At 47.4% G+C, this 144,179-nt stretch overlaps 1 protein-coding gene across 1 annotated transcript; it reads right to left on the bottom strand.

Moving 5' to 3' along the window:
• Positions 1-31,822: 31,822 nt before the first annotated feature.
• ARTN (artemin) lies at positions 31,823-123,710 on the bottom strand. The gene is made up of 5 exons (XM_075321171.1): positions 123,664-123,710; positions 113,359-113,779; positions 37,660-37,724; positions 36,036-36,237; positions 31,823-33,531 (listed from the first exon to the last, which is right to left on the bottom strand). Exons 2-5 carry the CDS (start codon positions 113,630-113,632, stop codon positions 33,104-33,106), a joined length of 969 nt encoding a protein of 322 aa, XP_075177286.1. The 5' UTR covers positions 113,633-113,779; positions 123,664-123,710; the 3' UTR covers positions 31,823-33,103.
• Between the last annotated feature and the right edge of the window lie 20,469 nt (positions 123,711-144,179).

The raw sequence follows: 144,179 nt of genomic DNA, 5'->3' as shown, positions 1-144,179 counted from the left end.
TTTCCTCGTGCCTGCGCATTAGAGTACTTTGATCTGCCCTCAGCAGTGTACAGCAGTGTGCCTGCGAACGACCTCAATGATGGCTTATGTGGATGATGTAGGACATGTCATACATACTCTGCTGAGTAGCAGGAAGGCAATTGCAGCAGAGAGGAGGCGCCAGACCAGAGAGCAGTGACACCCATCGGACCAGACCCCCCCAGGTGACTATTATAAAAGTGTTTTTTACATCCTACACAGCGGCCTGGGCTCTTTCATAAAAAATTCTGGAATGCTGTATATAAGAGCCCATTAGTGGGAGCTGCAGCTTATACAAGGGGCTGCTGATAAGTCTTTGGCTTTACCCAGAAAGAAACGAGATTAGATGATGAGATTTTCCATTTCTTCCACACACTCTCCACTGATGACAACGCACTTCTTACATCGGTGTTCCACGTTCTGTAAGCCTAGCAAAAAGAAGGATTTCGGTTCTGCCTCAAACCAGGCATCCGTAGCAGCCATGGCATCAGTAATGGTGTGAAATTTGGTACCTTGAGGTGTTTCTTTAGGTTTGGAAATAGATGATAGTCGGAGGGAGCTAGATCTGGTGAATAAGGTGGGTGGTCACCAGCTGGTAGCCCGGCTCTGCCAGTTTTGTCTTGGTCGCTTGTGCAGTGTGAGCAGAGGCGTTGTCTTCCAGGAACAAGATTCCTTTGGACAGCTTGCCGCACCTTTTGGCCTTCAGTGCTGCCTTCAGTTGGTCCAAAAGTTCCATGTAATACCTTGCATTGATGGTGGAACCCTTTTGAAGGTAGTCCACTAGCAGCACGCCCTCCTTATCCCAAAACACAGATGCCATCACTTAGTGGCTGATTTTTGCACCCTGAACTTCTTTGGATGAGGAGAACCACTGTGCCCCCACTCTTTTGACTGCTCCTTGTTTTCAGGGTCATACAAATAAATCCAGGTCTCATCCATAGTGACCAGTCGATCCAGGAATTTCTTATCAGTCCGGAAACGCTGACAAATGGTCCGGGAAGTTTTCACTCGCTGCTTCTCTGATCTGTTGTCAGACATTTGGGGACCCACTTTGCAGAAGCTTCCTCATGTCCAAATGTTCATGGATAATGACACAAACACATTCCTGGGAAATCCCCATGATGTCTGCTATTGCTTTAGCTGAAATTCGTGGATTCTCCAGTATGAGGTTGTGCCCAGCATCGACGATCTCCGGAACAACAACCACTCTCGCTCGTCCAGGATGTTCCTCATCATTGGTGCTGAAGTGGCCGGATTTACATTTCACAAACCAGTTCTTACCTGTGGAATATGAAGGGTATTGATCCCCCAATGTCTGCGACATATCACCATGAATATCCTTCCCGGACTTTCCTTGCAGAAACAAGAATTTTATCCTCCTCTGCTCTCAGTTACTGTGAATATTGCATTAGACTCCGGCATGTTGTTTTCCCGCGTGCGTAGAACACTGTTGCCATAAGCAACAAACACAACATTTGGAAACATAAATTAGACACATAAGACTTTCATGTGATGTAACATTCGTTACCATAGAAACAAAAAAAGATCACAAAGCCAAGGACTTATCAGCAGCCCTTCGTAGTTGCCGAATCTGGTGACCGGTTTCCTTTAACCAAAAGGGATATGAGTTAAGTGGAAGCAATGTTCTGTTGAGGATGGGAAGATATCTGTTGTGGAGGCGGTGGATGGACCTGTCCTTCCTTGGAGGTGTCACGTGGCCTCTTTGCAGTGGTGCATTATTGACACTGCTCCAAGTCAATATATTGATCCAATTGGACTAGTGAAAGACATGTATTGTCCCTGGCTGTAGTTGCGGTGCCACATTCGATGGTGAAGTGCACATTCCCACACCATAACAATTACGGTATAAGGAACGGCCCACGTTTTGTACCACGTGAGAGTACGAGGCAGGGACTGCTTTCTTGGAGAAATAATCGTGTATAATTACCTCCATCAGGGCTGCAGGCGTGCCATGAGATCCTTAAAGGCAGGTGAATCCAATAAGTGGTAGGAAATCAACTGATGTTTCTTCATCACACATGGGATAACTGAGAAGGAAGAGTATGAGCCGCGTTCACACTGTGTGGATACGATCTGTGTTCTAGATTGACTACGGGGCGAAGGAGGAAGATGAGGAGACATTTGCTGAGGATCACATGGCTGGACCGTCGGATTTCCCACATTATAATAAACCTATATGGTCTCATATATAAACAACAGCCAAAATAAATCATGAAAAAAGCTGAAATATTAAAATGACTCAGACGTATTATACTGTACATCATAATATATCTATATATATAATATATATATATATATATATATAAATATAAATTTATTTATCAAATCTCAACAGAACAAATTAAAACACATTAAGATAAATCGGGAATAGACTCTAAGCCTAGAGCTCCAGTGGACAACAGTATATTAAATAATAAAGTTGTATAATATATAGAACAATACGTCCTTTAACTATAACAGATTATGTAGTATAGTCCATAATAACTATCTAAGCAATAAAATGACAAATTATTTGGAATTTATACTCCATGAAGAACCCCCCGAAGTGTATAAGTCGGAGTCAACATCTATTTTTAAGGGTAATCTAGCTCCACCTAGTGGTGTTTTGTAAAAACTGCAGGTACACAATAATTAGGGGCAATGTGCGCACGTGAGTGCGTTCTGCACCGCAGCGTAAAGTCACTGCATGTGCGCTGAAAAGCTGCGTTCTGAAACTTTGGTGACTGCAGAATTCATGCGCTCTGGATGCTGCCTCTCCCATAGACAGAGTGGAGAAAGCATGCAGCGCTCACGAAAGAAGTGACATGTCGCTTTTTAGAACGCAGTGGTTTGGCAGCATGCAAATTGCTGCGTTCTAAAACACAACGTGCGCATGGATAATGCACAATCTTCATAGATTGTGCTGGGGACGCAGGACGCATGCAGTTACGCTGCAGTGCAATACGCACACGTGGGCACAGAGCCTTAAAGTGAACCTGTCAGGTGCAATATGCACCCAGGACCACGAGCAGTTCTGGGTATATATTGCCTAATCCCTGCCTAACCGTCCCTGTATACACTAGCATAGATAAAGGGATCTTTAGAAAGAGTATTTCTAAAGATATTTTATCGTATGCTAATGAGCACGGGGACTAGTCCCAAGGGCGTTACTTCCTGCACTGATTCCACCCTCTTAGCAGTACAGTACACCCACAGGGCTGTGCTAACATGCTGTTCAATGCCCACTGCCCAGTGTCAACATTGGCAGTGATGCGTGTACTTGTGTCCATTGTCACCACTTCAGAATGTTGGGCAGAGGGTCAGTGCACATGATTAGATGTGGACTTCTGGTCATGTGCACTAGACCTCTCTGAAGCCGGGACGCGTAGATTCGGCTTCATATTGCACATGACCGGAAGTGCCGGGATTCTGATTAGCCGAGACATAGGACACAGGTATGCACGTCACTGCCGATGATGACGCTGAGCAGTGGGCATTGAATAGCATGTTAGTTCACCCACAGGGGCGTACTAACATGCTAAGAGGGCGTAATGAGCGCAGGAACTAACACTCTTTGGACTAGTCCCTGCACTCACTGTCATATCATATAGGATCTTTATAAATACTTTTTCTAAAGATCTCTTTATCTATGCTACTAGATACAGGGACGGTTAGGCAGGGATTAGCAATATACATCCAGGACTGCTTGTGGTTCTCACTGCATATTACACCTGACAGGTTCCCTTTAAATCTGTAATCTGTATAACACCCTCAGGGTTGGCAAATAATTATACATACACAGATGATATAAGAAATTATAAGAATCATGCAGACCTATTTATGGAACAGTCTACCAAGTAAAGACACATATATTCCTTTTAAAGTGAATAAAGTTGAAAGTTACATTACTATTCAATTGTTGCCACCCGGAGACCCCCTGACGTACGTTTCAGTTATCTTCCTCAGAAGAAATGTTTCCTTTTTCTTCCTTCTGAGAAAGGAAGTGAAACGTGCGTCAGGGGGTCTCCAGGTGACTCGAAATGGGATGAACATTTGGTTCAAAATAATGGTGTCAGTGTCAGAATTAACCTTACATATGAGTGAACCCTTTAGTCCACAATGTCTTCAGCGGGCTTTACATGCAGCAATATTGCTAGCGAGCATACCCGCCCCCGTCGTTTGTGCGTCACGGGCAAATCGCTGCCCGTGGCGCACAATATCACTAACACCAGTCACATGTACTTACCTTCCTAGCGACGTCGCTGTGGGCGGCGAACAACCTCTCTTTTAAGGGGGAGGTTTGTGCGTCGTCACAGCGACGTCACACGGCAGGCGTCCAATTGAAGCGGAGGGGCGGAGAGCAGCCGCAGGAAAGTCAAGCCCACCTCGTGACAGAGGTACGGTGTTGTTCATCATTCCCGGGGTGTCATACGTAGCGATGTGTGCTGCCTCAGGAACGACCAACAACCTGCGTCCACAACGACCAACGAGATTTTGATAATGAACGACCAACGATAAGGTGACTATTTCTGATCGTTACGACTCGCTCGGAGCTGTTACATGCAACGACGTTGCTAATGACGCCGGATGTGCGTCACGAATTCCGTGACCCCGGCGACATCTCGTTAGATATGTCGTTGCGTGAAACAAGGCCTTTCCACTTTCCCTGCGTAATTTGACTACCAGAGCCAGTGTGTCCTGTCTCTGCTACTACTGGCCGGTCTGCTAGGGCATTCATTGCTTTTGCGGCTACTTGTGCTCCTGCTCCCCGCACCCTTACTGGCAGATGATGTAGCACGGATGGTTTCTTTTACATTATATAGTCCATTGCCACTTTATATTTTACCTTCCATTTTTAAATGATACACCATTGAACCTGTGCTGCTGGTTATTGTGGGTCATGTGTAGCACCCACGGGGCAGGGGTTGAAATACTCGGGTCTGGGATGTCACGGGTGGCCCTGCCCGGCTTTGTAGACCCGAGGTGTACACCAAAAAAGGAATTGAAGGATGGGATGAGGATGTTGGGGATTGGAGATGTTGGGAGTAGTAGTTGTCTTGTGACGCCACCTGCGGTATGCGGCCAGGGATTAGCCACCGCTGCAGTCGCAGTCCTCTGGGACAGATGGTGTTGCAGCTAGGGTAGTTCAGTTTCCCGCAGGTGAAGCTAGGCCCCAGAGAGGATGATGGTGGTAGTAGTGGCCGTGGGTGCCAAAGCGCGGGGCGCTGGCAATGAGGGGCTGACACAGTAGTTTCTGTTCCAGGTCTTTCTCTCACAGTTCAGTTGTCACCCTTGGAGTGCCAGTTTCCGCCGTGATGAGCCCCAGCCGATCCTGAGTACCTCAGAAGCCACCACCGGTGTTGTGGAGTGTGAGACCTTCCTTCCTTGCGCTTTCTGTGTGGATCCCCATGACCTAAAGTGCTTGAGGACACCTGATCCCGTTTGCAGGCAGTGTGAATCAAACGTGATCCCGACCGTGGTCCTGATTTCTGACTCTTTTTTTGCTGCTGTGCCCTAGGATCTTTGGTTGCCAGAGAGACATGAAATCCCTCTGTCCTGAAGAATCTGGTGGCTCAACGTGGAGTGTACACCACCCTATTGCTCTGCACCCTGAACTGCGCCGGTGCTGAGGGAACTATTGAGCTCTAACTCCAGCTACCCTATTGCTCCTGTGTCCCACAGCTCCACTGGTCGTCTCCTGCTCCTTCCAGTCTGCCCTGTCCTAACTGTGGAAGCTCTGAAGCACTCTCCACAGCGACCGTGTTGTTCTGAGTCTCAGACTATTCTGTGGTAAAAACTGTGTTCTCTCACTTCCCCTGTGCTGCCCCCACCTTCCTGATGACTCACTAGTGGCTGGGAAAAACTCGTTGTTATGGTGATGACCTTTAGCTAAGTTCCAGCAGGAAAGCACCTGAGCTGTGTGTGTTGTGTAAGTGAAAACCAGTGGTTAACCTCTTCCTTACCCATGATGAGTATTGCACCTTAAGTCAGATGCAATACCCTGTGGCAACTGAGCCTCAGGGGTGCCACATTCCCCCACAGCGAATCGCAGCACTCCCAGGCTACAACAAAACATAAATGGTACACCACAGATTTTTGTTATGCAGTAAAACATAAACATTCTTCCCTTTATGGGAGGCAGGATCACTTCAAACGTTGCAAACATAATAACTCTTTGCAGTTCTATAAAAACTCTGTACACTTTTCACATTAAGCATATAAAAGCAGTAGAGAAAAAATGTGGCAAGGTGGCTCAATGGTTAGCACTGCAGTATTGTGGTGGCTCAGTGGTTAGCACTGCAGTCTTGCATTGCTGGGGTCCTGGGTTCAAGTCTCACCAAGGACGACATCTGCAAGGAGTTTGTATGTTCTCCCCATGTTTGCGTACGTTTCCTCCAGTTTCCTCCAACACTCCAAAGACATATTGATAGGGAATTTAGATTGTGTAGCCCGAAGAGTGATGATGATGTAATTAATGGCGCTATATAAGAGAATAAATATTATTATTATTACCGTATTTTTCGGACTATAAGACGCACTTTTTTTCCCCAAAATGTTTGGGGGAAAGTGGGGGGTGCGGGGAATGAGGGTGCTGCGGTGGAGCGGGTCATCGGGGGCATGAGCAGGTTGTAGCAGCCTGCTGTGACCACGTGTGCCCGCTCATTTAATATGCACGCCCATCCTCCCACCCATCATCTCTCATCGCTGAAGCCGGCACTGACAGGTGGGCGGGATGATGGGCGGGGGATGCGCGCATAATTAGCAGTGATCACCCCTGGCAACTACAGCCTGGAGTGATCATGTGCGGCTGTATTCACTGCCCCCCGTGCATCATCATCAGCGCGGGGTGCAGTGAATCAGAGTACTCACCGAAAACGATCCCTGCAGCACCGCTCCTCCTTCCTGTCTGTGCCGGCCGCAGCTGTGTGTGGGCACGTGCGCACAGCGATGACGTTGACTCGGTACACTGAGTATTTAGTGCAGATTTTCCCCCTAGACTTGCATTGGATGTGGAAAATCTGCAGTTAAAAGATGCACGTGTGGAAATGCATAAAAAACGCATGTAATCCGCACATAAGTACCATATTTTTTGTTTTATAAGACACACCCCAAATTTAAACGAGGAAAATAAGAAAAAAAATAACATTTACTGTAAAATGAGGGTCCATCTTATAATCCTAGTGCTTCTTATATTAGCTCACCAGGGGGAGCGGTGGTGGTAGAGCGGTTCAGGAAGGTCACAGGAGGCAGGGTAAGCGATGCTGCGGGCTCAGAGGAGGGGGTGTCAAAGCTCAAGAATGTAGGCAATGATGCGGGCTCCTAGGAGAGGGTGTTGCGGCTCAAGAGGGTCAGTGTGCGGAGGGTCAGCGACACTGCGGGCTTGTGGGGTGTCATGGTGGCAGACGCCATTGATCTGCCGGCTGGCTCAGAGGAGGGGGTGTTGCGGTTCAAGAGGGTCAGTGTGAGGCAGTGGAGGGTCAGTGATACTGCAGGCTCGTGGGGTGTCATGGTGGTGGGCACCACTGATCTGCCGGCAAGTTTTGAGGAGGGGGTGTCGTGGCTCAAGAGGGTCAGTATGCGGCAGCGGAGGGTCAGCGATATTGCGGGCTCGTAGTGTGTCGCAGCGGAGAGCGCCATTGATCTGCAGGTGGACTGCGGCTTCCATTGAATCGCTGGCCGTTGACACTATGGTCTACAAGAAAATGGCCGCGGAGGCCGCATTTTCTTGAAGTCCATCGTGTCAACCGCTGGCAATTCAAAGCAGCCCGCAGATCAATGGTGCCCGCCGCTGCGACACCCTACGAGCTACAGTATCGCCAACCCTCCACTGCCTCACACTGACCCTCTTGAGCCCCTACACCCCCTCCTCTGACCCCGTTGGCAGTGTGACGCCCTGGCACAGCCAGGTTGTCACAGAAAGAGTTAATCCTCCTTGGTAATCTGATCTCACACCGGTGCAGCCAGACAAACCACATCCCCCAGGGTAGGAGAAAAGCAGAGCAGAGGGGAGGGGCTGGAGCAGAGTGTGTGGAGAGGAGACAGAAGTGGAGCCTGGAGCTGTAGCTCCCAGGCTGAAAGCAAAGCGTGCTCCGAGGGGGCCGGGACAGGCTGTAGTGAGGAAGGGGCCAGAGGTAGCCGGAGCAGGGCGGTGGCCCCTCGGTACCTGGGTGACCCGGATCACTACAGGGGAGTGGATTCCCCATTCCCGGCTGAGGAGAAAAAGGAAGAGAGTGGAGAGAAAGGCACCTGGCTGCAGGGAAAGAACAACAAGGGCTGCTGCACCGTGTGTAGGACACTAACACCCCCGTACCGAAGGCTGCGGACACCGGCAATTCCTAGTTTACCAGTGACTCCGTGTGACTTACTTGTGAGTACACCCGTACCCTCGGGCACCGCACTGCAGCACTGCGCACTGCTTACCCCATCACCGGGCCCCGGGACAACCAACCCCCTACCCACGGAGGGGAGAACTAACATCTGGCTGCTCCATACCATCACTCCCGGGATCCCCGTCCAGAGCAGCGGTGGTGTCCCAATCACCACAACCGTGGGTGGCGTCACGGACAATATAAATCTCCCTTACCAAATCCCTTTATACTGTGGAGCCTGGGATCACAGACCGGGTCACGCCACCGTGATACCCACAGAAGTGACTCTGTGGCCCGGATCTGAGTACCCCCTGGTCCCCGGGCGACACATTTGGCGTCACGAACAGGATTCGAACCCATCCAGTTACCTGGAGGAAGTGCGCCTTGTTCTGGACTGTCAGCGGTGATCCGCTGCAAAATTTTTAAAGTCGCCATCTTTGCCGCCATTTTGGGCGCGAAAATCTCCCGCCCAGCACCTTCTTCCCCAAGCGTTGGGCTCGAAAAAGAGGCTCCGCCCCCCTGAGAACGCGGGCGGAAGTGAAGCTCCGGAGGACCGGAAGCGAAAGGGAAACTTTAAAAGTTGCTGGAAGGACTGCTCCCAAGTACCAAGGGGGAGCAGGAAGAAGGAACCACAGTTTATGTGACTAGGACTGTAAAGGCAGGGACGCCAGGACTCTGCCAGCATTTGGTTCCTGGAGAGGCCACCGCCGCGATGCACCGACCCGTTACCCCTGTTACCGGTGGCGGAGCCCGCAGCGCCTGTTGGGGAGGACCCAGACCTGGGGTCCCCAGGCCTCACCTTTGTCACCGCCCTGCCACCGGCCCCGGCAGTCCGCCCGGCCGCGACGGAGATGACGACGGCTCCGGCAGTCCGCCCGGCCGCAATTGCAGCGAAGTACCGGTCCCGTTGACCAATCTGGAACCGTTTCTGGACTGGGGTCAAGGGGTACTGCCTGGGTTTTAGGGGCAGCACCAAGGCCAGGTTGTTTGGGTGGGTGACTGAAGGACCCGTTACACTGTTATTATTAAAAGTGTTCGACTGTTATTGCAACGTTGAAGCAATGTACATCCCGCTGTGGGAAGATTGAAAATGCCTGTGTGAAAATGTTTAAAATGTTTTATTCTTTTCCCAGTTTAATAAATGTTGGTGGCCAGACGGCCCGAGGACGGGCCGTGTTTTACCAAGGGGGTGTGTGACGCCCTGGGACAGCCAGGTTGTCACAGAAAGAGTTAATCCTCCTTGGTAATCTGATCTCACACCGGTGCAGCAAGACAAACCACCTCCCCCAGGGTAAGAGAAAAGCAGAGCAGAGGGGAGGGGCTGGGCAGAGAGTGTTTGGAGAGGAGACAGAAGTGGAGCCTGGAGCTGTAGCTCCCAGGCTGAAAGCAAAGCGTGCTCCGAGAGGGCCGGGACAGGCTGTAGTGAGGAAGGGGCCAGAGGTAGCCGGAGCAGGGCGGTGGCCCCTCGGTACCTGGGTACCCGGATCACTACAGGGGAGTGGATTCCCCGTTCCCGGCTGAGGAGACAGAGGAAGAGAGTGGAGAGAAAGGCACCTGGCTGCAGGGAAAGAATAACAAGGGCTGCTGCACCGTGTGTGGGACATTAACACCCCCGTACCAAAGGCTGCGGACACCGGCAATTCCTAGTTTACCAGTGACTCCGTGTGACTTACTTGTGAGTACACCCGTGCCCTCGGGCACCGCACTGCAGCACTGCGCCCTGCTTACCCCATCACCGGGCCCCGGGACAACCAACCCCCTACCCACGGAGGGGAGAACTAACATCTGGCTGCTCCATACCATCACTCCCGGGATCCCCGTCCAGAGCAGCGGTGGTGTCCCAATCACCACAACCGTGGGTGGCGTCACGGACAATATAAATCTCCCTTACCAAATCCCTTTATACTGTGGAGCCTGGGATCACAGACCGGGTCACGCCACCGTGATACCCACAGAAGTGACTCTGTGGCCCGGATCTGAGTACCCCCTGGTCCCCGGGCGACACAGCAGAACAATGATGTCTGCCACCATGACACAGCAGGAGCCCACAGAATCGCTGCTGCACACTGACCCTCCTGAGCTGCTCCACTGCAGTGACACCCCCCCTCCGAGCCCTCCGTATCACCGACCCAGCGCCACCACTGCTGCCCGGTAAGCCATATGTGGTTTGTAAGATGCATCCCCATTTTTCCTCCAGTTTTGGGGGGGAAAGTGCGTTTTTATAAACCGGAAAATACGGTAAATCAATAAAGTTTTGTCAAAGCCAAATACCAGAAAGTATACAAAAAAACAAAGCAATTTTGTTTATTACAAAAAAGGGCCAAAAAAAGCGTAAAATTGTTATAAAACCACATGTAAAAAAACACAGATAACCTAATTTAGGCTATGTTCGCACGTTGCGTTTTTTCCCGCGTTTCCGCAGCGTTTTTATCGGCAGCGTTTTTGCGCTAAAACGCATGCGTTTTTGTTTTCCAGCAAAGTCTATGGGAAAAGCAGAAATCCTGTCTGCACTTTGCTTTTTTTTCTGCAGCGTTTAATTTGCATATTTTGGGTCAAAAACCATGCTGAAAAAGAAGCAGCATGTCAGTTGTTTTTGCCATTTCTGCAGCGTTTCCTTAACATTGGAGTCAATGAGAAATGGCAAAACACAACCAAAAGCATAATTCCTGCGTTTTTCATGCTTTTTACCTGCTTTTCCACTGCGTTTTTGGCTCCAAAAACGCATGCTTTTCTGGCAAAAAAATAAAGGGTTCTAATGTTCCTTTACACACACACAATAACCGAAAATTTAAATGTTATAAAATAATAAATTTCACCAATTTTTCGGTTAACATGTGAATAACCGCTATAATTTCATTATAATTGTTGATTTTACATATAGTTATATTAAAAGTGAATATAATTTTTTTTTTCTCTTTTTTCATTCTTTTTGACTATTCCAACTTTATTTCTCAGTGTCTTGATCAACAAAACGCATCTGCAGAAACGCAGGTGAAAAAGCAGGTAAAAAGCGCTAAAAACGCACTAAAAACGCGGTAAATACGTATGCGTTTTTAGCACTGAAAAATGGTCAAAAGCCAAGGGCAGGAAAACGTGCAGAATAAACTGCAGGTACTCTGACGCAACGTGCGGACATAGCCTTAGGCTAGTTTCACACTTGCGTTGAACGGTATCCGTTGCATTGCGTTGTGTAACGGATGCAACGGATGTGTTGCATATAGTGGCACAACGGATGCAACGGATGCTGCAAAACAACGCAATTCGTTTTGGTTTTTTTGTTTTTTGGGTTTTTTTTGTTTTTTTTTTTACAGTTTTACCAGCGGCAGACTATTGTGAACGATCTTTTGAATGATCGTTGTGAACGATTTTTGCACCCAGTTCAGACATAGAATGGAGTTCCAAACGTTATTCCTTAATGTTAGTAGTTTTTTCGTTTGTGAACCCTCCCCATACACACCTATTGCCAATCCACATCGTATATATAGCCTGGGTCTCAGCGTCCCATACACGGTAAGTTTTTTAACTGCATGAGAGGACACACACAAGCTAGGGACCCCAACGTAGAGAAATACTTTGGCGTAGTGTTGGGGCTCTATTGCATTGATCAATTCAGTAGCTAAATTTCTCTCCATTCATATGTTCATGGCAGTAATGCAGATTCCATTTTTCACATTTCATTCTTACAAATAGCTATTGAATTTTTCATGTCAGTATTCACACAGCAGTTTCTGCTATTCCATGTATTCCCCTTCCATAGTCACTGGTGTGCATACCTTATCTCCCCATAGTGATGTTTTTTTAGGTTTTTTGCACCCAGTTCAGACATAGAATGGAGTTCCAAACGTTATTCCTTAATATTGTGAACGATCAGCTGATCGCTCCCTGCAGCCGGCCGCCGGGTGATCAGCTGATCGCTCCCAGTAGCCGGCCGCCGGGTGATCAGCTGATCGCTCCCAGTAGCCGGCCGCCGGGTGATCAGCTGATCGCTCCCAGTAGCCGGCCGCCGGGTGATCAGCTGATCGCTCCCTGCAGCCAGCCGCCGGGTGATCAGCTGATCGCTCCCAGTAGCCGGCCGCCGGGTGATCAGCTGATCGCTCCCAGTAGCCGGCCGCCGGGTGATCAGCTGATCGCTCCCAGTAGCCGGCCGCCGGGTGATCAGCTGATCGCTCCCTGCAGCCGGCCGCCGGGTGATCAGCTGATCGCTCCCAGTAGCCGGCCGCCGGGTGATCAGCTGATCGCTCCCAGTAGCCGGCCGCCGGGTGATCAGCTGATCGCTCCCAGTAGCCGGCCGCCGGGTGATCAGCTGATCGCTCCCTGCAGCCGACTGCCGGGTGATCAGCTGAGCGCTGTCACTTGCCGGCGCCCGGGCATGCCGGCGGGCGGGCGCTCAGCTGAGCGCTGTGACTTGCCGGCGGCCGGGCATGCTGGCGGCCGGTTGCTCAGCTGAGCGTTCGGCCAGCGCAAGCCAAAATAAAGTTTGATTTAAAAAAAAACTATTGTGAACGATCAGCTGATCGCTCCCTGCAGCCGGCCGCCGGGTGATCAGCTGATCGCTCCCAGTAGCCGGGTGATCAGCTGATCGCTCCCAGTAGCCGGCCGCCGGGTGATCAGCTGATCGCTCCCTGCAGCCGGCCGCCGGGTGATCAGCTGATCGCTCCCAGTAGCCGGCCGCCGGGTGATCAGCTGATCGCTCCCAGTAGCCGGCCGCCGGGTGATCAGCTGATCGCTCCCAGTAGCCGGCCGCCGGGTGATCAGCTGATCGCTCCCTGCAGCCGACCGCCGGGTGATCAGCTGAGCGCTGTCACTTGCCGGCGCCCGGGCATGCCGGCGGGCGGGCGCTCAACTGAGCGCTGTGACTTGCCGGCAGCCGGGCATGCTGGCGGCCGGTTGCTCAGCTGAGCGTTCGGCCAGCGCAAGCCAAAATAAAGTTTGATTTAAAAAAAAAAAAAAGAGCATGCGCAGTGAAATCCAGAGGATTCCGCTGCTCAAAATAACGTTACATGCTGCGCTCCTCCCGCTGGGCGGAAGCAACGGAGCGTCGCCCAGCGGAAGCAACGCAGGTCCTTTTGGTACAATCCGTCACCCATACAAGTCTATGGGAAACAGCGGAATCCGTTAATGGATTCCGCTGTTTTCCAAAAGTGCGGATTGTAACGGAAGGAAATAAACGCAAGTGTGAAAGCACTCTTACAGAATAGGTGCAGAAATTCTGCAACATAAAACACTCACCAAAACCTCATCGTGGGAACGTAGCATTGAATATTTATATGCGGTTTTTGTGGATCAATAAGTAGGTGCAGCTCAATCACATTGTATCTATATTTCTGCTCATTATTCCTCGGCTAAATACAAATTCTTTACCCAAAATGGAAATTTACTGGGAAGTAATCACAATCAGTATTTAGCATATGTAAGCTCGGATTATGCGAAAAAAAATGTTTAACCCTTGTATGTTTCAACCATGAGCGGGAACTAATTAGTATCTTATTTCCTAAAGATGGAGAATTCCTCTATTTCGATTTTCCCATACACGGGGCAGCCAGATACACATGTGCGTTCTGTGACGAAGATTATGGGAAAGTCGCATTTAATATTAATTAATTATGCAGAACTTCTGCCAGTTTTCCGTATAATAAACACTGAACTTAGAAAACAGATCTGCGATCACTTAGTGATGTAAATGTGAGGTTCTGTCTTCACGGACTTCAATGGATGTTTTTACATTTTATTTTTGGAAAAGGATAAACTCCTGATTAGACATGGAGAGGTTTGTTTGTTTTATTATAAGGGAGATATAAATGTGGATGGGAAAAACTTCTTAATAGTTGAGGCATGGATTTAAAAAAAAAAGTTATTAAAACATTCCCTCACCCCCCCCCCCCCCCCATTGCTGCTGTTCCACTGATTTTGGAACCATTTTTCTTTTTCTTCTGTGCCGCTTCATTCTAAAGTTATGCCTCCTAATAATAAGGCCATGTGCGCACGTTGCGTTTTTTCTGCGTCTCTCTGTCCATGTCAGTCTCTCCCTCCCACCCCCTCTCTCATACTCACCGATCTACGATCACCGGCGCGGCGCTGCACGGCGTTCACACTGCGGGGGCTTCTCCTCTTTTGAAAATGCTTGCCGCTCAATAATCTATCTCGTATTCCCTGCTTCCCCCGCCCATCGGTGCCTATGATTGGTTGCAGTCAGACATGCCCCCACGCTGAGTGACAGCTGTCTTACTGCAACCAATCACAGGGCGTGGGCGGGCGTGTCTATATCGAGCAGTAAAAAAAAATAATTAAAAAAAAACGTGAGGTCCCCTCTAATTTGGATACTAGACAAGTAAAGCCACACGGTTGAAGGCTGGTATTCTCAGGATGGGGAGCTCCACGTTATGGGGAGCCCCTCAACCTAACAATATCAGCCAGCAGCCGCCCAGAATTGCCGCATACATTAGATGCGACAGTCCCGGGACTCTACCCGGCTCATCCCGAATTGCCCTGGTGCGGTGGCAAATGGGGTAATAAGGAGTTAATGGCAGCCCATAGCTGCCACTAAGTCCTAGGTTAATCATGGCAGGTGTCTCCCGGAGATACCTTCCATGATTAACCTGTAAGTTAAAGAAAATAAACACACACATCCAAAAAATCCTTTATTTGTAATGAAAGACAAAAAAAACCCTCTTTCACCACTTTATTAACCCCTCAAAAACACCTCCAGGTCCGACGTAATCCACGCAAGGTCCCACAACGCTTCCAGCTCTGCTACATCGGAAACTGACAGGAGCGGCAGTAGAACAACGCCGCTCCTGTGAGCTCTATGCAGCAACTGAAGTGAGTCGCGTGATCAGCTGTGCTGTCACTGAGGTAATCGCGGCCAACACTCTCAGGTGGAGGACTGCAGCTGTGGCCGCAAGTAACCTGAGTGACGGCACAGCTGATCGCGCTGCTCACTGCAGTCACTCAGGGGATTTGCGATCACAGGTGAGTCCTTCACGTGTGACCGCAAATCAAGCCGCGGCACACACACAGAGCCGCGTGATCACAATGAAGTCGATTGAAGTTCATCCGAGTTCATTCTGATCTCGCGGCTCTGTCTCGTAGCCAGCCATGCTCTTTTTGGCAGTGCGGTCAGAGCCGAGTGGGACCGCACTGTCAGAAGGGCTGAATATACTTTCAGGTGGTGTCACAATGTGACTGTAGGATAGCGAGGGACAGCGGGGCTCCTATATTGTCTCTCACACTAGAAGACCCTATGCTATCGATAACCTGCGGATTACCCCTGATGGTGGAGATGCCGGAGCCACATGCCTTACTGTTTTTCTGATCTAAACTAAACTGTTCTTCCCACAAGGAAGGACGGGGCAAGAGTGTGATGGCAACACAGATAAAGACAGACGGATGAAAAAACAAAGCTCAGATATACTGTAAACACAAAGGACCGTATAAATCAGATGAGTGCCATTTATTGTGGCTAGATTGACCGAGTTTGCTTTTTTTGTTAATTTAAAGGGAACCTGTCAGGTGCAATATGCACCCAGTACCACGAACAGTTCTGGGCGCATATTGCTAATCCCTGCCTAACCGTCCCTGTATACACTAGCATAAAGAGATCTTCAGAAAAAGTATTTCTAAAGATCTTTTATCTTATGCTAATGAGCACGGGGACTAGTCCCCTGGGTGTTATATCCCCCGACTAACCGCCCTCTTAGCATGTTAGCACGCCCACAGGGGTTACGTCACCGGCAGTGCAGCGTGTACCTGTGTTTGCTATGACCGCGCTTGTTAATGCCGGACACTCAATAGATCCGTGAAAATTCTGAACCGCGCATGGATTCCGTCTGTGCCATCCTTTACCTTTCTAGTGTGGACACAAGCTTTGCAATTTTTTATTTATTTTTTTTTAAAGCAAATGAAAAAACAACTGATGACGAAAACAGACACCTTCACCAAACACTGAAAATCAATCCGTTTTTTCACGTATATGAAAATAAATGGACACCGGAATGACTCCTCGCTCTATTTCTATTAGTCTTTTTTTCTTTTCTTAATCATTTGCTTTCTCTGCTTTTCCTGGTTGTTTCACATTCACATCTGCTCCACAGTTTGTTAGAAATGTAGCATGCTGTAGCAGTAAGGTACAGTACAGTCCAAAGGTTTGGACACACCTCCTCATTCAAAGAGTTTTCTTTATTTTCATGACACGAAAAATTGTAGATTCACATTGAAGGCATCAAACTATGAATTAACACATGTGGAATGAAATACTTAAAGTGTGAAACAACTGAAAATCTGTCTTATATTCTAGGTTCTTCAAAGTAGCCACCTTCTGCTCTGATTACTGCTTTGCACACTCTTGGCATTCTCTTGATGAGCTTTAAGAGGCAGTCACCGGAAATGGTTTTCCAACAGTCTTGAAGGAGTTCCCAGAGATGCTTAGCACTTGTTGGCCCTTTTGCCTTCACTCTGTGTTCCAGCTCACCCCAAACCATCTCGATTGGGTTCAGGTCTGGTGACTGTGGAGGCCAGGTCATCTGGCGTAGCACCCCATCACTCTCCTTCTTAGTCAGATAGCCCTTACACAGCCTGGAGGTGCATTTGGGGTCATTGTCCTGTTGAAAAATAAATGATGGTCCAACTAAACGCAAACCGGATGGAATAGCACGCCGCTGCAAGATGCTGTGGTAGCCATGCTGGTTCAGTATGTCTTCAATTTTGAATAAATCCCCAACAGTGTCACCAGCAAAGCCCCCCCACACCATCACACCTCCTCCACCATGCTTCACGGTGGGAACCAGCCATGTAGAGTCTATCCGTTCACCTTTTCTACAAAGACACGGTGGTTGGATCCAAAGATCTCAAATTTGGACTCATCCAACCAAAGCACAGATTTCCACTGGTCTAATGTCCATCCCTTGTGTTCTTTAGCCCAAACAAGTCTCTTCTGCTTGTTGTCTGTCCTTAGCAGTGGTTTCCTAGCAGCTATTTTACCATGAAGGCTACTGCACAAAGTCTCCTCTTAACAGTTGTTCTAGAGATGAGGTGTGTCCAAACTTTTGGTCTGTACTATATGTGCGGATTCTTCCAAAAGGAAATATATGCACCTATTGTATAAAACAAGCACCAGCAAGAAATGTATCCACCTCATCTCTTTCACTCTGTGCTGTAACATTTTGATTATCTAATTTCATTTATTGTTGGCACCTGTTACATTTTTTTATTACATTTGTGACACATCTAGCTCTGCTCTTGGGCACACCTGTGTGTTTTGTTTTTCCCTTGTAATGAGTGTTATTTGTGTGTGTTGCGTCCAGGGTCTATTTTTTGTCTTTCAGAGCCCCTCTGATGAATAAAAACACATCAACACAATGGCCATGATTCATCAAGATGGTCATTATTCATGATGGTCGTTGGAGTGAGAGTAATGCTCATGGCCGGTGTAGAGGCAGCGAGTGGGGTTAGTGGATCCACTAGACAACAGGGTGGACCCAGTCTAACCTTTTAGTTGGAGGGACTTAACTAAACATCTACTGCGAGTCAAAGGCAAGGTACCACTCCTGGGGCAGTGAACAGGACTGTGGCAGCTGACCCTCAGGACAAGAGACAGACTCAGGTATAGCTGGGGCAGACAGTCAGGTGAGTACAGACTGATATGGTGAGCACGGCCGCTTCAGATAAGTATGGGAAGGCAGGTATGGGGTGATGGGACACAGATAACGGGACAGGAGCACATGAACCTGACAGCTAGCTAGCAGAAAACTTGTATACTAACTAACTGAGGACGTTGGTCAGGCACCTCCCCTAATGAGAGGGTGCCTTAAATACATAGTGCCTCTCAGCCATAGGCTGAGAAGCATTTCCTGGAAATAACGCACCAGCCCTTTAAGAGGAGAGCCGGTGCGCATGCCCGTGCCCTAAGCACATTCTCAGCAGACCTGAGCTGCGTTCTCAGGCCCCAGTAGAGGAAGGAGGCAGCAGCACACATGGATGGCCAGGAGAGTGTGGGGGAGGACGCGACCCGGCCGGGGCGGTGTCGGCATTCCTGCACGGACGTTGGTGCTACAGTGAGTCTCGCCTGGTTCAATATGATGCACATGCCTGGAGTAATTGCTTTGATTAATCGTTGCCATTTATATCTTGTGATGTATGTTTAGAATTAGAGCGGACACAGGCAGAAAAAGTCCCTGTGTAAGGACAGTATATGGGCCCTTTACAGCCCAATCACTCATCATAATGCACAATTTCTCTGTTTTGGAGGTCTGGGGCCCCCTGTCTTCTTGGGCCCCACTGCGGTTTCACAGGTTGCACAATTGGTATGTCTACCCCTGGTTTAGGGTACTTTCACACTTGCGTTACTTACCTTCCGTCACAATCCGCCCTTTTGGAAAACAGCAGAATCCGTTAACGGATTTTGTTGTTTCCCATAGACTTGTATGGATGATGGATTGTGCCAAAAGTACCTGCGTTGCTTCCGCTGGCCGACGCTGCGTTGCTTCCGCCGGGCGGAAGCAACGCAGCATGTAACGTTTTTTGAGCAGCGGAATCCTTAGGTTTTCGCTGTGCATGCTCTCTTTGGCTCCCTGCACACGTAACCAGGATACACATCGGGTTACTAAGCAAAGCGCTTTGCTTGGTTACCCGATATTTACCCTGGCTACGTGTGCAAGGAGCCAGCGCTAAGTGGTATACGCTGGTAACCAAGGTAAATATCGGGTAACCAAGCAAAGTGCTTGGCTTAGTTACCTGATATTTACCCTGGCTACGTGTGCAGGGAGCCCGACACTTCCCCGCTCGGCTCCGCCCCCTCCCGCACTCCGCATGTACACACACACACTCACCTGTCCCCAGCCATGCAGTCCCCGCAGCCTCAGGGCCATGGCCCCACTCAGCTCCACCCACCCCGCACTCCGCCCCCCGCACACATTATCGGCGGCCGAACGATCAGCTGATCACCCGGCGGCCAGCTGCTGTGAGCGATCAGCTGATCACCCGATGTGCGGCTGCTGTGAGCGATCAGCTGATTACCCGGCGGCCGGCTACTGTGAGCGATCAGCTGATCCCCCGGCGGCCGGCTGCTGTGAGCGATCAGCTGATCACCCGGCGGCCGGCTGCTGTGAGCGATCAGCTGATCACCCGGCGGCCGGCTGCTGTGAGCGATCAGCTGATCACCCGGCGGCCGGCTGCTGTGAGCGATCAGCTGATCACCCGGCGGCCGGCTACTGTGAGCGATCAGCTGATCACCCGGCGGCCGGCTGCTGTGAGCGATCAGCTGATAACCAGGTGTGAGCTGATCGTTCACAATAGTCTGCCGCCGGTAAAACTGTAAAAAAAAACAAAAAGAAAAAAAAAGAGCAAAACGGATTCTGTTGTTTTGTACGATCCGTTGCATCCGTTGTGCCACTATATGCAACACATCCATTGCATCCGTCACACAACACAATGCAACGGATGCCGTTCAACGCAAGTGTGAAACTAGCCTAAGATGATTGGGCTGTTAAGGATTTTGCATTGGTCATGTGGCGCTCCAGATCCACCTCTGTCACTACTGGCTGTTGATGTCAGGTACATACATGTTTCCATTATTTGTTTTGTCATATATTATTCATTCTCACTAAGAACACAGACTGTAGTAAACGCCGACATTCTTGAGGTATAAAGACAGAAAATATTTGTCCTTTTAACCCCTGCAGATGAATATCCTGATGTAACCCTGAGTATATTCTGCACTTTTGGGTTTGAGTCCACCAATGTTCATAGTTTCATAGTGTTTAAGGTTGAAGGTAGACTAAAGTCCATCGAGTTCAACCCATAGACTAAAGGCTACTTTACACACTGCGATATCGGTCCCGATATCGCTAGTGTGGGTACCCGCCCCCATCTGTTGCGCGACACGGGCAAATCGCTGCCCGTGCCGCACAACAGCCGTCACACATACTTACCTGTCCGGCGACGTCGCTGTGACGGGCGAACCGCCTCCTTTCTAAGGGGGCGGTCCGTGCGGCGTCACAGCGACGTCACTGAAGCGTCACTGAACCGCTGCCCAATAGCAGCGGAGGGGCGGAGCTGAGCGGGACGTAACATACCGCCCACCTCCTTCCTTCCTCATAGCTGCCGGGAGGCAGGTAAGGAGAGCTTCCTCGTTCCTGCGGTGTCACACGAGCGATGTGTGCTGCCGCAGGAACGAGGAACAACTTCGTTACTGCTGCAGTAACGATTTTTAAGAATGGACCCCCATGTCACCGATTAGCGATTTTGCACGTTTTTGCAACGATGCAAAATCGCTTATCGGTGTCACACGCAACGGCATCGCTAATGCGGCCGGATGTGCATCACAAATTCCGTGACCCCAACGACTCCGCATTAGCGATGTCGCAGCGTGTAAAGCCCGCTTTAGGCCGGCTTTGCACGTTGCAACATCGCACGTGCGATGTCGGTGGGGTCAAATCGAAAGTGATGCACATCCCGCGTCACTTTCGACATCGTTGTGTGTAAATCCTAGATGATACGATTAATGTCCGCAAAAGCGTCGTTATCGTATCATCGTTGCAGGCTCCGACTTTTTCATAATTATGCTGCCGCGACAGGTACGATGTTGTTCCTCATTCCTGCGGCAGCGCACATCGCTGTGTATGAAACCGCAGGAGCGAGGAACTTCACCTTACCTGCCGCCGGCGGCTCTACGGAAGGAAGGAGGTGGGCGGGATGTTTATATCCTGCTCATCTCCGCCCCTACGCCGCTATTGGCCGCCTGCCGTGTGACGTCGCTATGACGCCGCACGACCCGCCCCCTTAGGAAGGAGGCGGGACGCCGGCCAGAGTGACGGTCGCAGGGCAGGTGAGTACATGTGAAGCTGGCATAGCGATAATTTTCGCTACGACAGCTATCACAAGATATCGTACCTGCGACGGGGGCGGGGACTATCGCGTGCGACATCGCAGCATCGGCTTGCGATGTCGCAACGTGCAAAGCCCGCCTAAGATGTTGATCCAGAGGAAGGGAAAAAAACTCCATGCGGCAGCGCTACACTAGGGGAAAAAATCCTTCCCGATTCCACATACGGCAATCAGACCAGTTCTCTGGTTAACCATCTGATCACAGAATCTACTGTGCATAACCAATAATATTATATTTTCAATAAATGCATCCAGGCCTCTCTTAAAATATATGGCTGGTGTTAATATCATAATTCACTCTTGAAAAAAAATATATATATGTGATGAAATTATGTGGCCCCCTCATTTTGGAAAAACCCTTATTATTATCGGTTCCACCGTGATTGGTTAATATCCTGAGTTATGGAAATAGTGACCATATTTTTCGGTTTATAAGACGCACTGGATTACAAGACGCACCCCGAATTTAGAGAAAAAAAAAAGGTAAAAAAAAAATGAGGTCCGTCTTATAATCTGGTGATGTCTTAGGCCCCCTTCACACGTCCGTGAAACATGTGCGTGTTTGTTCCGTTTCCGTATGTACCGGAGACACGGCCAAACATGCACCAATGTTATGCTATGTTTGAGGGCACACGTGCGTTATTTCATCATGTCCGTGATCCGTATCTGTTTCCGTTTTGCACGGAAGCATGTCCATTTTCTGCACAGAACACGCACACGCGGACACCATGAAAGTCAATGGTTATGTGTGCACAATACGTGACACGGATGCACCTCTGTATGCTCCGTGTACGTTTTGTGCTTTTTTCTAGCGATGTCGGTCATTCTTTCTTTTCCTGTCTATGTCAGTCAATCTCCCTCAGTCCGTCTCTGTCTTGTCTGTCCCTCTCTCACTGTCTGTCGGTCAGTCTCCCCCCTCTCTCATACTTACCGATCCCCGATCACCGGCGCGGCGCTGCACGGCTGTTCACTAAACTCCGGCAGCTTTTTCTCTTTTGAAAAAGCCGGCCGCTCATTAAACAATCTCATATTCCCTGCTTTCCCCGCCCACCAGCGCCTATGATTGGTTGCAGTTAGACACGCCCCCACGCTGATTGACAGCTGTCTCACTGCAATCAATCACAGCCGCCGGGGGCGGGACTATACTGTGCAGTCATAATAAATAAATAAAATAATTAAAAAAAACGATGTGCGGTCCCCCCCCCATTTTGATACCAGCCAGGGTAAAGTCACACGGCTGAAGGCTGGCTGAAGCAACCTCAGTTGCTGCGTGGAGCTGACAGGAGCAGCGGTGTTCTTCTGCTGCTCCTGTCACCTTCATGCAGCAGAGCTGGATGCGACGCTGGAGGTCCATGGATTACGCCGGACATGGAGGGCTTTGTTGGGGTCAATAAATTGGTGACGAGAGAATTTGTTAGTGTTTTTTATTTGTAATAAAGGATTTTTTGGGTGTGTCTGTTTTTTAATTGTAACCTACAGATTAATCATGGATGGTATCTCGGGGAGACGCCTGACATGATTAATCTAGGATTTAGTGGCAGCTATAGGCTGCCATTAACTTCTTATTACCCCGATTGCCAACGCACCAGGGCCAATCAGGAAGAGCCGGGTAGAGTCCCAGAACAGTCGCATCTAATGGATGCGGCCATTCTGGGCGGCTGCTGGCTGATATTGTTAGGCTGGGGGGCTCCCCATAAATGGAGCTCCCAATCCTGAGAATACCAGCCTTCAGCCGTATGACTTTACCCTGGCTGGTATCAAAATGGGGGGGACTGCACGTCGTTTTTTTTTAATTATTTATTTTTTTAACTGCACAGTATAGGCCCGCCCCCCGGCGGCTGTGATTGGTTGCAGTGAGACAGCTGTCAATCAGCGTGGGGGTGTGTCTAACTGCAACCAATCATAGGCGCCGGTGGGCGGGGAAAGTAGGGAATACGAGATTGTTTAATGAGCGACCGGCTTTTTCAAAAGAGGAAAAGCCGCCGGAGTGTAGAGAACAGCCGTGCAGCGCCGCGCCGGTGATCGGGGAACGGTAAGTATGAGAGAGGGGTACTCCATTCAGTCACTCTGGTGATTAGCGGTCACCGGTGAGTCCTTCACGGGTGACCGCTAATCAGGACGCGACACAGACAGAGCCGTGGTATGACAATGAAGTCGGGTGACGTTCACCCCAGTTCATTTTCTACGCGCGACTCTGTCTGCTGTCAGCGGGTATGTATCTACGACATTGTGCATCACAAACACGCATAAATTCACACGGACAACACATACACATGTCAGTTATTTCTCTCACGCATAAACGGACAACCAACACGCACACACGGCTAGCATACGGCATTCACACAGATGGCACACGGACACAAAGAAAGGACACAAAAACGGAAAACGGACCCGAAAAACGGACGTAACACACGTGCGTGTTTTTTCACGGACGTGTGAAGGGGGCCTTACACGGAGTGGCAGCGGTGGTGGAACAGAGTCACAGGAGGCAGGGGTGGTGCTGGAGTATAGCGATGTTGCAGGCGGTGCAACAGGTGTCCTAGATGGTCGCCGCAGGCATTATGAAGTAGGCAACATCCAAAAACTGTTGGAGGTGTGGACTTCAAAGAAAGGACGCTTACAATCGGCGCATGCGCAGATTGAGCTATCAGCTCAATGACAAGCCAAGATCTCATCTGTTCACGCGCCACCCCCGGGCGCCATTTTCCTTACGTTCGCTGCTGGGAGTTCAATGGGCCGGAGGTGGCGCGTGTGCAGATGAGATCTTCAGCCGAGAGCTCAATCTGCGCATGTGCTGACTCCAGGCGTCATTATTTGAACCCCGCACCACTGACATTTTCAGGATTGTCCCTGCCTCATTGTCTGAAGCGAGCACCAGCACAGCGCCCGCAGCACAGTGTCCACGGTCCGCAGCATCTCCCCTGTCTCCTGAGATCCCTCTCCACCACCCCACGGTAAGCTACATTTGGATTATAAGATGCACCCCTCATTTTCCGCCTAAATTTTTGGGAAGAAAAGTGCATCTTATAATCCAAAAAATACGGTAATTTATTGGGCTGCTCTGTTTATGTAACTCTCAGTATTTTCTATGGGTGTTACAGAAATGTTGTCACTGTAGCATGATTTTTCCACGATTTCAAAAATGCACTGAAATTCCATTGTGTGAATTTGCCCCTGAAAGGGCTGTTTTTGATTTTTTTTATTACTTTTTTTTTACTTTGCTCCATTGACTTGGCGCTGCTGATATAACATGCTGAGTGACCGTCAGCTCCCCGCTGCCTAACTGCAGGGAGCCGTCTCTCAATCAGCATGATGTCTATTGTCACGCCCAGAGGAAGAGCTGATCTGTGGACATGAAGCAGCAGAATTGCAGCAGGAGCTGTCCATGACCACTCTGACTTGGCGTCGGGAAGGAAAGGCAGAGTTTTTAAGCACATAGTTAAAAAATAAGAGGGTTTTCTAATGTAAGAGCAGCTGTTATGGCCGATATCTTAGGGTGTGCCCATGATCAGTGTTTGCAGCGTTTTGGATGTAGCGTGTTTTCGCTGAGTCCAAAACTCTGCGTTATATGGTACAAGCACAATGGATGGGATTTCTAGAAATCTCCTACCCGCTGTGGTTGTTTGTTCCGCAGCAAACTCTGACCTGCGATGCGTGTTTCCAGACTGCAGCATGTCAATTGTTTGCTGCGGAATCGCATGTGTCCTCCGTAGGGAGAACACAAGCGAGAGACCACAGCGCAGTGAACCCTGATCGTGGGCACGAGCAGCTGTGGTCTCCTGCGGAGGAGACTCGCGGCCCCGCAGATCAGGACCTGCTGCGTCCAAGACACGGTGAGTCCTGATTGTGGGCACATACCCTTAAGGGTGCTTTACACGCTGCGACATCGCTAGCAATCGCTAGCGATGTCGAGCACGATAGTACCCGCCTCTATCGTTCGTGTGATATGTGATCGCTGCCGTAGCGAACATTATCGCTACGGCAGCGTCACACGCACTTACCTGTTCAGCGACGTCGCTGTGACCACCGAACAATCCCTCCTTCAAGAGGGAGGTGCGTTCGGTGTCACAGCGGCGTCACACAGCAGCCGACCAATAGCAGAGGAGGGGCGGAGATGAGCGGCCGGAACATCCAGCCCACCTCCTTCCTTCCTCATTGCCGGTGGACGCAGGTAAGGAGATGTTCGTCGCTCCTGCGGTGTCACATAGTGATGTGTGATGCCGCAGGAACGACAAACAACCAGCAATGATATTATGAAAAGGGGCGATGGGTCAACAATCAACGATTTTTGCGATCGTTGATCATCGCTCCTTGGTGTCACACGCTGCGATGTCGCTAACGACGCCGGATGTGCGCCACTAACGACGTGACCCCGACGATAAATCGTTAGCGATGTCGCAGCGTGTAAAGCGCAATTTACTCTTCTCCCCTTTAAAAAGGACAATTTAAAATGAAAAATATCCCTTTAAGACAGACATGGCCAGTATTTTGCATTAGTAATGATAAACTGGACTGCACTTTTCTTGGTTTATGTTTCACTTCCGATTTTGGCGCACAAATGCTTCATCGTCCGTCCATCTTGCGCATGTGTGGGTGTAATGTGCATCGATCACCTCTATTAACACTGTACACTTGCACAGAATGCAGCAAATAACTATTAACTTTATTTTTATAGTAAACAGGCATCTATACAAAAATAGATTTTTTTTATTGCAATAAAAACAGTAAATAGGTTAATATTATTATAAAACAGTACAAAACGTCTGACAGTATTTCGATTTTAACAGACGACTGGGACGTGTTAAATGTGACCAATTTATTGCTCCAAAATGGTTTAGTGGTTTATTCATTCCCCCTATAAACGCATAGAACAAGTTAGAACCATCGATGAATATTTGACCCATTGTAACACGCACAGGATTAATGTCGCCCGACAGAATCGTCAAAAATAGACTTTAAATATGAATAATATACAAAATATAAACACGGTTAAGAGATATGTTAATAAATAAATTCTTGAAAGGAAAATGTATCATACAAAAAAAACACAACAAATAAATAAATAAGTTAAAGGCAATAAATAGACGCTGATGATATGAAAAGACAAAGAAACAGAAAGTCCATGGAGTCGTAGATGACGTATAGAACAATATACTGGCTTCGTGAATGATACTGAGGAATTGCTCAAAATAAAAAAAGCATTTAGTAGATTTCCCTGAATGCCTTATTTATGATAATAGATACATTTACTATGTAATCTTGCAGTTTAATAGAGAAGGGATGACATTTTCCATAATCCCTGGGACATATACATCACCGGACTCCAACCTGCAGCTCCCCCAAAAGTTAAAGGGAACCTGTCACCAGATTTGTCCCCTATAAGCCGCGGCCACCACCACTGAGCCCTTATATACAGCATTCTAGAATACTGTATATAAGAGCCCAGGCCACTGTGTAGAACGTAAAAAACACTTTTATAATACTCACCTAGGGTAATGGTCCAGTCACCATGACGACCCCAGGTTACTGAGCTACGGAGAGCCTCACACACCATGCTGTATGCACAGTGTATGAGGCAAAGTGCTGCGGCATAATCCACTGTAATGATAAAGCATTGCAGGAGATTATATAAATGCAAAAAAAAAAATGCAGAAACAATTGACACGCTGCTTCTTTTTTTCAGAAACAAAATGTGCAAGAAAACAGAAGCAAAGTGCACAGCAAGTCACAATTCTCATAGACTTTGCTGGGATGATTTTTTTTCTTGTTTTTATTGATTTCAAAAAAGGAAGGAAAAATGTTAGAAAAAATGCAAAAAAATAAAAGGCAACGCGACCACAAGGCCTTACTTCCAAGAGAGCAGGTTTTGGCTGCAGAAAGAGAAAAGCAGTAAAAAAGCAAAGTGTGAACATAGCCTTAGGGTTGCTTTACACGCTACAACATCGCTAAAGCAATGTCGTTAGGGTCACAGAATTTGTGACGCACATCCGGCCGCGTTAGTGATGTCGTTGTGTGTGACACCTATGAGTGATTTTGAATCGTTGCAAAAACGTTCAAAATCGCTCATTGTTGACATGCCCCCCTCTTACAAAATATCGTTGCTGCTGCAGGTACGATGTTGTTCGTCGTTCCTGCGGCAACACACATCGATACGTGTGACACCGCAGGAAAAGCGGCCCTTAGTCTCCCCGCATGTCCTCGTTAGAAATGCATTTTTCCAATAGGTTTAGAGCCACACATTAGAGCCTACTGTGATCAATACTGGACTAGTGCATCTAGTTCTGGGAGTCCACTTTACATCTTTACAAATGGAAACATGTATCAAGCCTAAACTGAACAGGTAGAGTCTTATGGGTTGTACTTTTTATAAATTATGTACAGCATTAAAGGGGTTAATGTCTCATAAGGACATTGATTTCCCATGTTCCCTAATACGTCCATCCTAGTGCTGGTTTCCCCTTACGGGGAAGGTGGAATTTCTCCTAATACAGTCAATGTAAAAATATGATCACTAAATAAAAGTAGATGAGCACGAATGAGGAAATGGCCCAAGTCGTTAATTTATGACACTCAGAGCCATATGCACCTGTGTGATACATTGTTTGATAACTAATATCGTTTGTGATGTAACAGTAACACAGTGAAAAAAAAATGTTTTCTCAAAATACTCCAAAAACTTTCACATGAAACAATTTCTGTATGAAATCGGTTATATAGAGGTACAAATGTGCCCGTATATTTCCAAGAGTGCTATATTACAGATCCATAGAACAAGAAGATATTATAGGGCCATTAAATGGGGGTATATATGAGCAGTACATGGGAGATAATATTTTGGTTAATGTCAGATCTCTTGTAATAGACACCAAGGCGCCCACAATTTTAATGTAGAACCTTTTATGTGGCTCTCTGGATACTGATTAGTTCTACAGTATATTGTATATTGTATTTGTTGAGAAAATTTTGACTTTTACCCTTGAAAAATGATTATCCCCTATACTAGGAGTAAGGCTATGTTCGCACGTTGCGTTTTTTACCGCGTTTCTGCAGCGTTTTCAGCAGCAGCGTTTTTGCGCTAAAACGCATGCGTTTTTGTTTTCCAGCAAAGTCTATGGGAAAAGCAGAAATCCTGTCTGCACTTTGCTTTTTTTTCTGCAGCGTTTAATTTGCATATTTTGGGTCAAAAACCATGCTGAAAAAGAAGCAGCATGTCAGTTGTTTTTGCCATTTCTGCAGCGTTTTCTTAACATTGGAGTCAATGAGAAATGGCAAAATGCAACCAAAAGCACAATTCCTGCGTTTTTCATGCTTTTTACCTGCTTTTCCACTGCGTTTTTGGCTCCAAAAACGCATGCTTTTCTGGCCAAAAATTAATGGGTTCTAATGTTCCTTTACACACACAATAACCGAAAATTTAAATATTAAAAAATAATAAACTTTACCTATTTTTCTGTTAAAATGTGCATAACCACTATTATTTCATTAAAATTGATAATTTTCCATATAGTTTTATTAAAAGTTAATTTTATACTTTTTTCTCTTTTTTCATTCTTTTTGACTATTTCAACTTTATTTCTCAGTGTCTTGATCTACAAAACGCATCTGCAGAAACGCAGGTGAAAACGCAGGTAAAAAGCGCTGAAAACGCACTAAAAACGCGGTAAATACGCATGCGTTTTTAGCGCTAAAAAATGGTCAAAAGCCATTTGGTCAAAAACCAAGGGAAGGAAAACGTGCAGAATAAACTGCAGGTACTCCGACGCAACGTGCGCACATAGCCTTAGTCTGTTCCATAAAAGTCTTCAAAAGTCTTTAGTTATTGTTTATAATACATAGAACATCATCTCTCCAAAATAGAAAAGTTGCATCATGTAAACAGCATACACCACAGACTGATACAATGTTGCTGTATGAATTCCGTTGTTTTGATACTTTGTCGTGTTTTTGTTCTTTGCTCACAGCTGTTTGTAATTCTATCCTTTTTTTATTCTTTTTGCTTTAAAAGTAAATGTAACCATAAAAACATAAAGAATCAATGAAGAAACATCCATTTCTTAAAAGAAAAAAAACAATTGCAAAATATGCAAACTGCAATAATTTTTCACCTAAAGGACTCAGTCTATACAGAAGTTTGGATCACATATTGCTTTTTGATTTATTCATTTTTTCCCAATACTGAGTGTATTTGATAAATACTATTTTTCTGTTTAATATTTAATGTGTAAATATTGTCTTTTACATGTGTGTTTTCTGTGATCCCTTTGTTTAGATTGTAACTCATTTCTTGATTTTTCATAATTTACCTTTTATTACTAATCATATTAATCCCTGATTCATACAATCATAAATGGAAATTATTAATGGAAAATAGTTTGTATTTTTTTAATCAATTGTTTGTGACTTTATATGTTATTCAATAAATTGTTATTTCTTAGGTTGTGTGCGTGGAGTCCTATTTTCGTTTGGACAGTACTTGGACTCCACACTGACACATTAAAATTCATGGTCCAGTGCATGTGTGTGATGTTTTGCAGGGCAAGGGCTTTCAGAATACAAAAGGTGGAGATTTTTTTTCTTTTTCTCCATGTAACAGAAAAATTAATGACACTTGGACCATACTCTAATCAATATCTGATCCCCAAAAAAATGGTACGCTTTCTTATACATTAAAAAAAAATCAGACGTCTACATGACCCCCTAGTGTAATTGTTTGATTCATCTATGGGTGTGATTCAGATTACACCAGGGAGCATGTACTATAAAAAAACATAATTTAGGATTCAGTTTTGGGCTCCACATTTTAAAAAGGATATTCAGAAGTTAGAGTCAGTTCAAGAGCGGCAACTAGATTATTACAAGGGATGGAGGCCTCCATTATGGTGAGAGGATGGAAACGTTGGGCTTGTTTAGCTTAGAAAAACAGAGATCTCATTCATATGTATAAATACATGTGTGGTCAATTCAAAAGACTGGCACATGACTTATTCCTTCTAAAGACAATACTAAGGACCAGTGAGCACTCATAATGGGTGGAAAAAAGGCAATTCTGGCAACTAAATAGGAAAGGGATTTTTACAGTTAGAGGAAAGGCTTCTTTACAGTTAGAACAGTCAGACTGTGGAATGCCCTACCACAAGAGGTAGTAATGACAGACACAATAACAAAAAAAGGCTGGTTGATTTCCTCAGTACACACAACATTGTGGGTAATAGATAATTTAGTGACAAAACATATAATTGGTGTAGGAAGATTGAACTTGATGGACCTAGGCCTTGTTTTCAACCTATGTAACCATGTATCATTTTACATGCTGCATTGTTTATCCACACATCTTGATTGCTACATCCCATTGAATTTTATTGGGCGTAATAATGAACCCCTATACCTTGCTGTAGCAGTTGTGTATTCTTCTTTTAGCATACAGAAAGTAGGCATGCATGGGAAAGAGGAATATAAGGTACGATACGTAGATGATCTTTTTTTCTTTTTGCACCATTATTGATAATGACATTTATCATTTACAAAATGTATCCAATCATTTTACTAGGTAAACATCTCATAAACTTCCAAATAATGTTAGCTGTTGCAGAAGCCTACAGTGAAACCCTCAGTCTCTTTGCAGCAGGAGACATCGGAAGAAGCAGCTCTGATTACATCTTTGGTCTTGTTAATTTCTTAGGGATCAGAGATCCCAACTATTAGTGTTAGTGGAACATTAAGAGCACCCAAAGTGAATCCATATTGTGTAATACACAGTGCGTGAAGTAAAGTAACATTTCTTGCTAAACGTTTCTTTTTGATTTTTTTTAGGACCCGGCTGTTTCACACTTTGCTAATCTATAAAATATTTTTCTCATCCTCTTATGTTACATTTGGTAAAGCTCTGTACAATAAACTGAGTGCCGATCGACTGCGCCCAATTCTGCATTAATATCGGTTCCGCAGATTGAGACTGGTGGAAGATATTTTGTCTCCTTTGATTTTGAGCCCTAAGGAAATATTCAGAATCCAACACAGATGAAATTATCAGAAATGATAAGGCTATGTTCACATGCAACGTTTTTTTTTTTGCGAATTAAAAGCCGCTTTTGGCAGTACTAGCAAAAGCTATAAAATTCAGAACTCTCATGTACGTTTTTTTTTTCCTGAATCAATTTGAGAACTGCGGAGTTTCTAAATCTTCAGCAGTTTTAAATCTTCTGTTAATTCTTTTTAGTATTTTTACAGCATTTTTCACCCTTAGAAAGAACAGTGAAAGTGGAAAAAAAACAAATGCATTTTTGCTGTTTTAGAAGCGTGTTTGGTCATTAAAACTAACTTTATTAAACATTTTACTATAGACAAACCAAACCCAAAGACGCTGCAAAAAAAAAGTGACAAAAATGCAGTGAAAAAGCAACAAGAAAGGTTACAAAAATGGCATTTTTAAAGGGAACCTGTCACCAGATTTGTCCCCTATAAGCTGCGGCCACCACCACTGAGCTCTTATATACAGCATTCCAGAATTCTGTATATAAGAGCCCAGGCCGCGCTGTATAATGTAAAAAACACTTTTATAATACTCACCTAATAGTCAGTCCGGTCCGATGGATGTCGATGCTTTCCGGTCCAGCGCCTCCTCTCTGGTCTGATCTCTGTCCTCCTTCTACCCAGCCCAGTATGGATGACGCGTCCTACGTCATACACATAGGCAGACATTGCGGTCCTCTGCAGACGGACTTTGATCTGCCTGGCTGAGGGCAGATTAAACTACTGTAATGCGCAGGCGCAAGGAAAAGTTACAGACTGTCCATGCATGCGCACTACAGTACTTTGATCTGCCCTGAGCAGGGCAGATCAAAGTACACTTCCGCAGGACCTCAACGTGGGCAAGTGTGGATGACGTAGGACGCGTCATGCACATGGGCCTCAGAAGGAGGACAAAGATGGCCGAAAGAGGAGGCGCTGGACCAGAGACAGGAGACGCTGGACCAAAGAACAGCGACACCCATCGGACCGGACCGCCTCCCCTAGGTGAGTATTATAAAAGTGTTTTTTACGTTCTACACAGCGGCCTGGGCTCTTATATACAGTATTCTAGAACGCTGTATATAAAGACTCACTGGGGTGGCCGCAGCTTATAGTCACCAAATCTGCTGACAGGTTCCCTCAGTCAAGATATGAAAAACGCTGCGTGTGAACATAGCCTAATAGTAAAAGTGCCTTTCAGGTGACGCTCTTGTATCATCTCTTTGTAATAAAACACAACTGGTATAAACTGTGCGCGGAGCTCCTATGCCACGGTCTACGGCAGAGGAGGTTACATAGACTCACACACTTTCTTGTTTGTATCCCCGTTACCTGTAGCTTTTGAATAGTCCAGTTTGCAAATGTTTTGCGGTTATTTCAAGCAGCCATGTGACAGTTTTATACATTAGCGTCTAGATATATAACATAGGTGGTTGACCATTGTTGAGGACTTTCTGGAGCGTCCTTGGTCTCTTACATAAAATCCCTCCATCAGTCACTCGTAGACGTCACCCTGTATCGGAGGTGACACGTTCTGACAGGTTTGTGCCGAGGTTCATTATTTTCAGTAGCGATAAAGAAATACACCACCTCTGTAGTATGTTTTCATAGCAAAAACCCAATGACGCCAAAGCCGGAGCCGGTTGGTGACCGAAGTCTATAGATTTTAGACAATTGAGGTGAAACTTGTAGGACCACTTTGTTTAAAATGCCTTGTACCACGGTGGCTCCTCACTTCCAACTTCCCGACCTCTTCTGCCGTTACTCTTCTTGGTCTGTTACCAGGAGCCGTACATTTTTCCTGCAGCGTGTTCGTCTGTCGGAGAAGATCAGCTTCCACAGCTGCAATTAGCCGCCGATAACTTTTCTACTACTTGCCACTCATTGTTGATATCCAGGAAGGATGCGGGTTGGTATCCGGCTGGCCGGCAGCAGGGCTGGTTACTGACCCGTTTGTGTGAGCTGTGGGTGATGCGCTTGTTCTTGAGTAGAGTCGTTAGCGTGAGGTCGTAATTATTGGATTTTTGGCAGGACCCCATGCAGTAAAAAAATGTAATGAGTTCATCGGAGTCATATCCTAACCCGAGGTCCCGCACCTTCACCTGTATACTATGTCGGCTGCAGTCTCCATTCTTATTGCCATTTTCACCTTTTCCACTCTTCTTGTTCTTCTTTTTGCCTGTAGGAGAGCGTTCGGCACGAAATAGGACGTTGTCTGGTAATTCGTCATCACTTTGGACGGTTAAGGTTATGTTTTCTGCAACATAATAGTCACATGTTAGTGTCATAAGTTTCATACATCAATTATCAGAGGGACACTGATCAATTCAAGTCCCCAACAATCGAAATTTGGTAATGAGCTTTCTAGTTGGACATACCCTGTTTCCCTGAAAATAAGACCTACCCTGAAAATAAGACCTATCCTAAAAATAAGACCTATCCCGAAAACAAAACCTACCCAAAAAATAAGACCTATCCCGAAAATAAAACCTATCCTGAAAATTAAACCTACCCCGAAAATAAGACCTGCCCCAAAAATAAGACCTGCCCCGAAAATAAGGCCTACCTCGAAAATAAGGCCTACCTCGAAAATAAGGCCTACCCCGAAAATAAGGCCTACCCCGAAAATAAGGCCTACCCCGAAAATAAGGCCTACCCCAAAAATAAGACCTACCCTGAAAATAAGACCTACCTCGAAAATGAGGCCTACCCCAATAATAAGACCTACCCTGAAAATAAGACCTAACCCGAAAATAAGACCTACCTCGAAAATAAGGCCTACCCCGAAAATAAGACCTAACCTGAAAATAAAGTTTACTCCCAAAATAAGACCTACCCACAAAATAAGATCTACCTCAAAAATAAGGCCTACCCCAAAAATAAGGCCTACCCGGAAATAAGACCTAACCTGAAAATAAGTCCTACCCCAAAAATAAGACCTAACCCGAAAATAAGGCCTACCCCAAAAATAAGGCCTACCCGGAAATAAGACCTAACCTGAAAATAAGGCCTACCCCGAAAATAAGGCCTAACTTGAAAATAAGACCTATCCAGAAAATAAGACCTAACCCAAAAATAAGATGTACTCCAAAAATAAGACCTACGTGAAAATATGACCTACCCTAAAAATAAGACCTACCTTAAAAATAAGCTCTAGAGCATCTTTCGGAGCAAAAAATAACATAAAACCTTGTCTTATTTTCGGGAAAACACAGTAGTCCTCCCCTATTCTGAATTCAGGTCTATTACGTCTCCCCCCATAACACACACAGAGCCTTGAAAAAAGTATTCATACCCAGTGAACTTCCTCACATTTCACCCTCAAACATAAATGTATTTTATTGCGATTTTACATGATAGACCAACACTAAGTAGCCAATATTTGTGAAGTGTGAAGGAAATGATACAAGTTTTTCTAATTATTTAAGAAATTTAAATCTAAAAAAAGTGACGTGCATTTGTATTCGACCCTCTGGTGTCTGATACCCCTAAATAAAATCATGAGTGACCAACTGCCTCTAGAAGTCACACAACTGTGTATAATTTATTCTCAGTATAGCTGTGCTGCTAGTCACTAATTACGGATAGTATAGACGGAAGGGTAGTCATACAAGCCGGGGGTCAGGAAACTGGAGGACACATCAGGACATAGGGAGTAAACAGAAATTCAGTCAAGTCACAGGCCGAGGGTCAGAATTCAAGTACTAGATTCAGGGAGCAGACATAGACATGGTCAGGCAACGGTCCGAGGTCAGAAGCCAGGAGGTAATGAGAACAACAGGGAGCTGGCAGAGAAGGGTTAATAAACAGTCCGGGGTCAAGAAGCCTAGATCAAAATACAAGCAAGAACAGGAGCCAAGAGCACAACTGCGGAACCAGAGAGTACGACTGGCAAAGTCCTGGGAGAGCATGATCAGTAATGAAACGGCAATTACCAGGAACGTGGAACACCTGAGTAAGCACCTCCGAGAACCAGCATGGAAACCTGTGCTGTCAAACAACCTGTCAGCAAGTGCTCAAAGAAACACAGCAGAGCATTTCCAAATGCAAGATGTTCTGCACAAAGGAATAATGTCACTGCCAGCTCCATAATTCAGGAAGGTGCGGCAGAGCATCACCAGTGTGCAAAATGCTCAGCACAGAGGAATCGTGACAATAGCTACAGCTGTTCTGTGAAGGCCCCAGAGGTTTGCTTGAGAACATTAGGGATCATGAAAACCAAGGATAAAGTGGTGGAGAAGAGTAAAGCAGGGTTAGGTTATAAAAAATATAGCCCAAGTTCTGAACATCTTATGGAGTGCTGTTCAATCCATCATCCAAAAATAGGAGTAAACCTACCAAGACATGGCCGTCCACCTAAACTGACATCTCAAGAAGGCGAGCACTAAATTGAGAAGCAGCAAAGAGACCCATGGTCACTGGACGAGCCGCAGAGATCACAGCTCAGGGGAGAGAATCTGTCCACAGGACGACTATTAGTCATACACGCCCCAAATCTGGCCTTTATGAAAGAGCGGCAAGAAGGGATACATAAGAAGTCCCGATTGTGGTTTGTAAAAAGTCATGAAAGGACACAGCGAGAATATAGAAGAAGGCGCTCTGGTGAGATGGGACCAAACTTCATGGATTATTACTATATTGTTTTGTCACTTTGTCACAGTTATTATTTTCTGATTTGCACAATTCTCTACACCTGAGTTTACAAAAAAAAAATAAAATAAAAAATAAAATCTATATATAATATCAAATGACTCTACTCACCGAACACCGGACTTCCTGGTGATTTTATGGATTGTTCTACATTCTCCTCAATTAAAAAGTCAACGCTCTTAGGGTCAACGGTTCCAAAACTGTCTGACTCCCTTTCAGTAATGGACTTCCCCTCCATAACTGGAGTGGGTGACGCGGTGGTTATCATCGCTGACAGAAGCAGCAGTGACACTGCAAGACTCCAGAGTGTTACCTGGTAAAGACACAAAGTCATGCAATTACGAAAATTTAAATGGACTATATATATATATATATATATATATCTATATATATATATATATATATATATATATATCTATATATATATATATATATATATATATATATATATAGATATATATATATATATATATATATATATATATTTATTTTTTGTAATTTTATTTTCCTTTCTCTCATTGTGTTTTGAGTTGATTGTTTTTCATATGTGGATGTTATATTTTTTTTGTTAACTCCTTCTCAAAAGGCAAAAACGCCTGTAGGAGGCTATGATACAGACTGAGGCTACTCCATATGTTTTTTCAGTCCAACCTATTGACTTTTGTGGGACAGAGACGGACTTAGAGGAATTTATTATAAACGTATTATGTATTCAAAACTACAAACTTTCATCAAAATTATGCTTTCTTTGGGCGGCACGGTGGCTCAGTGGTTAGCATTGCAGTCTTGTGGTGGCTCAGTGGTTAGCACTGCAGTCTTGTGGTGGCTCAGTGGTTAGCATTGCAGTCTTGCAGCGCTGGGATCCTGGGATCAAATCCCACCAAGTACACCATCTGCAAGGAGTTTGTATGTTCTCCCCGTTTTTGAGTGGGTTTCCTCCTACACTCCAAAAACATCCTGATAGGGAACCTAGATTGTGAGCCCCAATGGGGACAGTGTTACCATTGTATAAAAAGCGCTGTGGAATTAACAGCGCTATATAAATGAATAAATATTATTATTATTTAAATTGGCAATTTTTTGGTATATAAGAGAACAACATTATGATATCATGAACGTATCAATTGTCTAACACATGATTTATTATAGGATATCTATCAGCAGGTTTTTCCTATTTAATCTTAGAGCAGCATAATATAGTGCAAGAGCACTAGATTTAAGGAATGTGCCACTTATTAGACTGTGTGTTGTAAATTCAATACAATCAGTGTATTATCAGCAGGAGATTATCACTGCTGGACTGCATGTCTTGTGCAGAACAGTCAGGCTAATTTGTGTATCTCTGCCCTCACCACTGATTAACAGATTGCTGACAGTATACACAGGAAGCTGCCAATCAGGGGTGTGGGCGGGGTTACACACAGCTCAGCATTCTAAGCACTGATACTTCTACTACAGAGAAAACAAGGATTGTTTCAAAATTACACCATGAAGCCCAGTAAGTTATACATCCCTGTAATCAGGGTCTCAGCCCCTACTTCATGCTTCTCTCAGATTACATAGCAAAAACTTGGTGACAAATGCTCTTTAACTATTAGGAAGACAATGCAGTGGATTAACAGGGGACATATAGATGGGAGTCTGACTACTTTTATTCTTTGTAGTGTGTAAACCTGGAGCCGTAATAATTATGTAACCATCCCGGCTTTGTTTTCAATGGTATACTTGCACTCACCTTACAGCTCCAGGGCGGGGTTGTCACAGACTGGGATCCTCTTCCCATGAACAGCTCGGGCCTGTCTGCAAACAGGAAAGTATTCATCTCATGAGAGGTGCAGTTATATAGTTTCATACTCTTTTATAATATTATACGGGTTGTCCACTACATTTACATTGACCGTCTATCCTTAGAATAGGTCACCAACACCCGGTCCGACTCTGTGCGTCGGCAGCAGGCAGCCAGAAATGCTCAGTTCCGGGGCTGCCCCGTCTTCTGATAGCGGCCGCAGCCGGGTACTGCACATCTGTCTCCTATTGATTTGAATGCGATGTGCAGTACCCATCCACGGCCACTATAAGAAGACGGAGCAGCGCCGACACTGAGCATTTTCTCCTGCAGCCGCCAGGACCAAGAGCAGGTGATCGGCGGGATACAGGGTGTCGGACCCCGGCCAATCAGACATTGGTGACCTATCCTAAGGACAGACCATCAGTGTAAAAGTAGTGGACTATATACATTTATTACAGTCCTCTGTAGCTCCAATAATTCTTTATGGTTCTTGATTCTATGGAGCCAAAAAAGCTAAAATAAGTGTAACAATTTTAATTTAAAACTTGTAATTCAACAGTCACTGCTGGACTAATATAATAATTATTATTGATAATTTAACTGTCTCGCAAATAATAGACTTAAACTTGTGCTAAACACAACGCGAACAATACCTGGTCAAATGTAATTTCCTGGCTATGAAAATGTACCAAGTTTATTAACAGTTATGCACCTTTAATTAAAGGGAATCCACCACCAGGATTTTGCTATATGAAGTAAAGGCAGCGCCATAGTGGGGCAACATTGCTGTATCCAAGCACAACTTTCATTGAAAGATCGGATGCTTGGATGCTGAAGTATCTTTCAAAGTTGCAGAAATGCGCTACACTTTGATTGATATGTGCAGGTTTAGGGTGTACAGAAAGAGATTAGATCCCAGGATCCCAACGTATTGTTACCCCTGTATAAATCACTTGTAAGGCCACATCTGGAATAGGGGATCCAGTTTTGGGTCCACATTTTAAAAAGGACATTCAGAAGTTAGAGTCAGTTCAGAGGCGGCAAATAGATTATTGCAAGGAATGGAGGCCGCCCGTATGATGAGTAATGGAGGCCTGCCGTATGATGAGTAATGGAGGCCGCCCGTATGATGAGTAATGGAGGCCGCCCGTATGATGAGTAATGGAGGCCTCCCGTATGAGGAGTAATGGAGGCCTCCCGTATGATGAGTAATGGAGGCCGCCCGTATGAGGAGTAATGGAGGCCTCCCGTATGAGGAGTAATGGAGGCCTGCCGTATGATGAGTAATGGAGGCCTGCTGTATGATGAGAAATGGAGGCCACCCGTATGATGAGTAATGGAGGCCGCCCGTATGAGGAGTAATGGAGGCCGCCCGTATAAGGAGTATTGGAGGCTGCCCGTATGATGAGGAATGGAGGCCGCCCGTATGATGAGGAATGGAGGCCACCCGTATGATGAGTAATGGAGGCCGCCCGTATGATGAGTAATGGAGGCCGCCCGTATGATGAGTAATGGAGGCCTCCCGTATGAGGAGTAATGGAGGCCTCCCGTATGATGAGTAATGGAGGCCGCCCGTATGAGGAGTAATGGAGGCCTCCCGTATGAGGAGTAATGGAGGCCTGCCGTATGATGAGTAATGGAGGCCTGCTGTATGATGAGAAATGGAGGCCACCCGTATGATGAGTAATGGAGGCCGCCCGTATGAGGAGTAATGGAGGCCGCCCGTATAAGGAGTATTGGAGGCTGCCCGTATGATGAGGAATGGAGGCCGCCCGTATGATGAGGAATGGAGGCCACCCGTATGATGAGTAATGGAGGCCGCCCGTATGATGAGTAATGGAGGCCGCCCGTATGATGACAGGTTGAAAAAGTTAGATATGTTTAACTTAGAAAAAAGACGTCTCAGAGGAGATCTCATTTATATGTATAAATACATGTGCGGTCAATATAAAGGACTGGCACATGACTTATTCCTTCCAAACACAATACCAAGGACCAGGGGGCACTCACTGCGAGTGGAAGAAAAGCGACTCCGGCAGCTAAATAGGAAAGGGTTCTTTACAGTTAGAGCAGTCAGACTGTGGAATGCCGACCACAAGAGGTAGTAATGGCAGATACTGTAACAACTTTTATATCAGGGCTGGAGGATTTCCTCAGTACACACAACATTGTTGGTGCATGGTGGCTCAGTGGTTAGCACTGCAATCTTGTGGTGGCTCAGTGGTTAGCACTGCAGTCTTGTGGTGGCTCAGTGGTTAGCACTGCAGTCTTGTGGTGGCTCAGTGGTTAGCACTGCAGTCTTGTGGTGGCTCAGTGGTTAGCACTGCAGTCTTGTGGTGGCTCAGTGGTTAGCACTGCAGTCTTGCAGCGCTGGGGTCCTGGGTTCAAATCCTACCAAGGACAACATCTGCAAGGAGTTTGTATGTTCTCCCCGTGTTTGTGTGGGTTTACTCCGGGTTCTATGGTTTCCTCCCAGACTACAAAGACATACAGATAGGGAGCTTAGATTGTGAGTGCCAATGGGGACAGTGTTGCCAATGTATGTAAAGTGCTGTAGAATTAATAGCACTATATAAATCAATAAATATTATCTATATATATAATTGCCTTATTCTGTCTGTCTGTCTTGCTCCAAAATTCTGTCGTTACCGCGACAAGCTTCTCATTGGCCGCTCGCTTCGCCTCGCCTCCGCCCCCCCGCACGGATTGGCCGCTCACCCAGGCTCCGACCCCACACGGATTGGCCTCTCGCCCCGGCCCCCTGCACGCATTGGCAACTCGGCCACGCCCCGTCCCCCTCACGCATTGCACGCCCGCCCTGGCCCCGCCCCCCGCACGCATTCCCCGAACCGACACGGAGCCCCGACTCCCAGGTGAGTGCTGTACCCCCGGGAGCCCACACCAGCGTACGCCGGCAACCCAGCCGACACATACCCTCGCATTGCTGGGGTTGCCGGCGTACGCTGGTGTGGGCTCTCGTGCGTGCAGGGGGCGGGGTACGCTGGTAATCATGGTACACATCGGGTAATATTGTGTAGCATGGTTACCAGCGTACACAGGCTCCCGGTACACATGTGCAGAAGAAAGAAGACCCCCGATCATACTCACCAGAAGCCGACCGGGAGCAGGTGAGCGCATCAATGTCCTGGAGTGGCGGAACACACACACACACACATAAGAACAGACACACACACACACATCAGATCACACACACTCTCACACACACACCTCACACACACATCAGATCGCATCCACACACTCAGAGCATCCAGTGGTATCGCTTGCTTTTCGGCGGCGATACTGTGCGTGCAGTGACCTTCCAGGACATGCCGGAGGATCACATGGCCGGAAGCATGTGGTATCTCCGGATGTTGTGAGTGTGAGAGCGCGTATGTGCGATATCGTCAATGTGTGTGTGCGTGTATGCGATCGTGTGTATGAGATCATGTGTGTGCGTGTATGCGATCGTGTGTGTGCGTCTATGAGATCGTGTGTGTGCGTGTATGCGATCGTGTGTGTGTGTGTATGCGATCGTATTTGTGCGTGTATGCGATCAGGTGTGTGCGTGTATGCGATCAGATGTGTGCGTGTATGCGATCGGATGTGTGCGTGTCGGTAGAAGGCAGAGGAGCATGGCGTGCAGCACAGCTGCTGGGACCGCCCACCGGAGGGCACAGGCAGAAGTGGGGTGTGAGTGTATGCGATCAGATGTGTGTGTGTCTGATGTGTGACTGTGCAGCACGATGGGGGGTGCGCAGCATGGGGGATGGAGCACGATGGGGAGTGCGCAGCATGGGGGATGGAGCACGATGGGGGTGCGCAGCATGGGGGATGGAGCACGATGGGGAGTGCGCAGCATGGGGGATAGAGCACAATGGGGAGTGCGCAGCATGGGGGATGGAGCACAATGGGGAGTGCGCAGCATGGGGGATGGAGCACGATGGGGAGTGCGCAGCATGGGGGATGGAGCACGATGGGGGTGCGCAGCATGGGGGATGGAGCACGATTGGGAGTGCGCAGCATGGGGGATGGAGCACGATGGGGAGTGCGCAGCATGGGGGATGGAGCACGATGGGGAGTGCGCAGCATGGGGGATGGAGCACGATGGGGGTGCGCAGCATGGGGGATAGAGCACGATGGGGAGTGCGCAACATGGGGGATGGAGCACGATGGGGGTGCACACCTCCCCCCAAAACACACACACACTGCCACACGCGCACTGCACAACACACCACACACACACTGGGAACCACAGACACCCACACACACAACACCCAACACACAAACACCGCAGCATACACAAATATACGCACATACCGCTCAACACACACACATTGCACAAAACATACCTCCACCCAAAACACACACACGAACCCCACACCCACACAAACCGCGCAACACACACAACACCACACACAGACAACACTGCAGACACACAGCGCTTCACAAACGCAACACACACACAGCGCTCCACACAAGCAACACCGCTCTCACACCCCCCCCACCCAGAACATGTACAGCGCCCTACACAAACACTTGGCAACTACACACAACAACATCTATATATATATATAACAAAAATCATACATTAACTACACAATAAATTCTAGAATACCCGATGCGTAGAATCTGGCCACCTTCTAGTATTATAATAAATGACTTAACGACAAAATGTAGAATTGGTGGAGGAAGGTTGAGCTAGATGGACCAGGGGCTTTTTTCAACCTGTGTAACTATGTAACTCATTTGATAAAAAAATGTATGGGTTTTGGAAATAATATAAAGGTTCTCGCTCTCGGACAAAAGGGAGTTAAAAACTTTTTTGAAAATTAACAATTGAAATCGGTGACTTTATTATGGGGTAAATGTTCAATAAGTTTACATCAGGAAGAAAGGGGCTGCTTAATTTGTTCCTTTTTACTTTTTGGAAATAGCGCCTCTCTTGGTGTTACAGTTCAGATTCACACAAGTGAATGGCAGAAATTGACGATCCAAGAGATGACAGAGAAGCCCGAACTTAGTGGAAATGTGATCACACAATCGGGAAAACACTGTAACAAACACGTCCTGGGGCTAAATGAAAAAGTAAATTATATATATACAGTATATATGGTATATATGTATATATATACTGTATATATATTATATGTACAAAAGGCTACTGATATGTTTTACTTTACCCAGAAAGAAACGAGCTAGGATGATGAAACTTTCCATTTCTTCCACACACTCTCCACTGATGACAACACACTTCTTACATCAGTATTCCATGTTCTGTAAGCCTAGCAAAAAAAAGGATTTCTGTTGTGCCTCACACCAGGCATCCGCAGAAGCAATGGCATCAGAAACGGTGGGAAATTTGGTACCTTGAGGTGTTTCTTCAGATTTGGAAACAGATGATAGTCGGAGGAAGCTAGATCTGGTGAACAAGGTGGGTGGTCACCAGCTGGAAGCCCGGCTCTGCCAGTTTTGCCGTGGTCGCTTGTGCAGTGTGAGCGGAGGCGTTGTCTTCCAGGAACAAGATTCCTTTGGACAGCTTGCAGCGCCTTTTGGCCTTTAGAGCTGCCTTCAATTGGTCCAAAAGTTCCATGTAATACCTTGCATTGATGGTGGAACCCTTTTGAAGGTAGTCCACTAGCAGCACACCCTCCTTATCCCAGAACACAAACGCTATCACCTTAGTGGCTGATTTTTGCACCTTGAACTTCTTTGGATGAGGAGAACCACTGCGCCTCCACTCTTTTGACTGCTCCTTGTTTTCAGGGTCATACAAATAAATCCCAGTCTCATCCATAGTGACCAGTAGATCCACGAAGTTCTTATCAGTCCGGAAACGCTGACAAATGCACCGGGAAGTTGTCACTCGCTGCTTCTCTGATCTGTTGTCAGACATTTGGGGACCCACTTTGCAGATCACTTCCTCATGCCCAAATGTTCATGGATAATGACACAAACACGTTCACGGGAAATCCCCATGATGTCTGCTATTGCTTTAGCTGAAATTCGTGGATTCTCCAGTATGAGGTTGTGCGCAGCATCGACGATCTCCGGAACAACAACCACTCTCGGTCGTCCAGAACGTTCCTCATCATTGGGGCTGAAGTGGCCCGTTTTACATTTGGCAACCCAGTTCTTAACTGTGGAATATGAAGGGCATTGATCCCCCAATGTCTGCGACATATCACCATGAATATCCTTCGTGGACTTTCCTTGCAGAAACAAGAATTTTATCCCTCCTCTGCTCTCAGTTGCTGTGAATATCGCATTAGACTCTGCCATTTTGTTTTCCCGCGTGCGTAGAACACTGTTGCCATAAGCAACAAACACAAAATTTTGAAAACATTAATTAGACACATAAGACTTTTATGTGATGTAACATTCGTTACCATAGAAACAAAAAAGATCACAGAGCCAAAGACTTATCAGCAGCCCCTTTTTTTTTTAATATATATATAATATATGTACATATATATATATATATATATATACACACACGCAGTGATATGGACCCTGCTTACACTTACGATGTAACATAGAAACAAAAAAAGATCACAGAGCCAAAGACTTATCAGCAGCCCCTTTTTTTATATATATATATATATATATATATATATACACACACACACATAAATAAATATATATATATATATATATATATATATATACACACACACACACACGTAAATATATATATATATATATATATATATACACACACACACATAAATATATATATATATATATATATATATACACACACACATAAATATATATATATATATATATATACACACACACACATAACTATATATATATATATATATATATATATATATTGCAGGCGGACATAAGCTCTGCTCCAGAGGCAGATTATGTGCCGCGGTGCCGTGATATGGACCCTGCTTACACTTACGATGTCTCTTGGATTCTAGGGAAACATTTGTTTAGAAAACAGGAAGTGACAAGGAATACAAAGTAATTAGTCTCAGAACACGAGGGACAGTTGGTAAATGTTACATTAATAAAGCTATTGACTTATGACATAATAGAATGTAATCCAAACCTTGTTTAACACTTCTCTGAATTCAGCCCGCGGGGTAAAGAATGGGAGTTTTCATTCTGGTTACGTCTGCTGTAATTGTATGATAAAGGCTACACAGCATGCACATATGTATGAAGACCTCCTTTCTACACTTCAGAGACATTAAAATGTTGTAAAAAAAGTTTATTTTAGAAAGTAATTTATCTAATTTAGTAACTAATCAGTTATTATTCCTAACATGAGCTTTAGTGCTGCTTGTTCAGACGGCCGTATTTCAGGCAATGTGCTGCCAATGTGTTCAACCCAGGACTAGGTTAACATCTCATTCTTGCCACATTTGAGGAGCTGGCTATAGACTTAAGACTATTGAACCAATGGATGTAAAGCGGAGCCCACAGCTCTAAGGGATTCAGACTTTTTACAGAATGGAGCACTGGTTCCATCAATCTTATTGATGTGTTTTATTAGAGATTACTTACTCATCAGTTTATGGTACACAATTTGAAGGGGGAAGGGGTTGTAAATTTGTGTTTCCTAGCTGGCTTCCATGGACTCTAATGGAATCAGGCCTGCAGTAGGATTCATTCTCCTGCATCTGCTGGGGGTTGTGTGTCTATTGTTCCTCTGTGTAGAGGGCTTTCCTGATACACAGTCCTGCAGATTTGCTGGAGACTGCCCTCCTTCATACTTGGAGTTACATAAACAAATGTTTAAAGGAGGGCTGATCACAAAAGAGGTAGAAAAGTGAGAAGACATATGTTTGAAGGGAGTTGGTGCTGTGACAAGATGGGACAAGGATCTGTTGCTGTGGCCAGGTCCTGGTGCCCATGAATGGACTATAGAGATTGGAGCTGGATACACATGCTACGGTTGTGATATCCGTCAGCTGGATTTGAGGAACTATTCTAAGGACTTTGCCAGTTGGAGCTTGAGACGCGCCCTACAGTCGTGATATCTGTTGTTTGGATTTGAGGAACTATCATAAGGACCATTGTTGCCGGCTGGAGGCGTATAAGGACTATGGTTGCTGGCTGGAGGAGCCTAAGGACGATGGTTGCTGGCTGGAGAAGCATAAGGACTATGGTTGTTGGCTGGAGAAGCATAAAGACTATGGTTGTTGGCTGGAGGAACATAAGGACGATGGTTGCTGGCTGGAGGAGCATAAGGACTATGGTTGCTGGCTGGAGGAGCATAAGGACTATGGTTGCTGGCTGGAGGAGCATAAGGACTATGGTTGCTGGCTGGAGGAGCATAAAGACAATGGTTGCTGGCTGGAGGAGCACAAGGACTATGGTTGCTGGCTGGAGGAGCACAAGGACTATGGTTGTTGGCTGGAGGAGCGTAAGGACTATGGTTGTTGGCTGGAGGAGCGTAAGGACTATGGTTGTTGGCTGGAGGAGCGTAAGGACTATGGTTGTTGGCTGGAGGAGCGTAAGCACTATGGTTGTTGGCTGGAGGAGCGTAAGGACTATGGTTGTTGGCTGGAGGAGCGTAAGGACTATGGTTGTTGGCTGGAGGAGCGTAAGGACGATGGTTGTTGGCTGGAGGAGCGTAAGGACGATGATTGTTGGCTGGAGGAGCGTAAGGACTATGGTTGCTGGCTGGAGGAGCATAAGGACTATGGTTGCTGGCTGGAGGAGCACAAGGACTATGGTTGCTGGCTGGAGGAGCACAAGGACAATGGTTGCTGGCTGGAGGAGCACAAGGACAATGGTTGCTGGCTGGAGGAGCACAAGGACAATGGTTGCTGGCTGGAGGAGCACAAGGACAATGGTTGCTGGCTGGAGGAGCACAAGGACAATGGTTGCTGGCTGGAGGAGCACAAGGACTATGCTTTCTGGCTGGAGGAGCGCAAGGACTATGGTTGTTGCCTGGAGGAGCACAAGGACTATGGTTGCTGGCTGGAGGAGCACAAGGACTATGGTTGTTGGCTGGAGGAAAATAAGGACTATGGTTTTTGGCTGAAGGAACATAAGGACTATGGTTGCTGGCTGGAGGAACATAAGGACTATGGTTGCCATAAGTCCAAGTCCAGAAGAAATAAAAATCATTGCATCGTTAACCTGCCCAGTTGATTAATACAAACCACAACCTCAGATCTTCACACCACATGTCGGTGGATGTTTTGGTGCTCTGTCTAATTTTTGTCCGATCCTGCCTTTATTGAAAATGTGGTCAACTCCAATTTTGTGCTCGCCTCAGAAGGGCTGACACTGCCGAAAATGATGCTGGAGTAAGATATGCCAAACTCATTAAGAGGTGCACCCCTCCATCAGAAATGTTACTCCGGCTAGGGGCTGGCGCACACTTTTGCCATCATTTATGCCTTTTTTCCTACAGGTTCTGCAATGTCCTTTCCCAGCACGTCTCACTTTGTATCAGCTGTGACACAGGCGTAAAACAGACAAAAATTGCAACATTTTTGCACAATTTTGAGATGACCACAAATTGTGCCACATTTCTTTGGTACTCCAGAAATCTGGTGAAAACTCTGATAAACCAGTAAACCAGGGCCACACTGTTTTACACATTAGGGTATATTCACACTTCCTTTGCTTTAAATCCGTCAGGTCCATCGTTGCGTCACAACGATGGATCAGTCATTTTTTAGATGTCAACTGACGCAACGGATATGTTATTTCACGGGATTCTGTTCACAGGAATCCTGTGAAAAAACTGATCCGTCGCATCCGTTACATCCGCTGTGCATCCATTTTTTGACGGATCCGTCGTGATCCGTTTGTGTTCGGGACAGTCCAATAGGTGTGGAAAACATGCTGGGCATGCTCAGTAGAGCAGGACGGAATCCAGCACCATAGACAGCTATTATAGCTATTGACGGATTGCGACGGAATCCTGCGGAGTGCGTTTTTTTATGGCTCCAAAAAACGTTACATTGTGCGTTCATACCGCCCGATAGTCAGTCATTCCACGACTGATCCGTCGCGCGGTGGATGCAATGCAAGGCCATCAGTCGCAATCCGTCCTTAATACAAGTCTATGGGGAAAAAACGGAAAACCGTAATTCCTCAAGGCAACGGATTGTGACTGATGCAAAACAACGGAAGTGTGAATGTAGCCTTACACAGATACAGCACACACCGGTCACACGCTCACATAGGAGACACACACCATAGATAGGAGCCGACCTGCCGCGCTCGGCTGTAACTGACCGAGTTGTGATATTTGGTTTTGCAACTGCTTGGAATGCGCAGCACAGCAACCATGGATATCAAGCCATAGAATTATTTAGTATTTTCAGGTGGGAAAACTGGGTGGTGTACTTTAAGAACAAAGTGAGATTCCACTATTTCTGGGTGATGATTATCAATAGCTATAAATGTATCATATATCATTCAGAAATATCCACAGGCGATAGGTGTAGACGGAAACTCTAGAAAGTGGCAAGTTTCCCAAATGTCACCTCACAATAAGAAGGAAAGGTTTGGCATCAAACATGAGACCGAATTACTTCTGGGAAGTATCATCCAGGAGAATAAGATCAGGGCAGAGATGTTGTGAGGTAAATCCGGAGATATGACGATAAATCATGACATTCAAGTCATGTCAGGAAGCCCTCTCCTGGTGTCACTACCCCCTTCCCTTCACACAACTGGTTTAGCAACAAATCCATGGCCATGTCCTGTGATATGGAAATTAGGTGGCTTAGGGACAATGGACACAGGATGACTCCCTGCTGTCACCCTGTAGTAGGAGCTGCTAGCTAGTTAGCAAGGCTATGGAAATAGCCAGACAGAACGACTCCAGTAAAAAATGGTTCATATCTCGCAAGCCATATTTCCGATAAATATGGCAACCATAAAAATGGTGTCTCCGCATGTGGACGATGCCGGCACCCCCTTTTTATGGGAACAGGACATTGGGAAATGCCCCAGGCGTGATATCAGCCAATGGGGAACTGGCAGACAGGTCATGAGTCCCCTCGTTCTGTAGCTAAATTCATAACTGTCACAATGAGAGCATTGGCGTCTGCCTACGACGCTCCCAGGCAAAGTTATAGCCAAAATCCCCTTTGCTGGATAATTCTGATCCATGCAGGGGGAGTGGCAGTGCTTCCCTGTGAGGTCACTAAGGTAGGAGGGGACCTGGATCTGCCCAGGTTGATAACCCTACTTCGGCCATTTTCCAGCGTTCTTCTGCTCGGGGGCCTGGTTGGGACAGACCTGTGAGAGAGTTCCTGGAAACCTGGTCTACAGCGCCCCCCTGTGGCCAGACGCACAAGGTAACTGATTGAATTGCATACCTGTTGTAAACCATGCTTCATCTGTAACTGTACTCTGACATAACTGTATATTCTGTAGATTCCCTATTGTATATATTGTAGTTCTAGTGTGCTTTAGGCTGATTAAAGTATATAATTAATCTTGAGCTGTTCTGTTATCTCGATCTCGAATCCCACGTCTGTGTGTTCGGCTAATAGTTACCGTGAAGCGGTTGGTGGCAGCGAGTTGTGCCAAGGATTATTGTGGGGAGGCCAGTGAGATTCGGGAAGATATTATATATTCCGCCCGCGGAGGTCGGGGGAATATATACCCTCCTCTCACCGGGGACCCTTCAATAATCGGCATAAGTAGTATAGCGGCCTCCTTGCTTATTGTCGGGCAATTCCATAATTGGCCTGACTATAAGAGGGGCGCTAGAGAGCGCGTCACGTGCTCTGTCTGTCGGTCGGGAGGTATAAAGGAGGGGTGACCCCCCCTTGCTACCCCCCGATTGTGACGTACTGGTAGCCAGCGCGGGGGATTTCTGAGTGACCCCCCGGTGGTTTGTGACATATTGGTGGCAAGCGGTGGGATCGAGATAATAGTGTGTGTGAGTGTGAGACCCATACTCCCAGACACTAAAGACTGCCTGCAGCAGCTGTGGCTGCTGGGGTCTTCAGACTAGCTCAACACTAGAGTGTCAGAGTGCAGATACTGTAAGGTGTGTGGAGGCATCAGGTGTCAGTTCTGTGTCAGTGACCAAAAGTCTGCAAGAATGGCTGATGGCACCAGGAGCAGAGCTATGCAACTGGCCAATGCTAAGGCAGGAGCCGAAGAGAGGGAGGACGGTGCTGTGGACAGCAATGAGGAGGTTGCCCACGAGTCCTCCAGGAGCTCGACGCCAGAAAACAGCTCTGCAGAGGACATTGCACAACCGGGCACTGCTGGACAAGATGAGGAGCAGCTCGCCCAAGGGTCCTCAACGAGCCAGATGCCAGCCCTCCGCTCTACAATGGACAGTGAATCACCAGGCTCCGCAGCGGGCCGCAGATCACCACGTGCCATTCCACCGAGCCTGGGAGGCTCGGATAGCCTTCTTCAAATGGCTATGGCCCTACGCCAGGCTGGAGACCGGGAGGGCTACAAGGAACTCATGGCCGAGCGTGAGCGGCAAGCAGCGCGTGAAGAGCGCCAGGCAGAGCGTAACTACCAGCTGCAGCTAGCTCAGCTCCGGCCCTCATCAGCCACCCGTGACCTTCCAGACACCAAACTTCCAAAGGTCCGTGTTGAGGACTTCCCAGTGCTGGAGAAGGATGGAGACTTGGACTCTTTCTTGACTGCTTTTGAACGGACTTGCTTGCAGCACCATCTGGACAAGGACCAGTGGGCCAAATACCTGACCCCCCGTTTAAGGGGTAAGGCCCTGGATATCCTTGGGGACTTGCCTGCTGAGGCGGATCAGGGCTACGACACCATCAAGCGGGCCCTGATCCAACAGTACAACCTCACCCCGGAGTCCTACCGCAAGAAGTTCCGGACGCTGCAGAAGGGACCAAAGGACTCCTGGGCTGACCACCGGCGGGCACTTGCCCGAGCTGCCGACCACTGGACCCAAGGCCTGCAGCTTTCCACCGGACCGGAGATCCTGGACTTGTTCATCACGGAGCAACTCTTGTGGAACTGCCCTGAGGATCTCCGCCAGTTCATCCGAGACCAGAAGCCAAAGGGATCCACGGCTACAGCTGCCCTGGCAGATGACTACACCAACAATCGGGCTCCTGAAGCCAGGAGAGCAGCCACCAGCAGCACCTGGAGAGGGGGTAAGATGAACTCTGCGACTGCCCCACCTGCCCCTAGACTGCAGGGGGTGTCCCCCTCAACTCCCCTCTCCAGGCCCGTGGCAGAACCAAGACGGTGCCACCAGTGCAACCTACCTGGACACTTCAAGGCCATGTGCCCTCAGCGTCCCAAGGCCCCGGCTCCGTCCCCGTCCCAAGGGCCGCCCAAGGTGTATTGTGTGGGTGGGGGTGGTGGTAGGTCCCTGGACAGCTTCCAACCTGTCACCGTCGGCCAGTCTGTGACCATAGGACTGCGAGACAGCGCCTCGGAGGTGACTCTGGTGCGGCCTGAGATGGTGTCCCCCCAAGACTTGATCCCTGGAAAAACCCTCGCTGTCTCCGGGATTGGAGGCATTGACCCGGCGCTGCCTGTTGCTGACATTTATGTGGACTGGGGCGCAGGGCGAGGGGTGAGGGAGGTGGGGGTAACTGATCGGATCCCTGCAAACGTGCTACTTGGGACAGATTTGGGGCAAATAACCTCCCAGTTTGGCCCCGCCCCAAAGGCTGAACCTTCAGCCAGTGCTGACGTGCCTCCGGACAATGTTAATGTGTTATCTATGAATGATGTAAGGGAGGAGGGAGTGAACTCTGATATTTCTGCTTGCACAGACACCATAGACACACACGCAGCTGCAGCTGTGACAGGGGAGGGGGTCAGAGAAAGGTGTGACAATGCCTCTACAAGTAACCAGCCTGTGAGCTGGGATCTGCTGCCCTCTGCAGGGATAAGCAGAGAGCAGGGTGCTGCAGGGGGAGGACCAGTGTGTGGGGTGGGGGCTACCACAGCAAATGTGGGGTCCCCAGAGATTTCACAGCGGGGTTCTGTTGCTGCAGGGGGGGAACAGGCAGGTGAGATTGGGGCCGGTCCAGGAGCGGAAGTGCTCCCAGGTAAGATCTCGGTGCAGGGTTCCCCCACAACCGGGGTGTCAGGAAGCCAGGTAGGTCTGCCTGAACCGGCGACTTGGTCAGGAACGGAGGAGGAGCAGGCACGACCCACGGTCGCAGCGGCTGTGGCCGCTGTCACCCGCAGTGGGAGTGCTGGAAGCCAAGGGGCCTCCCGGAGGTCCGATAGCTCTTCCCCTTCTGACCAAGTGGCAGCCGAGTCAGGTGGAGGCCAGGACACAGGTCCCGGGGTACTGACCGAAGATGTGACAGTCTCGTCGATTCTGGCCACATCTGGTCAGGGGTTTCAGGCAGCGTTAGAAGCTGACGACAGCCTGAAAGCTCTAAAGGAGCAGGCGGCACAGCCTCCCTCGGACTCGGACCCGGAGCGAGTGGTCTGGGACCAAGGACGGCTGTACCGGGCCACGGTCCAGCAGGGTTCACCGGAGGCGTGGCCCAGGGACCGACAGTTGGTGGTACCCTATCCGTTCCGGACGGAGTTGTTGCGGATCGCACATGAGATTCCGATGGCCGGACACCTAGGGATCGCTAAGACCAAGGCCAGGTTAAACCAGCATTTCTACTGGCCCAAAATGGGGGCCGATGTGGCTGCCTACTGCCGTTCGTGTGAAACCTGTCAGAGAGTGGGGAAGGCGGGGCCACGCCCCAAAGCCCCACTAGTATCTCTGCCAATCATCGATGAGCCTTTCAGGAGGGTGGCTGTGGATCTGGTCGGCCCGCTGGCCATCCCCAGCAGCTCCGGGAAACGCTTCATACTGACGGTAGTGGACTATGCCACCCGGTACCCAGAAGCAGTGGCCTTGTCGTCCATTCGGGCTGACAAGGTGGCCACCGCATTGCTGGAGATTTTCTCCCGAGTGGGTTTTCCCCAGGAAATGCTCACCGACCGGGGGACCCAATTCATGTCCCAGCTGATGGAGACCCTCTGTAAGCAAGTCCAGGTGCGACATCTGGTGGCCAGCCCGTACCATCCACAGACTAATGGCCTGTGCGAGCGGTTCAATGGCACCTTAAAGCAGATGCTTAAGATGTTGGTCGACTCCCATGGGCGTGACTGGGAGCGGTATCTCCCACACCTGTTATTTGCTTACCGGGAGGTTCCACAGGCCTCAACAGGATTCTCACCGTTTGAGCTCCTGTACGGGCGACGTGTGCGGGGCCCCCTGGCTCTGGTGAAAGAGGCTTGGGAAGGGGATTTGGCCACCCCTGGAGTGTCGGTTATCGAGTATGTCATGCGCTTCCGGGACAAAATGCAGGCCTTGACGCAACTGGTACACGACAATATGGCTCAAGCCCAGGCCGATCAGAAGCGTTGGTACGACCAGAACGCTTGTGAGAGGACCTACCAAGTGGGTCAAAAGGTGTGGGTACTGGTCCCCGTACCACAGGACAAGCTTCAGGCAGCCTGGGAAGGCCCATACCTCGTGTACCAGCAGCTCAACCCTGTAACGTACCTGGTCGCCCTGGACCCTGCCCGTGGAAGGCGGAGGCCCTTCCATGTGAACATGATGAAGGCACATCATGAGCGGGAGGCATGTGCGCTCCCCGTGTGCAACCTGCCCGAGGAGGGAGAAGCGGAAACCCTCTTGGATATGCTAGCCCAGGTTAGGGCAGGCGGATCCATTGAGGATGTGGAGGTTGGCCACCAGCTCTTGGAGGACCAACGGTCCCAGCTGTGGGCCACCCTACACCCCTTCCGGGGGTTGTTTACCAACCAGCCCGGAAGGACTGACTTGGCTGTCCATCACGTGGACACTGGGGATCATCCCCCGATCCGGCGTTCAGCATATCGGGTCTCCCTGGAGGTGCAGCAACACATGCGCCAGGAGATTGACGAGATGCTGAAGCTGGGGGTGATCCAGGCATCCAACAGCGCTTGGGCCTCGCCTGTAGTTCTCGTCCCTAAGAAGGACCGAACCACTCGGTTCTGCGTGGACTACAGGGGGCTCAATGCTGTCACGGTCGCCGATGCGTACCCAATGCCACGCATCGATGACCTGCTCGATCAGTTGGCCGGGGCTCAGTACCTGACCATCATGGACCTGAGCCGGGGATATTGGCAGATCCCCCTGACTCGCAAGGCCAGGGAACGCTCTGCCTTTATTACCCCATTTGGACTGTACGAGTCCACGGTGATGCCATTCGGGATGAGGAATGCCCCTGCCACTTTCCAGCGGATGGTCAACACCCTGCTCAAGGGACTTGAAGGGTACGCGGCCGCGTACCTGGATGACATTGCCGTCTTCAGTCCCACCTGGGAGGACCACCTAGAGCATCTAGCACAGGTGCTCAGGCGGATCCACCGGGCAGGTTTGACCATCAAGCCGGGAAAGTGTCAGCTGGCCATGAGCGAGGTCCAGTACCTCGGTCACCGGGTAGGTGGGGGAACGCTGAAGCCCGAGCCTGAGAAAGTGGAGGCCATCGCATCCTGGCCCACCCCCAGGACCAAGAAGCAGGTAATGTCCTTCTTGGGGACCGCTGGGTACTATAGGAGGTTTGTTCCATGCTATAGTAGCCTGGCAAAGCCCTTGACGGACCTCACCAAGAAGAAGCTGCCCTCTGCAGTCGATTGGACAATGGACTGCGAGACAGCCTTCCGGGCCCTAAAGGACGCCCTGTCCAGCCCGCCCGTGCTACAGGCAGCCGACTTCACGCGGCCGTTTGTAGTACAGACCGACGCCAGTGACTTCGGCCTCGGTGCGGTGCTCAGCCAGGTGGACTCTGCGAGCCAAGAGCACCCAGTCTTGTACCTGAGCAGGAAGCTGTTACCAAGGGAAGTTGCCTATTCCACGATGGAGAAGGAGTGCCTGGCCATAGTGTGGGCCCTGCAGCGTCTGCAACCCTATCTATACGGGCGCCACTTCATCGTGGAGACGGACCACAATCCCCTCAGCTGGTTGCACACCGTCTCTGGGACGAATGGGCGATTGTTGCGATGGAGCCTTGCGCTCCAGCAATACAACTTCACCATTCGCCACAAAAGGGGCCGTGACCACGGTAACGCAGACGGGCTGTCCCGACAAGGAGAGGTCGCGGACGGGCGCACGGGGGAACACCGGAGTGTGCTGCCCCCTAGCGCCCTCAAAAGGGGGGAGGTGTGAGGTAAATCCGGAGATATGACGATAAATCATGACATTCAAGTCATGTCAGGAAGCCCTCTCCTGGTGTCACTACCCCCTTCCCTTCACACAACTGGTTTAGCAACAAATCCATGGCCATGTCCTGTGATATGGAAATTAGGTGGCTTAGGGACAATGGACACAGGATGACTCCCTGCTGTCACCCTGTAGTAGGAGCTGCTAGCTAGTTAGCAAGGCTATGGAAATAGCCAGACAGAACGACTCCAGTAAAAAATGGTTCATATCTCGCAAGCCATATTTCCGATAAATATGGCAACCATAAAAATGGTGTCTCCGCATGTGGACGATGCCGGCACCCCCTTTTTATGGGAACAGGACATTGGGAAATGCCCCAGGCGTGATATCAGCCAATGGGGAACTGGCAGACAGGTCATGAGTCCCCTCGTTCTGTAGCTAAATTCATAACTGTCACAATGAGAGCATTGGCGTCTGCCTACGACGCTCCCAGGCAAAGTTATAGCCAAAATCCCCTTTGCTGGATAATTCTGATCCATGCAGGGGGAGTGGCAGTGCTTCCCTGTGAGGTCACTAAGGTAGGAGGGGACCTGGATCTGCCCAGGTTGATAACCCTACTTCGGCCATTTTCCAGCGTTCTTCTGCTCGGGGGCCTGGTTGGGACAGACCTGTGAGAGAGTTCCTGGAAACCTGGTCTACAGCGCCCCCCTGTGGCCAGACGCACAAGGTAACTGATTGAATTGCATACCTGTTGTAAACCATGCTTCATCTGTAACTGTACTCTGACATAACTGTATATTCTGTAGATTCCCTATTGTATATATTGTAGTTCTAGTGTGCTTTAGGCTGATTAAAGTATATAATTAATCTTGAGCTGTTCTGTTATCTCGATCTCGAATCCCACGTCTGTGTGTTCGGCTAATAGTTACCGTGAAGCGGTTGGTGGCAGCGAGTTGTGCCAAGGATTATTGTGGGGAGGCCAGTGAGATTCGGGAAGATATTATATATTCCGCCCGCGGAGGTCGGGGGAATATATACCCTCCTCTCACCGGGGACCCTTCAATAATCGGCATAAGTAGTATAGCGGCCTCCTTGCTTATTGTCGGGCAATTCCATAATTGGCCTGACTATAAGAGGGGCGCTAGAGAGCGCGTCACGTGCTCTGTCTGTCGGTCGGGAGGTATAAAGGAGGGGTGACCCCCCCTTGCTACCCCCCGATTGTGACGTACTGGTAGCCAGCGCGGGGGATTTCTGAGTGACCCCCCGGTGGTTTGTGACAGATGTCTTCCTTCTCTGCATAATAGAACCATTAATAATCACTAATTTAGCGCAATATCAGACTATTTATGCAAATGCTGAGCTTCTGTCAACACAAGGTAATAACAGGGGACAGGTACAGCGTTTCTACACAATCAGGAGCACAACTATTCATCTTATACTGCATGAAGAAGACGTTAATGAAGAGCAATCCATTTCATCTGTCTGGATTTTCTGCACACAAATTGTGCATTTACAGCAGTGAAAAGTTTGAAGTCGAAAATCAAATATCTAAGCTCTTTTTGTATGGAAGTCATTCCAATTATCGGATTCTGAAACCCCCTTGCAATATTTTTTGGAAAATGTATTACAGTCAAACGATTATAGACACAGACAGGACAGCATGGGATTGCAAATGCTGCTTTTTGTGAGGTAAAACATTTTTTGTCGTTTTACCTCACAGAAAGCAGCAGCTGTGATCTCGTGCTGTGCTATCTATATACTCTCTTTTTTTGCATCCTCCCCAGTCTAGGAGATGAGGTATGATCAGACCATTTCTGTTATGATCCGGAACCATGGAAGACCATCACAAATCATTGGCAAAAAGGTGACAAGAGCATTGGCAACTAATCTGGCCGCCATCCCCTTACTAACCATCACAACTAGAAGTAGCTGAGGGGTGAACTAACATCCTGTGCACCGCGAACCCAGCCGGAGAACTAACTATCCTAAAGGTAGGAAAGATGAATAACTCTCTGCCTCAGAAAATAGACAAGAATAACAAGCCCCCCACATTCAAAGACTGCGGTGATATAGGAAAAACACAATACACAGGTAGATGACAGGATTAGCAAAAGGTGAGGCCCCCGCTGACTAAAATAGGAAAGGACAGGAAAGGGACTGATGGTTGCCAGAGAAAAACCCTGCAAAATACCAACTTCCTGATAGTACAAAAAGGCCCCCAGATCGCTCAATCTGAACTCCGTCCTATACCAGGTGCCCTTGTCATACTAATGAACAGAAAACAAGAATTATAACAAATTCAACATGCCACAAACACATGGACCCAAAAAGGAGCTATACTCCACACAGAACTGCAGGGAGTTCCTCAACAATCCACTGAGGGGAAAATCCCTGGAAGGAAAAAACTGAAACCAAACACAACATATGACAAACCCAGATAAGCAAAGAACCAGACAATAAATAAAGAGCAAGCACTTATCTGGGGAAGATGTGGTGTAGAGCAGGATTAAGCAGGCTAGAGATACAAAGAACAACTGACATCCGGCAACAGCCTGCAATCAGACCAGGACTTAAATAGGCAGAGAGTTAGGAAAGGAAACACCCACTGCACAACACACCTGGTCTCTGTCCAAACCCTTCCTGGCCACCAGAGGGAGCCTCCCAGCAGCCAAGACATAACTAACATTCACAACACATTTCCCTGTATGGTCAGACACAGCCATTATACAAAACATAGCAAGGCCAATAAATAAGATTATGTCAGCACAGGAACATTTTTTAATCACATGGGACTTATTATTATTATTCCAAAATCTACTTGTCAATCTACTAGTATTACAGTCAAATCATTATAGACACAGACAGGACAGAAAGGGATTTGAGCTGTTGCTTTCTGCGAGGTAAAACATATTTTGTCGTTTCACCTCACAGGAAGCAGCAGTTGTGATCCCATGGTGTAATGTCTGTCTACTCTCTTTTTTGCGTTGTCCCCGGCCCTGGAGATGAGGTATGACCATGTCCCTGTACGGTCCGACACGACCATTACACAGTACATAGCAGGGACACATGTATAAGATTATCTCAGCACAGGAACATTTTTTAATTACATGGGACTTATTAATATTATTCTAAAATCTACTTCATGGGACAAACCCATTACGGTAAATGTGTGAGAGCAATGAATTACCAAGTGATTGTTTATAAGTAAATGGTAATATATGTATATTATAGTCATGTTGCTTGTGTATATGGTCCACACACATTCCGTCTCTATATACTGTATATAAGCAGTTTCCCTAGGGGTCAGACATTGTTAGACTGTGATAAAAGTTTCCACTATTCTTATTTATCCGCTTTCCTTATCATATTTCCACTTCACGCTGTTTCCACTTTTCTCTCCGGCCTCTGATCGGAGCAGCCGGTGACAGACGTCTCCTGCACATACGTTCTGCCAGCCATGTTTTATCGGCATCGGCCTTTTCATCAAGTGTCCTCGACATTTCCTTAAGAGCTTTTATCTGCTGCTTTTTAATGCTCTAAAGTCCTGAGAGATGGAGGCCACATAGAGCGGATACGTGAGGGTTGGTCATATTGCCTGTGCACTGCCTATGAGAGACCTATAACATGCACACCCAGAGCACAGAACAGCAGGGGCAGGCACAGACAGAAGAAGACCCCCATGCAAAAACAACATAGGGGCCCACTGCAGTCCAAGGACGCATCATAATGCACAATTCCTCCTGCTTTGGAGCTGGATGCGGCCCCTTTCCTCTTCAGTCTCTTTGCGGCTGCACAGGTTGCATCAATGGTGTGCCCGCCCCTGCAGAGCAGGCTTACTTACTCTGTCTCTTCACCTGGCTATTAACCATTTAACTGCTGCTGTCAATCTCTGACAGCGGCATGTAAATGGCACAGTTGCCTGTGCTGAAACTCACTAGCTTATGTTGGCTGGGGGAAAAGATGGGTCATTTTGGCAGCTGGGGGCCTTCTGTGAGACCCCGTCATTGCCATCTTGGTTTTCCACCAAAGCTCAGTTTCGGATGACCTCAGGGTTAAATCCCTCTTAGAAAACTAAAAAGTAAGAGTAAAAAAAAAAGTAAAAAATATAAATAAATAAATAAATAAAAATAAATTAAATAAATAAAAAAATATATATACTGTATATACTTTTTTATACTCTTATTTTTTAGTTCTCTAAAAGGGACTTAACCCTGAGATCATCAGAAAATATATATATATATATATATATATATATATATATATACTGTATATACATATATATATATATTTATACACATACGGTATGTATATATATATAATATATATATATTCGCTGTACTACCCGGCTTTGCCCGAGTTAATAACTGTTGTTAACAAAATAGAATGTATTAACATTCCCGGGATAGAATGTATAAGTAGAATGCATTAACGACCGGGATAGTAACGGTCTCTCTCTTTCTCTCCCATTCTCTGTCTGTCTCCCCCTCTGTATATATCTCTCTGTCTCTCTATCTCTTTGTCTGTCTGTCTCTTTCCCTGTCTGTCTCTGACTGTCTCTATGTCTTTCTCCGTCTGTCTCAATCTCTTTCCCTGTCTGTCTCTTTCCCTTTCTTTCCCTGTCTGTCTCTTTCCCTATGTCTCTTTCCCTGTGTCTGTCTCTTTACCTGTCTTTGTCTGTCTCTTACCCTGTCTGTCTCTTTCCCTCTCTTTCCCTGTCTCTGTTTCCCTGTGTCTGTCTCTGTCTCTTTGTCTGTGTCTCTCTCTTTCCCTCTCTTTGTTTGTCTATTTCCCTGTCAGTCTGTCTCTTTGTCTGTGTCTGTCTATTTGTGTCTGTCTCTTACCCTGTCTATGTCTGTTTCTTTCCCTGTCTGTGTCTGCCTCTTTCCCTGTCTGAGTCTGTCTCTTTCCCTGGCTGCATTGTGACACGCCAACATTCCATATAAGGGCATGGCTGCGCATTCTTCTGAAGTTCTGGCTGCACTGTGGCTCCCAGCTCTATTCGCTTTAATAGAGGCAGGTTTTTTGGCGAATAACTGTAAAGAGCGGGGTTAAAATTTCCCCTCAAAACATAGCCTATGACGCTCTCGGGGTCCAGATGTGTGAGTGTGCAAAATTTTGTGGCTGTAGCTGTGACGGTACAGAAGCCAATCCTGGACACACACACACACACACACACACACACACACACACATATACACATTCAGCTTTATATATTAGATATATATATATACAGTGCCTACAAGTAGTATTCAACCCCCTGCAGATTTAGCAGGTTTACACATTCGGAATTAACTTGGCATTGTGACATTTGGACTGTAGATCAGCCTGGAAGTGTGAAATGCAGCAAAAAAGAATGTTATTTCTTTTTTTATTTTTTTTTAAATTGTGAAAAGTTTATTCAGAGGGTCATTTATTATTCAACCCCTCAAACCACCAGAATTCTGTTTGGTTCCCCTAAAGTATTAAGAAGTATTTCAGGCACAAAGAACAATGAGCTTCACATGTTTGGATTAATTATGTCTTTTTCCAGCCTTTTCTGACTAATTAAGACCCTCCCCAAACTTGTGAACAGCACTCATACTTGATCAACATGGGAAAAACAAAGGAGCATTCCAAGGCCATCAGAGGCAAGATTGTGGAGGGTCACAAGGCTGGCAAGGGGTACAAAACCCTTTCCAAGGAGTTGGGCCTACCTGTCTCCACTGTTGGGAGCATCATCCGGAAGTGGAAGGCTTCTGGAACTACTGTTAGCCTTACACGGCCTGGACAGCCTTTGAAAGTTTCCACCCGTGCCGAGGCCAGGCTTGTCCGAAGAGTCAAGGCTAACCCAAGGACAACAAGGAAGGAGCTCCGGGAAGATCTCATGGCAGTGGGGACATTGGTTTCAGTCAATACCATAAGTAACGTACTCCACCGCAATGGTCTCCGTTCCAGACGAGCCCGTAAGGTACCTTTACTTTCAAAGCGTCATGTCAAGGCTCATCTACAGTTTGCTCATGATCACTTGGAGGACTCTGAGACAGACTGGTTCAAGGTTCTCTGGTCTGATGAGACCAAGATCGAGATCTTTGGTGCCAACCACACACGTGACGTTTGGAGACTGGATGGCACTGCATACGACCCCAAGAATACCATCCCTACAGTCAAGCATGGTGGTGGCAGCATCATGCTGTGGGGCTGTTTCTCAGCCAAGGGGCCTGGCCATCTGGTCCGCATCCATGGGAAGATGGATAGCACGGCCTACCTGGAGATTTTGGCCAAGAACCTCCGCTCCTCCATCCATCAAGGATCTTAAGATGGGTCGTCATTTCATCTTCCAACAAGACGACCCAAAGCACACAGCCAAGAAAACCAAGGCCTGGTTCAAGAGGGAAAAAATCAAGGTGTTGCAGTGGCCTAGTCAGTCTCCTGACCTTAACCCAATTGAAAACTTGTGGAAGGAGCTCAAGATTAAAGTCCACATGAGACACCCAAAGAACCTAGATAACTTGGATAAGATCTGCATGGAGGAGTGGGCCAAGATAACTCCAGAGACCTGTGCCGGCCTGATCAGGTCTTATAAAAGACGATTATTAGCTGTAATTGCAAACAAGGGTTATTCCACAAAATATTAAACCTAGGGGTTGAATAATAATTGACCCACACTTTTATGTTGAAAATGTATTAAAATGTAACTGAGCAACATAACTTGTTGGTTTGTAAGATTTATGCATCTGTTAATAAATCCTGCTCTTGTTTGAAGTTTGCAGGCTCTAACTTATTTGCATCTTATCAAACCTGCTAAATCTGCAGGGGGTTGAATAATACTTGTAGGCACTGTATATATTTATATATATATATATATATTATATATATATATATATATATATATATATATAATATAGATATATATATTACACATTATATATATATATATATACATATATATATATATATAGATATAGATATATGTAAAAAACCAGTAGAATCTAAAAACTCTAATCACATTCCTTTTCGGTCATTAGAAATTAAGATATAAAAAAAAATAATAAAAACATATCTGGCATCATCGCGCCCGTAAAAGTCCAGTCTATCAAAATTTATAGTCAGATTAATAAACACCTAAATGAAAAAAAAATTGATAATCAAGAATTGTGTTTTTTTTTCAGGCACCGCATTTCCCCGCAAATATATAATAAGTAATTAAAAAGTAATATCAACTCTAAAATGTTATCAATGATAGGATTCACCAAGCAAGAAAAAACCCTAAGTATAACCAATAGCACTGATTAGCAGCTTTCTGACAATATACAGTGTACACAGAAAGCTGTGGTGTGGACGGGTTTATACACAGCTCAGCATCACTGATGGACACAGACAGAAAAAGGCTCCTGTGCAAGAACAGTATATGGGCCATTTTTAGACCAATAACTCATCAAAATTCCCATTTCCACCTGATTTGAAGGTAGAAATGGGCCCCCAACCTCCTTGTCCTCAGTGCGGCTGCACCAATAATATGTCCACGCCTGCTAAGCATTCTGAACTCTGCAAGAGAAGCAGCTGAGAGGCTCATGATCACTGGAGGAGCCGCAGAGATCACAGCTCAGGGGGAGAATCTGTCCACAGGACGACTATTCGTTATATACTTCACAAATCTGGCCATTATGGAAGAGGAGCAAGAAGAAATCCTGGAGGAAAACTAACACTGCACATCATCCTGAAAACACCATCCCCACCGTCACACGTGGTGGAGGCAGCAACTGCTGTGGGGAGGCTTTTCTTCAGCAGGGGCAGGGAAACTGGTCAGAGATGATGGGAAGATGGATGGAGCTAAATACAGAGCAATCCTGGAGGAAAACTAACACTGCACATCCTCCTGAAAACACCATCCCCACCGTCGTACATGGTGGAGGCTGCATCCTGCTATGGGGAGGCTTTTCTGCAGCAGAGACAGGAAAGCTGGTCAGAGATGATGGGAAGATGGATGGAGATAAATACAGGGCAATCCTGGAGGAAAGCTAACACTGCCCCTCATCCTGAAAACACCATCTCCACAGTCACACATGGTGGAGACAGCATCATGCCGTGAGGAGGGTTTTCTTCAGCAGGGGCAGGGAAGCTGATCAGAGTTGATGGGAAGATGAGTGGATCTAAATACAGAGAAATCCTGGAGGAAAAGATTAGAGGCTCCAAAACACTTGAGTCTGGGGAGTTGGTTTATCTTCCAGCAGGACAATGACCCTGAACATCCTGCCAGAGTTAGCACGTGTGCGCTCTGCACCGCACCTAAAAGGTGCGCTTCAGAGCGCAGCTGAAAAGCTTCGTTCTGAAGCGCATGGTGCCGGCAGAGAACATGCGCTCTGCATGCTGCCTCTCCCTATAGACAGCATGCAAACCGCACGGAAGAAGTGACATGTCACTTCTTAGAACGCAGCGATTCGGGCAGCAGCCGAAGAGCTGCGTTCTAATATGCCACGTGCGCACGGCTCCTGCACAATCTCCATAGACTGTGCAGGGGACGCAGGACGCATGCAGTTACGCTGCGCTGCAGATCGCAGCGTAACTGCATGTGATACGTACACGTGCGCACATAGCCTTACAGTGGAGGGTTTAGATCAGAGCATATCATGTGTGTGGACGGTCCAGTCACAGTCCAGATCAAAATTAAAATTAATGTTCACAGATATGTCCATCCAATCTCACTTAGTTGGAGCTATTTTACTGAGAACGGGCAAAATGTCCCCTCTAGATGTGCAAAGCTGGTAGAGACATCTTCTAAACGACTTGCAGCAGTAACTGCAGCAAAAGGTGATCCTACAAAGTATTGACTCAGGGGGGCTGAATACAAATGCACGGCACAATTTTCTGATTTATGATTTTAAGATATGTAGGAAACCATGTATCATTTCATAAATATTTGCACACGTAATATCAGAATAAAATCTATGTGAAAAAACGTGGAAGAGTCCAGGGGTTGTGAATACTTTTTCAAGGCCCTGTATATTTTGTCCATGCCTATAACCAGCTATTGTAATGAGTTTTGAGGCTGTGACTTCTCATCATCGCTCTGTTTAGCTTCTTGGAAAACAAACATCACATGAGATTATTAATGAATAAAAGCACAAGAGTGAAATCTAATCATCGCTGGATCATGTTATATATAGAGCGTGAATCATGGTAATAACTTGCACCCGATCCACGTTTTCATATAACGCGCTACGCACACTTCGGCCAGTAGGTGGCAGTAATATATCTCTGTAAATCCATTCCCACAGTGTCCACTTGTGTCTGTATCACTTGGTTATTAATAACCCGGCGCAGCATTTTCTGCCAGGGGTCATTATACAATGCAGATTCCCATAAGAATATATAACCAAATTAGGCCTAGAGATAGAAAAAAGAAAGCGCCCGACACGATATACAGAACATATATACGTGCACTGATACATTCATCCTAAACTTTGCAGTTATTATACATAGGCCAAAATGATACATTTCATAGGGTAAGAAGCTAGTGCCAGGCATTATTGTGTGCCCACCAAAAGATCCTCTCCTACACTGGTCCGCCAGCCAAGCTCTAACCATGTCCAATGTGTCTGACCATTTGGATGCAATTTTTTGCGCCTTTGTTTACTTAATTAAATTATATTTCATATGTTGAAATTATCGATTTGGAATTATCTACATTAATAATAGTAACAGAACGCTGCAAAATCAGTTTGTGCAGGGTATATAACAGATCTGGAAAAAAAAAACGCTCGTCTGCATTGTCCACGTTGAATAAAATTGATACGAGGGCTGACTCTTATTTTTGACGGATAGCACGCGGACCGAAATAAGGTCTTGTGAAAGAGCCCATGATCCCGACCCCATCCCCTCCCCCGCATTATCCTATTTTGAGGATAGAATATTCCGTTAATTCGCTAACAGGTGACAGAAATCTGATGTAAATCGTTTCCGGTACATGCAGCGTCCGTTTTTACACGCACCGGAGACACGTTCACATGGATCCTCATTAAAATCTATAAGGATTTTCACATCTCCGTGTTTTCACATGTGAACGACACCTGCCCATGTGATCCACACTGAGATATGTGCTTTTTTATCAACAGCACAGAGAAGTCAATGGATCCGTGAAAAACAAGTACGGCACACAGACGACATCCGAGTGACATCCATGTATCGTCCGTGTGCTGTATGTGTTTAATATTGCAAAATGTAGGAGAAAGTTTGTAATTTTATTCTTCCGTTAACCATACTGGAAAAACATGGATGGCACATGGATGACACAAGAATTGACACATGGATGACACATGGATGGCACATGGATGGCACACAGATGACACAAGAATTGACACATGGATGACACATGGTAGACACATGGATGGCACACAGATGACACACGGATGGCACATGGATGACACAAGGATGGCACACGGATGACACAAGGATTGGCACATGGATGACACATGGATGGTACACGGATGGCACATGGATGACACTAGGATTGGCACACGAATGACACAAGGATGGTACACGAATGATACACACAAATGACACAAGGATGGCACACAAGATGACACACGCATGATACAAGGATTGGCACACGGATGACACATGGATGGCACACGGATGACACAAGGATTGACACACAGATGACACAAGGATTGGCACACGGATGACACAAGGATTGACACACAGATGACACAAGGATTGGCACACGGATGACACATGGATGGAACATGAATGACACATGGATGGTACACGAATGATACACACAAATGACACAAGGATGGCACACAAGATGACACATGCATGATACAAGGATTGGCACACGGATGACACATGGATGGCACACGGATGACACAAGGATTGACACACAGATGACACAAGGATTGGCACACGGATGACACAAGGATTGACACACAGATGACACAAGGATTGGCACACGGATGACACATGGATGGAACATGAATGACACATGGATGGTACACGAATGATACACACAAATGACACAAGGATGGCACACAAGATGACACACGCATGATACAAGGATTGGCACACGGATGACACATGGATGGCACATGGATGACACAAGGATTGACACACAGATGACACAAGGATTGGCACACGGATGACACATGTATGGAACATGAATGACACATGGATGGTACACGAATGATACACACTGACACATGGATGGTACACGAATGATACACACAAATGGCACACGGATGATACACACTGACACATGGATGGACAAAACGGACTGTGCAACACATGCGCGTTTTGTGCAGATGAGCGGAGGGTTCCTAAGGCTGAGTTCACACGTCCAGTCATCGTCCATTAGAACGTCAGTTGGCAAAAAAGTTCTGCAAACTCAACTTTTTGAAAACAATTATTTTTGCAGGATCCACTTTTTTATCATGGGAGTCTATGGAAAACGGATCCGTTAACTGATTACTATTAATTTTCCAATGGAACTCATCCAGTAAGCAAAAAACGGATCCTTTACAAATGAACAATAAACAGACGGCTAAATAGCAATCAGTTAATGGATCTAATGGATCTGTTCTCTATGGACTCCAATCTTAAAAAAAAACAGATCCTGCAAAAATCATTTTTTTTTTCAAAACGGACAGGAAAGTTGTATTTGCAGAACTTTTTTGCCAACGGATCCGTTCTTACGGACGATTACTGGACGTGTGAACTCAGCCTAATGCAAGTGTATATAAAGGACAGGTTTGCAGCATAGATACAGGGATACATTTTCCTGCCCCATGTCCTTTGACTACTTTTCCAGCATCTGCTCAGTATATGCATTGCTGGGTGACATTTTCCTGCAGAGTGACACTGGGTCTCCGCTCTCATCTACTATGGTCCTATCAGTTCTATAGTAGAGGCTCTCTATCCCTCCAGCTGTAGCCGCAGGTAACCTGCCATATCTCGCCACTGCTGTGCATACGTCTTCTGCACTTTCCCCTTCCCTCCACGTCTTGCTCCTGTTCACACGTCCTACCTGAGGCTCCTTCTCATTCCTGACACTAGCAGACGACGCTTCGTACATGACATGACCACCAATGTCACCTATAGAAATCCACAATGCTCGTTTGCTTGCACTGAACACATCTGCAGATCTCCAGCTCTGGCATGAAGTTACACCGACATCGTCACACTATAATTTGCAAGAACGACCCCAAACGCCAGCATGCGCCCCCCTAACACAAAGTCCAGTGACCGCTGCAGATCTCCACCCCCCATTCATAGCATGGAGCCCCCCTTCTGTAATAATACCTACACCTGCCAGCATGACGGCTCCGGCGGGGTCTTCGCGACCCCCTACAGCCAACACAAGAGGGTCAACAACACAAAACGGCGACACAGAGAAGAAGCATTCATACCCAAGTGCTGTCATCAGGGGCTTGTGCTCAGTGTCTACAGCACCTTCTGCATTACATGAAGGGGAGGTGTCTGCATTGTGTGCAAGGGGGGGGGGTGGAAATGGGATCGTCTTTAAAAGAATTTAACCTTTTGACTGCCACAAAGCACTCGTCCGGAGTTTTTTTTTATCAACACAACACTAAAACATTAATATTTCCTGTAGATTGCACAGTGTCCTCAGCACACTTCCACTGCGCTCATTCAGTGGCCGGTCGGTCCTCAGCACACTTCCACTGCGCTCATTCAGTGGCCGGTCAGTCCTCATCACACTTCCACTGCGCTCATTCAGTGGCCGGTCGGTCCTCAGCACACTTCCACTGCGCTCATTCAGTGCCCGGTCGGTGGCCATCCTCAGCACACTTCCACTGCACTCATTCAGTGCCCGGTCAGTGGCCATCCTCGGCACAGTTCCACTGCACTCATTCAGTGCCCGGTCAGTGGCCATCCTCGGCACAGTTCCACTGCACTCATTCAGTGCCCGGTCGGCCGTCTTCGGCACACTTCTACTGCGCTCATTCAGTGCCCGGTCGGTGGCCGTCCTCAGCACACTTCTACTGCGCTCATTCAGTGCCCGGTCGGTTGGCCATCCTCGGCACACTTCCAATGCGCTCATTCAGTGCCCGGTCGGTGGCCGTCCTCAGCACACTTCTACTGCGCTCATTCAGTGCCCGGTCGGTGGCCGTCCTCAGCACACTTCCACTGCGCTCATTCAGTGCCCGGTCGGTCGGCCGTCCTCGGCAAAGTTCCACTGCACTCATTCAGTGCCCGGTCGGTCGGCCGTCTTCGGCACACTTCTACTGCGATCATTCAGTGCCCGGTCGGTCGGCCGTCCTCGGCAAAGTTCCACTGCACTCATTCAGTGCCCGGTCGGCCGTCTTCGGCAAACTTCCACTGCGCTCATTCAGTGCCCGGTCGGTGGCCGTCCTCAGCACACTTCCACTGCGCTCATTCAATGCCCGGTCGGTCGGCCGTCCTCAGCACACTTCCACTGCGCTCATTCAGTGCCCGGTCGGTCGGCCGTCCTCAACACACTTCCACTGCGCTCATTCAATGCCCGGTCGGTCGGCCGTCCTCAGCACACTTCCACTGCGCTCATTCAATGCCCGGTTGGTCGGCCGTCCTCAGCACACTTCCACTGCGCTCATTCAATGCCCGGTCGGTCGGCCGTCCTCAGCACACTTCCACTGCGCTCATTCAATGCCCGGTCGGTCGGCCGTCCTCAGCACACTTCCACTGTGCTCATTCAATGCCCGGTCGGTCGGCCGTCCTCAGCACACTTCCACTGCGCTCATTCAGTGCCCGTTCGGTGGCCATCCTCAGCACACTTCCACTGCGCTCATTCAATGCCCGGTCGGTCGGCCGTCCTCAGCACACTTCCACTGCGCTCATTCAGTGCCCGTTCGGTGGCCGTCCTCAGCACACTTCCACTGCGCTCATTCAATGCCCGGTCGGTCGGCCGTCCTCAGCACACTTCCACTGCGCTCATTCAGTGCCCGGTCGGTCGGCCGTCCTCAGCACACTTCCACTGCGCTCATTCAGTGCCCGGTCGGTCGGCCGTCCTCAGCACACTTCCACTGCGCTCATTCAGTGCCCGGTCGGTCGGCCGTCCTCAGCACACTTCCACTGCGCTCATTCAGTGCCCGGTCGGTCGGTTGTCCTCAGCACACTTCCACTGCGCTCATTCAATGCCCGGTCGGTCGGCCGTCCTCGGCACACTTCCACTGCGCTCATTCAATGCCCGGTCGGTCGGCCGTCCTCAGCACACTTCCACTGCGCTCATTCAATGCCCGGTTGGTCGGCCGTCCTCAGCACACTTCCACTGCGCTCATTCAATGCCCGGTCGGTCGGCCGTCCTCAGCACACTTCCACTGCGCTCATTCAATGCCCGGTCGGTTGGCCGTCCTCAGCACACTTCCACTGCGCTCATTCAATGCCCGGTCGGTCGGCCGTCCTCAGCACACTTCCACTGCGCTCATTCAGTGCCCAGTCGGTCGGCCGTCCCCAGCACACTTCCACTGCGCTCATTCAATGCCCGGTTGGTCAGCCGTCCTCAGCACACTTCCACTGCGCTCATTCAATGCCCGGTCGGTCGGCCGTCCTCAGCACACTTCCACTGCGCTCATTCAGTGCCCGGTCGGTCGGCCGTCCTCAGCACACTTCCACTGCGCTCATTCAGTGCCCGGTCGGTCGGCCGTCCTCGGCACACTTCCACTGCGCTCATTCAGTGCCCGGTCGGTCGGCCGTCCTCGGCACACTTCCACTGCGCGGCTCTGCAGACTAGAAAAAATGTTTATCGGAATCTAATAGTAAAGCTGGAAAGTGCTGCCCATAATGTGAGGAATTCAGCTCCAGAGACAAGAGTACCAGGCAGGATCCAGATAAACAGACAGAGGAGATGGAGCCATGTTTACAGCTGAGATACCGTACCTGAAGGGGCTGCGGCGGAGAGTGACAGGAATCCATCACGGCGGGGAGACACTCCTACACAGGGGAGCACCATTCAGACGCTGGAAGAGGTTCAGCCGCGGATACACCGGGGGCTCGGCTTTCCCAGGAGTTTTGTTTTACCACAAGTATCAACAAGAAAAGTCCTCTAATCTGTCATGCAATAGTACGGAAATAACGAGTCTAGAGCAGTGGTCCACAACCTTTCTGACCCTGAGAGCAACATATAGCCTCTGCCCCTCACGGTAGTGACCCCCACAGCCCCCATTACCAGTATAATGACAGCCAAAGCTTTTCCTCAGAAATCTCCACACCGAGGCAGTATACCAATATCCAGGGGTTACTACCACCAATGAGATCTGCTCTTCTGTGTGGGGCTACTCACAAACATCACCATCTGGAGGTCTGATCTTCATAGCTGTAGGCAAGATCTGGGGCAAATCCACCTACCTGACAGACAGCCGCGAGTCACATATCATGGGCCGCGAGTAACATATTATAGGCCCGCCAACCACACATCATGGCCTCGTGAGCCACAAATCATGAGCCCGCAAGGCACAAATCACCTACACATCATGGGCCCACGACCTACACATGATGGGCCCGCCAGTTACACATCATGGGCTCGCCACAATACATCATAGGTCTGCGACCTACACATCATGGGCCCGCCACCCACATATCATGGGCCTGCAACCTATACATCATGGGCCCCGCCAGCTACACATTATGAGCATGCAAGCCACACATCATGGGCCCGCAAGCCACACATCATGGGCCCATGAGCCACACATCATGTGCCCACGAGTTACCCATCATGGCCACACAAGCAACACATCATGAACCCGCAACCTACACATCATGGGCCCGCAAGCCACACATCACGGGCACACGAGCCACACATCATGGGCCCGAGAGCTACACATCATGGGCCCGCGAGTCACTCATCATGGGCTTATGAGCCACACATCATAGGCCCACGACCTACATATCATGGGCCCGCGAGCCACACATCATAGGCCCACGACCTACATATCATGGGCACACGAGCCACACATCATAGGCCCGAGAGCTACAAATTATGGGCCCGGGAGCCACACATCATGGGCCCACGAGTCATACGTCATGGGCGAGTCACGGGTTGGGGACCCCTGATCTAGAGTCTGGTTGTAGAATGGGTTTATCATTACAAATACCTACAAAAATAATTCTTATTCACAATCATGATACTTCTGTAAATTATTTATTTTGTATTAGCATTTTCATAATAAGTGAAGTAACAATATTCCATCAGTGAAGCGCAGGCTTCTCACAGAAGAATAACACTCCCCTTGTATTAACAGACCCCTTTCTCGTGCATTGGTTGCTCACACATTGATTTACCCACTTAGCACCCAATAATCGTCTTACTCCATTACTGCCCATGTGTTGTTTTCTTCCAATTTTACTCATTTCCTTTTTCCTAAGAATGAAGTCATTTTTTTTTTGCCAAAAATCTGTAGCCAGCCACCAAAATATGCCACAAATTTGCATTTTGTAGATCACATCCTGCTTAGTCGTCTGTTCTCCAGAAATTGCTTTAAGTTCTGCCCCAGAATTGTCATTACAGGTCCCAGGAAAATTACCGAAAACCTCTGACAATGAGTCCTCATGACCTGCAGCGGTGTATGGAGCAGCCGCGCTCAATCTCAACGTTTTGATTTCTTGATACGTCCCAATATTAAAGGGAACCTGTCAGCTCCCCTGTGCCCTCCAACCCAGCAGCAATCACATTTGCACATCAAAATTCCCTGGCGTTATTTCCCCAGACTATTCGACCCTCTTTCCATGTTATCATGCCCTGTAGGCGTCATCATCACAGTTCCTGGAAATCTTGCGCATGCGTGCAGCTCACTTCAGCAGCATCAGTGTGCCTCTCAAACCGGGTGTACGTGTAATGGCTTCAGAGAGGCGCACTGCACATGATTGGAAAACTTCTGCACTTCTGATCATGCGCAGTGCGCCTCTCTGAAGCCGGGACGTGTACACCCGGCTTGAGAGGCACACTGATCCTCCTGAAGTGAGCTGTGCGCATGCGCAAGATTTCCAGTAATTGTGGTGATGCCAGGTCGTAGAAATCATATTATGAAGCCTACAGGGTATGATAACACTTATACACTGTGGCCGTAATGACATGATCTTCACGAGCCGGCATCTTCGCAGTTCCTGGAAATATTGCGCATGCGCGCAGGTCACATCAGCAGCGTCAGTCTGCCTCTCGGTCGTAGGCTTCCTGGCTTCAGAATCTGTTTTCCGATCATGTGCCGTGCTCCTCTCTGACATCGAGACACTTATGCCCGGCTTGAGAGGCACACTGACGCTGCTGAACTGAGCTGCGCACATGCGCAAGATTCCAGTAATTGTGGTGATGCCAGCTCATGGAAATCATTTCATCAAGCCTACAGGGTATGATAACACTCATACACTGTGGCCGTATTGACATGATTTCCAAGAGCCGGCGTCTTCGCAGTTCCTGGAAATATTGCGCATGCGCGCAGCTCACATCAGCAGCGTCAGTGCGCCTCTCGGTCGTATGCTTCCTGGCTTCAGAAGCTGTTTTCCGATCATGTGCCATGTACCTCCCTGACACCAAGACGCTTATGCCCAGCTTGAGAGGCGCACTGACGCTACTGAGGTGAACTGCGCGCATGCGCAATATTTCCAGGAACTGCGATGATGCCTACAGGGGCATGATAACCTTGAAAGAGGGCCAACTAGTCTCTGGAAACCTCCGACAAGTCAAGGCCCTAATTTGCATACAAAAAAAATGGAGGTAATAAATGCTTTTTTTACACATTGATTTTAGAGAATTATGTTATGCAGAACGGGTTACATAGTTACATCGTTACATAGTTACTTAGGTTGAAAAAAGACCTAGGTCCATCTAGTTCAACCTTCCTCCACCAGTTCTACATTTAGTCACTAAGTCATTTATAACCAACAATGTTTTGTGTACTGAGGAAATCATCCAGCCCTTTTTTAAAAGCTGTTATAGTATCTGCCATTACTACCTCTTGTGGTCGGCATTCCACAGTCTGACCGCTCTAACTGTAAAGAACCCTTTCCTATTTTGGTGTCGGAATCGCTTTTCTTCCACTCGCAGTGAGTGCCCCCTGGTCCTCAGTATTGTTTTCGGAAGAAATAAGTTATGTGCCAGTCCTTTATATTGACCACACATGTATTTATACATATAAATGAGATCTCCTCTGAGACGTCTTTTTTCTAAGCTAAACATATCTAACTTTTTCAATCTGCCATCATATGGGAGTCCTCCATTACTTGTAGTAGTCTATTTGCCGCCTTTGAACTGACTCTAACTTCTGAATGTCCTTTTTAAAATGTGGAGCCCAAAACTGGATCCCGTATTCCAGATGTGGCCTTACAAGTGATTTATAGATGGGTAACAATACGTTGGGATCACGGGATCTAATCTCTCTTTTTATACACCCTAGAATCTTGTTTGCTTTAGCAGCTGCTGCCTGACATTGAGTGCTGCTGCTCAGCTTATTTGTAATGAGAATACCCAAGTCCTTCTCCTGTTCTGTAGTCCCGAGTTTACTTCCATTTAATGTATACGCAGCTATAGGATTACTCCGTCCTAGGTGCATTACTTTACATTTATCAACATTAAATCTCATTTGCCAAGTATCTGCCCATTCTGACATCTTATCCAGATCTTTTTGTAATATTGTACTATCCAGGTCAGTTTTTAATATCCTACATAGTTTGGTGTCATCGGCAAAGACTGACACTGTACTATCAATCCCATCCACAAGGTCATTAATATAGAGAGTAAAAAGAATTGGTCCTAGCACAGATCCCTGCGGCACCCCACTGCTGACTATAGCCCATTTAGAGAATGTAGCATTTATGACTACTCTTTGTTTCCTATCTTTTAGCCAATTCCTTACCCAGTTGCATATTGTTTCCCCTAGTCCTTGCTTCTGGAGCTTTAGTATAAGGCTATTATGTGGTACAGTATCAAATGCCTTTGCAAAGTCCAAATAAATCACATCAGCTGCATTACCAATATCCAGGTTTGCACTTACCCCCTCATAGAACCCCAACAGGTTGGTTAGACACGACTTATCTTTCATGAATCCATGCTGTTTGTCAGTTATCATATTATTTTCTGCAATATATTTTTGCATGTCATCCCTTAAAATGCCCTCAAAAACTTTGCATACTACTGATGTCAGGCTTACTGGACGGTAGTTGCCTGGATCTACCCTCTTACCTTTCTTAAATATCGGTACCACATCAGCAATCCTCCAATCCTGAGGCACCAACCCTGTTACAAGTGAGTCTAAAAAGATGAGATACAGCGGTCTGTCGATTACGGAGCTCAATTCCCTCAATATTCGTGGATGAATGCCATCTGGCCCTGGGGATTTGTCAATGTTTAATTTACTCAGACGTAGGCGTACTTCATCTTGTGTTAAATTAATTATATCGGGTGGTGAACTTTGATTTTTCACTTGTTGAATGATCCCTGGTACAGTCAGTTCCTTGGTGAATACAGATGAGAAATGCCTATTTAATATCTCAGTTTTTTGTTTGTCCTCTATAACTAACTTGTTATTATATTTTAAGGGTCCGATACTATCCTTTGTTTTCCTTTTGGCATTAATGTATTTATAAAAGATTTTGGGATTTATTTTAATGTCATTGGCGATTTTTGTTTCAGTAGCTAGTTTTGCTTGTTTGATTTCTTTTTTGCATTGCCTATTGATATCTTTATACTTCTGAAATGCTATTTCTGTATTCTCAGCCTTTAAGATGTTAAATGCCCTTTGTTTTTGTTTTATTATACTTTGTACAGTCTTATTTATCCATAGTGGTTTCTTTTTATTCCTGGACATTTTATTACCAGAGGGTATAAGTTTTTTACAGGACTCTAGCAGTATATCCTTAAACTTAACCCATTTATGTTCGGTATCCCCAGTTACCATGACTCTGTCCCAATCTACACATTTAAGCTCTTCCCTTAATTTGTTGAAATCAGCTTTCCTAAAATTCCAGGTTTTAGCATTCCCCCTTTGAAATGTTCTATTGAATATTATGTCGAAGCTTACCATATTATGATCGCTGGTGCCCAAGTGCTCCCGGACCTGTAGATTTGAAATTGTATCCGGTCTATTTGACAGGACCAGATCTAGCAAATTATCTCCCCTCGTCGGTTCATCTACCATCTGAGAGAGGAAATGGTCCTGAATGGTAGATAAGAACTTACAGCTTTTAGCAGAACCAGAAGATTCTATGTCCCACTGAATGTCTGGATAGTTGAAATCCCCCATAATAAGAACCCGATTATTATTATTAGCTGCCTTTTCAATTTGTTCCAGCATTTCACCCTCTATTTGTTCAGGTATGTTAGGAGGCTTATAGCAAACTCCAATTAGCATTTTTCCATTATTCCCCTCCCCATGTACATTTACCCATACTGACTCTACATTGTTGCTGTTCCCCTCAATGTCATCATACAACACAGGTTTTAGGTTAGATTTGATAAATATACACACCCCACCACCTTTTTGGCCTTTCCTGTCCTTCCTAAATGTACTATAACCCTGTATGTTTGTCACCCAGTCATGGCTTTCATCCAGCCAGGTTTCCGTAATGCCCACCACATCATAATCCATGGTTGACATAAGAGTCTCCAATTCATTCATTTTGTTTGCAAGACTTCTTGCATTTGCCAGTAGACATTTAATCCTATTAACACCTTTATTACTCCTAGCCTCCCTACGTTCCTTGTATGTCCCATCCCCCCCTAATCCTTCATTGACCCCTACCGTCTCCCTGTCTCTATCTGCTCTATCTATCCCCTTATTTGCTCCACTACCCTCCCTCCCCCCTGATCCTAGTTTAAAAGCTCCTCCATCCGTCTGACCATTTTCTCCCCCAGCACAGCTGCACCCTCCCCATTGAGGTGCATCCCGTCCCTACCGTAGAGCCTGTAGCCGACTGAGAAGTCGGCCCAGTTCTCCATGAACCCGAACCCTTCCTTCCTGCACCAATTTCTAAGCCACATATTTATCTCCCTAAGCTCCCGCTGTCTTTCTAGTGACGCTCGTGGCACCGGTAGTATTTCTGAAAACACCACCTTGGAGGTCCTGGACTTCAGCTTCTCTCCTAGTTCCCTGTAATCATTTTTAAGGACCTTCCACCTGCCTCTAACTTTGTCATTAGTACCAATGTGCACCATGACCGCTGGGTTTTCCCCAGCCCCACCCAGCAATCTGTCTATCCGATCCACAATATGCCGAACCCGAGCACCCGGCAGACAACACACTGTTCGGCATTCACGGTCTCGGCGACAGATGACCCTGTCTGTCCGCCTAATTATAGAGTCCCCTACCACCAACATCTGTCTGGGCTTTGCTGCACTCCTATTTCCCTCCTTCCTACAGCAGTTGTTTTCCTGGTTGCTAGGAGCAACGTCCTGCTGTAGTGACCCTAGTCCTGGCCCTTCATTCCTAATATCCGCCAAACAGGCATATTTATTAGGTTGTGCCAGGTCAGGACTAGGCTCCCTGACACTTTTCCCCCTACCTCTTCTTCTAACTGTTACCCAGCTACCTACCTCTGGGTCCTGATCTTCCCCACTTCCACCCTCCTCCATATCACTGGCCCCAGCCAGGGTCAGAAAGTACTTTTTGACATGCAAATGTGAATGCTGCTGGGTTGGAGGGCATAAGGGAGCTGACAGGTTCCCTTTAATCTGCTCTCTGTTCATCCTTGGGGTATTTGCAAGTGTTAAGTTTTTGCTGCAGAGTTATTTCTGCATCAATAACGCATCTATTGGCAGATAAAAAAAACAGCTACAAAATAAAACACACTTTTTAATGCATTTTTTCCCCCATTAGAATGGATGAAAAATGGTGCAAAAATGCTGAAAGAAATGATACGCTGCAAATATGAAACTGCTTCAAATCTGCAAGGAAAAAAGCAACATGTGCATCAGATGTCAAGAGCCCCGCTGCCGGGAGGAAATTAGCTCTGTTCCTCCAGGCAGCATTCAGCTTTCAGTCATAGGTGCAGGTGACCGCCCCCAGCACTGACAGCTCAGCATCAGAGCTCAGCATTAGACATGGCTGTCAGTCAGTGCTGGGGGCGCAGTTACAGCTGCCGCTCGTTATGATCTGAGCGGTGCCTGAACCCGCGCCGGTGCCAACCTTTTGACTTAAAGATCATTTCCTCCGGGCTTACAGTGCAGGCGCCGGGCAGGATCAGAGCGATATTAACCTGAGAATATGTCACGGTTGTTGTAGAGATTAGCGACAGGTGCTGGGACAGAGTCTGTTTTCTTTGAGAATCTGCACATTAAATGTATTCCTTTTTTTTGGATAGGAGAGGGTTAATGTTTGCATTCCTTTCCAGCAAGCTCTTCAGGTGTTTCCGGTTTGGGACCGCTCCCAGTCCCTATATATACCCTCTGCTCCCAGCAGAGGGCGCAGGTTATTCTCATTCAGTTAGAGGTGAAAGCAGCTGGAGAAATCCTCTCTGCTACTTCTGTGTTGGCTGCAGCGTTGGTGTTGGCTGCAGCAGTCTGTGGTATGCTTATTGTGTTGTGTGGAAGTTTCCCAGTTATCTGTTTACTTCCCTCCTTTTATGTTGTTCCCCCTTGTGCACTTTTAGTCACTCCTTTGTTTGTGATTTCCGTGTGTACAAGTTGTTTTTTTGGCTTTGTGTTTTTGGTCCTGGCTCACCCCTTGGGTGGAGGTGAGGGAGGGGAGTTACATCAGGACTTGGACAGTAGTTAGGGTCATGCTGGTGACTCAGACCTTGCTACCATCAAGCCTACCTCTGAGTTCAGCGTCAGCGCAGGGTTCTCAGTCTGAGGGTCAGCTTAGGTGTCCAGGTCCTGTCATCCGGTCCCCGTCACAGATGAACTCCATGTCTGCAGGTTAATAGTGTTTTTTTTACATTACAGTTTCCCATTAAAGGTCTCACCACATTTTTATGTAAATAAAGCTTCATTCTAATATGTTTTCTGCTCCAAAACCCAATTCTGTTTTCTGTTAATTGCAATGCATGCGTAAAAATCTTACGCAATACAGATGTACCAAATTATTTTTTATTTTGCACCCCCTTATATTTCTGCACGCAATTGTCATACGAAATGTGGAAGAAACTAATGCAAACTGTGATTTTTGATCACACAAAAGTGCAGACTGTGATTATTGATCACATAGAAGTTCAGACTGTGATTATTTATCACATAGAGGTGCAGATTGTGATTACTGATCACACAGAAGTGCACACTGTGATTTTTGATCATATATAAATGCAGACTGTAATTTTTGATCACACAGAAATGCAGGCTGTGATTTTTGATCACAGAGAAGTACAGACTGTGATTTTTGATCACATAGAGGTGCAGACTGTGTTACTGATCACACAGAAGTGCAGACTGTGATTTTTGATCACACAGAAGTGCAGACTGATTTTTTTTATCACATAGAAGTGCAGACTGTGATTTTTGATCATATATAAATGCAGACTGTGATTTTTGATCACACAGAAATGCAGACTGTGATTTTTGATCACATAGCAGTGCAGACTGTGATTATTGTATACGCAGAAATGCAGACTGTGATTATTGATCACACAGAAGTGCAGACTGTGATTTTTGATCACATAGAGGTGCAGACTGTGATTTTTGATCACACAGAAGTGCAGACTGTGATTTTTGGTCACATAGGAATGCAGACTGTGATTTTTGATCATATATAAATGCAGACGGTGATTATTGATCACACAGAAGTGCAGACTGTGATTTTTAATCATATATAAATGCAGACTGTGATTTTTGATCATATATAAATGCAGACTGTGATTTTTGATCATATATAAATGCAGACTGTGATTTTTGATCATATATAAATGCAGACTGTGATTTTTGATCATATATAAATGCAGACTGTGATTTTTGATCATATATAAATGCAGACTGTGATTTTTGATCACACATAAATGCAGACTGTGATTTTTGATCACACAGAAGTGCAGACTGTGATTTTTGATCATATATAAATGCAGACTGTGATTTTTGATCATATAGAAATGCAGACTGTGATTTTTGATCATATATAAATGCAGACTGTGATTTTTGATCACATAGGAATGCAGACTGTGATTTTTGATCACATGGACATTTGGTCCATGTGAAAAGAAACCCCATCATCTGAACAGCCGTATTAAATAACCTTGATCCATATATATAGTAGTTGGAAAACTTCTTTACGATTTTCTATGTTAGGTAAAGCGGCATCAATGTTCTGGAGCGAAACTATTTTCTAATTATAAGTTTTTCTCATGGACTTGACTTTGTTCCATAATAAGTGGTGTCTCTAGTTCTTGATAAATTCGGGGCCAGTGAGTGAACCCGTCCAGAATGTGACACGAGACGCGGAATGAGGGATTGGTCAGTGTCAGTAAGCGGTAAGGAAGGAGAAGACAGCCATAATGTGAGACAGGAATAATGAAGTGTAAGATGACAGCGGGTTACTGTAACCCTCACCCAAACCCGCCAGCCATATCATCCATTTTATTCTTTATCTTGTAAGGTGACACTGATGCTCGATATTAAGATCATGGTGTCACATTGCAACTCTAGGGAAAAAAAATGCCCTTTTTTGGTTGCTCCCATAGATTTCAATGCACATTTCGAGCAACTTGCATTTTGTATGTGACTTGTCTATGATTTGGGCTTCTATACGCCAGACTTAAGAGCGTATGACTCAGACGAGTGCAAGGCGAGAAAGTCTTGCATTGTACGCAGACCAATCTTAGTCAATGAGGGAGAGCAGATGGTCAGCTTTTTTCTCATCCAGATTCAGGGTGAGCAAAAGGTTGCAGCACGCGGCGATTGTCAGCGAGAGCTGTGTCACCCACACCCATACAAGTCTATGGGAGCGAGTGAAACATCGGACTGCACTCGGGTGACATCCAAGTGCAGTGCGATAATCGCATCAGCTGACAATGGAGGAGATGGTGAGATTAACCCCTCCCTCTCCTCCGCAGCTGTGATCTGATCGCAGGATCGGATCAAAGCTGCATGACACTCGGCTCACGCTGGAAGCAGCGCCTGAGCCGAGGGTCATTAGCATATCGCATCTGATGCCATAGCATCGTGTGAATACAGCCTAAAGCTAAGTTCACACGTCTAGTAATCATCCATTAGAACGGATCCATTGGTAAAAATGTTCTGCAAACACAACTCTTTTGTCCATTTTTAAATAGGACCCATCCGGCACTGATTCCTCCCCAGCTCCGCGCACTCCACCCGAGCTGGATAAAAGCAGTGTGAAAACGCTCCAAATTTTGCGATTAACACCAGATGAATCAGGGCCCGAATGGTTATGGTTAGTCGTTGGCTGGAAATTGCTCATGCACAACCAGAGTCACCATGTAACCCAAAAAAGGTGTGATTTAGACTCACCAGTGCACTTTACATGACATCTTGGAGGTAGGAAGAATGGAGCACCGGCCTGAGCGGTGGACGCAGGAAGAATGGAGCTTCGGTCAGAGTGGTGGAGCCAAGAAGAATGGAAAGCCGGTCTGAGAGGTGAAGGCAGGAAGAATGGAGCCCCAGCCTGAGAGGTGGAGGCAGGAAGAATGGAGCATCGGCCTAAGTGTTGGAGGCAGGAAGAATGGAGTGCCAGCCTAAGCGGTGGAGGCAGGAAGAATGGAGAGCCGACCTGAGTGGTGGATGCAGGAAGAATGGAGCGCCGACCTGAGTGGTGGAGGCAGGAAGAATGGAGCGCCGACCTGAGTGGTGGAGGCAGGAAGAATGGAGCGCCGACCTGAGTGGTGGAGGCAGGAAGAATGGAGCGCCGACCTGAGTGGTGGAGGCAGGAAGAATGGAGTGCCGACCTAAGTGTTGGAGGCAGGAAGAATGGAGTGCCAGCCTAAGCGGTGGAGGCAGGAAGAATGGAGCGCCGACCTGAGCGGTGGAGGCAGGAAGAATGGAGCGCCAACCTGAGCGGTGGAGGCAGGAAGAATGGAGCGCCAGCCTGAGAGGTGGAGGCAGGAAGAATGGAGCGCTGGCCTGAGCGGTGGAGGCAGGAAGAATGGAGCGCTGGCATGAGCGGTGGAGGCAGGAAGAATGGAGCGCTGGCATGAGCGGTGGAGGCAGGAAGAATGGCGTGCTGGCCTGAGCGGTGGAGGCAAGAAGAATGGAGCACTGACCTGAGCCGTGGAGGCAGGAAGAATGGAGTGCAGACCTGAGCGGTAGAGGCAGGAAGAATGGAGTGCTGGCCTGAGCGGTGGAGGTAGGAAGAATGGAGCGCTGGCCTGAGCGGTGGAGGCAGGAAGAATGGAGCACCGGCCTGAGCGGTGGAGGCAGGAAGAATGGAGCGCTGGCCTGAGCGGTGGAGGCAGGAAGAATGGAGCAGCAGCCTGAGCGGTGGAGGCAGTGGGAGGGAGGCAGCAGAGGGCACCAGGGTGACTGGACATGATTCATTAATAGTGCATAGTCAGTTTCTGTTCCATGGTGAAAGGTCGCTTTAAGTTAGGGCCATAAGGTATCATTTATGTCGCAGCCATTGTACGGCTATTATGCGCCTGTAGCATTTCACCGCTGCTGTTTGGTAATTATTGAACCAGCAGTCACTTTACTTAATAGGGCGGCAGCTGATTCACCTGAAAAGCCACGTGTCCAATTGCAATTGTTATGCGATTTTGCAGGGGAAACAGCTGTTCCCTACAAGAGCAAATGATTGTTTAACAAGTAATCACCCGAAACCAGTGATAAATGGCCGCGGAAATTTCCAACTGAGTTGTGGCCATAACCCGGCTTCTCCGTCCGGCTTTATCCTGGCAGCCGAACCCTAACCGGCTAAAAACACAGGGAACGGAGAACAAAATAAAAAGGAGATTATATATATATATATATATATATATATATATATATATATATATATATATATATATATACATATAAGGCCTTCTGAGGTCCATTTGCTGCTTTTGCTATAAAAAAAACCCCAACCTTATTTTAACAGATATGTTTGTATTTAGATGGAATATTATGGTCTCAGCGTTGGTCACATTGTTATCCATTAGACATTCACTCTTGCACGTCTGTTTCAAAGTTTTTTTTTCAATGATATTGCAGTTTGGAGAACTTTTTCATTCTTTACAAAATAAAGGAAAGTCACATTGGTCCTACTCCTGGGATTATGGTGTAGGGTGGCATAATATATGGTAACGGACTCCTCCAGTCTTTATTCCAGGTGCACTAACACATCAGTATTACATTAATTAGTGTCACGACACAGACGTAGGGAAGGTCCAGCGTGTGGTAAAACACACCACAGGCAGGGGTTTTACCAAGACAAATAAGGGGTACATCGGGGACACAATAACAATGGTGGGCACTGATGCTAGTGAGAGGGAAGATGGACACCCCCTCCACTTACCTGCGCTGTACCCTGCACTCCTAGCCAGCCCCTGTACAGGTTCCTCACCTGTCACCGAGCAGGAACCTGAAGTCCTGAGAGACCCTGCAGTAAGCCCTGGCCAGTGAGTGGGAAGGTAAGGATCACTAGTCCAACCGCTGCACTGAAACAACACCAGCAAGGGAAGGTAAAACAGACAAGGGGAAAACCACAACACAGTAACTCCAACATCTAGGCTGCAGTCAGGCACAGGGGCGGACACTGACAGCTTGGGGCCTCTGTGCAATAAATTGTGCCTGTGCCCCCCCCCTCCTTCTTCTATGGCTACACAGCTGTAGTTATATATATATATATATATATATATATATATATATATATATATATATATATATATATATATATTACTACATCCCCATATACTACACCTGTAATATACTACATCACTACACCGACAGTATGTCGCCACTGGTCAGGCATCAGTAAGTACTGCAGCCTACACTGCTACCAACAGCAATGGCTCAAGCAGCTCCTTCCACCTCTAGGCCCAGAATTCAAATTCCAAAGAGAACAACCGGCACCCTCTGCTGGAAGCAGAGGGTATATAAAGGGATTGGGAGTGGTCCCAAATCGGAAACACCTGTCAGGAGTCCGAAGTTACTGGCAAAAAAAGCTGGCATTAACCCTTGCTACACCCAAATAAATAAAACATGTTTAATAGGTACAGTCTTAGATGACAATGAGAGACTCTAGCCCTGATCCTGTCATTAGTCTCAAAATACAGAGAGACGGCAGTGCCAATTAGGGGGTGAAACCAGTGCTGCGACCATTTCTCCAAAGTGTCCCAGGCGCAGTTTTTCAACACGAGTCCCCATGACTGCAGCGTCTCCAGACTTGTCTCCTATCAAGCACATCTGGGACGTCACTGGTTGGCAACTGCAAAGTTTGCTGCCAGCAGTGGATCTTGATGATTTGCAAAAGTGCATTCATCCAGACGACCATTAACACCCTCAGTGCTAGCAGGTGAGGGATTTCTGCACGTAGCAAAGACTCTGAATAAATCGGAATATTTTGAATATTTAGTTTCCATTTTTTATCATTTGCTGATTACTAACAAGTCTCCGTCCTGTGATTTCTCTGATTCCACAACTTTTCCTTCTTGGTGTTGTAGCATCAATGCTGAGGAATATATGTTAAAAACAAAACAATGCCTCTGTGTAAAGTCAGTTTTATTTTGTTTACAATATAAAAATAATATAAAAACTTAAAGCTGCTTATAAATGGCAAAAAATGTGGTGTGAATAATCCCAATCCTAGACAAGGTCACTGCGTGTATCTGACAATTTATCTTACAAAAAATAATTTATAAAGAATAATAATAATAATGATAATAATATGGCAAGGTTGTATATTCCGGCATCAGTTTTATCAGCGGAGTACCAGAGATCAAGGTTTTACTGGTCACTGTGATATACATATGTATCAACTCCATAAACTGTTACACAATCACCTGCGCCGGCTGCAGCTGCAACAATGCGTTATCTCAAGTTTCCATTAATATGAGGATTAATTGGCCGGGTAAAAGCTGAAATCAATAATCATTGACTCCGTGCACCATTATGCCATGAATCCTGCCAGCGTCATCATGTAGTTAGTCTTTGGCAGGAAAGCCTATATTTACCTGCAGACGCCGCCATGTGCATTCTTTTGCTGCTCCCATAGAATTAGGCTATGTGCGCACTTGTGTGTATTTCATGCAGTTACACTACGATCTGCACCGCAGCGTAACTGCATGCGTCCTGCGTCCCCAGCACAATCTATGGAGATTATGCAGGAGACGTGCGCACGTGGCGTATTAGAGCACAGCGCTTCGGCTGCTGCCCGAAGCGCGCATTCAAAGGCTATGTGTGCACGTAGCATTCTCCCCTGCAGAAATTTCTGCAGCGATTTGAACAGCACACGTGCGCTTCAAATCGCTGCAGAAAGAGTCCGTAATGAAAAAAAAAAAGCCGATTTCATGCGCTCTCAGTGCAGCCCCTCCCATAGACAGAGCGGGGGCTGCAGGCAGAGCGTACGGAATAAATGACATGTCACTTCTTAGAACGCGCGCTTCGGGCAGCAGCCGAAGCGCTGCGCTCTAATACGCCACGTGCGCACATATCCTGCATAATCTTCATAGATTATGCTGGGGACGCAGGACTCATGCAGTTACGCTGCGGTGCAGATCGCAGCGTAACTGCATGAAATACGCAACGTGCGCACATAGCCTAAGAAGTGACATGTCACTTATTCCATGCGCTCTGCATGCAGTCCCCGCTCTGTCTATGGGAGGGGCTGCACTCAAAGCGCATGAAATCAGCTTTTTTTTTTTCATTACGGATTCTTTCTGCAGCGATTTGAAGCGCACGTGTGCTGTTCAAATCGCTGCAGAAATCTCTGCAGGGACAGAACGCAACGTGCGCACATAGCCTTAAAGGGAAATATTAAGTGTGAATATCAGAGGTTCAAGGCTACAATCCTGAAGAAAACCTCATGTTAGAGCTGATAGATAGTAATAGATAGGAAACCATTGCAATGGCGATAGGAGTGAAGGCTAGATCCAAGTCATGCCTCCCAGGATCTAATACGGCTGAGTCAAAGGTTTGCATTATACTAAGATGTAGCAACAGTTATCGTGAGCCACAACACACCACCTGGTTAACGTGAGCACAAGCCATTGAACCGTGACGTCTAGTTAGGTGTCGTCACATCCCAGCATTTTGATATCTGAGTCAAGGAAACCTTTGCTCGATCTGTGGAATCCATAAACACAATGGGGGATAGCTTTGACAATGGTGAACATAAAAAGATCTCTTTTTAAAAATTTTAAATCCAGTTACATTTATTTTGATATGGAAAAACAAATCTGATTTATTTCCTTAATAATATTTTTACATGTTTGATATATTATTTTTTTAGGATTTTTTTTTTTTTTAAATAAGTTTGCAAAATAAAGCTAATATTTTAGAAAAATCCCAATACATTTATATCACATGTAAGTCATAAAAAAATTGAAAATTAGGTTCATGATACAATTGTCATCATCTATATTTAAAGGGAACCTGTCAGGTGCAATATGCAGCCGGCACCACGAGCAGTTCTGGGTGCATATTGCTAATCCCTGCTTAACCGTCTCTGTATACACTAGCATAGATAAAGAGATCTATAGAAAAAGTATTTTTAAGATCCTTTATGATATGCTAATGAGTGCAGGGACTAGTCACGAACGTTGCTTTCCTGGCTACTCGGCCCATTAGCATGTTAGTACACTCCCCCTGTGGGCCTGCTATCATGCTAATGAATGTGCAGCGTCACTGGACGATATCACTCACCTCTCCGCCACCATCACCGCCTGACACTGGATTTCGGCTCAGTGCGCATGACCCCGGAGTTTCGGTCATGTGCACTACATGGATTTGAAGCCAGGACCCGTACACTCGGCTTCATATTGCGCATGAAGAGCCCCATTCATTATTGCATTTGCGGTGTTCAATTTTTACACGTTTTTCCTGTTTTCACTGTTTTTTATTCTTTTACGTTGCGCCTATTTTGAATTATATTTTTCACTTGTTCATCTGTTTTTTTTAATCCAGATGTCTGCGACCGATTTGTTCTTACTTTTTAAAAAGTGGCAAAATTTCAGCGTCCCCCTGAAGTCTTTTTTGGACGGGGGAATAGAAACCATGAATAAAGCGCAGCCGAAACGCGTGGGTTTCTCTTTTTTCCACTTACATGGTTACATCTTTTTTCTTTGCTTGATTACTTGCAATTTTTTATTTAGTAAATAAATGTGAATTTTTATTTTAATCAACTTTTTCCTCTGTGAAATGACCTTTCTTCTTTGTTGGACTTTTTCTTGCTTTTTTGGGGGGGAGGGGGTAAACCCATAAATTTTGCGCAGACCTTAGAGTTGAGTACAACCTTATGTATAATCTTTCTTTATTGAGAAATAAAAGGAAAAAGAGAAACCAACACAGGTACTAAAGTAAACAGTTATGTCTCATACGCAACTTTTTTGCGTAAATGGCACAAAAAGGTCAAAGATAAAAAGGATTTTTTAATTTTGAGAAAAAGTTCCGGAACAAGGCGTGAGCAATTATGACGCATCCGATGCATAAAAATTGGAAGGAATGTGACAAGACAAAAAGGGGTGCTAAATAAATACAAAAAATTGGAATTTGACATATATTTATCATCTTCTGATGTATCCTGTACCAGAATAGATAGGGACGGACATATCATTGGTGCAGCTGATAGGGACGGACATATCATTGGTGGACATATCATTGGTGCAGCCTGTGCAGCTGATAGGGACGGACATATCATTGGTGGACATATCATTGGTGCAGCCTGTGCAGCTGATAGGGACGAACATATCATTGGTGCAGCCGATAGGGACGGACATATCATTGGTGCAGTCTGTGCAGCCAATAGGGACGTACATATCATTGGTGCAGCCGATAGGGACGTACATATCATTGGTGCAGCCAATAGGGACGTACATATCATTGGTGCAGCCGATAGGGACGGACATATTATTGGTGCAGCCTGTGCGGCCAATAGGGACAGACATATCAATGGTGCAGCCTGTGCAGCCAATAGGGATGTACATATCATTGGTGCAGCCTGTGCAGCCAGTAGGGACGTACATATCATTGGTGCAGCCGATAGGGACGGACATATCATTGGTGCAGCCGATAGGGACGGACATATCATTGGTGCAGCCGATAGGGACGGACATATCATTGGTGCAGCCGATAGGGACGGACATATCATTGGTGCAGCCTGTGTGGCCAATAGGGACAGACATATCAATGGTGCAGCCTGTGCAGCCAATAGGGACGTACATATCATTGGTACAGTCTGTACAGCCAATAGGGACGTACATATCATTGGTGCAGCCTCTGCGGCCAATAGGGACAGACATATCAATGGTGCAGCCTGTGCAGCTAATAGGGACAGACATATCATTGGTGCAGCCTGTGCAGCTAATAGGGACGGACACATCATTGGTGCAGCCTGTGCGGCCAATAGGGACAGACATATCATTGGTGCAGCTGATAGGGACGGACATATCATTGGTGCAGCCTGTGCAGCCGATAGGGACGGACATATCATTGGTGCAGCTGATAGGGACGGACATATCATTGGTGTGTGAAGCCCCACAGGTGTGTTGTGTCGGTGCATTACCTTCAGGGACTCCACTCGGCTGGATCTTGTCACAGGTAGGAGATCTTCTTGTTGTGACGCCACTCTCAGTATTGCGGTCAGTGGGGACCGCCACTGCAGGTTGAGGGACGCCTGGGGCTGATGGTGAGTGCAGTTAGTTGGAATAGCCTCCTGAGAGTGAGGCAAGCCCCAGGGCCCTGTGTAGGTGCGTAGTACCACAAGGCGCAGAATAACTCCACACAGGCAGAATGTCTTTCAGGGTTTTTACTCACTTCAGGTGGCAGGGTGAGTAACCCGGGCGTAGCTGGGATGAACCAGGCTGGAACCAGGTATCCTTCAGGCTGCCTTCTGATGGTGTCTACCAACTCGCCTTCCTTAGCCCTTGGTGGTTTGGGGTAACCCCGACTTTTAGTCCCTATGGGGGTCACCCAGGGAAGTTGCTGAAGCCTCTCTCCCCTTCGTTTGCCGTTTGCTTGCTGCCTGGGCCAGATCACTCCAGCTACTTGCCTCCTGTGAACTGTGGGCCCTAACTGTGGCTACGTGGCTGCGGCTTTTAGTTGTTGTGGTGTGGGCTTTGAGGGCCCCACACCGGCAGGTTTAGCAAAAGAAAGCTGGATCTATCTCCGCTTCGGGATCTGCCGCCCGTTTGGGCCTGGTACTCCCTAGCAGTCTCCTTACTTCCCACTCCGTGCTCTTCTCTCTAGCTGAGATGGGTTTCGGGTAGCACTCCTAGTTGACCGTTCTCCCCCGTCGGTAGCCACTGCGCGGACGCTGTCAGACTACAGCAGCCCAGGGGAAGGGGTCAGCTCTCCTCGGAGCTCCCTGGACTCTGCTCTGAACCGGCTCACATCTGGGACCTTCACTGCTGCTCCTGTCTGAGCTCCACTTTCCTGCTCCTCACTCCTCCACACTCTGCTGCAGACTGTTTACTCCTCCTTCTCTTTTCCCTTTGTGCCTGCCTACGCCACCTAGCAACCAGGCTCTCTTACCACACCCCTTGAGAGGAGATGGAGGCTTTTGGCCCCCTCCACTATTCCAGTGGAGGTGAAGGCTTTTCCCCCTCCTGGGATCCCCAGGGGTCCTCTCAAAGGTACATGTGTGAGACCTGATCACTATGCGCCTGTGTAGTCACACCTCGGTCAGCCTTCTGGATTACCTGTATTGTACTGTCCCCAGCATGGGTGCAGTACTCAGTGGTGCCTGACCAGGTCAGGGGCGCCACAGGTGCAGCTGATAGGGACGGACATATCATTGGTGCAGCCTGTGCAGCCGATAAGGACGTACATATCATTGGTGCAGCTGATAGGGACGTACATATCATTGGTGCAGCTGATAGGGACGGACATATCATTGGTGCAGCCGATAGGGACGGACATATCATTGGTGCAGCTGATAGGGACGGACATATCATTGGTGCAGCTGATAGGGACGGACATATCATTGGTGCAGCTGATAGGGACGGACATATCATTGGTGCAGCCTGTGTAGCCGCACGAGGGCCCAAGAGGTGATGGGGCCTTTTCTACCTCCATATCAGGTGTAATTTTGCATTGTTATGAGCTCTTGGGCTGCAATGTTCCCATACATTGTTATTGCACAATGGCCCTTTTCTGTCTGTCAGGGGCCCCAGTGGGGCTCATAGTGGAGATTTGCGCCCCCGATAAGCTGCTGGATGGGTGATCCTGGTCGGCCTGGCCGTGCACTAAGCCCCTAGCAGCAGTCTCCATCCTCGGGGCCGCGCTCAGTACATGTATGATCAGGTAACGTGAGGGGATGAGGCAACTCTCAGTGACTTAGGGAAGGCGTTCACTCAATAAAACAATGGCATCTGTAAGGTGAGAAGGCAGCATTCTGCGAGATTTGTCGGGGCAGATTGCACTGGAGGGCACGATGCACAGAGCAGGTGAACAGTGTCAGCTTTCATTCTGCATTTATGGAACGTTGCGAGCGGCTTCTGACATTTTTCTAATTTTACATATAGTTTTATGGGATTAATAAAAAAAATAAATAAAACACAATATGTGAAGAAGACGCGAGCGATGCTGGATTGTAAAGAGTCACCTCCGGGTCAATCCTCCGCCAGATCCACCCAATGCATTTCATTAAACCTGACCATGTCTGCTCCTGTCTTACATTAGTCAGGCCTGTCGGAGCATGCTGGGAGTTGTAGTTTTGTAGCAGCTGCAGAGACATCGGTGGAAGAACATTGCTTTGGAGGATAGAAGAGAACATGGTCTCTCATCAGACATCAACAGAACAAGGAATCATTGCTCAGACCTGAATTCTCCAAAGACTTTGGGACCTCTGGACGTAGATGTTGTATTTTTGGATTTTCAAGACCTCAGAGTTGTAAAACAGGGAGGGGCGGACATCTAAATCCTAAGATTCGTGCACCTAAGATCAAATTCACTAACTAGCCTCAGCCCTGCCCGTGTAAATTATATCATATGCACTCAATATCCTCTCAATCATGCCCCGATCACACACATCATCTTAAAGGGAATGTGTCAGCAGGTTTTTGCTATGTAATCTGAGAGCTGCACGATGTAGGGGCAGAGATCTCGATTCCAGTGATGTATAATTTCCTGGGCTTCTTGGTTCAGTTTTGTTGGAATCCCTGATTTCTCTGCTGTAGATGTAGCACAGTATAACCCCGCCCATAGCACTGATTGGCAACTTCCTGTGTGCATTATCAGCAAGCTGCCCATCAGTGGTGGGGGTGGGGTTACACAGATAAGATGGACTGGCCTGCATGTAACAACTAGTCCTGCAATGATAATCTCCTGCTGATAAAACACTGATTGTATTGAAACTACAACACACAGCCTAGTAAGTGACACATTGCTGAAATCAGGGTCTCAAATCCTACATTATGCTAATATAATATTATCCTGCTGCCATATTCCCTTTAACTAAATATCCTCAGTCATACCTCCATTCCTCACACCTGCTCTATATACCCTCAATGATGCATCTGATCCTCATATGACCTGCACTAGGTACCCTCCGCTGTGCCCATGTACATCGTATCATCTGCCCCCACCACGCACCATTTATATAGTATGTGGTTCTGTGCAGTCCATTCAGGTACATGCCCAGACATCCAGGAGTTGTGCCAAAAAGAGCAGTTTCCCGGCTCCCTGCCACGGAAATGTGGCCTGTTATTCATTTAGTGCTGAGGAAATAAAACTTCTTACTGTAAATGTGGAAACGCTGGATCAAATCTAAGAAAGTAGCAATTCTAAGAAGCGGCATTCTTGCTCTGCAGATGTGGCGCACGTTGAGTATTTGGTTGCAGATATTTCTGCACCATTTCTGCATCTCCTGGTATTAAAATCGCAGTGCAAAAATGAGTACTTTTCCTGTGTTTTTTGCATGCGTTTTCACTGCTGGTGAAAAACGCTGCAAAAATGCTGAACAAATTGACACGCTGCAGATTATTTTCTGCACCAAATCTGCAAGAGAAAAAAAAACTCAACATGTGCACAAAACATCAGGATTCTCATTGACTTTGCTGGCATCAGGATTTGCATGCAGTATTGTGACAAAACTGCACTAAAAAATGCACTGTGTGTACACAGACTAAGCAGCTATTTGTGATTCTGTATTCTGCTTTTCCTACCTGCAGTAAATATTCACACAACCAGCGTGTGGCCGGGATGACGCTTCACTCCTACTGTCCTAATCTCATTCTCTGGACACAAGTTCAAGGTGCACAGATCTCCAGAGTTTCTTTATTTCAGCTTTTAAAGCGCACCAATCACCAGGATATTCCTATATAGCCAAAGCCAGTGCTATACTGGCACTATCAGGCTGATTCTGTACATACAGTGCTATACTGGCACTATCAGGCTGATTCTATACATACAGTGCTATACTGGCACTATCAGGCTGATTCTGTACATACAGTGCTATACTGGCAGTATCAGGCTGATTCTATACATACAGTGCTATACTGGCACTATCAGGCTGATTCTATACATACAGTGCTATACTGGCACTATCAGGCTGATTCTGTACATACAGTGCTATACTGGCACTATCAGGCTGATTCTATACATACAGGGCTATACTGGCACTATCAGGCTGATTCTGTACATACAGTGCTATACTGGCGCTATCAGGCTGATTCTATACATACAGTGCTATACTGGCACTATCAGGCTGATTCTATACATACAGTGCTATACTGGCACTATCAGGCTGATTCTGTACATACAGTGCTATACTGGCACTATCAGGCTGATTCTATACATACAGTGCTATACTGGCACTATCAGGCTGGTTCTATACATACAGTGCTATACTGGCACTATCAGGCTGATTCTATACATACAGTGCTATACTGGCACCATCAGGCTGATTCTATACATACAGTGCTATACTGGCACTATCAGGCTGATTCTATACATACAGTTCTATACTGGCACTATCAGGCTGATTCTATACATACAGTGCTATACTGGCACTATCAGGCTGATTCTGTACATACAGTGCTATACTGGCACTATCAGGCTGATTCTATACATACAGTGCTATACTGGCACTATCAGGCTGGTTCTATACATACAGTGCTATACTGGCACTATCAGGCTGATTCTATACATACAGTGCTATACTGGCACTATCAGGCTGATTCTGTACATACAGTGCTATACTGGCACTATCAGGCTGATTCTGTACATACCTTTAGTGGTCAGCTCGGATGTATAGGTTTGGAAACACAAGCATATAAAGTTTATAACATGAGCAGCTTTTTGATTGACAGCAGCTGCCGATCAGCTGATAGCCGGGGTGGGTTTTGATAGTGATTCCCTCCCCCTGCCTGTTGTTCCTCCCTCTTTTATTTATGCTAATTCTATTATAGAATTCTATTATAGAATAGTTTTACTAAGTGACTAGAAGGACCTGTGCTGATGTCATACCCATGTGACCAGAAGGGGCAGAGCCTCAGCCAACATGGCTTATACCAGGAAGCAACATTATTTTTGTGTTGGCAGAGGCCCTGCCCCTTTTCCGGTCACATGGGTATGACATCAGCACAGGTCCTTCTAGTCACTTAGTAAAATGATTCTATAATAGATATAGCATAAATAACAGATAGGGGGAGGAACAACAGGCAGGAGGCGGGAATCACTATGAAAACCCTCCCCAGCTATCAGCTGCTCGGCAGCTGCTGCCACTCAAATAGCTGCTCATTTTACAAACTTTACTTTCTTTTGTTTTAAAACCTAAACATCCTAGCTGACAACTAAAGGTATGTATAGAATCAGCCTGATAGTGCAAGTATAGCGCTGGCTTTAGGTTATATAGGAAAATCCTGCTGATTGTTGAGCTTTAAGGCTGTGTGCGCAGGTGTGCATTTTTCCTGCGTTTTGACTGCGTTTCAAACTGCAGTGTCTCACTATCAAAATGCATGCGTTCTGCGTCCCCAGCAAAGTCTATGTGAAGTCAGCAAATTCCATGCGCACGTTGCTTTTGAAACGCAGCGTTTTGGATGCCAAATATTTGACAAAATTGATGCGTTTCAAAAAGCAACATGTCAATTCTTTTGTGCATTTTGGTTGCATTTTCCACCCGATCTCTCTGTCTGTGGGAGTGCATTGTCAAAAATGCATCCAAAACGCAGCGTTTTGGATGCATTTTTTAGGCACACGCAGTGTTTACTGCTGTCAAAACGCTACATTTTATTTGTCAATCAGAACGCACACGTGCAAATGTGGCGCCCCTGACCTGGTCAGGCACCACTGAGTACTGCACCCATGCTGGGGACAGTACAATACAGGTAATCCAGAAGGCTGACTGGGGTGTGGAACACAGGCGCATAGTGATCAGGTCTCACACATGTACCTTTGAGAGGACCCCTGGGGATCCCAGGAGGGGGCAAGCCTTCACCTTCACTGGAATAGTGGAGGGGGTAGAGCCTCCATCTCCTCTCAAGGGGTGTGGTGGAGAGTCTGGTTGCTAGGTGGCGTAGGCAAGAACAGGAGAGGAGGAGCAGTGAGCCAGTTCAGTGTAGAGTCCAGGGAGCTCAAGTGAGGAGCAGATCCCTGGAGCTGTGCAATCTGACAGCGTCCGCGCAGTGGCTATTGACGGGGGAGAACGGTCAACTAGGAGTGCTGCCTGAAAGCCAGCTTCAGCTAGGGAGTGCAACGGAGTGGGAAGTAAGGAGACTGCTAGAGAGCACCAGGCCCAACCGGGCGGCAGATCCCGAAGCGGGGATAGATTCAACTTTCTTCTGCTAAACCTGCCGGTGTGGGGCTCTTAAAGCCCACACCACAACACTACAAAAGCCGCAGCCACGTAACCACAAGTTAGGGCCCATAGGTCATAGGAGGCAAGAGGCTGGAGTGGCCTGGTCCGGGGAACAAGCACACGGCAAAACAAGAAGGGGAGAGAGGCTTGGAGCATCTTCCCTGGGTGACCCCCATAGGGACTCAAAGTCGGGGTTACCCCAAACCACCAAGGGCTAAGGAAGGCGAGTCAGTAGTCACCCTCATAAAGTCAGCCTGAAGGATACCTGGTTCCCATCTGGTTCATCCCAGCTACGCCCGGGTTACTCACCCTGCCACCTGAAGTGAGTAAAAACCCTGAAAGACACTCTGCCTGTGTGGTCATTCTGCGACTTGTAGTACTACGCATCTACACCGGGCCCTGGGGCTTGCCTCACTCTCAGGAGGCTATTCCAACTAACTGCACACACCATCATCCCCAGGCGACCCTCAACCTGCAGTGGCGGTCCCTACTGGCCGCAATACTGAGAGTGGCGTCACGATCAAAACCGAAGATTTCCTACCAGTGACGGAGATCCAGCAACGTGGAGTCCCTGAAGGTAATGCACCGACACTGACACTACACAATACTTGCGGGGCTTCACATCTGGCGTCACGAACAGGATAAGGACTAGACCTGTTCAGACAGGTGACCATGTGCCTGGGCGGTCCGCTTGAAAAATTGGAAGCGCCGCCATATTGCCACCATGAAAAGCGCGCTGAAAAACAACAGCAGCCCGCGCTGGAAGAAGTTACCGCCCACGAAGAGGTGTGGCTACCCAGAGATCCCCTGCAGAGTCCTGACCTCGCTGATGAAGAAAGCGGAAGCGTCCAGAGACGGCGGAGCAGAGAAGAAGCCAGTAGCGTGCTAGAGGAAATGGAGTCCAGACACGGATACCCAGAGCCAGGCTCTGCTGCCTGGTGGTGCCGGGAGCTTGCCATCTTCTGCGACCAGCTGGAGGCCAGGATTGTGCGACGGCTCAGAGAAGAACGCAAGGAGCTTCTGGAGATGGCGGCGGCGGTTCGGACCTACGAGGAGGGAGCCGCGCGACGCCTGCCAGACCGAGCGGCGACGACTCAGACCCCGATGCTGCCACCGATGGGTGAGTCCAGAGATGCCCCGGCCAGCGCGAATGCCCCGACTCCTGCTGCTACGCCCGTGGTCCCAGAAGAGGCGCCCGGCGCGGCGCCACCGACCCAGGCCGCAGCCACGCTAGATGCGGCCCGCCAAATCCAGGCCGCCGCAGCCATGCCCCGCCTGGCCCGCAAAGGTCCGACTACCACTGCGATACTGATCCGTGCCGCAGGTGTGACGCTGACCCAGGCTGCCACCCTGCTGAGCCCAGTCCGCCAAGACCCCACCGCAGCAGCGACGCTCGTCCGCGCCGCAAGTGAGATGCTGAACCAGGCCGCAGCCCCACCAGGTGCGGCCCGTCAAGTCCCGATCACAGCAGCGACGCCCAGCTCAGCCTGCACAGAGCCCTCTGCAACAGCGACGCTGATCCAGGCCGCCGCCATGCCAGGCGCGGCCCGCCAAGACCAGGCCGCCGCCATGCCAGGCGCGGCCCGCCAAGACCAGGCCGCCGCAGCGATGCCCTGCCCGGCCCGCCAAGACCAGGCCGCCGCAGCGATGCCCTGCCCGGCCCGCCAAGACCAGGCCGCCGCCATGCCAGGCGCGGCCCGCCAAGAGATTGCATCATCATTTTCCCCGGCCTGCAAGGCCAGAGCAGATACCGCTCCCCGGTCTGAGGAAGTCCCTACTAGGAAATCCCTGATAGGTGAAGACTCTGCATACTGGCAGCTGAAGGCTGACCTGGAGGCCAAGTTCCCACAGGAGATGGTGGACAGATACATGCTCCCTCCGCACACCCCTAAGGCAACCCCTGCAGCAACCACGCTGAAGAGTCCACCGCCTGGGCCAGCTGAGGAACACTCATCCCCAGCGCTGCCACAACCAGAGTGCAGCGAAGAACTAAGGGGGAGAGGAGGCCAGGAAGCTGAGGAGCTGACTCCGGAGCCGCCAGCAGTGGATCTATATTCAGAGCCGGAGATGCTGCCATATTCCCGTTGGGATGAGGAAGACCTAACCCCGTCTGCTGACGAAGATCAGCCCAAAGACCTCACCTGGGAGCCTGCAGGCATGAACCCAGCCCGCAAGACACGGCGCAGCAGAGCAAAGTATCCTCCAACACCACACAGTCTCCAGAGCAGAGAGAAGTCACAGCCAGAGACCTGCAAGAAAAACGAGCCCTGAGAAGATCCAAAGCCCAGGTCAGAGGACCCCTTTGTAGAGGAGTTGTGGAGGACTTCAATTTGAAAAGCGGATACGGCTTTATTGTAGTAAGAGGAATAAAAGAGGGCATATTTGTGAATCGGAGAGATGTTCAAGCCCACCTGCCCAGAGGACATTCAGGCAGAAATTTGAAAATTGGAGACGTAGTCCAGTTCACCATGCATGAAGGCGAAAGAGGATTGTATGCGCTTGATGTAGCACCATGTCCCAAACAAGAAAGACAAGAAAGACAAGAAAGACAAGAAAGACAAGAAAGAAAAGACAGAGATAAAGAACCAGATGTAGAAACAGACGAAGACCAAGAAAGGAAAGATAAAGATCCTACAGATGAAACAACCACAGACAAAGAACCTACAGATGAAGCAACCACAGACGACGACAGAGAGCAAGAAAGTCACAGGTGCCGGTGCCCTACATGCCCACGCCCTGGTGAAATGGAGGAGTAAAGTAAAGTAAAGAAATACAGCAAGTTACCAGTTGAAGTTTTGACAAGTTTTGTTTGCAACGTTTAAGAAATGCGCCCACAAAAACTATTGTGAGAAAACCATAAACCTTAAGGCTATGAACTTGCTATAGCCACAAACTCTCGCAGTGTAAATAGTTACACCAGTGGCACCACCACCAGGGCCAGCCTGTTTAGGGGCTTGGCTCGTCTGCAACCAGGGGGGCCCGTCCGTAGAAAAGGGCCTTGGCTCACCTGCGACCAGAGAGCACGCCTGTTTATGGGGCCTTGGCTCACCACCACAAAGAGGGTACCTGGTCAGCACCAACTGTGGAGGCCGCCTCTGCATCCTGCCAGAAGAGGCTGAAGGCGCGGATCCACCAGGCCAGGTACACCCTGAAACCACCAGCCCATGAAAGCCGCCTCTACATCCTGCCAGAAGTGGCTGAAGTCGCGGCCAACGGGAGAGGAAGATTGGAGGAAAGGTCTGGGGAAACGGATGGCCCAGACCTGGTTACCAACAGGACCGGTGACCTGCCTCCTGAAGAGGGTTTTGGGTGGGTTAACGGACTTGTGGGTGGAGGGTGGTGATGTCTGATACCTGGTGATCTTAAAATGTTTTACCATGTTTTAATGTTTTATGCATTTTAAAATGTTGTCTTGCAGCCCGAGGACGTGCTGGTGATAACTAAGGGGGAATGTGGCGCCCCTGACCTGGTCAGGCACCACTGAGTACTGCACCCATGCTGGGGACAGTACAATACAGGTAATCCAGATGGCTGACTGGGGTGTGGAACACAGGCGCATAGTGATCAGGTCTCACACATGTACCTTTGAGAGGACCCCTGGGGATCCCAGGAGGGGGCAAGCCTTCACCTTCACTGGAATAGTGGAGGGGGTAGAGCCTCCATCTCCTCTCAAGGGGTGTGGTGGAGAGTCTGGTTGCTAGGTGGCGTAGGCAAGAACAGGAGAGGAGGAGCAGTGAGCCAGTTCAGTGTAGAGTCCAGGGAGCTCAAGTGAGGAGCAGATCCCTGGAGCTGTGCAATCTGACAGCGTCCGCGCAGTGGCTATTGACGGGGGAGAACGGTCAACTAGGAGTGCTGCCTGAAAGCCAGCTTCAGCTAGGGAGTGCAACGGAGTGGGAAGTAAGGAGACTGCTAGAGAGCACCAGGCCCAACCGGGCGGCAGATCCCGAAGCGGGGATAGATTCAACTTTCTTCTGCTAAACCTGCCGGTGTGGGGCTCTTAAAGCCCACACCACAACACTACAAAAGCCGCAGCCACGTAACCACAAGTTAGGGCCCATAGGTCATAGGAGGCAAGAGGCTGGAGTGGCCTGGTCCGGGGAACAAGCACACGGCAAAACAAGAAGGGGAGAGAGGCTTGGAGCATCTTCCCTGGGTGACCCCCATAGGGACTCAAAGTCGGGGTTACCCCAAACCACCAAGGGCTAAGGAAGGCGAGTCAGTAGTCACCCTCATAAAGTCAGCCTGAAGGATACCTGGTTCCCATCTGGTTCATCCCAGCTACGCCCGGGTTACTCACCCTGCCACCTGAAGTGAGTAAAAACCCTGAAAGACACTCTGCCTGTGTGGTCATTCTGCGACTTGTAGTACTACGCATCTACACCGGGCCCTGGGGCTTGCCTCACTCTCAGGAGGCTATTCCAACTAACTGCACACACCATCATCCCCAGGCGACCCTCAACCTGCAGTGGCGGTCCCTACTGGCCGCAATACTGAGAGTGGCGTCACGATCAAAACCGAAGATTTCCTACCAGTGACGGAGATCCAGCAACGTGGAGTCCCTGAAGGTAATGCACCGACACTGACACTACACAATACTTGCGGGGCTTCACACAAACATAGCCAAATGCTCTGCTAAAAAAAAAAACAACAAGCATTAGTCTCAGTCCATGGTTTAATGATCTGAGCTGGAGCCTCCTTCATTGCCCAGAGGTGTTTGCAGGTCTGCTGTCTGCGCCTGCGTCATCTCCTAACCTGGCCCCTAAATACCTCATGTGTCTTATGGCTACAAAGTAAACAGCTCTGACTTTCTCTTTCTTATTTTTGTATGTTGTATAAGGAAATACTGAGTTAATATAAATCATCTTCACGAAGAGATACTTTACTAAGGCTACTTTCACACCTCCGGTTTGAGCAGTGCGGCTCAATCCGGCTGTGAAACCTATGCAACGGATGCGGCAAAAACACCGCATCCTTTGCATAAGTTTTTACATGCGGCCCGTCCGTTTTTTTCCGGTTGCGGCACGCTACTGAGCATGCGCAGTGGAAGAAACCGCATGCGGCGGTCGGATGCGTTTTTTCCGCATCGCGCTGCATCCGGCGTCCATAGGCATGCATTGAAAAATGCGCCGCAGCGGTCAGATGCGGCGCAATGCAGTTTTTTTGCCGGACAAAAAAACGTTACAAGATACGTTGCCTCCGGCCGCCGCTTTAATTAATTTTGCCGCATCCGGAAAAAAACGGATGCAACGCAAAGCCATCAGGCACAATCCGGTAATAATGCAAATCTATGGGGATAAAACGGATGCGGTACTGGATCCGTTTTACCCGTTTTTTTCCGGATTGTGCCTGATGGAAAAAACCTGATGTGTGAAAGTAGCCTTAAGCGGGCTTTACACACTGCGATATCGGTCCCGATATCGCTAGTGTGGGTACCCGCCCGCATCTGTTGCGCGACACGGGCAAATCGCTGCCCGTGCCGCACAACATCGCCCAGACCCGTCACACATACTTACCTGCCCGGCGACGTCGCTGTGACCGTCAAACCGCCTCCTAAGGGGGCGGTCCGTGCGGCGTCACAGCGACGTCACTGAGCGGCCGCCCAATAGCAGCAGAGGGGCGGAGCTGAGCGGGACGTAACATCCCGCCCACCTCCTTCCTTCCGCATAGCGGCCGGGAGGCAGGTAAGGAGAGGTTCCTCGTTCCATCGGTGTCACATGGAGCGATGTGTGCTGTCGCAGGAACGAGGAACAACCTCGTTACTGTTGCAGTAATGATTTTTGAGAATGGACCCCCATGTCACCGATGAGCGATTTTGCACGTTTTTGCAACGATGCAAAATCGCTGATCGGTGTCACACGCAACGGCATCGCTAATGCGGCCGGATGTGCGTCACCAATTCCGTGACCCCAACGAGTTCGCATTAGCGATGTCGTAGCGTGTAAAGCCCCCTTTAGTCTAGAAAAAAGGGTCCAGAGAAATAATTCCGAGCCGCTCTCTGATTTTAACTCCCACTTTCTGCTAATTTTCCACATTAATTATGTGGCACCCCTGTGGTTAGGCGCTACAGGGGAACACAGCACCTTAACAGCAAGGTGCAGTGCCCTTTGGTCACAAGTGAAAGAGAGAGGAAATGCAGAGTCTTATATTAGATTAACATTGACTGAGCAGCCCCCACCTTCATATTCCTGGGACTGTTTATATAGTAGGTCCATAGGAGGGAGGAGCCTAGCTGAGCGTGAGACGCGACGTGATTGACAGGATGACTGTGACAGTCAGTTAACAGTCAGTCAGTAAAGAGTGACAAGAAGAGACGAGAGAAAATTGATGACTGAAAGAAGGGCTAAAAATAACATAGGCCCGACGTCCTGAGCGAGGGTACCCCGAAAGAAAAGAAAGACACTGGAAAAGGGGTATCCCAGATGGAAAGGGGACGCTTTAGACACCGGTATAACGGGACCGAGGAGGTTTGTCAGGTTTATCCCCAAACCATTGACCATTAACCTGGGATCTTAAATAAGAGGAGTCCGGGTACCCATCTAGAGTCTGACTACTAACCCCAAGCCGAGTTCACGACGCTGTTGCGGGATAGATAAAGAAACCGTGGAGCATCAGACCCCTGGGAAAACCAGTGACGAGACTAACGAGGGGGTTAAGGAGGGAGTCACAGAGCCCTCAGAGCAGAGACCGAGAAAGAGACAGAGAGGTTACCTCAGGGAGAGACTCTGTCATCAAATCTCCTCCGAAACTCGTGACCATTGGCCTTCTGGTAACCGAACTGTTTCTGCTGTGAACTGTGCAAAACAAACCAGATGCTAGTAAAAAGGACTTGTTTGAGCTGATGTGGACTCGGTGTGTCGTCTCTCCGCCGTTCTACAGGACCCTGCGACGTCAGAGGAGAAGGCAGCCATCACCGCTCGGTCACTTCCCTCCTGGTCAGCGACCCGCCACCCTGAGGTAAAATAGCTCCACCTGTGGGGAGCTGAGAGATCTTAAGCTGCCGTCACCATCGCCTCAGAGGTCGGCCGCAGGCAGCGCTGGTGTATCCCGCTTACCAGACACCACAGGTGGCGTCCCGTATATCCCCAAAATCATCCCTGTACCCCATTCCCCAGCCGCAGGGTGAGCACCCAGGGCATGAAGCCGGGACCGACCACCTGTGATAACCCCATCGAGAGTAAAGTATCCGTAATCCCGGCGCCAGAGTACCCCCCTACCGAAAACCCTGATGGTCGACTCAATTACAACTCATCATCTCCAGTTCTATTTGCCAAATCACTCCAAGATAAACGTATTCTCGGTGGACCCTATTAAAGAGGTTATCCATGAAAACTGACGGGCAGGTAGACACTAAAAGGGGCAGCTATCCGCCTGTTGTACCCGGTGCCGGCACACAGCGGTTAATGATGGCTCCTCCCGGTGATTCACCGCTCCATGTCCATACAGCACCTCTCCTTCCAGGCTACTCTGTTGATGGGATGTGACGGCTCATGTCATGCTTATTGACAGCTTATTGACAGCTTATTGACAGCTTATTGACAGCTGACTTCCCACATTTCGGCAGCTGGATATCAATCATCATACCGTCAGCAGCCATGCCCCACCAACAGAGCAGAGTGAAGAGAAGCCGCCATGCTGCCAACATGATGTCAGTGGAAGCCGCTGAATCACCGGTCAGTGACCACTCTTTGGCGGCAGAAATGATGTCGGGTACAACTGGAAGATACTTACAAGTGTCATGCCTCTTAGTGCTTAGGCACATTGTAACATAAAAAAAAAGTCGCAAATAACCCCTTTAAAATTTGGATTGCCTACAATGGACGCTGATGGCCCTTATGATTTTCTTTCCCATAATGTTTCTTCAAAGCAATGTATGTTTCCTATGTCCTCTGAAATTAAACATTAGTCATGATAAAAGGGAATCTGATAGGATGATTTTACTGATGAAAAAAGCCGCCATAACTAGTGATGAGTGGGCACTACCATGCTCGGGTGCTCAGTACTCGTAACTAGTGATGAGCGGGCACTACCATGCTCGGGTGCTCAGTACTGGTAACTAGTGATGAGCGGGCACTACCATGCTCAGGTGCTCAGTACTGGTAACTAGTGATGAGCGGGCACTACCATGCTCAGGTGCTCAGTACTGGTAACTAGTGATGAGCGGGCACTACCATGCTCGGGTGCTCAGTACTGGTAACTAGTGATGAGCGAGCACTACCATGCTCGGGTGCTCGGTACTCGTAACTAGTGATGAGCGGGCACTACCATGCTCGGGTGCTCAGTACTCGTAACTAGTGATGAGCGAGCACTACCATGCTCGGGTGCTCGGTACTCGTAACTAGTGATGAGCGGGCACTACCATGCTCGGGTGCTCTGTACTCGTAACTAGTGAAGAGTGGGCACTACCATGCTCGGGTGCTCAGTACTGGTAACTAGTGATGAGCGGGCACTACCATGCTCAGGTGCTCTGTACTGGTAACTAGTGATGAGCGGGCACTACCATGCTCAGGTGCTCTGTACTGGTAACTAGTGATGAGTGGGCACTACCATGCTCAGGTGCTCTGTACTGGTAACTAGTGATGAGCGGGCACTACCATGCTCGGGTGCTCAGTACTGGTAACTAGTGATGAGCGGGCACTACCATGCTCGGGTGCTCAGTACTCGTAACTAGTGATGAGCAGGCACTACCATGCTCAGGTGCTCAGTACTGGTAACTAGTGATGAGCGGGCACTACCATGCTCGGGTGCTCAGTACTCGTAACTAGTGATGAGCAGGCACTACCATGCTCGGGTGATCAGTACTGGTAACTAGTGATGAGCGGGCACTACCATGCTCAGTACTTGTAACTAGTGATTAGTGGGCACTACCATGCTCAGGTGCTCAGTACTTGTAACTAGTGATGAGCGGGCACTACCATGCTCAGGTGCTCAGTACTGGTAACTAGTGATGAGCGGGCACTACCATGCTCGGGTGCTCAGTACTTGTAACTAGTGATTAGTGGGCACTACCATGCTCAGGTGCTCAGTACTGGTAACTAGTGATGAGTGAGCACTACCATGCTCGGGTGCTCAGTACTCGTAACTAGTGATGAGCGGGCACTACCATGCTCGGGTGCTCAGTACTGGTAACTAGTGATGAGCGGGCACTACCATGCTCGGGTGCTCAGTACTGGTAACTAGTGATATGCGGGCACTACCATGCTCGGGTGCTCAGTACTGGTAACTAGTGATATGCGGGCACTACCATGCTCGGGTGCTCAGTACTGGTAACTAGTGATGAGCGGGGACTACCATGCTCGGGTGCTCAGTACTGGTAACTAGTGATATGCGGGCACTACCATGCTCGGGTGCTCAGTACTGGTAACTAGTGATATGCGGGCACTACCATGCTCGGGTGCTCAGTACTGGTAACTAGTGATATGCGGGCACTACCATGCTCAGGTGCTCAGTACTGGTAACTAGTGATGAGCGGGCACTACCATGCTCGGGTGCTCAGTACTGGTAACTAGTGATGAGCGGGCACTACCATGCTCAGGTGCTCAGTACTGGTAACTAGTGATGAGCCGGCACTACCATGCTCAGGTGCTCAGTACTGGTAACTAGTGATGAGCGGGCACTACCATGCTCGGGTGCTCAGTACTGGTAACTAGTGATGAGCGGGCACTACCATGCTCGGGTGCTCTGTACTGGTAACTAGTGATGAGCGGGCACTACCATGCACAGGTGCTCAGTACTCGTAACTAGTGATGAGCGGGCACTACCATGCTCGGGTGCTCAGTACTGGTAACTAGTGATGAGCGGCACTACCATGCTCGGGTGCTCAGTACTGGTAACTAGTGATGAGCGGCACTACCATGCACAGGTGCTCAGTACTCGTAACTAGTGATGAGCGGGCACTACCATGCTCGGGTGCTCAGTACTGGTAACTAGTGATGAGCGGCACTACCATGCTCGGGTGCTCGGTACTGGTAACTAGTGATGAGCGGCACTACCATGCTCGGGTGCTCAGTACTGGTAACTAGTGCTGAGCGGGCACTACCATGCTCGGGTGCTCAGTACTGGTAACTAGTGATGAGCGGGCACTACCATGCTCAGGTGCTCAGTACTGGTAACTAGTGCTGAGCGGGCACTACCATGCTCGGGTGCTCAGTACTGGTAACTAGTGATGAGCGGGCACTACCATGCTCAGGTGCTCAGTACTGGTAACTAGTGATGAGCGGGCACTACCATGCTCGGGTGCTCAGTACTGGTAACTAGTGATGAGCGGCACTACCATGCTCGGGTGCTCGGTACTGGTAACTAGTGATGAGCGGCACTACCATGCTCGGGTGCTCAGTACTGGTAACTAGTGCTGAGCGGGCACTACCATGCTCGGGTGCTCAGTACTGGTAACTAGTGATGAGCGGGCACTACCATGCTCAGGTGCTCAGTACTGGTAACTAGTGCTGAGCGGGCACTACCATGCTCGGGTGCTCAGTACTGGTAACTAGTGATGAGCGGGCACTACCATGCTCAGGTGCTCAGTACTGGTAACTAGTGATGAGCGGGCACTACCATGCTCAGGTGCTCAGTACTGGTAACTAGTGATGACCGGGCACTACCATGCTCGGGTGCTCAGTACTGGTAACTAGTGATGAGCGGGCACTACCATGCTCGGGTGCTCAGTACTGGTAACTAGTGATGAGCGGGCACTACCATGCTCGGGTGCTCAGTACTGGTAACTAGTGATGAGCGGGCACTACCATGCTTGGGGCTCGGTACTCGTAACCAGTGATGACTGTAGTATGAAGACGCCGGCCACTTGTTACATGATGATACTGGATCCCTCTGTAAATGCATCAGCTCATGAGAAAGATCACGCAGCGTGAATAAGAAAAAGTGACAGCGCCAAAGCGTCCATTCTGCCGACACCTACTGCAGCTTAATCTTCCGCCACTTTTGAGTGTTTCATTTGTAAATGAGTCACTGGCGAAACTTATGGTCTTTAATAATAATAGAAACCCCAGAGAGGAATCTGGAACATTGATAGGACATGAACGTTCCAACTCTGATCATTTGTTACTAATAGCACCTGAAATTTGGGAGGATTTTACACAAAGAGCAAATATGTCAGGAATTCACAAACAGAAAGTTCTCGTGGTCATTGAACTTTAGGAGCAGCAGAAAGTAATTACCATTAATTTGGTATTTTTAGAGAAATTCATACAAGCCCCGGACTCCTGAAGACCCAAAGTGTCGGCCAAGGCTCCGTTCACACTTGTGCTTGTTTCTGAAATCTAAGCAATGGATCCATTTCCATGATACAAATGGAAGAAGAAGGGGCATGCTTTTTTATTATGTGTCCATTTATTTATCTAACCGTCTTTGGTTATTTCACATCTGATACATCTGGACATTATTTAACTCTGCTACTTTATCTTCCATTTAGAAGTTCATCTCCATAAATTAGAATATCATCAAAAAGTTCATTTATTTCAGTAATTCAATGCAAAAAGGGAAACATATTATATAGAGTCATTACACACAGAGGGATCTATTCCTATATATTATATAGAGTCATTACACACAGAAGAATCTATTCCTATATATTATATAGAGTCATTACACACAGAAGAATCTATTCCTATATATTATTTAGAGTCATTACACACAGAGGGATCTATTCCTATATATTATATACAGTCATTACACACAGAGGGATCTATTCCTATATATTATATAGAGTCATTACACACAGAGGGATCTATTCCTATATATTATATAGTCATTACACACAGAGGGATCTATTCCTATATATTATATAGAGTCATTACACACAGAGGGATCTATTCCTATATATTATATAGAGTCATTACACACAGAGGGATCTATTCCTATATATTATATAGAGTCATTACACACAGAGGGATCTATTCCTATATATTATATAGAGTCATTACACACAGAGGGATCTATTCCTATATATTATACAGAGTCAGTACACACAGTGGGATCTATTCCAATATATTATATAGCAGGAGTGGGGAACCTGACCTTTTATGCAACCCCCGGGCTTCCCGGAGGCTGCAGTGCTGGGGCTGCCGACTCTTTAAATCACCCCATGCACTGCTTGTGTGAATAAATGGTCTATCCCGCTGTCCAGTGTCAGCGTGCTGCCCGGAGCAGTGTGCCCGCCCCGCTGCCCTCCGGAGCTGTGTGCCCGCCCCTCTGCCTTCCGGCGCTGAGTGTCCGGCGCCTGCTCTCCAAGGCTGTGTGTCCGGTGCCTGCCCTCATGCCCCGTTCAGTGCTTTGTGTCCTTCCAGTTCTGTGTACCACCCAAAGAGTTGTGTGCAGCGCTCAGTGCTGTGTCCCCTGCATGCTGGGTATCACCCCAGGTTTGTGTCCCCCCACTGATGTCAGGGCTTTGCAAGTGCTGTGTGCATCCCCCTCAGTGCTGTGCAGCCCCCCCATGCCCTGTGCCCTCCCAATGCTGTGTATCAACCCCAGTGTAGTGTTCCCCCAGTGATGTCCGTGCCCCTAGTAGTGATGTCTGTTCTCTGAAAGTGCTGTCTGTGCCCCCAGTCATACCAGTGATGTCTGTGCCTCCACAGTGATGTTTCTGCCCCCCAGTGATGTCAGTGTCCAAGCCCCTATTGTGATGTCTATGCTCAAGCCCCTTTTGTGATGTCTGTGCCCCCCAGCCCCTCTTGTGATGTCTGTGCCCTCAGTGATGTCTGTGCCCTCAGCGCTCTTGTGATGTCTGAGCCCCCAGCCTCTCTTGTGTTGTGTATGACCCCCAGCACCTCTTGAATTGTGTATGTCCCCCCAGCACCTCTTGAGCTGTATATGCCCCCAGCGTCTCCTGTGATGTGTATACCCCCTCAGCCCCTCTAGTGTTTGCCTCCAGCGTCTCCTGTGATGTGTATACCCCCTCAGCCCCTCTAGTGTTTGCCTCCAGCGTCTCCTGTGATGTGTATGCCCCAGTGTCTCCTGTGACTTATACATCACATTGGAGATGCTGGGAGCATATACATCACAGGAAACACTGGGGACATACATAACACAGTAGGGGCTGGGGGATATACATCACAGGAGGGGCTGGGGGCATTTACCTCACAGGATGGGCTGTGGGCATTTACATCACAGGAGGGGCTGGAGGCATATATATGTCCTTAGCCTCTCATGTGATGTATGTGCCCCCAGTGCCTCCTGTGATGTATATACAGCAGTCCCAGTGTCTCCTATCTGATGTATATATGTCAGTCCCAGTGTCTCCTATGTGATGTATATGCCCCCAGGACCTCCAGTGATGTATGTGCCTTCAGCGTCTCCTGTGATGTATATACAGCAGTCCCAGTGTTTCCTATGTGTTATATGTGCCTCCAGCATCTCCCAGCATGTATATACAGTGTCTGTTATGTGAGGTTTATGATTTACCAATCTTATTATCACAAGGAGTTGACTGTGCTGCAGACAGAGACAAACCTGAAAAAGCAGCTGTGAGAAGACACATGATTAGTATCATCAAACACCACAGCCGCACCACAGAGAAGCCGCTCCGGCCGCCACAGTAGGGGTCAGTTAATTCATTGTTTGACCAAATATAGCCGGGTCATTTTCACATTGATAATTTTGTGCGGCCCCCGAAGCTTGGTAGAAATTTCCAAATGGACCCCGGCTGAAAAAAGGTTCCCCACCCCTGTTATATAGAGTCATTACACTCAGAGGGATCTATTTCTATATATTATATAGAGTCACTACACACAGAGGGATCTATTCCTATATATTATATAGAGTCATTACACACAGAGGGATCTATTCCTGTATATTATATAGAGTCATTACACACAGAGGGATCTATTCCTTTATATTATAGAGTCATTACTCACAGAGGGATCTATTCCTATATATTATATAGAGTCATTACACACAGAGTGATCTATTTATATATATTATATAAAGTCATTACTCACAGATGGATCTATTCCTGTATATTATATAGAGTCATTACACACAGAGGGATCTATTCCTATATATTATATAGAGCCATTACACACAGAGGGATCTATTCCTTTATATTATATAGAGTCATTACACACAGAGGGATCTATTCTTATATATTATATAGAGTCATTACACACAGAGGGATTTATTCCTATATATTATATAGAGTCATTACACACAGAGGGATCTATTCTTATATATTATATAGAGTCATTACACACAGAGGGATCTATTCCTTTATATTATAGAGTCATTACAGATAGATGGATCTATTTCTATACATTATATAAAGTAATTACACAAAGATGGATCTATTCCTATATATTATATAGATACATTACAAACAGAGGTATCTAAACAGAGGTATCTATTCATATATATTATATAGAGTCAATACACACAGAGGGATCTATTTCATGTGTTTATTTCTGGTAATGTTGATGATTATGGCTTACAGCCAATGAAAACTCAAAAGTCATTATCTCAGAAAATTAGAATAATTACCACAAAACACCTGCAAAGGTTTCCTAAGCATTTAAAATGGTCCCTTAGTCTGGTTCAGTAGGCTACACCATCATGGGAAAGACTGCTGACTTGACAGATGTCCAGAAGGCAGTCATTGACAGACTCCACAAGGAGGGTAAGCCACAAAAGGTCACTGCTAAAGAAGCTGGCTGTTCACAGAGTGCTGCATCCAAGCATATTAATAGAAAGTTGAGTGGAAGGAAAAAGTGAGGTAGAAAAAGGTGCACAACCAACTGGGATAACTGCAGCCTTGATAGGATTATTAAGAAAAGGCCATTCAAAAATGTGGGGGAGAATCACAAGGAGTGGACGCTGCTGGAGTCAGCGCTTCAAGAGCCGCCACACACAGACGTGTCCAGGACATGGGCTACAAGTGTCACATTCCTTGTGTCACCGCTCATGACCAATAGACAACGCCAGAAGCGTCTTACCTGGGCCAAGGAGAAAGACCTGGGCTGTTCTCAGTGTCCAAGGTGTTGTTTTCAGATGAAAGTAGATTTTGCATTTCATTTGGAAATCGCGGTCCCAGAGTCTGGAGGAAGAGTGGAGGCCACAATCCAAGCTGCTGAGGTCTGGTGTGAAGTCTCCATAATCAGTGATGGTTTGGGGAGCCATGTCATCTGCTGGTGCAGCTCCACTGTGTTTTATCAAGACCAAAGTCAGCGCAGCGTCTACCAGGACATTGTACAGCACTTCATGCTTCCTTCTGCTGACAAGCAGTATGGAGATGGAAATGTCATTTTCCAGCAGGACTTAGCCCCTGTCCACACTGCCAAAACTACCAATACCTGGTTTACTAACCACAGTATCCCTGTGCTTGATTAGCAGCAAACTCACCTGACCTAAACCCCATAGAGAATCTATGAGAGACACCAGAGCCAACAATACAGGCGAGCTGAAGGCGGCTATCAAAGCAACCTGGGCTTCCATAACACCTCAGCAGTGCCACAGGCTGATCGCCTCCATGCCATATTGTCGCATTGATAGAGGAATTCATGCAAAAGGAGCCGACCAAGTACTGAGGCATTTACTATACAGTCTTCTCAGTAGGCGCCAACATTTCTGAGTGTAAAATCATTTTTTCAGTTGGTCTTATATAATATTCTAATGTTCTGAGATAATGACTTTTGGGTTTTTATGGGCTGTAAGCCATAATCATCAACATTAACAGAAATAAACACATGAAATTGATCCCTCTGTGTGTAATGACTCTATATAATATATAGGAATAGAGCCCTCTGTGTGTAATGACTCTATATAATATATAGGTATAGATCCCTCTGTGTGTAATGACTCTATATAATATATAGGAATAGATCCCTCTGTGTGTAATGACTATATAATATATAGGAATAGATCCCTCTGTGTGTAATGACTCTATATAATATATAGGAATAGATCCCTCTGTGTGTAATGACTCTATATAATATATAGGCATAGATCCCTCTGTGTGTAATGACTATATAATATATAGGAATAGATCCCTCTGTGTGTAATGACTCTATATAATATACAATAAACATGAGAAATAGATCCCTCGGTGTGTAATGACTCTATATAATATATAATAAACATGTGAAATAGATCCCTCTGTGTGTAATGACTCTATATAATATATAATAAACACGTGAAATAGATCCCTCTGTGTGTAATGACTCTATGTAATATATAGGAATAGATCCCTCTGTGTGTAATGACTCTATTTAATATATAGATATAGATCCCTCTGTGTGTAATGACTATATAATATATAGGAATAGATCCCTGTGTGTAATGACTGTATATAATATATAGGAATAGATCCCTCTGTATGTAACGACTCCAAAGAATATATAGGAATAGGTCCCTCTGTGTGTAATGACGCTATAAAATATATAGGAATAGACCCCTCTGTGTGTAATGACTCTATATAATATATAGGAATAGTTCCCTCTGTGTGTAATGACTCTATATAATATATAGGAATAGATCCCTCTGTGTGTAATGACTATGTAATATATAGGAATAGATCTCTCTGTGTGTAATTACTATGTAATATATAGGACTAGATCGCTCTGTGTGTAATGACTCTATTTAATATATAGATATAGATCCCTCTGTGTGTAATGACTTTATAATATATAGGAATAGATCCCTGTGTGTAATGACTGTATATAATATATAGGAATAGATCCCTCTGTATGTAATGACTCTATAGAATATATAGGAATAGATCCCTCTGTGTGTAATGACTATATAAAATATAGGAATAGATCCCTCTGTATGTAATGATTCTATATAATATATAGGAATAGATCCCTCTGTGTGTAATGACTCTATATAATATATAGGAATAGATCCCTCTGTGTGTAATGACTATGTAATATATAGGAATAGATCGCTCTGTGTGTAATGACTATATAATATATAGGAATAGATCCCTGTGTGTAATGACTGTATATAATATATAGGAATAGATCCCTCTGTATGTAACGACTCCAAAGAATATATAGGAATAGGTCCCTCTGTGTGTAATGACGCTATAAAATATATAGGAATAGACCCCTCTGTGTGTAATGACTCTATATAATATATAGGAATAGTTCCCTCTGTGTGTAATGACTCTATATAATATATAGGAATAGATCCCTCTGTGTGTAATGACTATGTAATATATAGGAATAGATCTCTCTGTGTGTAATTACTATGTAATATATAGGACTAGATCGCTCTGTGTGTAATGACTCTATTTAATATATAGATATAGATCCCTCTGTGTGTAATGACTTTATAATATATAGGAATAGATCCCTGTGTGTAATGACTGTATATAATATATAGGAATAGATCCCTCTGTATGTAATGACTCTATAGAATATATAGGAATAGATCCCTCTGTGTGTAATGACTATATAAAATATAGGAATAGATCCCTCTGTATGTAATGATTCTATATAATATATAGGAATAGATCCCTCTGTGTGTAATGACTCTATATAATATATAGGAATAGATCCCTCTGTGTGTAATGACTATGTAATATATAGGAATAGATCGCTCTGTGTGTAATGACTATATAATATATAGGAATAGATCCCTCTGTGTGTAATGACTATGTAATATATAGGAATAGATCCCTGTGTGTAATGACTGTATATAATATATAGGAATAGATCCCTCTGTATGTAATGACTCTATAGAATATATAGGAATAGATCCCTCTGTGTGTAATGACTATATAATATATAGGAATAGATCCCTCTGTGTGTAATGACTCTATATAATATACAATAAACATGAGAAATAGATCCCTCGGTGTGTAATGACTCTATATAATATATAATAAACATGTGAAATAGATCCCTCTGTGTGTAATGACTCTATATAATATATAATAAACACGTGAAATAGATCCCTCTGTGTGTAATGACTCTATGTAATATATAGGAATAGATCCCTCTGTGTGTAATGACTCTATTTAATATATAGATATAGATCCCTCTGTGTGTAATGACTATATAATATATAGGAATAGATCCCTGTGTGTAATGACTGTATATAATATATAGGAATAGATCCCTCTGTATGTAACGACTCCAAAGAATATATAGGAATAGGTCCCTCTGTGTGTAATGACGCTATAAAATATATAGGAATAGACCCCTCTGTGTGTAATGACTCTATATAATATATAGGAATAGTTCCCTCTGTGTGTAATGACTCTATATAATATATAGGAATAGATCCCTCTGTGTGTAATGACTATGTAATATATAGGAATAGATCTCTCTGTGTGTAATTACTATGTAATATATAGGACTAGATCCCTCTGTGTGTAATGACTCTATTTAATATATAGATATAGATCCCTCTGTGTGTAATGACTTTATAATATATAGGAATAGATCCCTGTGTGTAATGACTGTATATAATATATAGGAATAGATCCCTCTGTATGTAATGACTCTATAGAATATATAGGAATAGATCCCTCTGTGTGTAATGACTATATAAAATATAGGAATAGATCCCTCTGTATGTAATGATTCTATATAATATATAGGAATAGATCCCTCTGTGTGTAATGACTCTATATAATATATAGGAATAGATCCCTCTGTGTGTAATGACTATGTAATATATAGGAATAGATCGCTCTGTGTGTAATGACTATATAATATATACAAGTAAAATATATCTTTGTACCGTGTTAGCCAAACACGGTACAAAGATATATTTTACTTGTATATATTATATAGTCATTACACACAGAGCGATCTATTCCTATATATTACATAGTCATTACACACAGAGGGATCTATTCCTATATATTATATAGAGTCATTACACACAGAGGGATCTATTCCTATATATTATATAGAATCATTACATACAGAGGGATCTATTCCTATTCCTATATATATATATTCTATAGGAATAGATCCCTCTGTGTGTAATGACTATATAAAATATAGGAATAGATCCCTCTGTATGTAATGATTCTATATAATATATAGGAATAGATCCCTCTGTGTGTAATGACTCTATATAATATATAGGAATAGATCCCTCTGTGTGTAATGACTCTATAATATATAGGAATAGATCCCTCTGTGTGTAATGACTCTATATAATATATAGGAATAGATCCCTCTGTGTGTAATGACTCTATATAATATATCCCTCTGTGTGTAATGACTATGTAATATATAGGAATAGATCCCTCTGTGTGTAATGACTCTATATAATATATAGGAATAGATCCCTCTGTGTGTAATGACTATATAATATATAGGAATAGATCCCTCTGTGTGTAATGACTCTAAAGAATATATAGGAATAGATCCCTCTGTGTGTAATGACTCTAAAGAATATATAGGAATAGATCCCTCTGTGTGTAATCACTCTATATAATGTATAGGAATAGATCCCTCTGTGTGTAATGACTCTATATAATATATAGGAATAGATCCCTCTGTGTGTAATGACTCTATATAATATATAGGAATAGATACCTCTGTGTGTAATGACTCTAAAGAATATATATGAATAGATCCCTCTGTGTGTAATCACTCTATATAATGTATAGGAATAGATCCCTCTGTGTGTAATGACTCTATATAATATATAGGAATAGATCCCTCTGTGTGTAATGACTCTATAGAATATATGCGTTTCCCTTTTTGCATTGAATTACTGAATGAATGATCTTTTTGCTGATATTCTCATTATTGCGATGCACTTGTAATTCACAGATCACAATTCCGCGTATAATCAGACACTCACGGTGACCTTCTTCTTCCTCGCTCTTCTGCCTGTGGCCGGATTTCGTCCCTGTATTCAGTGTAGGGTTGATGACTTCAGACCAGTTTCCAGTGATTGTTGCAGAAGTCTTTATTTTTCGGCTCCTTCTACCATCAGGTTCCTCCGAAATCTTCAATGTGTCCTCCCGGCAAACATTCCCATATTGTAATATTCCGTCTGGTAATTGTCTGCGGATCCGACCTTGATTCCTCCCCCGATGATGTAAAGTGACAATAACTCGACCAAAACTGAGCATCTCCAGGGGATGAGCCCAGTGTGAAATCAGTTCCCCGGCACCATAATCCGCTGTGAGACGGAGATCGCCCGGCACAAATCTCAGGGACGCGTCTAATGGGGAATGGACGGGGCTCTGCAGCTTTGGCGCGTAGAGCAGACTGTGTCCCTGCGGAGAGAGGAGGGCGAGGGAAACACAAAGCACAGGGGGTTAATTCCGATACTCCCAACTGTCTGCCCATAATTTATTTCACTGTCCAGATTATAAATGTCATCCAATAACATCACAGGCACAATAAAAGGCTCAACTAACGAGCAGCCTGCGTCCAGCACCCAGCAATGTGCAACACCACGTCACACAAGGCCCCAATTTCATATAAAACACGTAATGATGAGCTCGGGTGCTCAGTACTTGTAACTAGCGATGAGCGGGCACTACCATGCTCGGGTGCTCAGTACTCGTAACTAGTGATGAGCGGGCACTACCATGCTCGGGTGCTCAGTACTCGTAACTAGTGATGAGCGGGCACTACCATGCTCGGGTGCTCAGTACTTGTAACTAGCGATGAGCGGGCACTACCATGCTCGGGTGCTCAGTACTCGTAACTAGTGATGAGCGGGCACTACCATGCTCGGGTGCTCAGTACTGTACTGGTAACTAGTGATGAGCGGGCACTACCATGCTCAGGTGCTCAGTACTGGTAACTAGTGATGAGCGGGCACTACCATGCTCAGGTGCTCAGTACTCGTAACTAGCGATGAGCAGGCACTACCATGCTCGGGTGCTCAGTACTCGTAACAAGTGATCAGCGGGCACTACCATGCTCAGGTGCTCAGTACTGGTAACTAGTGATGAGCGGGCACTACCATGCTCAGGTGCTCAGTACTGGTAACTAGTGATGGGCGGGCACTACCATGCTCGGGTGCTCAGTACTGGTAACTAGTGATGAGCGGGCACTACCATGCTCAGGTGCTCAGTACTCGTAACTAGCGATGAGCGGGCACTACCATGCTCGGGTGCTCTGTACTGTACTGGTAACTAGTGATGAGCGGGCACTACCATGCTCAGGTGCTCAGTACTGGTAACTAGTGATGAGCGGGCACTACCATGCTCAGGTGCTCAGTACTCGTAACTAGCGATGAGCAGGCACTACCATGCTCGGGTGCTCAGTACTGTACTGGTAACTAGTGATGAGCGGGCACTACCATGCTCAGGTGCTCAGTACTGGTAACTAGTGATGAGCGGGCACTACCATGCTCAGGTGCTCAGTACTCGTAACTAGCGATGAGCGGGCACTACCATGCTCGGGTGCTCAGTACTCGTAACAAGTGATCAGCGGGCACTACCATGCTCAGGTGCTCAGTACTGGTAACTAGTGATGAGCGGGCACTACCATGCTCGGGTGCTCAGTACTGGTAACTAGCGATGAGCGGGCACTACCATGCTCAGGTGCTCAGTACTCGTAACTAGCGATGAGCGGGCACTACCATGCTCAAGTGCTCAGTACTGGTAACTAGTGATGAGCGGGCACTACCATGCTCGGGTGCTCAGTACTCGTAACTAGCGATGAGCGGGCACTACCATGCTCAGGTGCTCAGTACTGGTAACTAGTGATGAGCGGGCACTACCATGCTCGGGTGCTTAGTACTGGTAACTACTGATGAGCGGGCACTACCATGCTCGGGTGCTCAGTACTTGTAACTAGTGATGAGCGGGCACTACCATGCTCAGGTGCTCGGTACTGGTAACTAGTGATGAGTGGGCACTACCATGCTCAGGTGCTCAGTACTCGCAACTAGTGATGAGCGGGCACTACCATGCTCAGGTGCTCTGTACTCGTAAAAATGCTTGAGTTCCCCATTGACTCGCATTATACTTGGGTACTCAAGGCACGCACATATGATCATCCAACTGCTTGTTACCAGTACTGAGCACCCGAGCACGGTAGTGCCCACTCATCACTAGTTACCAGTACTGAGCACCTGAGCATGGTAGTGCCCGCTCACCACTAGTTACCAGTACTGAGCACTTGAGCATGGTAGTGCCCGCTCATAACTAGTTACCAGTACTGAGCACCCGAGCATAGTAGTGCCCACTCATCACTAGTTACCAGTACTGAGCACCCGAGCATGGTAGTGCCCACTCATCACTGGTTACGAGTACTGAGCACCCGAGCATGGTAGTGCCCGCTCATCACTAGTTACGAGTACTGAGCACCCGAGCATGGTAGTGCCCGCTCATCACTAGTTACGAGTACTGAGCAGCCGAGCATGGTAGTGCCCGCTCATCACTAGTTACCAGTACTGAGCACCCGAGCATGGTAGTGCCCACTCATCACTAGTTACAAGTACTGAGCACCCGAGCATGGTAGTGCCCGCTCATCACTAGTTACCAGTACTGAGCACCCGAGCATGGTAGTGCCCGCTCATCACTAGTTACGAGTACTGAGCACCTGAGCATGGTAGTGCTCGCTCATCACTAGTTACGAGTACTGAGCTCCCGAACATGGTAGTGCCCGCTCATCACTAGTTACGAGTACTGAGCACCCGAGCATGGTAGTGGCCGCTCATCACTAGTTACCAGTACTGAGCACCTGAGCATGGTAGTGCCCGCTCATCACTAGTTACGAGTACTGAGCTCCCGAGCATGGTAGTGCCCGCTCATCACTAGTTACGAGTACTGAGCACCCGAGCATGGTAGTGCCCGCTCATCACTAGTTACGAGTACTGAGCACCTGAGCATGGTAGTGCCCGCTCATCACTAGTTACCAGTACTGAGCACCCGAGCATGGTAGTGCCCACTCATCACTAATTACCAGTACTGAGCACCCGAGCATGGTAGTGCCCACTCATCACTAGTTACCAGTACTGAGCACCCGAGCATGGTAGTGCCCGCTCATCACTAGTTACCAGTACTGAGCACCCGAGCATGGTAGTGCCCACTCATCACTGGTTACGAGTACTGAGCACCCGAGCATGGTAGTGCCCGCTCATCACTAGTTACGAGTACTGAGCACCCGAGCATGGTAGTGCCCGCTCATCACTAGTTACGAGTACTGAGCAGCCGAGCATGGTAGTGCCCGCTCATCACTAGTTACCAGTACTGAGCACCCGAGCATGGTAGTGCCCACTCATCACTAGTTACCAGTACTGAGCACCCGAGCATGGTAGTGCCCACTCATCACTATTTACGAGTACTGAGCACCCGAGCATGGTAGTGTCCGCTCATCACTAGTTACGAGTACAGAGCACCCGAGCATGGTAGTGCCCGCACATCACTAGTTACGAGTACAGAGTACCTGAGCATGGTAGTGCCCGCTCATCACTAGTTACCAGTATTGAGCTCCCGAGCATGGTAGTGCCCGCTCATCATTAGTTACGAGTACTGATCACCCGAGCATGGTAGTGCCCGCTCATCACTAGTTACGAGTACTGAGCTCCCGAGCATGGTAGTGCCCACTCATCACTAGTTACCAGTACTGAGCACCCGAGCATGGTAGTGCCCGCTCATCACTAGTTACCAGTACTGAGCACCCGAGCATGGTAGTGCCCGCTCATCACTAGTTACCAGTACTGAGCACCCGAGCATGGTAGTGCCCGCTCATCACTAGTTACCAGTACTGAGCACCCGAGCATGGTAGTGCCCGCTCATCACTAGTTACCAGTACAGAGCACCTGAGCATGGTAGTGCCCGCTCATCACTAGTTACCAGTACTGAGCACCCGAGCATGGTAGTGCCCGCACATCACTAGTTACGAGTACAGAGTACCTGAGCATGGTAGTGCCCACTCATCACTAGTTACCAGTACTGAGCTCCCGAGCATGGTAGTGTCCGCTCATCACTAGTTACGAGTACTGAGCACCTGAGCATGGTAGTGTCCGCTCATCACTAGTTACGAGTACAGAGCACCCGAGCATGGTAGTGCCCGCACATCACTAGTTACGAGTACTGAGCTCCCGAGCATGGTAGTGCCCACTCATCACTAGTTACCAGTACTGAGCACCCGAGCATGGTAGTGCCCGCTCATCACTAGTTACCAGTACTGAGCACCCGAGCATGGTAGTGCCCGCTCATCACTAGTTACCAGTACTGAGCACCCGAGCATGGTAGTGCCCGCTCATCACTAGTTACCAGTACTGAGCACCGGAGCATGGTAGTGCCCACTCATCACTAGTTACCAGTACTGAGCACCTGAGCATGGTAGTGCCCGCTCATCACTAGTTACCAGTACTGAGCACCTGAGCATGATAGTGCCCGCTCATCACTAGTTACCAGTACTGAGCACCTGAGCATGATAGTGCCCGCTCATCACTAGTTACAAGTACTGAGCACCTGAGCATGGTAGTGCCCGTTCATCGCTAGTTACCAGTACTGAGCACCTGAGCATGGTAGTGCCCACTCATCACTAGTTACCAGTACTGAGCACCCGAGCATGGTAGTGCCCGCTCATCACTAGTTACCAGTACTGAGCACCCGAGCATGGTAGTGCCCGCTCATCACTAGTTACCAGTACTGAGCACCCGAGCATGGTAGTGCCCGCTCATCACTAGTTACGAGATATGTCCGGTTATTAATGGCAGCACGGATCACAAGTGAAGTTTTACGAGTCTATGAAAATCGTGTGCAGCAGAAGGATGACAGTGTATAATCTGTGCCATCCATGGGCTGTATGAGCTTAACATTGCACAGTGTAGGAGAAGCTTTGTTATTTCATTCTTTCTTTATCTGGTAAAACACTGATGACACCGGTTCCGTTTTTTACATGCGTGTATTATAGGGACGCGTGGAGTGGTTCTGAGAGAGGACGGCTGTGGACGGGGAGCACCAGACACAGATACATGTGAGTTCCTGTGAAGGGGAATCGGAGCAGATCTCTCCCTTCTGTAATGTCACAGACAAGTTAGGACAGAGCGTTCATCCTGCGCTCAGTGACTTATCCTCCTCCAAGTAATAATCGCTGCATCTGCTCTGCGGTTATAAAGAACCTATTAGCATCTTTATCTACGAAGGATCATTTTCCCTTTTCCAAATAGTTGGGTGTTGAAGGGAATTAATAATATATTTATTGGACTATAAGAGATGAAGGAATTCAGCACTGGATGACCCTGGAGGATCTCCTGTGGTGCTATGGGGCCCCTGGGAGAGGAGGACTATTTGGGTATGTGCACAGAAAGTTTCTGGACCTAAAAAACGCACCTTGTGGCCGAAAAATGGAGCAGAAAATGATGCACAAAAAAACGTATGTTTGGTGTATTCAATGGGTGGAAGGGCTGAAAAACACAAGAAAAAACGGATCAACAATTGCCATGCTGCTTATTATTTCTGCACCAAAAACTGCAAGGAAAAAAGAAGCAACGTGCGCACAGCGTGTCTGAATTGTCATAGACTTTGCTAAGAGAAGGGTGCGCTTAAACGAGCTGTATGACTCACACAAGTCTGGCATCGCATCATCCGGCACGGCCATCTTCTCTCCTGACAGCAGCGGCTGCATGTATTTCTATGCAGCTGAGATGCTCCTGTTTGGAGCGTGCGGCCGTGCCGGGTGATGCCGATGTGATGCTCAGCGAGTCATATGGCTCATGTGAGCGCACCCTTAGGATGACAGGCAAATTTGGGCAACAAACTGCACCAAAAAATGGATCAAAATCTGCATTGTGCGTACAGGGCCTTTCAGGTTGCTCTTGTCCACATTTTAACATGTGGTGAGACCCTGCTGTCTCTGATTGTCCCCAGTGTTCTGGGCATGTGCAGTGCTGCGAAAGCGGATCTGATAACAGCTGACATTACAGACAACCCTCTGCTATGATCCCATAGACTTCAATGTTAAAAAATCCACAAAACTTATACCCGATGCAGGATTGCCAACTTGACTTTTTGATTTTTCTGGACAGATTATTAAAAAAATCATGGCCAGGCGATGTTTTTGACATATTAGAAATCCATAATAAAGCATTATGACAAGTGATGCGTGTCTACAGCCCATAATTCCGATATAAAGACGTCGGCTGTCGTCATTGTAAACCACGAAATAATGAGAATTTCAGAGAAAATTATCTGTATCGGTTTCTACAACTTCAAAAAAATCATGGGCATTTTACATTTTTTTTATGAAAAGGGCAAAAAAAAAGTGCCTTATTTTATGGCTTTTCCTGCAGTTTCTGGACGGGAGGTGACTCAGGTCCAATCTTGTCCAGACAAAAAAGTTGAAAAAGTTTCCCGATCCGGCTGAAAAACTGATTTTACCCAAACGGATGACATTTTAGGACATTTCCATCCCCATATAAATGAATGGATCATGAACCGGATCACAATATTTTGTTTTCTATTATCCCAAAACAGATCTGAAAGATTCCCCCCAGAAATAACTGTTGTACATGTGAACACAGCCTAAAAAATAAGCAGAAAATGGATTGATATGACCTGCTTGATTGGGCCTCCAGAACCTCCTGGGTCATTAGAAGTGTGGTGGTGTCAATCAGCAGCTGGTGTGGATCCGATTTGTACAATTAGGCCTCGGTTCCACCTGCATATAGCTTCTGGTGCGAGAGCATCGGAAGCAAAATCCTAATGACCCTCTGCTGCGAGTCTGATCCGAGGGTCATGTGACTGTGATGCGATCGGATCACAGCTGCAGAGAACAGGGAGGGGGGCACTTTCTCCCCATCTCCTCCGCTGTCTGTCTCTGTGTACATTGCACTGCGGTCGGATGATATGCAAGTGCAGTGCGATGTTTCACGTGCTCCCATAGACTTGTATGGGGGGGTGTGAGCCGAGACTCGCTGCAAAATGCAACACGCTGCGATTCATTCCGTATGCCGCTATGGCATGAGAAATCAGTTGCAGATGGACACTGCCCCATAGTTTTACACTAGGGTGAGAGCAATCTGATGTGGAACCGTACCCTTACCCGGACCACCGTCCTCTGTGCACACAATTACCAGCGCACCGTGACGGATCACACCCAAAATCAAAGCCACCAAAGAAGAATGGATGAGAAAAATAGCTCTCATGGCCGCTGCCTCGATCACAGTGCCGGGCACATGTCGGAGGACGTCACTGCACCAAGATCTCGTGTCCGGGAGTGAGGCACCCGGAGCAAAAAGAAGCGGCACCTCACTGATCGCAATTAGCAAGATTGATGTCCTTGTAATGTAAACAGGGGTCACAGGTTTCGCCATGTCTAGAAAGGCAAAATATGCTACCACTATTGTAAAACAAAAAAAAACCCCACGATGGAACCAAAAATGTTCAAAATGGACAACACTTGAATGACGATAACCCCGAAAGCTGAGAAGAGACCGGTGATAATAATGCAACAAAGTGACCTGCGCAACAATAACCTGCAAATCTATTCAGGAACTTCAAAGGACGCATTGATAAAGAAGACAAGAAAAGCAAATATTGACTGACATCTGCACAGCATTGCTTGGCCGGGTTTCAGCCTTTTTCAAAACCCAATTTTGCTATCCATATTCCAGACCGTTCTCCAGATAGTAAAGCCCTGCACTGGTCTGGACATCCAGCAGCAGAGTGTCAGCTCCTGGGGTCAGTCAGTGCTCGCTGTGTCTGCAGCATTGCCTTTACTTTATGTGCTGGATCGGACTTGTAGTCTGTGTTACCCATAAATCATCAGCTCCAGAGATGGAAGCCGCGCAGACAATAAAGCAAGAGCTGGACATTAATATATAAAGCTTCTCTGCCAAAGAGCAGGATCCAGACACAAAACAGTGGGAGACCCTCCATGTGCAGAGCATGGAAAGTGCAGGTATTAATGGAGGACTGTATGGCAGAGGACAGTAGAGAAGAAGCTAAAAGGAATCTGAGTGTCAGCCCTGCTCCATGTCACCTGCTCTATCACCTGCTCCATGTCACCTGCTCTATCACCTGCTCCATGTCACCTGCTCTATCACCTGCTCCATGTCACCTGCCCCGCTCCCTATCACCCACCTGCTCTGCTCCATGTCACCTGCTCCATGTCACCTGCTCTATCACCTGCTCCATGTCACCTGCCCCGCTCCCTATCACCCACCTGCTCTGCTCCATGTCACCTGCTCCATGTCACCTGCTCTATCACCTGCTCCATGTCACCTGCTCCATGTCACCTGCTCTATCACCTGCTCCATGTCACCTGCTCCATGTCACCTGCTCTATCACCTGCTCCATGTCACCTGCTCCATGTCACCTGCTCTATCACCTGCTCCATGTCACCTGCTCCATGTCACCTGCTCTATCACCTGCTCCATGTCACCTGCTCCATGTCACCTGCTCTATCACCTGCTCCATGTCACCTGCTCCATGTCACATGCTCTATCACCTGCTCCATGTCACCTGCTCCATGTCACCTGCTCTGTCACCTGCTCCATGTCACCTGCCCCGCTCCCTATCACCCACCTGCTCTGCTCCATGTCACCTGCTCTGTCACCTGCCCCACTCCCTATCACCCACCTGCCCTGCTCCATGTCACCTGCTCCATGTCACCTGCCCCGCTCCCTATCACCCACCTGCTCTGCTCCATGTCACCTGCTCTATCACCTGCTCCATGTCACCTGCCCCGCTCCCTATCACCCACCTACCCTGCTCCATGTCAGTCACCTGCTCTGTCACCTGCCCCGCTCCCTATCACCCACCTGCCCTGCTCCATGTTACCTGCTCTGTCACCTGCCCCACTCCCTATCACCCACCTGCTCCATGTCACCTGCTCTGTCACCTGCCCCGCTCCCTATCACCCACCTGCTCCATGTCACCTGCTCTATCACCTGCTCCATGTCACCTGCTCTGTCACCTGCCCGCTCCCTATCACCCACCTGTCCTGCTCCATGTCACCTGCTCTGTTCCCTGCCCTGCTCCATGTCACCTGCCCTGTCCCCTGCTCTGTCCCCTGCTCCCTGTCCTCTGCCCTGTCCCCTGCCCTGTCCCCTGCCCTGTCTCCTGCTCTGTCCCCTGCTCCCTGTCCTCTGCCCTGTCCCCTTCCCTGTCCCCTGTCCTCTGCCCTGTCCCCTGCCCTGTCTCCTGCTCTGTCCCCTGCTCCCTGTCCTCTGCCCTGTCCCCTGCCCTGTCTCCTGCTCTGTCCCCTGCTCCCTGTCCTCTGCCCTGTCCCCTGCCCTGTCCCCTGCCCTGTCTCCTGCTCTGTCCCCTGCTCCCTGTCCTCTGCCCTGTCCCCTTCCCTGTCCCCTGTCCTCTGCCCTGTCCCCTGCCCTGTCTCCTGCTCTGTCCCCTGCTCCCTGTCCTCTGCCCTGTCCCCTGCCCTGTCTCCTGCTCTGTCCCCTGCTCCCTGTCCTCTGCCCTGTCCTTTTCCCTGTCCCCTGTCCTCTGCCCTGTCCCCTGCCTTGTCCCCTGCCCTGTCCCCTGGTCTGTCCCCTGCCCTGTCCCCTGCCCTGTCCTGTCCCCTGGTATGTTCCCTGCTCTGTCCCCTGGTCTGTCCCCTGCCCTGCCCTCTGTCCTCTGCCCTGTCCCCTGTCGTCTGCCTTGCTCTCTGTCCACTGCCCTGCTCCCTGTCCCCAGCCCTGCTCCATGTCCCCTGCTCTGTCCCCTGCCCTCTCCTCTGCCCTGCTCCATGTCCCCTGCCCTGTCCTCTGCCCTGCTCCATGTCCACTGCCCTGTCCTCTGCCCTGCTTCATGTCCCCTGCCGTCTTCTGCCCTGCTCCATGTCCTCTGCCCTGTCCTCTGCCCTGCTCCCTGTCCTCTGCCCTGCTCTCTGTCCACTGCCCTGCTCCCTGTCCCCTGCCCTGCTCCATGTCCCCTGCCCTGTCCCCTGCTCCATGTCCCCTGCCCTGTCCCCTGTCCTGTCCCCTGCTCCATGTCCCCTGCCCTGTCCCCTGCCCTGTCCCCTGCTCCATGTCCCCTGCCCTGTCCCCTGCCCCGTCCCCTGCCCTGCTCCATGTCCCCTGCCCTGTCCCCTGCTCCATGTCCCCTGCCCTGTCCCCTGCTCCATGTCCCCTGCCCTGCTCCCTGTCCTCTGCCCTGTCCTCTGCTCTGTCCCTTGCCCCGTCCCCTGCCCCGTCCTCTGCCCCGTCCCCTGCCCCGTCCCCTGCCCCTCGCAGTGCGCTCCTCACCTCGCTCTCCTGGCCTCTCTTGTAAGCAGGCTGCTGCTCCTCTGATCCACCCCATGGCATGCTCTGGGCTAGAGAGGCTTGTGCAGCTCCTCTCCTCTGCTGAGCGCCCACCTCCTCGGGGGACCCCTCCCCGGCTTCTCAGCATCTTGCAGAGAACAAGGATAGGCTTCTGCACTCTTACTTTACAGCTGATGTCTGACATATTCGGGGTTTTCCACGTTACACGCTTCTTCTTTCTGTTGGGATTTTCTTTGATGGAAATTTCTTGTTTCTGGATTAAATTCAATTAAATAAAACTAATTGAAAATGGAAAAAAAAATAGCAGAATTTATTTTATAAACTGCTAGAAAAGTGTTTTTCTTTCCAAAAGAACTTTTTTTTTTGCTTATTTAAAAGTTTTAATTATTTTTATTTTATTTGCTTATATAGCGGCATCATATTCCCCTGCATTTGACAGACGACATCACTGTCCCCATTGGGGCTTATAATGTAAATTCCCTATCAGTCTGTCTTTGGAGTGTGGGAGAAAACCAGAGGAAACACAGGGAGAACATTGGTGGAATTTAAACCCAGGACCCCAGCGCTGCAAAGCAACAGCGCTAACTACTGAGTCACCCTTCCTACAGTGCTAACCACTGAGCCACCTTTTCTACAGTGGTAACCACTGAGCCACCCTTCCTACAGTGCTGACCATTGATCCACCCTTTCTATAGTGCTAATCACTTAACCATCGTTACTACAGTCCTAACCACTAAGCCACCCTTTCTACAGTGCTAATCACTGATCCACCTTTACTACAGAGCTAACCACTGAATCCCGCTTCCTACAGTGCTAACCTCTGAGCCCCCCTTCCTACAGTGCTAACCACTGGCCCCCCTTCCTACAGTGCTAACCACTGAGCCATCTTGACTACAGTCCTAACCACTAAGCTACCCTTTCTACAGTGCTAATCACTGATCCACCTTTACTACAGAGCTAACCACTGAATCCCGCTTCCTACAGTGCTAACCACTGAGCCCCCCCTTCCTAAGGTGCTAACCACTGGCCCCCCTTCCTACAGTGCTAACCACTGAGCCATCTTGACTACAGTCCTAACCACTAAGCCACCCTTTCTACAGTGCTAATCACTGAGCCACCTTTACTACAGTGCTAACCACTGAGCCACCCTTCCTACAGTGCTGACCATTGATCCACCCTTTCTATAGTGCTAATCACTTAACCATCGTTACTACAGTCCTAACCACTAAGCCACCCTTTCTACAGTGCTAATCACTGATCCACCTTTACTACAGAGCTAACCACTGAATCCCGCTTCCTACAGTGCTAACCTCTGAGCCCCCCTTCCTACAGTGCTAACCACTGAGCCATCTTGACTGCAGTCCTAACCACTAAGCTGCCCTTTCTACAGTGCTAATCACTGATCCACCTTTACTACAGAGCTAACCACTGAATCCCGCTTCCTACAGTGCTAACCACTAAGCCCCCCTTCCTAAGGTGCTAACCACTGGCCCCCCTTCCTACAGTGCTAACCACTGAGCCATCTTGACTACAGTCCTAACCACTAAGCCACCCTTTCTACAGTGCTAATCACTGAGCCACCTTTACTACAGTGCTAACCACTGAGCCACCCTTCCTACAGTGCTGACCATTGATCCACCCTTTCTATAGTGCTAATCACTTAACCATCGTTACTACAGTCCTAACCACTAAGCCACCCTTTCTACAGTGCTAATCACTGATCCACCTTTACTACAGAGCTAACCACTGAATCCCGCTTCCTACAGTGCTAACCTCTGAGCCCCCCTTCCTACAGTGCTAACCACTGGCCCCCCTTCCTACAGTGCTAACCACTGAGCCATCTTGACTACAGTCCTAACCACTAAGCTACCCTTTCTACAGTGCTAATCACTGATCCACCTTTACTACAGAGCTAACCACTGAATCCCGCTTCCTACAGTGCTAACCACTGAGCCCCCCTTCCTACAGTGTTAACCACTGGCCCCCTTCCTACAGTGCTAACCACTGAGCCATCTTGACTACAGTCCTAACCACTAAGCCACCCTTTCTACAGTGCTAATCACTGAGCCACCTTTACTACAGTGCTAACCACTGAGCCACACTTCCTACAGTGCTAACCACTGAGCCCCCTTCCTACACTGCTAACCACTGAGTCCCCCCTTCCTACAGTGCTAACCACTGAGCCATCTTTACTACAGTCCTAACCACTAAGCCACCCTTTCTACAGTGCTAATCACTGAGCCACCTTTACTACAGTGATAACCACTGAGCCCCGCTTCCTACAGTGCTAACCACTAAGCCCCCTTCCTACAGTGCTAATCACTGAGCCATCTTTACTACAGTGCTAACCACTGAGCCACCCTTTCTACAGTGCTAATCACTGAGCCACCCTTCCTATAGTGCTAACCACTGATCCCCCTTCCAACAGTGCTAACCACTGAGCCCCCTTCCTACAGTTCTAACCACTGAGCCCCCCCTTCCTACAGTGCTAACCACTGAGCCATCTTTACTACAGTCCTAACCACTAAGCCACCCTTTCTACAGTGCTAATCACTGAGCCACCTTTACTACAGTGATAACCACTGAGCCCCCGCTTCCTACAGTGCTAACAACTGAGCCCCCTTCCTACAGTGCTAATTACTGAGCCCCCTTCCTACAGTGCTAATCACTGAGCCACCCTTTCTACAGTGCTAATCACTGAGCCACCCTTCCTATAGTGCTAACCACTGATCCCCCTTCCAACAGTGCTAACCACTAAGCCCCCTTCCTAGAGTGCTAACCACTGAGCCCCCTTCCTACAGTGCTAACCACTGAGCCACCATGCTGCCTTGAGGAGACTGTTTTTGCCCAAAATATCCTGAGTTGCACAGAGCTTTGATACAGCACCAACCATTGACATATGAAGCTCATGGCCCCATGGTCAATTCTCAAACAGGGCCCTCAATGTATGCAAGTCTTTATCACCATTGTCTTCTCATATTCCCATTGTTGTTACAATTGTACAATGTTTCTGCTCATTTCTATTGTCAGCAGTTATTGTAGCAGATAATATTAGGGTCCGGTCATCTCCATGTTTTCCTACTTATTTTTACTGTGTATTTTTGCAGTGGATCCAAGGCAAATCTGCATTACAATGTGCATGTGTTACACAGCGCGAAATCAGCTGTGAAAATCCATAGCTCCACGCTGCAGATTATAATCTGCTCTCAGGTCTTAGAAATAGATATAAATTTAATATGAAGTGACAATGAAGACTTTGTTTTCCACTTTTTCATTGCTTTCTATGGGTGAAAAACGATGCAGAAACCCTGAAAGAATTGACACGCTGCAGCTCTCAAATTCAAAAAGAAAAAAGAAAAAAAAGCAGATGAGTGAGAATTAGAAATCTTATCTCTTTAATCCTCTTCACGACCAAGGACGTATATATACGTCCTTGGTCGTGCCTGTCCCTTTAATGTGGGCTTGCGTGGCTTGATCACGGGGTGCCAATGAGATGTCAAGACAGTTTGGGGTCAGATGATGACTCCCTTCTTGTGAATGCTGGCAAAGCGCCGACACTCATTTCTGCTGATCAGAGCGATGCTGAAGCTGATGATGATGCTGAAGCATCGCTCAGAACAGCAGAAGTGATCGTACAATTCAAGAATAAATAACCACTAGTAAAATCAATAAAAAGTGTAAAAAAAGTTTTTGAAAATATGACCATCCCCCAAAAAGTTTAAATCACCCCCCTTTTGCCCCATTGCAAATAAAACAGTAAGAAAATTACACATATTTGGAATCGCCATGTTCAGAAATGCCCGATCTACCAAAATATAAAATAAATTAATCTGATTGGTACACGGTGTAGCGAGAAAAATAAAAAAAACGCCAGAATTATGACTTTTTGGTTGCTGCAACAATGAATTAAAATGCAATAACAGGTGATTAAAACATCGCATCTACCCAAAAATGGTAAACTTAAAAACTCAGCTCAAGACGCAAAAAATAAGCCATCAATGAGCCCCAGATCCCAAAAAATCAGAACACTACGGGGCACGGAAAAAAGTTTGACAAAAGCACTATACTTTTTTTTTTTTTTTTTTACAAATTTCAGAATTTTTTTTTTTTTTTAAAGTAAAGCTATACCTGTTTGGTGTCTACGAACTCGTCCTGATCTGGGGAATCACAGTGACATCTCAGCTTTACGATATAGAGAACACAATAAACAACAAACCGCCAAAAACAATTGGGCAATTGCACTTTTTTTTGCAATTTCACCGTACTTGGAATTTTGTTTCCCATTTTCCAGTACAATATGGGGCAAAATGAAAGTTCAAAAGTACAACTCATCCCACAAATAAACAAACCCTCATATGGTTGTATTCACGGAAAAATAAAGAAGTTATCGGTCTTGGAAGAAGGGGAGGGAAAACAAAAAAATAGAAAATCGCCCAGGTGGTAAAAGGGTTAACTTGCATTTAAAAAAAAGGGCCCTCACGTTTGGCTGTGGGTGCCGTTGTCTCCAGCTGAGCGTGTAGTGTCTGCCGTTGTCTCTAGCTGAGCGTGTTGTGTCTGCCGTTCTCTCCGGCTGAGCGTGTTGTGTCTGCCGTTCTCTTTGGCTGAGCGTGTTGTATCTGCCGTTCTCTCTGGCTGAGCGTGTTGTGTCTGCCGTTCTCTCCGGCTGAGCGTGTTGTGTCTGCCGTTCTCTCCGGCTGAGCGTGTTGTGTCAGCCGTTCTCTTTGGCTGAGCGTGTTGTGTCTGCCGTTCTCTCTGGCTGAGCGTGTTGTGTCTGCCGCTCTCTCCGGCTGAGCGTGTTGTGTCTGCCGTTCTCTCCGGCTGAGCGTGTTGTGTCTGCCGTTCTCTCCGGCTGAGCGTGTTGTATCTGCCGTTCTCTCCGGCTGAGCGTGTTGTGTCTGCCGTTCTCTCCGGCTGAGCGTGTTGTGTCTGCCGTTCTCTCCGGCTGAGCGTGTTGTGTCTGCCGTTCTCTCCGGCTGAGCGTGTTGTGTCTGCCGTTCTCTCCGGCTGAGCGTGTTGTGTCTGCCGTTCTCTCCGGCTGAGCGTGTTGTGTCTGCCGTTCTCTCCGGCTGAGCGTGTTGTGTCTGCCGTTCTCTCCGGCTGAGCGTGTTGTGTCTGCCGTTCTCTCCGGCTGAGCGTGTTGTGTCTGCCGTTCTCTCCGGCTGAGCGTGTTGTGTCTGCCGTTCTCTCCGGCTGAGCGTGTTGTGTCTGCCGTTCTCTCCGGCTGAGCGTGTTGTGTCTGCCGTTCTCTCCGGCTGAGCGTGTTCTGTCTGCCGTTCTCTCCGGCTGAGCGTGTTGTGTCTGCCGTTCTCTCCGGCTGAGCGTGTTGTGGGTGCCGTTCTCTCCGGCTGAGCGTGTTGTGGGTGCCGTTCTCTCCGGCTGAGCGTGTTGTGGGTGCCGTTCTCTCCGGCTGAGCGTGTTGTGGGTGCCGTTCTCTCCGGCTGAGCGTGTTGTGTCTGCCGTTCTCTCCGGCTGAGCGTGTTGTGTCTGCCGTTCTCTCCGGCTGAGCGTGTTGTGTCTGCCGTTCTCTCCGGCTGAGCGTGTTGTGTCTGCCGTTCTCTCCGGCTGAGCGTGTTGTGTCTGCCGTTCTCTCCGGCTGAGCGTGTTCTGTCTGCCGTTCTCTCCGGCTGAGCGTGTTGTGTCTGCCGTTCTCTCCGGCTGAGCGTGTTGTGGGTGCCGTTCTCTCCGGCTGAGCGTGTTGTGGGTGCCGTTCTCTCCGGCTGAGCGTGTTGTGGGTGCCGTTCTCTCCGGATGAGCGTGTTGTGGGTGCCGTTCTCTCCGGCTGAGAGTTTTGGCTGTCACTAGATGAGGATGAACATGAGATTCTGCCTCGAGGCGTAATAAAACATAGCTGTAATAATACGGATAATACCGCCATATAGCTTTCTTGTCATGAGTTATGGTGCCAGTAAGTTTTTGAAAGGCCGGGATTATGTGTTAGCTCCTGATCGATCCCAAGGGATGAACATGGGACTTTTTTTTTACTTTTTGAGATCATAACTTTTTTCCTCCGACGCTTCTGATTCTCAGTTACAGATGTGACCTTCACAGATGAAGCTCAGGAGGTGACCGGGTGATCCATCACCAGAAGATCCCGGGCGCTCCTCCTCTGCATAACGCAGGCACCTGGATAAATCTCAATATTGCCTGACAGTAAGAGCGATGGCCGCTGAGAGGAGGCTCAACTTATCATACGCTAAAGCCGCGTCCCACATAAAAAATATCCCAGTGAATTAAAATGTCTTCTTAGCATCGAGTGCGCAGACCACCATCGATAAATCATCAGCGAGAATGCGTCTGGCCCCGGAGACCTTCACTTCTGTGACACGGAGTCATGGGGCTTCCCTTCTTGGGATAGAAATAGCTGGAGAGTATTCACCAGGTGAAGGGGGAAAGTAAGGAAACGCATATCATGACCTTATCGGGAGAAGCGATCGGACCGGGGAACATCTTCTGCCTCCATTCCTGCGCCTATCGTAAGGCAAAATTCTTGTAAAGATTAGAATTCCAAAGCTGTTTCTGCAGAAAAGGCAACAGCCGGGGATTCTGTTATATCATACATAGTAAGGACTAGTGATGGGCGAACTATTCGAGTTCGGAGAATGCGAGGACTATTCCAGTATTCGGCACGCCAAGAAAAATGCCCCGGTTCCCCATTGACTTGTATTAGGTTCATTATTCGTGACGAATTCCGGAATAGAACTTTGGGATTCGTTACGAATAATCTGAACACGAATAGTTACCATTCTCCCATCACTAATAAAGGCCCCACGTGGAAAAGGTTTAATTATTAAAGAGAACCAGATATGATGAAAATGGTGTCCGGTCCGAGGGAACCAAGTCATAAAGCTGAAGGTGCTGAGCAGAATGTCATCAAGCTGAAGGCGCTGAGCAGAATGTCATCAAGCTGAAGGCGCTGAGCACAATGTCATCAAGCTGAAGGCGCTGAGCAGAATGTCATCAAGCTGAAGGCGCTGAGCAGAATGTCATCAAGCTGAAGGCGCTGAGCAGAATATCATCAAGATGAAGGTGCTGAGCAGAATGTCATCAAGCTGAAGGTGCTGAGCAGAATGTCATCAAGCTGAAGGTGCTGAGCAGAATGTCATCAAGCTGAAGGTGCTGAGCAGTATGTCATCAAGCTGAAGGTGCTGAGCAGTATGCCATCAAGCTGAAGGTGCTGAGCAGAATGTCATCAAGCTGAAGGTGCTGAGCAGAATGTCATCAAGCTGAAGGTGCTGAGCAGAATGTCATCAAGCTGAAGGTGCTGAGCAGAATGTCATCAAGCTGAAGGTGCTGAGCAGAATGTCATCAAGCTGAAGGTGCTGAGCAGAATGTCATCAAGCTGAAGGTGCTGAGCAGAATGATGTAGTTTTGTTGGAAAAGATTCAATATAACTTGTGTTCTGTTGGTTGTAATCCCAGATTATTTTAGCTTCAGGGCTCATTCTGACGTTGATGCACATCGGTCCGATATTGGACCATAATCCAGGACTGGTCACGGCTCTTCCGACCCAAGTGTGGCCATCACAGAAAGCTGGCACGCTCTGGACGGAAGACCCATGGCCAATCTATGCATTGTGATTCAAGATCAGATGTCTGGATCCCTAAGAATCCTGTGTTACGCTAGATACGGGGAAGTACCAAGCAAGCGGCTAAAGGTAAGGGAAGGGGACCCCTGTGTCTACGGAAGGGGGAGATGGTGACCCCTGACCAAGCCTATCACTGTTCCCTGGGGTCCGTCACCACCCTAAGTAGATTCAGCACCTATGCACTGAGCCAGATACCTGACCCTAGGTATCCCTAGTGCTGGACCCTAAATAGTGAACGGGTGGGATGAGCTCTTTGTCAACCCCACTAAACACTAGAGAAGGCACAAAGAGGACAAACAGGGAAAGCGCATTAACTACTTATCCACAGATGACACAGGCAAGAATTCAGCAAAGGTTCAGTAACGATCCTACAGATGAGTACAAGCCACCTGCTTGCAACCAGAGCTAGAATGAACTGAATAATATCACCAGCACCAGTCCAGGTGAGAAGGGAGTATTTAAGCACCAGAAGAGAACACTGATGATCAGCAGCTGGGTGAAAGGTGAGCTCCTGCTGGGTCCAAAAGCGGGGATATGAAGATTCTGGTTTGGCTTTTATCCTAAGTCATGTAGTAAGGCTGGTTAAAAGGTCAATATTGATATTGATTGCTACTTCTGATAGGTAGCTCTAAAGTTCAGGTACTACCGTAGTAGCTGTCACGTGCACACTGCTAAGAATGTGACGTGGTTTTGACTGCAAAGGGTTAATTTATTTACAATAAGTTAATCGTGCGCTCACCTAATACTCAGGCTATTGAGCATAAATCACACCCCAACCTAGTCCACATACCCCCGATATAAAGCACAATGTCACCCACCAGGGGCGGACATACCATTGGTGCAACTACAGGGGCCCAAGAGGTGAGGGGCCCATTTCTACCTCCAAAGCAGGTGGAATTGTGGATATTGATGAGTCCTTGGGGGACCATATACAGTTTTTGCACAGGGGTCTTCTTCCACCAGTGTCACCCACCACTTATCAAACAGAGGAAGAGAATTCCCCAAATGTCAAACAGCCGAACTCTCTCAGGAAGGATTTGGATTTTTTACGGCATTTAACATATTAAAGTTTTAGGCTTTAATATAAAAGTGCAGCAAATACAAAAAAAAAGAACAAAAGAAACAAAATGAGGCGACGTCCAAACATGCAACAAAGTATCAAACAGGAGAAAATAGCGGAAGATCCTTAATGTTTCAGTCTATAGACTCTTCTGCTCCCCTCAGGGCAGGAGAACCATGGCACAATCAGTTTTGGCTAATACCCAACGTGAAAACTCATTCAATTGTTCAAATCATCTGTTGATATCCTTAGTCCTTAATCCGCAGGTCTACGACTGGGCAGAGGGTTAATAAGGGGGAAAGTACAATGAATATTAAATAGTTTGTTTTCCTATATTCCCCCTTAGTTTAGGGAATGGGGGATAATAAGGAGAGGTCCAGGACTAGAAAAAGACTGAGGCAAATCCGACCTTTCTAATGTGAACAGGTGCAAACTGAACATGAAACATAGTAACAAAAGGCGACAGCTGCACTCTGTAGTGCTAAGATATGTGTACTAATGAATATGGGAATATAGACATGCATTACTGCTATGAAAAAAAGGCAAAAATTGATAAACTTAGCACACAAAAATGGCCAGTTTTATGTGAGCCCAACAGCCAGCGACAAGGTGACCTCTTATTTGTTGGGACCCAATAAAAACGAGGTCGCCTTGCCACTGGCTGTTGGGCTCACATAAACTCTGGCCATTTTTGTGTGCCAAGTATCTCAATTTTTACATGTTTTTCATAGCAGTAATGCATGTCTATAGTCCCATATTCAGTGTTGCACATATCTGAGCACTACAGAGTGCAGCTGTCTCCTTTTTGTTACTAGGTATCAAAATTGACTCTCCCCCTGCTCCTCAAGATACACAAGTGTAAAGGCCATACCAAACCCAATACAAAAGAAAAATCGAGTGACCAGAAAATGGGAGATCCTGAGATATAAAATAGATTATGAAATAAAGACAAATTATAACATTTCACAATGTGTAATTTACAGAGATGGAGCCATACAGAAGTGGACACAGACAGAAGAGGGAATAACACAGTATGGCACAATAGTGAGTACACCCCTCACATTTTTGTAAATATTTTATTATACCTTTTCATGGGACAACACTAAACATATGACACTTTGATACAATGTAAAGTGGCCAAATTGTGCCCAATGTGCCCCAAAAAATATTTTGTGTGGCCGCCATTTTTTTCATGGGCTGCCTTATCTCTCCTGGGCATGGAGGTCACTAAAGCTTTACAGGAGCCGCTGGATCCTCTTCCATCCTCCATGACGACATCCTGTAGCTGGTGGATATTACAGACTTGTGCTCCTCCACCTTCCATTTGAGGAGGCCCAACAGATGGTCAATAGGGTTTAGGTCTGGAGACACTTGCCCAGTCCAGCACCTTTACCCTCACCTTCTTTAGCACGGCAGTGGTGGTCTTGGAGGTGTTTGCGGTTGTTATCATGTTGGAATATGAAGGGAGGGGATCATGCTCTGCTTCAGTGTATCACAGTACATGTTTGCATTCATGGTTCCCTCAATGAACTGTATCGCCCCACAGCTGGCAGCACTCATGTAGCCCCAAACCATGACCTTCTCACCACCATGTCTGACTGTAGGCAGGACACACTTCTCTTTGTACTCCTCACCTTGTTGTTACCACACATGCTGATACCATCTGAACCAATTAAGTTTATCTTGGTCTCATTAGACCACAAGACAATTCCACTAATCCATGTCCTTAGTCTGCTTGTCTTCAGCAAAGTGTTTGCGGGCTTTCTTGTGCATCATTTTTAGAAAAGGCTTCCTTCTGGAATCATAGCCATGCAGAGCAATGTGATGCAGTGTGTGGCGTATGGTCTGTGCACTGACAGACCCCCCACCTCTGTACCAATGATATGTCTGCCCCCTGAGCCATAGAAGATTGAGAACATGACACCATCCAATGTTCAACTCACCTAATAAATACAAACCAGGATATGTAAGTCACGAATGAGGAGCCAAATTGGTGCAATCATAGAACAATCCACCAAATATGCAACACGAATTCTTCCCTTGTTCTTCTCAGCTCCAGTACAAATCTGGACAATAAGGCAAAATGGTGAGAAGAAGGCCTGAGCCCTATACCAGGAGGGGCAAAATGGTGAGAAGAAGGCCTGAGCCCTATACCAGGAGGGGCAAAATGGCGAGAAGAAGGCCTGGAGCCCTATACCAGGAGGGGCAAAATGGCGAGAAGAAGGCCTGGAGCCCTATACCGGGAGGGGCAAAATGGTGAGAAGAAGGCCTGAGCCCTATACCAGGAGGGGCAAAATGGCGAGAAGAAGGCATGGAGCCCTATACCGGAAGGGGCAAAATGGTGAGAAGAAAGCCTGAGCCCTATACCAGGAGGGGCAAAATGGTGAGAAGAAGGCCTGAGCCCTATACCAGGAGGGGCAAAATGGTGAGAAGAAGGCCTGGAGCCCTATACCAGGAGGGGCAAAATGGTGAGAAGAAGGCCTGAGCCCTATACCAGGAGGGGCAAAATGGTGAGAAGAAGGCCTGAGCCCTATACCAGGAGGGGCAAAATGGCGAGAAGAAGGCATGGAGCCCTATACCGGAAGGGGCAAAATGGTGAGAAGAAAGCCTGAGCCCTATACCAGGAGGGGCAAAATGGTGAGAAGAAGGCCTGAGCCCTATACCAGGAGGGGCAAAATGGTGAGAAGAAGGCCTGGAGCCCTATACCAGGAGGGGCAAAATGGTGAGAAGAAGGCCTGAGCCCTATACCAGGAGGGGCAAAATGGCGAGAAGAAGGCATGGAGCCCTATACCGGAAGGGGCAAAATGGTGAGAAGAAAGCCTGAGCCCTATACCAGGAGGGGCAAAATGGTGAGAAGAAGGCCTGAGCCCTATACCAGGAGGGGCAAAATGGTGAGAAGAAAGCCTGGAGCCCTATACCAGGAGGGGCAAAATGGTGAGAAGAAAGCCTGGAGCCCTATACCAGGAGGGGCAAAATGGTGAGAAGAAAGCCTGAGCCCTATACCAGGAGGGGCAAAATGGTGAGAAGAAGGCCTGGAGCCCTATACCAGGAGGGGCAAAATGGTGAGAAGAAGGCCTGAGCCCTATACCAGGAGGGGCAAAATGGTGAGAAGAAAGCCTGGAGCCCTATACCAGGAGGGGCAAAATGGTGAGAAGAAAGCCTGGAGCCCTATACCAGGAGGGGCAAAATGGTGAGAAGAAAGCCTGAGCCCTATACCAGGAGGGGCAAAATGGTGAGAAGAAAGCCTGGAGCCCTATACCAGGAGGGGCAAAATGGTGAGAAGAAAGCCTGGAGCCCTATACCAGGAGGGGCAAAAATGGTGAGAAGAAAGCCTGGAGCCCTATACCAGGAGGGGCAAAATGGTGAGAAGAAAGCCTGAGCCCTATACCAGGAGGGGCAAAATGGTGAGAAGAAGGCCTGAGCCCTATACCAGGAGGGGCAAAATGGTGAGAAGAAAGCCTGAGCCCTATACCAGGAGGGGCAAAATGGTGAGAAGAAGGCCTGGAGCCCTATACCAGGAGGGGCAAAATGGTGAGAAGAAGGCCTGAGCCCTATACCAGGAGGGGCAAAATGGTGAGAAGAAAGCCTGAGCCCTATACCAGGAGGGGCAAAATGGTGAGAAGAAAGCCTGGAGCCCTATACCAGGAGGGGCAAAATGGTGAGAAGAAAGCCTGAGCCCTATACCAGGAGGGGCAAAATGGTGAGAAGAAAGCCTGGAGCCCTATACCAGGAGGGGCAAAATGGTGAGAAGAAAGCCTGGAGCCCTATACCAGGAGGGGCAAAATGGTGAGAAGAAGGCCTGAGCCCTATACCAGGAGGGGCAAAATGGTGAGAAGAAAGCCTGGAGCCCTATACCAGGAGGGGCAAAATGGTGAGAAGAAAGCCTGGAGCCCTATACCAGGAGGGGCAAAATGGTGAGAAGAAAGCCTGGAGCCCTATACCAGGAGGACGGTAAATTAATATTTCCCCTGCTTGATGCAGAGGACTTGTGGTACATTCGAAGAGACGAATTCTGCAATTTTGACTTTCAAGCTCTTACATAAGGCAGTCATCTCCATCCAAATACAGTATGTAGACAATAGACACCACGAGAGACAGGGGAGAAGATTGCACAAGAAACGCCTGGAAGCAAATGAGATCAGAAGACTTCAGGGCTAAAAGAACCAGAGAAAGAACAAGTTTATGAGTTGGGCATGTGTGCCGTAAAAGAAGCCCCGAGGGGTTTCCACATCCCAAGGCCTAAGATGTCTGTTGTACCCATGAATGTCAGCTGGAGGGGAAATATTACAAAATGAAATTAAAGGACCTGGAAAATGTGTTAAGTCATAAGAAAGTAGAGGCCTCTCAAGTCAAGAAGTTCTGTCCACGTTGTGTAACGCAAACAAGGACATTTTGGGCGTCTGTGGTTTGATCTCCAGTGGGACCAGATGTTTAAACCTCCTTGTAATGGAACCAGTCTAGATTGTATGTGAGCTGGACTGGTAACAAGGCTCATAACTCTTCTCTACTCGGGCAGGATTAAGAACTTAGTCTAGCCTTGGAGGTGACCAAGCCAACATGCATTGGATTAAGGAGTTATAGATACAATTGGATCTCCTTCCTAGAATCCTTCCAGACCATCCCAATTATAAGGAGTAGATTCTACCAAACCAAGGAAGGGGCGAAGATTACAACTTAGGAAGATCTTTAATAATAGACTAATAGGGTATAGTAGTTTAACCCAAGGAGGCCAGAAGGATTTGAGTGACCACACACTGATTACTATGTGGTCCTGCACCCACCTAAGGCCCTGTGCGCATGCTGAGGATTTTGCCACAAATGTGCCGCAGAAAATGTGTTTAACATTGCTGCAGTCATTCCCTAGCAAATTCTATGGGATTGAAAAAATGCTGTGCGCACACTGTGTATTTTCATACCCGCGGATTTACTGGCGGATTTTCCGCTGCGGAATTAATGAGCATGTCACTTCTTTTACACAGGTACCTGCGGTTTTTGCCATAGATAATGGTAAAAACTGCGGGGACCAACTTGCGGAAAATCCGCGGCAAAAACGCGGGTGCGGTTTTACGGCGGGTACGGGATTTTTTCAGAGGGTCCGTTTTTTTTCTCAAGAAAAATGCACTTTCTAGTGCGCACAAAGCCTTAGAGAACTTTTTCATTCAAGTAGATCCACATTTGCAATGGCATTGTGCTCGGGGGCTCAGATCTTCCGGGACTCCATCACAATATTAAGGAACCTTATTAATGAGTTAGATGTCATGCTCGCTGATGGGGATCAGGCAACAAGCGTATCCAAAGGGCGAGGTGGACCCACTAAACCACAGGGGAGACCCAAACCCACCCAGGCAAGGAAAGCACAGCATCCAGGGACTGTGGGAGCTGAGCCGGGGCTAGGTGACAGCAGGACAAGCTCAGGGCCTGGGGCCTAGGGACCGAACACACGTGGATGGCCGTACGAGACAACAGAGGACCAAACAACAGGTGAGTGGCAGTGCAGCAGAGCAGGGAACCGCACAAGCAACCAAAAGGAGATAGCAATGGTATCCCTGCTGTGTATGGGGGAGGAGAGTGCAGGGACATCGGCACTAGGATGCATTGGGGTGTCGGCGTAAGTATGGAACCAAAACGCAGATGCTACATTAGAGCAATAAATGGGAAAGTTATCACACATGTAGAAAGGTTGGTGTTCATGTTGCCCATTTTCACCTACCCCTTACTGACTCTAAGTACCAATGATAAGAAAACTGCTAATAATAAAGAAGTGGAGAGACGGAGCAGCTCTGCTGGGCTTAATACTGATATAAAAATGATAAAAAAAAGGGGCTGTTAATAATGACTTCATACCTCGGATTTGATCTGTCAGCCTCCTGTGCTGTGGTCCGGTTCCATCTCCACTGACCACAGTCAGGTTCGGTTGTTGTCCTGGTTCTGAACACTTTGTTTGTGTGTTCATTGCCTTTCTGCCAACAGGTGTTTCCAAAGCTGTAATACCGTCTGCCCTATTACCTGCTGTGTGTAATCATGTATAGCTTCCCCGGACTTTCATTTCTGAAGTGGACTCTGCTTGGAACTACAGCCGGTTTGTCTTGTATTTCTCCTGGAAGATTATAACTTTTGGTTTAATTTATTTTGCTCTGCACCTTCCCCCGGATTCTTTAGGAGGTACATGATACCCTTTGGTGACCGCTTAGGAAGCAAAGGTCTGAAAAGTCATCTGAGTCATCCAGTTAGGGTTCTTTCAGTCTGCGCAGGGGCCATTAGGCACTGCACAGCTGGGACCTCCTAGTCTGTACAAGAACTGGGCGAGTCAGGTGTAGTAGTTTTAAGTTAGACCTTATGCCACGTTATTTTCCACGTGTGCGCATAACAATGGTGTTAGAAAATGTCAAGCAAATAAGGTTTAGTATAATTACCTAGTATGTACGTTTTATACCAGTGACACCAGTAAGTCCTGACACCCAACCAAATACTCATGTGCACAGAGCCTTACAAATCAGATATTTTTTTTTGATTGATGGCTTTGCCTCCAAGTTTCCATACTTTTCAGTGCGACAGTTTTAGGCTGATTATGGGACTGTCAGTGTATATTCGCAAAGTGGTGACATTACCGCTTCATAGGGAGGAGGGGATTTGGCTAGCAGCGGTATCATGGTATCCAAGCTCTTCCAAGACACGCTCCTCCTCCAAGAGATCTGCCAATTTCTTCAAGAAATATTAGTTTTGCCATAAATATTTGTCTTTGCAGTTGGGGAGGCAGAGTGAGTCACTTGCACTGCGCATTCATTCAGAAAACAGGAGTCACTGATCTTTGCACGCGAGGGAGTGTTCCCTATGGTCATTTTGCCTTAGCTGAAAATTTTCTTTCGCCATGTGCCAAATTCCTGCAACAGCCTCCATCCCACGCCCTGCCGAGCACCGCCTGGAGTCTTACATTTCCAGCCGGCGTTGTACAGTAGATCCGATGGGCGTGGAGATGTCGTCCTTCATAGCGAAGGCACAATGCACCTGAACTTCTAACCTCACCACCAAACCAACATGAAAGTGCCACCACCGGCTGCAGCGGAGGACCCACGCCTATGCACAGCGAGTATTGTGTAGGGAATCGACGTCTTTCTGGCTTTTTGTGCTGCAAGAACTGACAGTGATCGGATCGAGCGCTGAAGGCCGGTTAAACAGGAAATATTTCTTCAATGAAACTCACTTTTTGTGTAGTAGCCTGAAGCCAAATATGTGCCGAAGAAGATATACCATCATTTCCACACAGCACTTTGTATATAGTTATGGATGATGATGATGGAATGGCATCGCTACGACTAGTAAAAATGCTGCCATGTAGTCATCCATTTTCATGAGCTCTGTTTAACCAAGCCACAACCATTGATTGGCAGATTTCTGCCTATGCACAGTGCACACAGAAAGCTGTCAATTATTGGTGTGGGCGGGATATATAGAACTCCGCAATTAGAGATTTATCAAAGCTGCAGCAGGCAGTCCACTAAGTGTTACAACAATCCTCCAGTCTTTGTTGATCGGCAGCAGCGGTTAGGTCACATTGACCTTGTTGCAGTCAATTACTGAGCTTAGCTTTTTGTGCCATCTTCATCAGCAGGGCTACTGAGCTCATTGTTTGGCTGCAGCGCTGTTGCTGTGAAGTCATCGCTGCAGCCAATGAACAAAGACTGGTGCAGCTGGAAAAGACTCCCTGAGACTCTGGAGCAATAATCTTTGAATAGGGAAAACTCTTAATAATTCTATTAAAATGTTATTAAAGATTAAAAAAAACAGATAAAGTACAGGAGGGGAATGTTATAATAGTGATGAGCGGGCACTACCATGCTCGGGTGCTCAGACCCGCTCATCACTAGTTACCAGTACTGAGCACCCGAACATGTTAGTGCCCGCTTATCACTAGTTACCAGTACTGAGCACCCGAGCATGGTAGTGCCCGCTCATCACTAGTTACCAGTACTGAGCACCTGAGCATGGTAGTGTCCGCTCATCACTAGTTACCAGTACTGAGCACCCGAGCATGGTAGTGCCCACTCATCACTAGTTACCAGTACTGAGCACCTGAGCATGGTAGTGCCCACTCATCACTAGTTACCAGTACCGAGCACCCGAGCATGGTAGTGTCCGCTCATCACTAGTTACCAGTACTGAGCACCCGAGCATGCTAGTGCCCGCTCATCACTAGTTACCAGTACTGAGCACCCGAGCATGGTAGTGCCCGCTCATCACTAGTTACCAGTACTGAGCACCCGAGCATGGTAGTGCCCGCTCATCACTAGCTACCAGTACTGAGCACCCGAGCATGGTAGTGTCCGCTCATCACTAGTTACCAGTACTGAGCACCCGAGCATGGTAGTGCCCGCTCATCACTAGTTACCAGTACTGAGCACCCGAGCATGGTAGTGCCCGCTCATCACTAGTTACCAGTACTGAGCACCCGAGCATGGTAGTGCCCGCTCATCACTAGTTACCAGTACAGAGCACCTGAGCATGGTAGTGCCCGCTCATCACTAGTTATGAGTACTGAGCACCCGAGCATGGTAGTGCCCGCTCATCACTAGTTACCAGTACTGAGCACCCGAGCATGGTAGTGTCCGCTCATCACTAGTTACCAGTACTGAGCACCCGAGCATGGTAGTGCCCACTCATCACTAGTTACCAGTACTGAGCACCTGAGCATGGTAGTGCCCACTCATCACTAGTTACCAGTACCGAGCACCCGAGCATGGTAGTGTCCGCTCATCAATAGTTACCAGTACTGAGCACCCGAGCATGCTAGTGCCCGCTCATCACTAGTTACCAGTACTGAGCACCCGAGCATGGTAGTGCCCGCTCATCACTAGTTACCAGTACTGAGCACCCGAGCATGGTAGTGCCCGCTCATCACTAGCTACCAGTACTGAGCACCCGAGCATGGTAGTGCCCGCTCATCACTAGTTACCAGTACTGAGCACCCGAGCATGGTAGTGCCCGCTCACCACTAGTGACGAATACTGAGCACCCGAGCATGGTAGTGCCCGCTCACTATCTATAGTATGTAAGTTGAACTTATTGACAACCGTTCTGGGCTCGTCTTCCATTGTCTCACATTGAGCGGTGTCGGTGTTGCTGGTAATTTGTCCGGGGGTTGAAGATGCTGTGATTTTATACTACAGGAGAGGACACTGTACATCAGGCGGCCTCAGCATCCTTGCTTCTTATCTTCATGGAACTCGCTACCACAGACAGTAAATCCAGCGCGGCGTACTGTCTGCGCATAAAATACCAGGCTAATCAATGTGCTATAAACAAGCTGGCAGTTAGCGGTAAACCTCATTTACCTATGTGTAAGATTTACATTATCGCTTAATCAAGAATGTCCTTGTGACGCCACAATCCCACAGCGCGGCGCGGAGGTTTACACTGCGCTGCCATTTTGCGATCACCCTGTATATACACAGCGGGGCATGCCTTGTAATGGCGCAGACAGAACGCAACGCAGCGGAACTGGAATCTTTTGGGTCACTTCTCTATCTGTATTCAAGGAATCTCACAAAAATATGTCTAATGGTCCAATGGCGCCACCGTACTGTGCTGTAGCGGTTGTATCTGCGGCCATTATAGGGGGGTTATTGAATGTATGGATGTATAATATATAAATATATATATATAATGTATAATTTCTATGGTAAGTTTGTTATTTTGTATTCGTTTTGAAAACCTTGAGGCTTAAACGGATATTCTCATCTTAAAGATCCCAATAAATAGTAGGTGTAATAATATTAGCAAATACCCCCAATTAGAAATGTAGTATAGTTCTCCTGATAAACCATGTCTCTTACCTGATGTGCAGGGCATTGCAGCTTAGGTATCCATGGTTACGATCACTCATATAGTTGATAGTGATAGTTGATTGAGGTTGTAACCATGGTTACCTAAGCTGCAATGCCCTGCACATGAGCTAAGAGACATGTAGTATAGGTCTCCTGACAGCCATGTCTCTTACCTCATGTGTAGGGGAATTGCAGCTTAGGTATCCTTGGTTACAACCACGAGCAACTAACTGTCACTATATGAGAGGTTGTAACCATGGGTACTTAAGCTGCAATGCCCTGCACATGAGGTAAGAGACATGGCTATGTCAGGAGACCTATACTACATGTCTCTTACCTCATGTGCAGGGCATTGCAGCTTAGGTAACCATGGTTATGACTACGAGGATCTATCTAACTGTCATTATATGAGTCATCGTAACCATAGGTACCTAAGCTACAATGCCCTGCACATGGTAATAGACATGTAGTATAGTTCTCCTGATATAACCATGTCTCTTACCTCATGTACAGGGCATTGCAGCTTAGGTATCCTTGGTTACAATCACGAGCAATTAACTGTCACTATATGAGTGGAGGTAACTATGGGTACTTAAGCCGCAATGCCCTGCACATGAGAAAAGAAACGTAATATAGTCTCTTACCTCGTGTGCAGGACATTGCAGTTTAGGTATCCATGGTTACGACCACTTATATAATGATAGTTAGTTGCTAGTGGTCATTACCATGAGTACCTAAAAAGCAATGCCCTGCAAATAAGCTAAGAGACAGGTAGTATAGTTCTACTGATGTAAGCAGGTCTCTTACCTCATGTGCAGGGCATTGCAGCTTTGGTACCCATGGTAATGAAAATGAGCAATTAACATATAGTGGACATAAACATGGATACCTAAGCTGCAATGCCCTGCACATGAGGTAAGAGACATGGCTATATCAGGAGAACTATACTACATTTCTAATTGGAGATATTTGCTATTATTATTTATTTTCTCCATTTGAGAAAAATGATGCGATTATACTAATCGGACTCTGATCAGAGTGGGATCCGTTTTTCTCAGATTTTTTCAAAGAATGATAAGAATGCTTCTTAAATCGGTCTGCACTAGGACTGCATCTATTGTGGTTTTTTTCCCTGAAATTGGTGGAATGCATGGATACGGAAACAGGAGGCCAGGTGTCCTGTAGTGATAATCTCTTGCTGATAAAACACTGATTATATTGAAACAGCAAAACAGACCTGTAAGTGACATCACTGGAATCAGGGACCCTGCCCCTACATTATGGGGTTCTGCTGGCAGATTCCCTTTAAATCGTGCATTTCCCAGAAGTTTTGTGTCTTCAGACGTAGCCAGTGACATTTCATTGTCCTCTGCCCCTATTTGTGATCTGTTTGTGTTACAGGAGCCTCATTAACAATGGCCTGTGAATACGGCATTTATCAGAGCGGCTCTTGTTTGTCAGGCACAGGGCATCATAGGTCTGCGCACTGTGTGGCCTCCTGCAGCCTAAACATATAGCGCTAGATTCATTACACTGACATTTCATACAGCAGAGACCAGAAAGAAAAAAGACTGCTATAGATTGCATTAAATTAATCAGAGGCCCTGACCCCGCATCAGCAGCCGACAGTGTGCGGGCAGCATATCTAGCTTAACACTTACACCTGGGGTAAAGCATGTAATGTATGTACACAGGGACTGCACCGGCAGAATAGCGAGTGCAGCTCTGGAGTATAATACAGGAGGTAACTCAGGATCAGTAATGTAATGTATGTACACAGTGATTGCACCAGCAGAATAGGGAGTGCAGCTCTGGAGTATAATACAGGAGGTAACTCAGGATCAGTAATGTAATGTATGTACACAGTGACTGCACCAGCAGAATAGTGAGTGCAGCTCTGGAGAATAATACAGCATGTAACTCAGGATCAGTACAGGATCAGTAATGTAATGTATGTACACAGTGACTGCACCGGCAGGGTAGTGAGCGCAGCTCTGGAGTATAATACAGGAGGTAACTCAGGATCAGTAAT

This window comes from Anomaloglossus baeobatrachus, chromosome 8 (assembly GCF_048569485.1).
Source record: "Anomaloglossus baeobatrachus isolate aAnoBae1 chromosome 8, aAnoBae1.hap1, whole genome shotgun sequence".
Classification (NCBI taxonomy): Eukaryota; Metazoa; Chordata; class Amphibia; order Anura; family Aromobatidae; genus Anomaloglossus; species Anomaloglossus baeobatrachus.
The sequence above is the reverse complement of the archived record's forward strand: the minus strand, read 5'-3'. Positions and strand labels throughout refer to the sequence as shown.

Coding starts and splice junctions, on each gene's coding strand:
- ARTN (XM_075321171.1), bottom strand. CDS start 113,632: ATGCTCAGTTTTGGTCGAGTTATTGTCACTTTACATCATCGGGGGAGG. Junction 37,725..113,358: donor CGAGGAAGAAGAAGGTCACC/GTGAGTGTCTGA, acceptor TCCTGTTTGCAG/ACAGGCCCGAGCTGTTCATG. Junction 36,238..37,659: donor CCCCGCCCTGGAGCTGTAAG/GTGAGTGCAAGT, acceptor TGTCTTTACCAG/GTAACACTCTGGAGTCTTGC.